Here is a 144,179-nt window from a genome sequence, read left to right as displayed (position 1 = left end):
ATATGAACCAGCTAAAACTTTCACATCATGCTGGTAGGATCACAAAATGGTACAGCCAGGCAGACTTCTGCAGGTCCAGGAATCCTGAAATCATGGATCACCTGTATATGCTTTGAAGCATGCTTTAGATGTTTTTTCTTGGAAGCCCTGCAACTACACTAAAACCTGAATGCTTTGTTGAAAAGACCTATGGTCAATGGTGGCAGAGTCTACATAGAACTATGCTTTGTGGTGCTCTGGGAAAAACATTTTGGCTTGTTAGCTATACTATTTAGTATAGCTGTATAGCCCATGGTGCTTTTGAATATGTTGGTAGTGTTGTCATGTGTTTTGAACCATCAATGAAGCCTACAATTCAAAATTCAGATACTGTCTTTGCAGAAAGTCTTAATCGACATTTTTATGGTATCCAAAGAGATGACATTGTGATTACAAAAAGCCCAAGTGATCCAAAATCACATATTTGTAAACGAGTAATTGGTCTTGAAGAAGACAAAATTCTCACCAGTAGCCCAGCAGATTTCTTTAAAAGACATTGTCTTGTGCCAACAGGTCATGTTTGGTTAAAAGGTGATAATCTACAGTTACAGATTTCAGGTATTATGGACTTGTTCCATATGAACTAATAAATGGATGCATCTTCTTTAGATTTGGCCTCTGAGTGATTTTGGATTTCTATGTGACAGCCCTAATGGTCACAGATTTTCTGATGATTAGCAAGCATTTGTTCTTTTGATTTGATTATTGTCTTCTGTTCAGGTGAGTTTATTATTGTCACTGGAACCATGTATTTACTAATAAACTATTTGCTATTCAGAAAATAAATGGTACAGCCACTTTAGAGAATAGCAGTTTTTTAACAGTTAAACAAAAACTTACTATAGTGAGACACATACCTATACTATAATCCACAATCCCTAATTTCACTCCTAAACATCTAATCAAAGACATGCATTCCCATAAAAACCTCTATGAAAATGTTATAGACATTATTCACAAGCACTAAAAATTGGAAACAACCTAAATGTGGATCAACAAGTGAACGGATAGAATGGTGTATCCTAGACAGAAAATCAATCAGTAGTTGATTGAGGCTTAGAGTCAGGGAAGGGAACATGTCAGAACATTTTGGGGTGATAGAAATGTTCCATACCTTGATTATGCTGCTGCTGCTAAGTCGCTTCAGTCATGTCTGACTCTGTGTGACCCCATAGATAGCAGCCCGCCAGGCTCCCCCGTCCCTGGGATTCTCCAGGCAAGAACACTGGTGTGGGTTGCCATTGCCTCCTCCAATGCATGAAAGTGAAAAGTGAAAATGAAGTCACTCAGTCGTGTCCGACTCTTCGCGACCCCATGGACTGCAGCCTACCAGGCTCCTCTGCCCAGGGGATTTTTCCAGGCAAGAGTACTGGAGTGGGGTGCCATTGCCTGTTAAACTCTTTGTTGCAGATAGAAGTATATTGCATGAGGACAAGAGGTGGGCTTGGGATGGAGGATATTAGTTCTCCTGAAATCTGGTAGGAACTGTTTTCAAATCTGCAGAGATAGGGCCTCTGAATAGATTGGCTACAAGTACGCAAAGAGTTTGGGACCCTGGCTGCTACTCAGGGGCTTTGGCAAAGAACTTTCACCCAAATGAGGAGAGGAGATGAAGGAGGAAGAAAGGGCAACTATATTTCTTTCACCCAAAGTCTGGGATTGGATTTCTTCACCACTAAAGCCAATGGAGGTTAAGCCAGATTTAGTTTCATTTAAGAATTTAATGTAAGTTGAAGTACTTGCCTGGTGATCCAGAGGTTAAGACTCTGCCTTCCAACGCAGGGGGCACAGGTTTAATCCCTGGTCAGGGAACTAAGATCCCACATGCTATGCAGTGCTGCCAATAATAATAATTAAGAAAATAAAGTAAGTTGATACTTCTTGAGTTTGATTCTCATGAAACAAATTCATGCAGATTCACAAATATGAGCACAAAATCATATTATTAGAAGGAAGTTAGAGAAAATATAATATCCAGAGAAAAGGACAACTAAAGGTGGTTCTGGCATAGACAGAAGTGGCGAGACAACACTTTGGCAGCAACAGGGCTCCTAGTTCCCCTGAGATCTTGCCAGAAAAACTGGTACTTCTTGCTTTCTTGAAAGACTCACTTACTTGGACTTAGAGACTTTGCAAAGAAACATACTTCAATAGTCTGTCGTGTAGGAAATTAAAAGTCAACTTTAGCATCATGTCCAAATTAGCAAAATTTGTTCAAAACAGTTTGCATTTGCCAAGCAATTTGTTTTGAACAGTTGCCTTGTCTATGAAAGGCAGCCAGAAGAAGATAACATTGCTCTATCAACATAAAACAAAGGCTATCTTCTTATAAACACATGCCCAAAATACCACATGCAGCTCACCCAACCTTGGGAGTTAGCAATTGCATATTGATGTAATGATTGAGAATTTTCAAGTAAGGAAAACCAAACAGACCTAAGATGTGTCTTCGTAGAGTAAACTGAAGAGATGGGTGATTATGTTAACATCAGATTATTATACATATTTATTGCTGCAGTAAAACCATCTCTTTACATGTTCTCTTGGCCTCATAATGGTGTGAAAAGTACTTGGATATAAAGATATGAAACTGTGATTATGATAAGAGTATAAGATTGATGATCTTTAATGACTGATCAAGATCAGAGGCTTGAGAGATTTTGAAATCTCTCAAAGGGTTGTCCCAGCCCAGGATTACTGGATGGAGCAGGGCCTGGAAGAATGTCTTAGTCCACTTGGGCTGCCATAACAAAACAGCCTAAGCTGTGTGGCTTAAACCACAGCAGTTTATCTTGTCATAGCTGTAGAGGCTAGAAGCTTGAGATCAGGGTACCAGAATGATCTAGTTTTAGTGAGGAGCCTCTTCTGGCTGCCATTTTGCTATTCCTACATGGGTTTCCATCAGTGTTAGCATGTGGAGAAAGCTTGACCTCTCTCTCTTCCACTTCTTAGAAGGTCATTAATTCTATTAGGCAAGGACTCCATCCTTATGACCTCACTTAACCTTAGTTACCTCCAAAAGCCCCATCTTCAAACGCAATCACATCAGGAGTTCAGGCTTCAAGAGAGAAACTTGCAGGGGACGCAATTCCGTCCATAGCAAAAAGTAAGCAACCCCTCCCTCATGTCAGCATGGAACTTTCAATTTAGTCACCACAGAAACCTGTGGTGAAGCATGAAGCATGAAGCAACAGCAAAAAATAAGGAACACAGATTCCATAGCTCAGAAAGATGAGGGCTGGAGCACTCAGAAAAGGCCTTCTAAACCTGGGATTCTCTTGGGACATTCAAGCCTGCGTACAGATTTTCTAAACTCTGAATTTAGTCAGGAATTCCCTTGCTCGATGGCTTCCATTCTCTAATGAAAATGTCCAGACTCTTATCACTGCCTTCTGACCCCTCAGTTCTACCTCCCAGCCTCTTCTGTTGCCAAACTCTGAGGCAATCACATTGAGCTGCTTTCAGTCCCAAGGACTTTCTTTCACCTTCAGGCCTGTGCCTGGGTACTTTCCTCTTCCTGGAAGACTTATCCACCCAACACCTCACATCTCATCCTCTTGCCTCAGTCTGTGCCTGCCAGCTCCTTTCAACCTTGAGGTCTGAGTTTAGAGGACACTCCCTCAGAAAACCTCAGTGAGAACACAATCATGAACCCTCAAACACCTGTCACTTATCTGCATTTGGTAATGGAATGCCATGTAATATTCCACCAGTGCTCAAATTGCCCTAATCATCTCATAAATAATTATAATAGTTTATTTGCATGAATCAAGATCCAAAGTTCACACTTTGCCAAATAATGGTTAAATTATTCCACTGAATTATTACATATATAATATTTATCCACTACCTATCCAATCACATTGGTTGAACTGCCAAGTATTATCTGCCCCAGCCCACCAACCCCCACCCCCAGGCCACCCACCTTGGATGAAAATTTCCAGTTCACATTCACATCTATAGGGCTAACCCCTAAACCAAACACTACTACTGACATTGTCCCTCAAAAATAATCTACCAACCTTCCCCGGTGCTCCAGTGGTAAGGAGTCCAGTGCAGGGAACATGGGTTCAATTCCTGGTCCAGGAAGATTCCATGTGCATGGAGCAAAAAAGCCCATGCACCACAACTATGGAGCCTGTGCTCTAGAGCCCACTAACCGTAACTACTGAGCCTGCACACTGCAACTGCTGAAGCCCATTCACCCTAGAACCCATGCTCCACAACAAGAGAAGCCGCTGCAGTGAGAAGCCCACGTACTGCAACTAGAGAGTAGGCTCTGCTCGCCACAACCAGAGAAAGCCTGTGCGCAGCAACCAAGACCCAGCACAGTCCAGTTTAGTTCAGTTCAGTCGCTCATTCATGTCCGACTCTTTGCGACCCCACGAATCGCAGCACACCAGGCCTCCCTGTCCATCACCAACTCCCGGAGTTCACTCAAACTCATGTGCATCGAGTGGGTGATGCCATTCAGCCATCTCATCCTCTGTCGTCCCCTTCTCCTCTTGCCCCCAATCCTTCCCAGCATCAGGGTCTTTTCCAATGAGTCAACTCTTCACATGAGGTGGTCAGAGTATTGGAGTTTCAGCCTTAGCATCAGTCCTTCCCAAGAACACCCGGGACTGATCTCCTTTAGGATGAACTGGTTGGATTTCCTTACAGTCCAAGGGACTCGCAAGAGTCTTCTCCAACACCACAGTTCAAAAGCATCAATTCTTCGGTGCTCAGCTTTCTTCACAGTCCAACTCTCACATCCATACATGACCACTGGACCCAGCACAGCCATAAATAAATAGAACTTAAAAAAGGGGGGGGGCGGATTTTCAGAAAGTTCTGATGTGCAGTGAGTGATTCAGCTCCTCCATTTCCCCCACACACACAAAAAAGCTAACTCATCCAAATTTACTGACCTTCAGCCCAGATATATCTCCAGTATGTTATTTTCAGCACAACCTGACCTCACTGAAGGGTTCTTGAAGAACTAGAAAACTGACAATGTGCTTTAAAAGAAAAGAAGAGAGAAAATGTGTGATGTTCCAATTGGCAGCTCCAGGCTCTACCCGTACAGTCTTTGAGGACGTTTACATGTCAGGAAGTTTATAATAAGCCAGATGAAATGTTTCTGCAGTGCACCCCATGAGACGTACTGTTCCAAAAGCTGAATCTAAGTTTAGATGGATTCCAAGATCTTCCCCCACCCTCCCAAAATCCTCTAAAAATAGCTTCTCTCTTACTTAGGAAATCTGTCTTGCTCCTGAACACAAATATGCTCTTACTTGATTCCAACACAAAAAGACATTACTGACTGAAAGAAAAACTGAGCCCTTAGCAAAGGGACACACATGGGTGAGGGACTATCTGAGCTATTTCTATTTACTTTCCTAGTGTTTTTGAAGGAATGAAATGCTCCCCTCCCCCACTTCGGTGTTCTGTGTTGAAAACAGTGTAGAGGGGACTTTGCCAATGAAATATGGTGATTGTAGGAGGGGGAAGATACAGGCAGTGTACCAAGCCCTGCTTTGTACCGCAGAACATGCTGGAGAGAAAAATGCTGAAAAACAGAGAGAATAGGGGAGGATTTTTATTTCCATGTTGGCAGTTGATCACATTCAGTCTTATTCAATGAAGCTGCTTCAGTGGCTGTTGCCATGGGAACCAGACATGATTAAGTAGTTTATGGGATGCAGTTTCCATGGACTGGTGTTCTAAAGTGGGGTCAGGGTTTCATCCTCACTTTGGGTCTTCCAAAATTGCCAAAGTATTTTCTTTTAACAGGTGTGTTTTTAATTTCACTGTCAGTGAACACTCATAATATCTGAGATAAAATGGCTAAATTCATGAAATTAATATTTGTAGGATTTTGATTATTTTGTCAGAAATAAAATAATTTAGCATAATTGCCAGAAGAAGGCTGTAATTAAAAATTTTACATGTGCGCACAGTAAACTTTGCATCACAGTGTAGAAGGGATCATCTCACTTTGTAAGATCACCAAGGCCGTCACCGATTTGCATTATTTCTCTTTCCTGACTGTGCTGGTTCAGCAGAATACTCATCACTGTAGTGACACTGTAGTTACCTTCCCAAGATCGTCACACCCCTCATTTGTTTAAACCAGACAGTTCTCTGGTAAGTCTGGACAGACATTCTGTCTTCCTAACCACCTAATGAGATGTAGCAACACTGCTTTCCTCCTCATATTCAGCCCCCATAGTTACTCACATGACACGCATGGACAGGCAGCTGACTCTTAGACACTGTGTATCCAGGATTCTTTCCAGAAATGCTCCACAGCAGTCAATGTGTGGAAATCAACATACACCAAACTAAGCAAATAGCTGGGAGCTGGGGCAGTGCTGTCTAAAAGGCTATGTGCAGACCTGGGCTTTGCTGCTAGAAGCTGGGTGACTTGTTTCCTTTCCCACAACTGCTTCAGAATTTCTGGGAGGTACTTCCCAGTTTCTTCTTCAAGCCAAAAGGACTCCTAGCTGCTAGAAGGGTTGTCAGCTAACAGCTGGGGCCCTCTCCTGAAATCACCTTCTCCTAAAAAGAGCCAGCTCCCTCAGGGGCATGCTTCCTTCCTTCCTGGGCATCTCACAAACAAGATGCGGTTTATGGGGTGTGGGGGTGGGGTGGAGGATGACTGGTATGAAATACTGAGCACCTCATTCCCACCCGCCTAGCCCCAGCTCCAGATCCCTGTGAAGAATCACCCGGCTCTAGAGCTCCCTGCAGAGTCAGCCACAGCACTTGTTGAGACTTCTCTGAAGCCCGGCTTCTCCCTCTGCCCAACCCTGCTTTTTTCACTCAATTTGCAAGGGTGCTGCTCACTAGGGCACTCCCTAGGAACACGCACTTCAGCCTCCATCTAAGAATCTGCTTCCCAGCATAAAGACCGGCAATAACTCTGAACTTCTGGGAAATTTCCTCCCCTATTTTTACAGTTCAATTTTGGGGCGACTTAGTCCCTACTAAGCCTCAGGTGTAAAGCATCTGGAAAAGCTCATCAGCTCCTCTATCCCCAGGCCACATGATTTCTGAATTAGGGCGATGAAGTAATGAGAAGAAGTCTAATGACATCTAAAAATGCAGATTTCCTAATTTCCCAGATCTACCAGAAGAGATGTTCTCTGTCACTGAATATGAACAAGGAAGCATGTGGACTTTGGTTTATTCTTAAAATGATGAGAAGTTTGCTGAGATTATAGCCAACCCAGGAAAGAGGAGAAGAGAAATAATCACTCATCGAGTCACTGGTTCAAATTACACCTGCGCCAGTTGCATCTGAAGCCAGCCTGCCTCTGGATTTCTCAACCCGTGAACCATTAATCCGCACTGTTGTCTAAGGTAACTTTGTTTCCCAACTGTAAAATGGCATTGATGATGCTACAGTCTTTCTAATAAGGATGTTTTGGAGAATACATTATCAATGTATCCAGTGTATCAGAAGTACACCACAGATGTCAGTGATTCACATGGCTTTGAAAATCCTTGGCTGATTTACATGATGGAAGACTACATTTTCCTTAAGCATGTGTTCCTCAGAGGAACAAAGGTTTTTATTGGAATATCTGCTACTGTTTTCAACCTGTAGTTTGATGCTCACTCCAGAACTGAGATTTTCAATTTGTAAGCAGCGGTATTTTAAAAAACTGAAGTCTCATGTGGAAACCATAGATATGTATACACATGAAAGTGGAAGTGTCATTCACTCATTCGTGTTCGACTCTGTGACCCCATGGACTGTAGCATGAGAGTCTTCTCTGTCCTTGGAATTCTCCAGGCAAGAATATTGGAGTGGGTTGCCATTCCCTTCTCCAAGGGATCTTCCCTATCCAAGGATAGAACCTGGGTCTCCCACATTGCAGGCAGATTCTTCATTGTCTGAGCCACCAGGGAAGTAATAATAATAAAAAGTATAGGGTACTTGCTATGTGCCAGGTACCATGCTTAGCACTATATTTTCAGGATATATATGCATGTTTGTGCAATAATGAATTCATTAAAACTTCCTGATAATTCTATGATGTACACACTACTATCATCTCTGGTACATCTTGTGAAACCTCTCCAGTACATTCACAATAGTGAATGCTAGAGTCTGATGACTATGAATATTTTCTCTGAATAATGGATACTTTGAAAGCAGCATCGGGTCACAAGGCTTTTTTTAAAAAAGCAGGAAATAAAATGTACGTAGCACAAATATTCTAAAGTAATAACTACACACATATACACACATACATATTCAATCAGAGCTTTAGCTATCTAAGTGAGAGCAGTTGTTGAGAAATGCAACAGTTTTTCCATATTCCAAATAGTCCTGAGAAAACAATTTGCAAGGGGAAGGAAGATTAAGGATAGGAATTAATACTACTTTATACAGAGATGTGGAATTTTACGTTCATCAGAGAGAGAATTACAGAGCATATTGGGAAAATTATTTATTTCCCCCTTTTGGGTTTAGGCTATAGGAACAATTAACATCTGTCATTGGGAGATTGTGTATTTATGTTTCTGTGTGTATGAGCCTTCAGTTCCCTTATGGGAATACAGGAAATAGAGATTTTTCTCTGCAGCTGCACTGGTAGGGAGATTGGAATTCAAGGTTAGGACTTGAGGGTCCAAGTCCATTCTGAACTCTTCAAAGGTACCTGGGATACCAAAACCGTAAGCTGACACTTACACCCCCAATGTATTGACCCAGGGAAAATAAATAAGCCTCCGGACCATGTACCACTCAGGGAAGAACACTGACAATGATCAAAACTAAGTCCCTGGGGCAGGGCCTGGGGTTTTGAACTGACAGAAGAGCTATGCATGGCAGCGAACAAGCATCTTTTACAAAGAGTGGAAGATGACTTGGTGGGGTAGGTTTATGAACTAGGGTGTGTCAACAAGAAAGCCCAGTGAAGAATTAAATTTTTTGGAAAGTTTTCCTTTGAGCTAGAGGAAAATTCTTACATAGGCTCACTTTATTTTTTTTTTTCACTTTATTTATTTTTTGGAGGCTAATTACTTTACAATATTGTATTGGTTTTGTCATACATTGACATGACTCACTTTAAATGGCTTCCTTCTTAAGCGGTCTAAGTTTTCTTCAACAATGTAACGAAATCTGATACCTCTACAAACCTTGAGAGTTGTAGTGATATTGGGGCAGAGGAAGCTGGGGAGAGGCTGCCAGATTATGTGGTGGTCAAAGGCAGAGAAAAGAGAGGCAGACCCCTCAGGCCTAGCAGGCTGCTGGGCTCCATAATCTGAAGGTCAGGAACCTCTTGAGGGTCCTAAAACAAACATGGCTGCCCTTAAGGGTCCAAAACACAGAACTTGAGTTATAAGTGGAGTCAGTTAAGCTTTTTTTTTTTTTTAAAGCAGAGGGTTATCAAAAGTCCATTACAAAAACTGCTTTACATAATTGAAAATATTTTTCAATATTTCCTGTAGCAGAAATGCAAAATCATGTTAGTGGTTGATCATAGAAGTAGTGGGAACTGTGTATTTCTCAAAGAGAGAAATTTAGTACATCTGGGCCTGACATCATTCTCTGGAAGGGTTCTCTATGTAAGTACTCCAGTTTCATGAAATCCAAGTATATTTTTTGGTAGATTCTGCATGACAGGACTTGTAGACAGAAAGAGAGGGGAGTGATGTAGCACAGGAAGCCAAGAGCTCCAACTTCAGCTCACCATCAGCCAGCACGGTGCCTTCAGCCATATCTCCTTGGCCTCTTAGAGCCTCAGATTTCTCTTTAAAATGAGAGTTTTGCAAATTCCACAGTTAGAGATTAATTATTTTTGCCTAAATTGTTTCTTGCTGCTAAAATACACATGCCCCTGATTGTTGTCAGAAACCACAGTCAGGTATTTATGATAAAGTGGATTTATTCAAGAACAGGCTTTGGAAGGGGTTACTGAGCTGAAGAAAGAACACAGAAAAGGGAGGAGGGTCAAACCAACATACATTTTCAGTACAGCTAATCAGCTAAGAGGGGAGAAAAAACGGAGAGTTTTGACAGTGTCACCTTGTCACGGTAAGAAGGAATAACATGTCACCCCAGAAAGAGTTGAGTTTTACTAAGTATTTGTACCACTAAGAACAATTGCTAGCAGTGCCAGTTAAAACGCTGGGGTACAAAATGATCATCATAGGGTTTCTTCCTGGGTTGTGATTGCCAGGTATACTTCAGAGTAAGAAAACTAATTCCTTTCCTTCAGATTTCCCCTCTAAAATGTTATCTGATGATCACTTTTTAAGTGTCATTTATTGAGAATTTTAAAAAGTTCTACTCTGTGTTATCAACTCCAAAGTAAAAGACTGATGAATAATTTTTCTAAAAAATGAGAACATTGAGGAAGTAATCTCTTAGGTCCCTTCCAACTCTGAAATATTTCAGTTGTGTCTTGGGCTTTACTTCTTGAAAGTGGAGGTGTTTGAAGGAGGTCATGATCACAGGACCCAATTAAAGGAGAAGGCACCAAGCTCAGGGCTGACTCATCGAGAGCAGACATGCATCCTGCCTGCATTTGTTTTTTTTTTTTTTGCATTTGTTAAACAATAAAAGGAGAGCAATGTCTTATAGTTAGTGGCATCTCAGAATTTCTTCCAGAAGTTTAGCAGACACTGTGAATTAGAGATGGAACTGGTGTAAATTTCTACTTAGAAGTTAAGCTGGGCAACTCAATGCAGGGCTCAGTATAAACTCCTTTTAGAAGCAGCCAAGGAAATTGTCTTGACAGATACAACATTCTGGTATGTTTCAGGACAATCTCTTAGCCCAATCGTCTGATCCTTACAGTTTAAGAAACCAAACAAAAATACTTCTCTAGATATCATTTAAAAATTTTAATTGAGTCTTGATTAGAGACTATTTTAAACATCAGGAGAAAATACAAAAGGTATTTTAGCTCTGAAATAAGCTTTATTCCTCATAAAAACAAATATGAACATCTGGGCACATTTCCTCCTCACAGTTTCCTCAGGAACAGATGAGCCTGGGATCTTTGACCCTTGTGGTATCTGGTGACTCATTCTTTATATGCAAAGATCATTTTAGTTGTGTGAAGAAGATTTTCCAACACAGGCCTACTCCCTGCAAAGTGGATTTCTTCCCCGGGAATTTTATCTATTACACTGTTTTATGATTTATTTTTGAAGACTTGAAACATTTTTGGTTCCTTGGAGGATGATTTGAATTCACTGAACAAAATACAGGCCCCTTTGTGAGCTAGAATTTCAGGATCTGTAACTTAACAAAGGTGATTTATGGCTTTTATGAATGTTGGAAAGTAGGAGTTTCAGTGGATTAAATTCCACTTAAACTTGCTGGTAATCTGTGATATATTACAAAATAAAAGAGAAGCTGTTTAAGGTATTAGAACAAAGTGCAAATTCCTGAGTAAGTTTTAGCCAAGTAAATGACGACTTCAATTGCGCAATTATTAGGAGACCAATTTTCATCTCAGTGTATGTGACACAAAGTTTGCCATAGATATAAAAGTGAGAAGCTTTACTTTAAAGGCTACAGTTTCCTACTGTTGATATTTTCTATGAATGTAAGAATTTCTTTAAGTGCCAAGATCTAATCTGGAGTTTCATTCATGTCCTCATACAGAAGAATTTGAGTTCAAACCTTCTTTTCCTGCTCCATCGAGACAATGTCCATCTCATGGGATGTTGGCCTTAGAGGAGGGAAAAAAAGAACAATAATAAACTGCAATGAGAAACAGGAAATGATATGTCGTGAGAAATTCCTTCCAGCCCCTGCACTTTAGGTTGACTGCATCTGTGTCACAGAGGGCCATGACCACAGAAAAACAGAAACTGTGTAGCTAAATGCTTTCCACTGAAGGGGTCCCAAGAGTGTCCTTAATTTTGGTTTTAGATGCTGAGTAACCTGATCCATTTTCAGATATGGGTGCTCTTGCGGGATTGGTCACATCCAGCAGAAGCCCTAGTTAGGAGAGAAATAGTTCATTGTTTATGTAGCCTCTGATTTGTTTCAGATCTAATAAGTTGCATTAAAGACTCCCAATGCCCTCCTTTGTGGAAAAATTGGGCTGACATTATAACTATGGGAATAACTGTGATGATGGACAGGAAAAAGCTACTAAAAAGGGAACAAAGAGGCATACATCCAGTAAGATAGTCAGGGAAGTCTCTCTGAGTAGACAATTTTCAGCCAACACCTAAAGGAAGAGAAAGAGCCAGAATAAGAGAAGTATGGGAAGACCCTCTAGGAAGAATAAACACCATATTCAAAGGCCCTGAATCAGGACAGGCTGGTGTATGAGCCAAAGAGAGTAGTCTGAAATAAGCTTGAAAGGTGAGTAAGACTGAAGTCCTACAGCAGCTTGGAGGGCACTGCAAGTTTACATTTAATTCTGGGTGTAGTAGGAATCCATTGAGCGGTGTTAAATAGATCATAGCATGAACAAAGTTTTATTTTAAGATGCATCTATTGTCTATGTAGAGAATAGGTTGGATAGGGCAAGGAGATTGGGTGGTGATAAAGGACAGGTTGATAAAATCAGCAGCACTTCTGCTGAACTGAATTTAGAGAGTGGAAAGAAGAATGCATCAAGATGTACTGAAGTTTCTTACCGAAGCGTCTACATGTGAGATGATGCCATTTACAAGACAGGTAAGGCTTAGGCTGGGGCAGCAGGTTGGAGGTGAGGAACCAAAGGCAACAAGAGACACACTGTGATGTCTCTGAAATTCCCTAGTTGAAATACCAAGAAGGCAGTTGGATATAGGAATCTTGAATTCTAGGAAGAGATGATGGCTGGAAATATTAATGTTAACATTGTTGGCATCTAGATGGTGTCAGAGCCAAGGTACTAGTAAAGATTATGCAGACAGAGCTCAGAAAGACCAGAGAAATGATCAAGAACTCCAACATTTAGAGACTGGATAATGGAAAAACAACTTATATCGATAGCAAACAAGGAGATGGTTGTTTGCTGAGCAAACAAGGAGAAAATGACATCCTAGAAATCAGGAGGAGAGTATTTCCAGAAATAGTAGGGTGCTTATCTGGGTTATTGCTGCTTAGAAATCAGTAAGTTCAAAAACAGAAAAATGTTCATCAGATCAGGCAGCAAGGAGGTTGTTGTTAACCACAAAGAAAGCAGGTTTAAAGAAATAATGGGGGCAAAAGCCAGGCAGGAGGTATTGGGGAGGTAAAGTAGAAACAGCACGTAGAGGGCATTTTTCCAAGAAATTTGGCTGTGATGAAAGTAGCTTAGAAACTCTTTGCTTCCCTACATGTTATGAAAGAACAAAGCTCTAAGGTTCTTGCCACAATACAATGTTTTTTCCCTTCCTGTTTTGATTGCAATGTTCCTTTTGCTTCAATTTTCAATTACCACTAACTGGAAAATCACCTCCTTTTATCCCAGCATGAAACCTGGACATTATTGTCCTGTAAAGTAACTACTAATTATATTGGCAAAAGTAAACTTCCTGGAAGACTGTGTCCTTGCTGAATAAAGATATCATTTAAGCAACCCCGATTTCTTGTTAGAAGCTTAAAATATCTTTCTGTCTCATAAAACCAATTAAATATTCAGCAGAAATATTCCCCTTGTAGCTCAGCCAAGAAATTGAAAATGACCTTTTAAGTTTGTCTCCTTTTGTTAGTGCAGGAATAACTTTGAAAGATTAAAAAAAAGGTCATTCTTCTCACTTCTCTTTTACCTCTTACCTTTACAAGATGTGTCAGGACTATACGCTCTCTACCCCAATCTCAGCTTCAGTACCCAAATTATTACTTCACTTTTCCTCAAAATGCTCCTGGTTCCAATAGTACATATCTCCTTTGTCTCTTCTTTTCTCCCAATATTATCTTTTCCTTGGCTTAACCAAGCTCAGTTTCTCAGATGACCCCAATGACACCCCATCTCCTGTTATTCATATTCTTGTTATTCACACTCTCCCTCACTATTAAGGCCAACCTCTGCGACCGATAGAATTACGGAAATGAAAGAAGACGAATTATAACACTTAGGTCACAAAAATCACTGTGACCTCTGCCTTACTCTCTCTGGAACTGCTTACTCTGTGAGAAGGCAGCCACCATGTCATGAGAACAGTAAAGCAATTCCTGGAGAGGTCCTTCTGGGGAAGATCTGAGGTTCCCACCTATAACTAGAACTATTCGAGCATGCCATCTTGGAAATGAATCTTTCAGCCCCAGCTGAGCCTTCAGAAGACTACACACAGCCCAGATAACATTTTGCTGTAGCCTTCTCTGAGACCTGGAGTCAGAACCGCTTAACTAAGCTGCTTCTAAATAACTGACCCACAAAAAATGTGATGTAAAAAACTTTAACAACACTGAGTTTTGAGGAAAAGATAGCCAATACATCACTGAAAATCAATTAACGCAAAATGTTCCACAAATTTTCAGAAGAGTTTACATATTCTAAAAAGGATAGTTTTAAACTCAAATCTATAATTGATAATTTTCAGACAACAGGAAAAGTGAAGTGAAGGCTTCAATACAAGGAATAAGGAGAGGAGATAATTTCTCTTTGCATATGTATGTTTTGGGAAACAGGAGAGGGCAGAAGATACTAATATATAGTAAATGGGTCCTGATAATCTGCTCTCTGATCAAACCCCTCCTAAACTCATACATCTTGTCAGAGCTTATTTCCTTCCTTCTCTTTAAAAAAATATTTCATTGAAGTAGATTATCATGGTAGATTAAAAGTAGTCTCTTTTAGGGAAGCCAGCCGACTTAGACCACCATGCCAGGATGAAGCTCCAGCTAGCTATCTGAAGAAGTCTTTGAAAGGAGAGAGGTGCCTGAGCTGTTTCAGTCATTCCAGCTAAGGTGCCAGACCAGCAAGCAGAGAAGCTACCTTGGATATCTGGTCCAGTCAGCCTTTCAGCCTTCCAGCCCCAGCTGCCAACTGACTACAACTGCGTGAGAAACTCTGAGCAAGAACCTCCCAGCTGAGCCCAGTCAGCCAACAGAACTAGAGAGATAATAAAATGGTTGTTTTAAGCCACCAAATTTTGGAATGGTTTGTTCAGGCAGCAAAAATAATTATAATAGTGAAAGAGGAAATTAAGCAGAGAACACTAGGAATGTCTGTTGATGCTGGCAATCATTAGTTTGTAATGGAGCCATTTGTCTGACTTTGTTATTAATACTTTGTCTAGCTCAGCTTCTTAGGTTCAGAATCAGAGGGAGTGGATAGCAGGACTTCTGCAAGATGGTGATGATACTGATGGTGATGATGATAATGATGGTGATGATAATGGTTTAGTGGTTAAAAGCAACAATTTATTATCTTCTAGAGGTTTGGGACTGATGAGCTCATTAGGGCAGTTCTTACTTGAAGTGTCTCAGATGGTGGCAGAGAGTTTCTTTTTCTACCCAATCTCTCCACATGACTAGCATGGGCTTCCTCACGGCATAACAGTTTCAAAGTAGTCAGATTTCTTACATAGCAGCTGGCATCCCTTAGAGCAAACATTCTAAGAGACGCAGGCAGAAGCTATAGGGTTTTGAAAGATTATTATTTTGCCAATGACATGAACAGACATTAAACACCAAAGGGGTGAAAAATAGACATGTAATAAGACTAGGTTCGAATTTTTGTTGGTGATTTTATTCATTGATTGATTTATTTTTGGCTGTGCTGGGTCTTCACTTCTGCGTGGGCTTTCCGCTAGTTGTGGTAAGCCAGGGCTACACTTTGTTGCAGTGTGTAGGCTTCCCATTGCAACGGCTTCTCTTACTGCGGAGTTTGGGCTCTAGGGCATGCGGGCCTTGTCATTTGTGGCACGCAGGCTCAGTAGCTGAGACTTCTGGGCTCTGAAGCACATGCTCAGTAGTTGTAGACCATGGGCTTAGTTGCTCTGAGGCATGTGGGATCTTTTTACCACTGAGTCACCCAGGAAGCCCCTAGGTTCGATTTTAAAAGGAAAAAAGGAATCGAGAAAATGGAGCTATGGTGCCCCAAAACTTGTTATCTAGAACCAGTGTTGCCCAAAGTAAGTTCCTCTTTTTTTAAAAAAAGTACACACTGCTATATTTTAAAAATAAATAAATAAAACTGTGCTGAAAGTAAAATGAAATTTTTTTAATAAATTAAACCTTTCAGGATTTATAAGAGAAAACAAAATCTAAAGCTAGTCATTGACCATTAGCATTTTCTCTTCTGAACTCTTGGTCGCCTTATTTCATCCACACTTTTTGTGTCTTCTATTATAGTTCCTTGGGCATTTGAATTATTCCCAGGTACAAGATGGTGACATCCAATAGGACAAGGGCCATCTTATTTTTTTTTTAACATCATAGTAGCCTCATGCCATGTTTCAAGCAGGGCTTCCATAACAGTTGTAGTTCTGCTAGGTATTTGGTCTTTAAGAAGAAATATTAACATCCTCTTATTTTTCTTGATCATGAAGCAGAATGCTGAAAGCTTTCAAGACGACTAAAAAATGCTTTCCATCATTATTGGTGGTCACTTTGATGACTTTTTGTTCAGGTTAACTTCCTCAACCTTGACATAGCTCTTGACTTTGGTGAAGGCCTTTAATGGCAAGTGCTTCAGAGTCGGATGTTAAGTATACCATTTGATAATGAAAATACTTATTCTTCAGGGAGGTAGGGAAAGGCAGGATGACTCTTTGTCAGTTTGAACACTTGGCATGGCCTCTGGCTGGCAACAAGATGGCATCTGAGAGGTTAGAGGAGTTTTGGACCTAAGTGTCCTTAGGCTTATCAAAAGGATAGTTTCTATTGGACAGTCAGGAATAACCTTTGAGTGTGTGGATCACAACAAACTGTGAAAAATCCTCAAAGAGATAAGAATACCAGACCACCTTACCTGCCTCCTGAGAAACCTGTATGCAGGTCAAGAAGCAACAGGTGAAAAAAAAAAAAAATTTTAAAAAAATTAAAAAAAAAAAAAAGAAGCAACAGGTAGAACTGGACACAGAAATACGGACTAGTTCAAAATTGGGAAAGGTATACATCAAGGCTATATGTTGTCACCGTGCTTATTTAACTTCTATGCAGAGTACACCATGCAAAATGCCAGGCTGGATGAAGTTCAAGCTGGAATTAAGATTCCCTGAAGAAATATCAGTAACCTCAGATATGCAGATAGCACCACCCTTATGGCAGAAAGTGAAGAGGAACTAAAGAGCTTTTTGATGAAGGTGAAAGAGAAGAGTGAAAACCCTGGCTTAAAACTCAACATGAAAAAAACAAAGATAATGGCATCCATTCTCATCATTTCATGGCAAATAGATGAGGAAAAAATGCAAATAGTAATAGACTTTATTTTCTAGGGCTCCAAAATCACTGTGGATGGTGACTGCAGCCATGAAATTAAAAGACACTTGCTTCTTGGAAGAAAAACTATGGCAAACCTAGGCAGCATATTAAAAAGCAGAGACATCACTTTGCCAACAAAGGTCCATATAGTCAAAGGTATGGTTTTTCCAGCAGTCATGTATGGGTGTAAGAGTTGGACAACAACAATTAGCAGGACTCTGTGGATAGAGTCCATAGTGGTGCTGGTGGTAAAGAACACTCCTGCCAGTGCAGAAGACCTAAGAGATACAGGTTCTATCCCTGGGTCAGGAAAATCCCCTGGAGGAGGAAATGCAACCCACTCCAGTATTCTTGCCTGAAGAATCCCATGGACAGAGCAGCCTGGCAGGTTACAGTCCATGGGGTCACAAAGAATCCGACAGGACTGAAGCAGCTTATCATGCAGCACATAGAACTGACTTGTTATTGTTGTTCATTTGCTATATTGTGTCTGACTCTGTGAACCCATGGAGGGCAGCACACCAGGCTTCCCTGTCCTTCACTATCTCCCGGAGTTCACTCAAACTCATGTTCATTGAATCAGTGAAGCTATTCAACCATCTCACTCTCTGCTGCCCACTTCTCCTCCTGCCCACAGTCTTTCTCAGCATCAGCATCTTTTCCAGTGAGTCAGTTCTTTGCATCAGGTGGCCAAAGTATTGGAGCTTCAGCTTCAGCGTCCTTCCAATGAATATTCAGGGCTGATTTTCTTTAGGATTCACTGGTTTGATTTCCTTGCAATCCAAGGGACTCTTTAGAGTCTTCTCCAGTAACACAGTTCAAAGGTATCAATTATTTGGTGCTCAGCCTTCTTTATGGTCCAGTTCTCACATCCATACATGACTGCTAGAAAATCCATACCTTTGACTATATGGAACTTGTCAGCAAAGTGATATCTCTGCTTTTTTAAAATGCTGTCTAGGTTTGTCATAACTTTTCTTCCAAGAAGCAAGGGTCTTTTAATTTCATGGCTGCAGTCACTACTCTCAGTGATTTTGGAGCCCAAGAAAATAAAATCTGTTTGGGGGGCTACAATCCATGGAGTCACAAAGTCAAACATGACTGAGCAACTAACACTTTCACTTGACTTGTACCACCCTATATTTTGAGGATGTTCTACTTAGAAATCAAAATGTGAAACTCACTGGTGTTTCTGTAAAAGCAGCTCAGTGTTGGCAACAAGTTACAAACTCCACAACAACCACTCCCAAAGGAATAAAGCAAGCCTAAACCCATCCAAAATCACTGCAGATGGTGATTGCAGCCATGAAATTAAAAGACGCTTACTCCTTGGAAGAAAAGTTATGACCAACCTAGATAGTATATTCAAAAGCAGAGACATTACTTTGCGAATAAGGTCCATCTGGTCAAGGCTATGGTTTTTCCTGTGGTCATGCATGGATATGAGAGCTGGACTGTGAAGAAGGCTGAGAGCCGAAGAATTGATGCATTTGAGCTGTGGTGTTGGAGAAGACTCTTGAGAGTCCCTTGGACTGCAAGGAAATCCAAACAGTCCATTCTGAAGGAGATCAGCCCTGGGATTTCTTTGGAAGGAATGATGCTAAAGCTGAAACCTCAGTACTTTGGCCACCTCATGTGAAAAGTTGACTCATTGGAAAAGACTCTGATGCTGGGAGGGATTGGGGGCAGGAGGAGAAGGGGATGATAGAGGATGAGATGGCTGGATGGCATCACGGACTATGAGTCTGAGTGAACTCTGGGAGTTGGTGATGGACAGGGAGGCCTGGCGTGCTGTGATTCATGGGGTTGCAAAGAGTCAGACACGACTGAGCGACTGAACTGAACTGAAACCCATCCTATCTGGTCAGTAGATAAAATTTCACAAAAGAAAAATGAGAAAAGTAAATGCAGACCAAGCCCAAAATCTTCATCCCATGACTATGTTGACTGGGCATAAAATAGATACCACAGATGCCTGAGTTTTTAATGTCACTGAATATCCAGAAACTCAGAAAAGATTTGGAACAGAAACAATCAAATGTGAATACCCTACCATAACCACCAAGGGCTTAGGGGTAGGGAATACTGGCTTTCATTTCAGTAAAAAGGTAAAAGACAAATGTTATTTTCTACATACATTGAATTAAGATTTTTAGATAAAGTAATATCTTGAAACCCACATCAACTGTAATTCTACCAGTTCAGTTCAGTTCACTCACTCAATCGTGTTCGACTGTGTGCGACCCCATGAATCGCAGCACACCAGGCCTCCCTGTCCATCATCAACTCCCGGAGTTTACTCAAACTCATGTCATCAAGTCAGTGATGCCATCCAGCCATCTCATCCTCTGTTGTCCCCTTCTCCTCCTGCCCTCAATCCCTCCCAGCATCAGGGTCTTTTCCAATGAGTCAACTCTTTGCATGAGGTGGCCAAAGTATTGGAATTTCAGCTTCAGCATCAGTCCTTCCAATGAACACCCAGGACTGACTTCCTTTAGGATGGACTGGTTGGATCTCCTTGAAGTCCAAGGGACTCTTAAGAGTCTTCTCCGACACCGCAGTTCAAAAGCATCAGTTCTTCGGTGCTCAGCTTTCTTCACAGTCCAACTCTCACATCCATACATGACCACTGGAAAAACCATAGCCTTGGCTAGACGGACCTTTGTTGGCAAAGTAAAGTCTCTGCTTTTGAATATGCTATCTAGGTTGGTCATAACTTTCCTTCCAAGGAGTAAGCGTCTTTTAATTTCATGGCTGCAACTACCATCTGCAGTGATTTTGGAGCCCAAAAAAATAAAGTCTGACACTGTTTCCACTGTTTCCCCATCTATTTCCCATGAAGTGATGGGACCGGATGCCATGATCTTCGTTTTCTGAATGTTGAGCTTTAAGCCAACTTTTTCACTCTCCTCTTTCACTTTCATCAAGAGGCTTTTTAGTTCCTCTTCACTTTCTGTCATAAGGGTGGTGTCGTCGGCCTGAGGTTATTGATATTTCTCCCGACAATCTTGATTCCAGCTTGTGCTTCTTCCAGCCCAGCATTTCTCATGATGTACTCTGCATAGAAGTTAAATAAGCAGGGTGACAATAGACAGCCTTGACATACTCCTTTTCCTATTTGAAACCAGTCTGTTGTTCTGTGTCCAGTTCTAACTGTTGCTTCCTGACCTGCATACAGGTTTCTCAAGAGGCAGGTCAGATGGTCTGGTATTCCCATCTCTTTCAGAATTTTTCACAGTTAGTTGTGATCCACACTGTTAAAGGCTTTGGCATAGTCAATAAAGCAGAAATAGATGTTTTTCTGGCACTCTCTTGCTTTTTCCATGATCCAGAGGATGTTGGCAATTTGATCTCTGGTCTTCTGCCTTTTCTAAAACCAGCTTGAACATCTGGAAGTTCACAGTTCATGTACTGCTGAAGCCTGGCTTGGAGAATTTTGAGCATTACTTTATTAGCATGTGAGACGAGTGCAACTGTGCGATAATTTGAGCGTATTTGGCATTGCCTTTCTTTGGGATTGGAATGAAAAGTGACCTTTTCCAGTCCTGCGGCCACTACTGAGTTTTCCAAATTTGCTGGCATATTGAGTGCAGCACTTTCACAGCATCATGGTTCAGCATTTGAAATAGCTCAACTGGAATTCCATCACCTCCACTAGCTTTGTTCGTAGTGATGTTTTCTAAGGCCCACTTGACTTCACATACCAGGATGTCTGGCTCTAGGTGAGTGATCACACCATCATGATTATCTGGGTCGTGAGGCTCTTTTTTGTACTGTTCTTCTGTGTATTCTTGCCACCTCTTCTTAATATCTTCTGCTTCTCTTAGCTCCATACCATTTCTGTCCTTTATCGAGCCCATCTTTGCATGAAATGTTCCCTTGGTATCTCTAATTTTCTTGAAGAGATCTCTAGTCTTTCCCATTCTGTTGTTTTCCTCTATTTCTTTGCACTGATCGCTGAAGAAGGCTGTCTTATCTCTTCTTGCTATTCTTTGGAACTCTGCATTCAGATGCTTATATCTTTCCTTTTCTCCTTTGCTTTTCACTTCTATTCTTTTCACAGCTATTTGTAAGGCCTCCTCAGACAGCCATTTTGCTTTTTAGCATTTCTTTTCCATGGGGATGGTCTTGATCCCTGTCTCATGTACAACGTCACGAACCTCCATCCATAGTTCATCAGGCACTCTGTCTATCAGATCTAGTCCCTTGAATCTACTTCTCACTTCCACTGTGTAATCATAAGGGATTTGATTTAGGTCATACCTGAATGGTCTAGTGGTTTTCCCCACTTTTTTCAATTTAAGTCTGAATTTGGCAATAAGGAGTTCATGATCTGAGCCACAGTCAGCTCCCGGTCTTGTTTTTGCTGACTGTGTAGAGCTTCTCCATCTTTGGCTACAAAGAATATAATCAATCTGATTTCGGTGTTGACCATCTGGTTATGTCCATGTGTAGAGTCTTTTGTGTTGTTGGAAGACCTCGCGCCCAAAGTCAGGGGAGGTGGCCAAGAGGAGCAACCCTACATCCAAGGTCAGGAGGGGCAGCTGTGAGGAGATACCCCTTGTCCAAGGTAAGGAACAGCGGCTGCACTTTGCTAGAGCAGCCGTGAAGAGATACCCCATATCCAAGGTAAGAGAAACCCAAGTAAGACAGTAGGTGTTGCGAGAGGGCATCAGAGGGCAGACACACTGAAGCCACAGAAAACTAGCCAATCTGATCACACAGACCACAGCCTTGTCTAACTCAATGAAACTAAGCCATGCCATGTGGGGCCACCCAAGACTGGAGGGTCATGGTGGAGAGGTCTGACAGAATGCGGTCCACTGGAGAAGGGAATGGCAAGCCACTTTAGTATTCTTGCCTTGAGAACCCCATGAACAGTATGAAAGGGCAAAATGATAGGATACTGAAAGGGGAACTCCCTGGGTCGGTAGGTGCCCAAAATGCTACTGGAGATCAGTGGAGAAATAACTCCAGAAAGAATGAAGGGATGGAGCCAAAGCAAAAACAATACCCAGCTGTGGATGTGACTGGTGATAGAAGCAAGATCCGATGCCGTAAAGAGCAATATCACATAGGAACCTGCAATGTTAGGTCCACGAATCAAGGCAAATTGGAAGTTGTCAAACAGGAGATGGCAAGAGCGAACATCAACATTCTAGGAATCAGTGAACTAAAATGGACTGGAATGGGTGAATTTAACTCAGATGACCATTATATCTACTACTGTGGGCAGGAATCCCTCAGAAGAAATGGAATAGCCATCATGGTCAACAAGAGTCCAAAATGCAGTACTTGGATGCAATCTCAAAACGACAGAATGATCTCTGTTTGTTTCCAAGGCAAGCCATTCAATATCACAGTAATCCAAGCCTATGCCCCAACCAGTAACACTGAAGAAGCTGAAGTAATTCTATAATCACACATAAAATGTGTATGATATTTTGTGACTCTCACAGTCAACTTGGAAAACTTTGTTTTTTGATGTTTAAAGTGACCAATAAGTCTCTTCCTTATGTAGTTTGTTAGTAGCTTTTAATCCTTTTGCTATTGAAAAGAGTGGTGTTATGAAATTATAACAGGTAGATTTTTATGGTGTGAGGAAGGTGTTAGGAAGGAAAAATAACTTTAATCCCTTCTAGGTTCTTGGCTGAGACATCTCCTTGCAATAAAAGAGAGATTAGGAAGAGAAAAATATATATAGTTTAACTTTGTATATAAGGGAGCCCAAATATAAGAGACCTTCTTACACATCATGAGCCAAGGAGAAGGAAGTAGGGGTCTGGGACTTCAAAAGGGACTTCTCCTTCTGGGACTCCTATAATGTGAATATTAGTAAGCTTGATATTATCCCAGGGGTCTCTTAAATAGTCCTTATTTCTTTTTTCAGCTTGAGTGGTTTCCACTACTCTGTCTTCCAGCTCACTGATCTGCTTCTCTGTATCATCGACTCTATTCTTGATTTTTTCCAATGTACATGTTATTTCAGGTACTGTATTTTTCATCACTGTCTGGATTTTCTTTATATTTTCTAATGCTTCATTAAAAACTTCTAAATTCTCACTCTGTTGATCCAATCTTCTTCCAAGATCTTTGAGCAACTTTAAAATAATTACTTTGGACTCTTTTCTGGTAGATTATCTCCATTTCCCTTAGCTCTTCTTCTTGGGTTTTATCTTGTTTCTTCCTTTGGATAATATTCCTTTCTTGCCTCATTTTGCCTCATTTGCTGTTTTTATTTCTACGTATTTGGAAGGTTATGCTTCCAAACCTTGGAGACATCCTATGAACAACCCCCTCTAGTCTCTAGAGCTATGCTCTAGGGTTGCTGCTTATGTAGGCAGCATAGGTCCTTCTGTGGCGGTTTGCATACTACTGTGGGTAGCCTGGTAAGTGTGACTGGCCCTTGGTCTGATAGGTTGCCAGGTCCTGCCTTGTGTGGGGGCTGCCAGCCACTGGTGGTCAGCGCTGGGTTATAAAGCAGCTGGCTGCAGAGCCCTAGGGAAGGAAGGTGTCCTGGGGCTAGTGCTGGCTCACTGGTGTGCAGAGCCAGCTTCTGAGGTGCATGGTTGTGCAGTGGGGTCCCTGGATCTGGTGTCACCCTGCTAATGGTGGGGCTGGCTCCTGGGGACACTGACTGAGAGGTCCAAGGTTTCCCAGTTGGCATGATAGTGGGTAGGGTAGGTCCTGATAGGGCTGGCTGTGGGACTGTTGTTGTCACGGTAAGTGTGGATGGGTCCTTGGGCAGTCCCAGCCCACTGTGAGCAGAGCTAGGTTCTAGATTCTCTGCTTGAGGGCTTAGGAGTTCTGGAGCTGGTGCCAGCTTGCTAGTGGTCAAGGCAGATGCCCAGGGACTCCTGGGGCTAGTGCCAGCTCAGTGGTGTATAAGTCTGGTCTCAAGGTTAGTTCTGGCCCACTGGTGGATGAAGTTGGGTCCTAGCATGTCTGGCTGTTGGGCCCTAAGTATCCTGAGGTTTATGTATTTGCCCATTGTTGGGTGGGGCCAGGACACAGGGAGTCCTGGGGCTGATGCATGCCCACTAATGGGTGATATTAGTTCAAGGGCTAGTTCTGGTCCACTGGTGAATGGAGCTGGGTCCTGGGATCTCTGGCTATAGGGCCCTGGGTGTCCAGGCATTGGTATCAGCCAAGTGGTTCATGAGACAGGGTCTTGGCGGAGTCCCGAGGATAGTGTCTGAGGACTGGTATGTGGGTCTGGGTCCTGGGCCCTCTGGTACAAAGGGTCAGGTCCTAGGGTGGCTATGGTCTTCTGCGGGTCTTAATGGAGCCCACCTGCTGGTGGGTAGTACTGTGTCCCTGTCTGGCTAGCTGTTTGACTTGAGGCATACTGGTGCTGGCTGACAAGCTGGTGGGCAGGGCTGGGTCCAGAAACTAATAGAGGGAGGGCTCCAAAATGATGTATACCACATCTTCTTTATTCATCATCTGTTAATGAAAACTTAGATTGCTTCCATATCTTAGTTACTGTAAGTAATGCTGCTATGAACATTCGGTAGCAAACTAAGTGCTTTGATTATACATATTTAATGCAAGTAGTTATCCTTTTTAGCTACTGAGATATTTTCCCCAAATAATCAACTTGTATGGAATCTGAAAGCTCATATCATAGGTTTGTTAGGTGAAAATGATATGATATAATTTAGTTTACCCGAAAGAGGAGAGTGAAAAAGTTGGCTTAAAGCTCAACATTCAGAAAACTAAGATCATGGCATCTGGTCCCATCACTTCATGACAAATAGATAGGGAAACAGTGGAAACAGTGTCAGACTTTATTTTGGGGGGCTCCAAAATCACGGCAGATGGTGATTGCAGCCATGAAATTAAAAGACGCTTACTCCTCGGAAGGAAAGTTATGACGAACCTAGACAGCATATTAAAAAGCAGATACATCACTTTGTCAACAAAGGTCCAGTCTAGTCAAGGCTATGGTTTTTCCAGTGGTCATGTATGGATGTGAGAGTTGGACTGTGAAGAAAGCTGAGCGCCGAAGAATTGATGCTTTTGAACTGTGGTGTTGGGAAGACTTGAGAGTTCCTTGGACTTTAAGGAGATCCAATCAGTCCATTCTAAAGGAGATCAGTCCTGGGTGTTCTTTGGAAGGAGTGATGCTAAAGCTGAAACTCCAATACTTTGGCCACCTCATGTGAAGAGTTGACTCATTGGAAAAGACTCTGATGCTGGGAAGGATTGGGGGCAGGAGGAGAAGGGGACAACAGAGGATGAGACGGCTGGATAGCATCACCAACTTGATGGGCATGAGTTTGAGTGAACTCCAGGAGTTGGTGATGGACGGGGAGGCCTGGCATGTTGCAATTCATGGGGTTGCAAAGGGTTGGACACGACTGAGTGACTGAACTGAAATGAACTGAACTGAATTTCTACTTGACTTGGGGAATTTATAGAATTTATCTCTGAATTTTTGACTTCTGCATCCAGGTTTATCACACCAAAAAATAATTTTGTGGAGGAGAGAGGAGAGAGTGCGCACAAGAGATGTTGCTTCCAACATCTTCAGTGTGTTGTAAATATTATTTTTTTCTGCTTACTAGCTCTAGAAATAGCATAAGAAGTTTGGTGATTTACCTAAGTTCTTCATAAATGTAATGTGGGAAAAGGTAAATGAAATTAGAACCAAAGATATTGAATACAGTCCTGATATTTGTTATTTACTTTCTGTGTAAATATTTTCTCACTTTTTGTTTGCTTTTATGAGTCATTATGAAAGAGAGTGTACCACAGTGGGGTGTAGATTATCAGTTAGCCTCTGCCTATAGGGATGAAATTTAAACCTACAATTGTAGCACCAGGTCATATGCAGTGACTGATTCTTTTGTTTAAAAGATGAATCTACCTGCAATGTAGGAGACCCAGCTTTGATCCCTGGGTTGGGAAGATAGATCCTCTGGAGAAGGGAATGACTACCCACTCCAGTACTCTTGCCTGGAGAATCCCATGGACAGAGGCTACAGTCCATGGGATTGCAAATAGTCAGACATGACTGACTAACACTCGACTAACAGTTTCAGTACAGTTTTTGGTACACATAATTTTTGATGACTTGTCTTGGTATTGCCTTCACGTTTGGTTCGTGTTCCATCATCTAGAACTCCTGAAAATATATGAACTAATCTAAGAACATCAGGTGAGAGATGAACCACAGATACCAAAGGCCTACAAAATGATGTACTCCTTGAGCATTTATCTCAAGGGCCTAGACAGTGGTGAGCCTTCCTGATCAAAGACTCGTTGTGTCTCGGAACTTCCCTGGTGATCAAGTGGTTCACCTGCCAATGAAGGGGACACGGGTTCAATTTCTGGTCAGGGAAAATCCCACATACTGCGGAGCAGCTAAGCCTATGCATCACAACTACAGAAGCCCATGTACCTACAGCCCATGCTCCACAGCAAGAGACGACACTACAATGAAGACCCAATGCAGCCAAAAATAAGTAAATAAATTTAAAAGAGTACATGCTTACTTGAAGAGATGGTAGCATCAGCACCCTGCAGAAGCTTGTTAGAAATTCAGAATTTCAGACCCCAGACCTGCTGAATTAGAACCTGCACTTTAACAAGAGCCCCTGGTGATTCAGGATAAGTTAAAATTTGAGAAACACTGCTCTAGATCCTAGATTCTAGGGCATTCCATAATTATATTTGATTTCTGCAAATTATGCAAGTGACCCATAACACCCCCTCACTCCTTTCTATCCACTTCTGTTCTGCTCTCTTCATCTCTTCCTCTTCTCCTCCTCCACCTCTTTCTCCTCCATCTTCTTTTCCTCCACTTCCTTCTTTTCTTCCTCCTCCCTCTTCTCCTCTTCCCTCTTTCTCTCTCCCCGCTAGACTCTGTACTCTCACCCTCTTTCTCCTCTTTCATCTATAGAATATATGCTAGGAAAATAGAGATCTTTAACTCACATACACATATGCATATTCACAAAGCCAAATAACAAATAACTCAGCCTACATGGAGCATTAGTCTATAAAGGAGCTGAGACTCGATCTTAGAGGAGTGGTGAAGAATGTGAGGTTATAGTTCTCACCCCTGAGTTTAAGATGTTCTCTCTTTGTTGTAGAAAAGACAAAGGAGCTTGGGTTTGGGGTAGTAAATTGGTGAAGAAATTAAAAAAAAATTTCAATATAGCCTCTCAGTCCTAAATTCCCCGTCTTGGCTGACAAGGATGCCATCTCCACTCTGGATACAGGGAAGATGGTTTCACATGGAAAATTCATCTCTTGCTTTCAGGGGGACAAAGGAGGGTCAGAATATCCTCCTTACATCAGTACATTTATTTCAAAATAATATGTCAAAGTGGCATATTTTGGGGTGACATATTCTGAATATTATATTTGTATGGTGTAAATGTTTTATAATGTCCTCAGTTGTGCATCTAACCCCAGCTCAACATTTAGTGATGCCACATAGGTAGCTCAAAAATGGCTATGGTGAGAGTATTTGTACCATGAAACTGGCAAATGGGACAAGTCAGAATTGTTTTTTGAAGAGCCACTGACTTACATATTACTTATATTATTCTTTATTGGGTTTTCTCCCTTCCCTGTCCCCTTCCCCCTCTCTCACAATACTTTCTGACATCACCTTACAAATAAGCTATTTGCACACAACTCTTTGTCCCAGAGAAACAACGGGAATGAAAATCCGACCATTCCAAGCTGATACTGTTGTTGGCCAGGGAGGCTGGCTTCTTAGCATAGAACAGGCTGCTAAATCAGTTCAGTTCAGTTCAGTTCAGTCGCCCAGTCATGTCCGACTCTTTGCGACCCCATGAATCGCAGCACGCCAGGCCTCCCTGTCCATCACCAACTCCCGGAGTTCACTCAGACTCATGTCCATTGAGTCAGTGATGCCATTCAGCCATCTTATCCTCTGTCATCCCCTTCTCCTCCTGCCCCCAATCCCTGCCATCATCAGAGTCTTTTCCAATGAGTCAACCTTTCGCATTAGGTGGCCAAAGTACTCGAGTTTCAGCTTCAACATCATTCTTTCCAAAGAAATTCCAGGGCTGATCTCCTTCAGAATGGACTGGTTGGATTTCCTTGTAATCCAGGGGACTCTCAAGAGTCTTCTCCAGCACCACAGTTCAAAAGCATCAATTCTTTGGTGCTCAGCTTTCTTCACAGTCCAACTCTCACATCCATACATGACTACTGGAAAAACCATAGCCTTGACTAGATGGACCTTTGTTGGCAAAGTAATGTCTCTGCTTTTGAATATGCTATCTAGGTTGGTCATAACCTTCCTTCCAAGGAGCAAGTGTCTTTTAATTTCATGGCTGCAGTCACCATCTGCAGTGATTTTGGAGCCCAAAAAAATAAAGTCTGACACTGTTTCCACTGTTTCCCCATCTATTTCCCATGGAGTGATGAGACTGGATGCCATGATCTTAGTTTTCTGAATGTTGAGCTTTAAGCCAACTTTTTCACTCTCCTCTTTCACTTTCATCAAGAGGCTGTTTAGTTCCTCTTCACTTTCTGCCATAAGGGTGGTGTCATCTGCATATCTGAGGTTATTGATATTTCTCCCGGAAATCTTGATTCCAGCTTGTGTTTCTTCCAGTCCAGCGTTTTTCATGATGTACTCTGCATGAGTTAAACAAGCAGGGTGACAACATACAGCCTTGACGTACTCTTTTTCCTATTTGGAACCAGTCTGTTGTTCCATGTCCAGTTCTAACTGTTGCTTCCTAACCTGCATACACATTTCTCAAGAGGCAGATCAGGTGGTCTGGTATTCCCATCTCTTTCAGAATTTTCCACAGTTTCTTGTGATCCACACAGTCAAAGGCTTTGGCATAGTCAATAAAGCAGAAATAGATGTTTCTCTGGAACTCTCTTGCTTTTTTGATGATCCAGCCGATGTATCCCCCCTTATAGATGAGTGCAGTTTCCAAGCAACAAATAATTGTCATGAGCCCCATGCTTACTGCAAGAGGGCCTGAAGTAACTTAGTCTGGTGAAAATTTGTATCCAAAGAGACTTTGCGGGGGAAGGTGGCTTACATAGAATTTGTCAGAAGAAATGAATTGAATCTCCTACTCAGCAAAGTTTGTGGATATTTTGTGTGAATATCAAGGGGCTTCAGTGAGCTTTAGGTATGTGCTTATCAGACTTTTAGAAAATTTTGATCCAACAAAGTAAATTTTTTAAAATTCTGAGTCTAGATATAAGATTGCTGGTTTTTCATTTTGTCCCAAATAGAACACTATAAAATGAAACAAACTCTGATTGTTTCAAAGGATATTTTTAACCTTTAAAAATAGAAATAAATGTAATCTCTCATAGGATATCTTTTTATTGGATAAACTTGGCTTCATGAAGAACTTATGACATTTCCTTTGTATTTCTCTATTTTCTTGAGGCTGTAAATACATCTTTAGGGATCATCAACCATTCCACATGGACTTTGGGGCAACCTCTCATCAAGGTTCTGATGGCTTCCAGTTTAGAAAAAGTCTCTCAAGTGAACAAAATCAAAGGAGGGAATGATTGAGTTCATGGAAGGGATGCAGTGGAGACCACATTGCCCATATTTCTTTTATTTCTGTTTCCCTTTTTACATCTGTTCTGCCTGTGCCTTCCTTTTCCAATTGCCTTCCCTTGTTGAGTCATCTTGGCCTGATTATTTACAAACCCCTGTCTGGAGAAAAGGAAAGATATACGCATCTGAATGCAGAGTTCCAAAGAATAGCAAGAAGAGATAAGAAAGCCTTCTTCAGCGATCAGTGCAAAGAAATAGAGGAAAACAACAGAATGGAAAAGACTGGAGATCTCTTCAAGAAAATGAGAGATACCAAGGAAACATTTCATGCAAAGATGGGCTTGATAAAGGACAGAAATGGTCTGGACCTAAGAGAAGCAGAAGATATTAAGAAGAGGTGGCAAGAATACACAGAAGAACTGTACAAAAAAGATCTTCACAACCCAAATAATCACGATGGTGTGATCACTCATCTAGAGCCAGATATCCTGGTATGTGAAGTCAAGTGGGCCTTAGAAAACATCACTACGAACAAAGCTAGTGGAGGTGATGGAATTCCAGTTGAGCTATTTCAAATCCTGAAAGATGATGCTGTGAAAGTGTGGCACTCAACATGCCAGCAAATTTGGAAAACTCAGCAGTGGCCACGGGACTGGAAAAAGTCAGTTTTCATTCCAATCCCAAAGAAAGGCAATGCCAAAGAGTGTTCAAACTACCGCACAATTGCACTCATCTCACATGCTAGTAAAGTAATGCTCAAAATTCTCCAAGCCAGGCTTCAGCAATACATGAACCATGAACTTCCTAATGTTCAAGCTGGTTTTAGAAAAGACAGAGGAACCAGAAATCAAATTGCCAACATCCTCTGGATCATCAAAAAAGCAAGAGAGTTCCAGAAAAACATCTATTACTGCCTTTTCGACTATGCCAAAGCCTTTGACTGTGTGGATCACAATCAACTGTGGAAAATTCTGAGAGAGATGGGAATACCAGACCACCTGCCCTGCCTCTTGAGAAATCTGTATGCAGGTCAGGAAGCAACAGTTAGGACTGGACATGGAACAACAGACTGGTTCCAAATAGGAAAAGGATTACGTCAAGGCTGTCTATTGTCACCCTGCTTATTTAACTTCTATGCAGAGTACATCATGAGAAACTCTGGACTGGAAGAAACACAAGCTGGAATCAAGATTTCCGGGAGAAATATCAATAACCTCAGATATGCAGATGACACCACCCTTATGGCAGAAAGTGAAGAGGAACTAAACAGCCTCTTGATGAAAGTGAAAGAGGAGAGTGAAAAAGTTGGCTTAAAGCTCAACATTCAGAAAACTAAGATCATGGCATCCAGTCCCATCACTTCATGGGAAATAGATGGGGAAACAGTGGAAACAGTGTCAGACTTTATTTTTTTGGGCTCCAAAATCACTGCAGATGGTGACTGCAGCCATGAAATTAAAAGACCCTTACTCCTTGGAAGAAAAGTTGTGACCAACTTAGATAGCGTATTATCAAGCAGAGATATTACTTTGCTGACTAAGGTCTGTCTAGTCAAGGCTATGATTTTTCCAGTAGTCATGTATGGATGTGAGAGCTGGGCTGTGAAGAAGGCTGAGTGCCGAAGAATTGATACGTTTGAACTGTGGTGTTGGTGAAGACTCTTGAGCGTCCCTTGGACTGCAAGGAGATCCAACCAGTCCATTCTGAAGGAGATCAGCCCTGGGATTTCTTTGGAAGAAATGATGCTGAAGCTGAAACTCCTGTACTTTGGCCACCTATGCGAAGAGTTGACTCATTGGAAAAGACTCTGATGCTGGGATGGATTGGGGGCAGGAGGAGAAGGGGATGACAGAGGATGAGATGGCTGGATAGCATCACGGACTCGATGGACGTGAGTCTGAGTGAACTCCGGGAGTTGGTGATGGACAGGGAGGCCTGGCATGCTATGATTCATGGGGTCGCAAAGAGTCGGACACGACTGAGTGACTGTACTGAACTGAACTGAACTGACCTATAGAGCATTCACTGAGGAGTTTCTTCTTAGTATCTGTTGTGGAATCTGTCCCACAGAAAGATATGTTCAAGTTCAACCCCTGTATCTCTGAACATGACCTTGTTTGGAAATAGGGGTTTGCAGATACAACCAAGTTAAAATAAGGTCAGTAGCGTAAGCAATCCAATATGGCTGATGTTTTTGGAAGAGTGTAAGAAGCACAGAGATAGATACACACAGAAGAAAGAGAATGTAAAGACAGACACACACGAGAAATGGTGTACAATGATGGCAGCAGAGATTGGACTAATGCATCTATACAAGTTAAAGAACGGTAAAGATTGCTGGCAACACCAGAAGTTAAGAAAAAGGCATGGAACAGATTCTCTCCTGGTGTCTTTAGAGAGAGCATGGCTCTGCTGGCACCTTGGCCTCCAGAAATGTGACAGAATAAATTTCTGTTGTTTTAAGTCACTAAATTTGTTGTAATTTGCTACATGAGTCTTGGGAAACATGTGGTATCCTAGCTGAAGTTGCTGAAAGTGAAGTCTCTCAGTTATGTCCGACTCTTTGCGACCCGTGGACTGTAGCCCACCAAGCTCCTCTGTCCATGGGATTCTCCAGGCAAGAATACTGGAGTGGGTTGCCATTTCCTTCTCCAGGGGATCTTCCTGACCTAGGGATCGAACCCAGTTCTCTCACATTGCAGGCAGATGCTTTAACCTCTGCACCACCAGGGAAGCCCTTAAATACAAGAATACAGTCTCTCAGAAAACCTCCTATAGAAACACAGAACTTCAGATCCAAGTGCTAACATCAAAGATTTCAAGGGAGGAAAGGAAGCCAGGTTGAAAGAAGAAGGGGGAGTAGGCGGGAGAAGGGAGGTGAAAGGGGTGGTCTTACAGATGTCTCCTGCCACCTACAGATACCCAGGCATTATGGGACTTTTCTCTGGGCCTCCAGAGAAGGAAGGATTGGAACTTGGCCCTACCAGAAATCAGACCAGACCAGAACCAGAATTTGAGTTCTCTGCCAGGAGGAGGTGATCAGTCTCCAATCCTCAGCTCAGGCTGAGGGCCCTTCGACCAGATTCCAGCGTCCAGGACTGGGGGACTAGAAAAACAGGGAAGGATAGGAAGGGTTAAGCAGAGGAAAAAGAGAGGGAAGGGGAGAGAGGTCAATAAAGTCTCTTGTTCCTTACCAGTTGGGGCACTCTGGCCAGTTGTCCGCGTCAGGAGGGGACCCGGGAGAAAAGGGTCCCAGTTGCGGCCGCTGGGTCTGGTCCATCGGCAGGCAAGCTGGCCCCTGAGTACCCTGAGTGGTCAGGATGTCAGTCTCAGCAAAGAAGAGTCCCACCAGAGTTGCCATTTGTTGCAGGAAGAGGGACCCCTTCCAGGGCCCGAAACTGGGCTCTTGTCTAACACTAGGAAATGAATTGTCCGAGGAGACACATGTGCTGACAAAGCAAGAGATTTTATTGGGAAAGGGCACCGGGGTGGAGAGCAGTAGGGTAAGGGAACCCAGGAGAACTGCTTAGAGAAGGCAATTAGCTTCCATCCGATCAGAAACCTAACTCTAGTCTAGTCAGAGGCCAGCCAAGCTTTGCCTCCCAGACTGGGTAGCTGTGAGTGGGACACTTTGACCTACATGTCTGATACAGGAAAGCTGGCAGGACCCATGGGAGAAAGGCCAGTGGATGTACCCAGTGACTTGATCACATCGAGGGGGAAGCAGGACTTACCCTGCGTACCCGCTTAAGTTGAAGCTTGAGTTTCAGGAGGGCACAATGAAGTCCAACAAAGTTTTGCATTTTTTCAGCCATAATGAAGTAGTCTCATTATTTTATCATTGAGGAAAGGGAAGCTTTCTGGGGCCAAACATGAACCACTGAAATAATGTTGACCAATACTGCCTTATTTTGACAAAATATCTCAATTTCTCCACGCCAGCCATTCTTACAAGTTGTGGTTCCACAGGAGAATAAATACTGCTTAATGAGCTAGCTACTCCAAGACACTAGTATGGCAAACAAATTGGGCTTTTCACAAAGTTATTTATCTGAGCCCTTTATGGCAGTAATAAGCAGGGCAGAGATTAACAACAACAACAACAACAACAAAAACCCAACGATGTGTCTGGCATATTGTGTTTCCTTAATCAGATTGAAATAGCTGAAATGGGAAAATCATTTTCTAGGGGGTTTTTGCCATTCTTGGAATTCCTTCACACTGCAGCTGGGAAAATAGGCCTCATAACATGCAGATCCAAGTTATGAATCATTCTCCCTACATCAATAAATATAACTGAATTTGAGCTAGTTCAGTAAACCCGTTATATTTTAATCTGGGAGCTGTGGTGTGCCGGTAAATATCCGACAACCAGTCCTCCTCGGGGAAAGACCTGATCTGCAGCATTTACTGGTTTCAGACTCCCCCTGTGGCTGATTTCAAGTCACCAATGTGAAGACAGTGAACTTGAAGTCAGGAGATGGGTACCACCCACGTGTAGCTGGCTCCTGCACAGGACTTAAGAGCTTAATAGTTGTACTTGACATTGTTAGAGAACTTCGAAGAATTTGTTTTCTTTATACCAGGTGTTTCACATAAGAACTCATTCACAGTTGACATTCTTTTAAAATTCTTACACTCGATGAGGTAGATACTATCTTAGTTTTATAGGCTATAAAATTGAAAGCCTAAGAGTATGAGTGGTTTGTATAAAACCAGGTAGTGGGGCTGAATTAGTCAAGTTATTTAACCTAACGGCTTTTATTTCCTTTCTTACAATATGTGTTAATAATAGTACCTCAAACACAGTTGGGAGGATTTACTAAGATAAGGTATGTAAACTTCTTAGCGCATTGCCTGCTGTGCAGTCATTCTCTATTTCCAATGCAATAAATATTCAGTGTGAAACATTAACAAATACCAATATGCAAAAAGGAAGAAAAGTTAAAATACTCTTAACTGCTAACAATCCTGGTGCAGGATTTTAGTTCTGGTTTATAGGATTTATGAAGGGCAATCCAAGCATAAAATACTTTTCCAGTGATAAAGCATTTGAGCAATTGTTGAGTGCAATTTTGTTTGGATCATGATGGACGCTTAGGTTACATACCAAAGTATGAAAATTACTTTAAAAAATAAATTAGAGCAAAACAATAATATTTTTGTCACTCTGAGTATATCATGTTCTCTCTAAAGTGGGAGTCCTAGGAAAGGAAATGAAGCCAAGGTCCAAAACATATAATAATCATGTCTGGAACATCCATGAGTACATGTGGTGGCTGTAAATTATACCCTTGGTGAACGCTGCAAGAAAGATGGGGAGAGAACTGAGTCAGACAAATTCACAGTTAAGGAGAGCTAGTGTGCTTCTTACAAGTCATTACTTAGAGTTCCCTGTAAGGGGTAGTGGAGCTTCTCTGGGTGTGGGGGTGGGATGCAGGGGGCTGTGTGCTATTTTTCAGTAGATCACAATTCTCCACCTGATTTGACAGAGGAATTTCAGTGGATTTCAGTGGAAACAAAAAGTGATACTTTTATTTTGGGGGGGGCCACACCGAGGCAGCATGTAGGACTTATCCAACCAGAGACTGAGCTTGAGCCTCCTGTAGTGGAATTACTGCATCTTGATGCTTTTGAACTGTTGTGTTGGAGAAGACTTTTGAGAGTCCCTTGGACTGCAAGGAGATCCAACCAGTCCATCCAAAAGGAGATCAGTCCTGAGTTTTCATTGGAAGGACTGATGTTGAAGCTGAAACTCCAGTACTTTGGCCACCTGATGCAAAGAGCTGACTTCATTTGAAAAAACCCTGATGCTGGGAAAGATTGAAGGCAGGAGGAGAAGGGGACGACAGAAGATAAGATGGTTGGATTGCATCACCGACTCAATGGACATGAGTTTGGGTAAATTCCAAGGACTTGGTGATAGACAGGGAGGCCTGGCGTGTTGCAGTCCATGGGGTCGCAAAGAGTCGGACACAACTGAGCGACTGAAATTGAACTGAACTGAACTGCTGGACTACCAGTGAAATCCAAGACGTGACACTTTTTTTTTCCTGAAAATTTCACAAATTTCTTTTTCCTTCAAAACAACTTTATTGGGAATTCCCTGGGGGTCTGGTGGTTAGGGCTCTGTGCTCTCATTGCTGAGGGTACAGGTTTGATCCCTGGTTGGGAAGTAAGATTCAAGAAGCTGTGCAGAGTGATCAAAAAACAAACACCCACAACAAACACCCATCCTCTTTCCTTTTTGTTTCATTTGTTACCACAATTTGTTGCCATAATTCAGTAGTTAGAAGATGAGCTTGTAGTTTGCTTGTATATGCCTTTTCTATTGTTTTCGAGCATGATTAAAAATTAATACATATTCACATAGAATATTTGAAAAGCTGAGAAAAACACACAAAAAAGCCACAACCTCACATATTTCCACTACTTTTTTGTGTATTCACTGAGCCTTTTAAAAGTAGTATACTAACATATATTTCTATAAATACATATATATCAAGAAATACTTCTATTAAAAATTAGGATCATACTAAAAACTCTACCACTGTTTTTTACTTAGTAATAGACTATGGACATCTTTTTAAGCAGGTACATAAGGAGTAATCAAATTCTTCTTCAAGTGACTATTTATTTGTTTTGTAGATAACTGAGCATCATTTATGTAACCACTGCCAAATATTTGTATTGTTTCTACTTTTTTTCTTAATTCTTAGTATATTTTCATATGCCTGCAAGTATACCTTTCTAAAAAATATAAATTCTGGGTTGAAAGCTATGCACACAAATTTTTCATAGCTATGATTCAAATACTCTCCAAAAGACTGCTATCAATGAAAATCCTTAACAATAATGTGCCAGATTATTTGTTTTTTCACATCCTTCCAAAACTGGGTGCTATAAATTCTTACTTCTATTACTGATAAGTTGCTATGGTTTCTCTTTGTTAAAGACTGTTGGAAACCCAGGAGGTTGAAGGTCATAGAACTAGAGATACAGTGGAATGAATTGCTCTGTTGGCTGCTAGAAAAGTTTTGGCTCTGAAATCAAAGAGGGCCTTTCTGGGGTCTGAGCAGGAAGAGATCATGCTTGTCTGTAGACCAAAGGATTACACAGAGCATAAGCCTGTGGTGGCATAATTAGATGGCAGACACCTTCCTTAGGGCTCTCCTCATAGTTCAGTTGTTAAAAAATCTGCCTGCAATTCAGGAGACCTGGGTTCAGTTCCTGGGTTGGGAAGATCCTCTGGAGAAGGAAATGGCAACTCACTTCAATATTCTTGCCTGGAGAATCCCACGGACAGAGGAGCCTGGCAGGCTACAGTCCATGGGATTGCAAGAGTTGGACACGACTTAGCAACTAAACCACCACCACCACATTCCTTTTGGCTCAGGGCAGTATCTTCTGACTAGAAACAGGATGAGGAGATGTTGCATCTGTTAGAATAGTTGTGCTCAGCCCTGTGCCAAATTCAAATAGTCATGTGAGGGACTTCCCGAGTGGTCCAGTGGTTAAGACTCCACCTTCCAAAGCAGGGAGCATGGGTTCAATTCCCAGTTGAGGAACTAAGGTCCCACATGCCATGAAGTGCAGTCAAAAATTAAACAAACTTTGGACTTCCCTGGTGGTCCAGTGCTTAAGAATCTGCCTGCCAATTCAGGGGACATGGGTTTGATTCCTGGTCCAGGAAGATTCCATATGCCAAGGGGCAACAAAGCCCCCGCGCCTAGGACACATGCTCTGCAGTAAGGGAAGCCACTGCAATGAGAAGCCCATGCACCACCACTAGAGAGTAGCCTCCTCTTGCCACAACTAGAGAAAGCACAGGCGCAGCAATGAAGACCTAGCACAGCCAAATAAATAAATAAAAATGTTTTTAAATAGCCATGTAAGATTAAAGTTTGTGATTCTGAAATCACTCCAAATTTTTCTAAAGATTAGATGGCCCTTCTGGTAGTTGAGATTAATTACAAGAAAGCAGGGGCTTTAGAAGTCAATTATTTATTCCCTCAGGCAACAGACCTTATCAAGTCCATCTGATAGGCTTATTTATAGATACTAGGCTTCAAAATAGAATAACTTAAGAGTCAGTAAATTCAAGGAGTTTACAAATTAGTTGCCCCTCCAATGTTCTTGGGCCTCACTTGTGGCTTAGCTGCTAAAGAATCCGCCTGCAATGTGGGAGACCTGGGTTCAGTCCCTGGGTTGGGAAGATTCCCTGGTGAAGGGAAAGGCTACCCACTCCAATATTCTGGCCTGGAGAAGTCCATGGACTGTATAGTCCATGGGGTTGCAAAGAGTCAGACATGGACATGACTGAGCAACTTTCACTTTCACTAATCAGTTGGGACTGAGGAGACTGAAAAGTGAAGGTGAAAGTGAAGTTGCTCAGTCGAGTCCGACTCTTTGCGACCCCATGGCCTGTAGCCCACCAGGCTTCTCGGTCCATGGGTTTTTCCAGGCAAGATTACTGGAGTGGGTTACCATTTCCTTCTCCAGGGGATCTTCCCAATGCAGGGATTGAGCCCAGATCTCCCGCATTGTAGGCAGACGCTTTCCCGTCTGAGCCAGACCGGGAAGGAAGAGAGTGGCTTGGGCCAGAGACAAAGCCTTAGAGGTAGGTTTAGTTCAGTTCAGTTCAGTTCAGTTCAGTGGCTCAGTCGTGTCCAACTCTTTGCGACCCCATGAATCATAGCACACCAGGCCTCCCTATCCATCACCATCTCCTGGAGTTCATTCAGACTCACGCCCATTGAGTCCGTGATGCCATCCAGCCATCTCATCCTCGGTGGTCCCCTTCTCCTCCAGATCCCAATCCCTCCCAGCATCAGAGTCTTTTCCAATGAGTCAACTCTTCGCATCAGGTGGCCAAAGTACTGGAGTTTCAGCTTTAGCATCATTCGTTCCAAAGAAATCCCAGGGTTGATCTCCTTCAGAATGGACTGGTTGGATCTCCTTGCAGTCCAAGGGACTCTCAAGAGTCTTCTCCAACACCACAGTTCAAAAGCATCAATTCTTCCACACTCAGCCTTCGTCACAGTCCAACTCTCACATCCATACATGACCACAGGAAAAACCATAGCCTTGACTAGACGGACCTTAGTTTGCAAAGTAATGTCTCTGCTTTTGAATATACTATCTAGGTTGGTCATAACTTTTCTTCCAAGGAGTAAGCGTCTTTTAATTTCATGGCTGCACTCACCATCTGCAGTGATTTTGGAGCCCCCAAAAATAAAGTCTGACACTGTTTCCACTGTTTCCCCATCTATTTCCCATGGAGTGATGGGACCAGATGCCATGATCTTTGTTTTCTGAATGTTGAGCTTTAAGCCAACATTTTCACTCTCCTCTTTCACTTTCATCAAGAGGCTTTTTAGCTCCTCTTCACTTTCTGCCATAAGGGTGGTGTCATCTGCATATCTGAGGTTATTGATATTTCTCCCGGCAATCTTGATTCCAGCTTGTGTTTCTTCCAGTCCAGTGTTTCTCATGATGTACTCTGCACATGAGTTAAATAAGCAGGGTGACAATATACAGCCTTGACATACTCCTTTTCCTATTTGGAACCAGTCTGTTGTTCCATGTCCAGTTCTACTTGTTGCTTTCTGACCTGCATACAGATTTCTCAAGAGGTAGGTTAGGTGGTCTGGTATTCCCATCTCTTTCATAATTTTCCACAGTTGATTGTGATCCACACAGTCAAAGGCTTTGGCATAGTCAATAAAGCAGAAATAGAGGTAGGTAGGATTCACTAATCTTGGAGAGCCATGGAGGTGATGGTGAAATTTAATCTAGAGAGGTAGGCTATGAGAATAAACCTACCCTTTTGCTTTCTTTGCCTTCCCCCTACCCCCTCCTCCACACCCCAACCTTACATGAAGCAAACAAAGAGGAACGTTTCTCTTGTTTTGAAGACAAACAGAAATTTCTGGCTATTACAGAATTCTTAGGTCTCTGAATTTCCTAAAATTTCCAAGATGAGTTTTAATCTCCTACAAAAAGAATTTGGCTGTTTGCCTTAAGTAGTGGGTGCCTGCTTTGGGCATGTTACTGAACTCAAATTAGGCTATTTGCTACTTGAAAGTCAATATGCAAGAAACACTTTGTCAATAGATGAGTGTTAGTTGGAAAGTAAAGCTTGCTTTATTCATGGAGCTGGCAACTTGTGGAGAAAGCAAACTCATGTCCAAGAACCAATTCTGAAGTTTCTGGTCGACCATGAAAATTTTTTAAATGGAGAAAGAGAAAGTTAATTATTTGGGGGAAGGTGTCAAGAATCTTTGTTATCACACACTGTGTGCAGACTTTCTTCTGATTGGTTGATGGTGAGGTAACAGGGTGTGGTTCCAGGAATCTTGAGCTCAGCCTGAAGTTTCCATCCTCCACCTGGGTGGGGGCCTTAGCGATGGTTTAGTCGCTAAGTCATACGACCCCATGGACTGTACCTTGCCAGGCTCCTCTGTCCGGGGGATTTTCCAGGCAAGAATACTGGAGTGGATAGCCATTTCCTTCTCCAAGGGATCTTTGGGTCTCAGGAATCAACCCTGGTCTCCTGCCATTGCTGGCAGACTCCTGAATTGTAAGTGATTCTTAAGGTGGGTGGGGGCCTTAGTTCCTACAAAAGAGCTCAAAGATACATTGTAATGCATACCCCTTGAGGAGGAGCCAGGATTCTGCCCCATCCCTACACTATTGTTTCTTTGACTGCCCCTCCTCTTTTTCTGCATTCCCTCCCTTTTCTGGTGGTTTATGGCTTAAGGCTTCCCTGGTGGCTCAGTTGGTAAATAGTCTGTCACAGTGCAGGTGACCTGGGTTTGATCACTGGGTTGGGAAAATCCCCTGGAGAAGGAAATGGCAACCCACTCCAGAATTCTTGCCTGGAAAATTCCAGGGACAGAGGAGCCTGGTGAGCTACAATCCATGGGGTCACAAAGAGTTGGACACGACTGAGTGACTAACTTTCACTTTCACTTTTTTCCCTTTTCTGTTAACAACTGTTTTAATCTGCCCTTTGGAAATTAAGGAAGGTCAAGGAGGCCAAGTAAAGCCTGTTTTGTGCAAAGGAGAAAAGGCAATGTGGAAGGATTTGTACCTGCGAGGGCCCAAGTCTTGCTCAGTTTCAATTAGTCTATGATTTGAAATCTGAGACCTAAAAAGTAATCACTGATTTTAATAAGTTTTATCAGCCTAGGATGTCATTTCCTAAAGAACTTGTCTCTAATAACTCCCTACAGGAAACTTCTCTCTCCAAATCCAGTAAAATAAACATCTCTAAAAACAACTAATTAGTTGAAGTTACTAACGCTCACGTCTGTAGTTGGCTGGGTAATGAAATAACTTGGGAGACAATTTCCATTTCTGATGAACTTTGGTTGACTACACACGCTATAACTGAGTCTTCTAACCATTAATCCTAGGTATAATATTTGTATTAAATAAAGGTCATTTATTCAGTTTTTTTTTTTTAATGCCTATATGCTCAGTCACTCAGTCATGTCTTTCTCTTTGTGGCCCCATGGACTGTAGCCGGCCAGGCTCCTCTGTCCATAGAATTTTCCAGGCAAAAACACCAGAGTGGGTTGCCATTTCCTTCTCTAGAGGATCTTCCCAACCCAGGGATTGAATCGTCATCTCTTGGGTCTCCTGCATTGGCAGGCAGATTCTGATAGTTAAATAAATCTAGAGAAAAAAAGATTGGATTACAGGGGTGCAAAACAGGGATATAATAAATAAAAGCAATGAAGTGTTAGTTCTCAGTCTTGTTTTCATTTTTAGGTAAAATAACAAAGGTATGGTGCACAACAAGTTAAGAGTAGAACAGACAGAAGGGTTATTGCTGCTAATCTCCCATCTAAATCATTCACATAATAGATGCACCACCAGTGCCAAAACCCTGCCTTCCTCACTCTGGTTCCAGCATTCTTTGGCCTGGCACCAGCCTGGATTGAGCAGCTGGGTTTTTGGCCCTGGTGTGTGGTAGCAGTGCTGATAGTGGTTTTTTTTTTTTTTTTTTTTTTCCTGTTCAGAGTAAGGATATGCCCTGAAACAGCAGCTCATTTTGCGGACAATCAATATTTTCACTAAAATGGTAAAATGATAGCCAGTCAACTGTGGAACAGTTTGAGCAGTAAAGGGAACTATTTGGGGGGATCCATTGTAATGCAAAATGCACAAGAGTCAGAGGCATTTGGAAAGACAAGAAAATAGTAATAAGTGGAACAGACTTGAAGACAAAATGTTCAGGATTTTCTGTTGAATTTTTTGTGTGTGTATTAAGAAGTCTGAAATATAGTGTTAGTGCAGGAATAATACATAATGATTTGACAATTGTATTCATTTTTGTGAACATAGGAGTGCATTTATCTTTTTGAATTAGTATTTTTGTTTTCTTCAGGTGAATACCTAGAAGTGGAATTGCTGGATCATATGGTAGTTCTATTTTTAATTTTTGAGGCACCTCGATACTGTTTTCTACCAATTTACATTACCACCAAGGAATGCACAAGAACTTCCCATTTTTCACATCATAGCCAAGATTTCTAGTCTCTTGTCTTTTTGATAATAGCTATTCTGACAGGCATGATGCGATAGCTCATTGCGGTTTTGCATTTCCCTGATGATTAGTGACGTTGAGCATCTTTTCATGCTGGCCAATCTGTATGTCTTCATGGGAAAAATGTTATGTCCTCTGCCCATCATTTAATTGTTCTGCTTCATTGTATCCAGTTTCAACAAAATGAGAAAATTATAATTCTATTCTCCCTTTTTGTGGAGGAGACTCTATATAGCAACTTACAAAGCTTTCTAATTAATTTTTCCGTTTACTTAAAACAACTGTTTTTAAAGCACTCTCTTTTTGGTTATATAAATTTAAAATGTGATAGGGAAGTTAAATGGGTAATGGTCCCTACCAAAACTATTAGCATAATTTCCACAATTCTGTGAATTCTGCTGGGCATTACCTTATTCCACCCATTCTACTATCCCCTTTAAAAAATTTAACCTCTGAAATCACTGATAGCCAGGGAGGAGCAGCCCTGACATACTTGTCCTCTAGACACACTTGAATGTCATTGTTTTCCCTGAAGACCTTTGAAGATGGAGTAGGAATCCAGACTATTATCTGTAGACCTTTGTTGATAGCTTCCCTTAGGCGCAAAACCAGCAATGGCATCAAAACTTGGCCATTGGTATCAGTGACTTAGGTCCTGGTGATGATATTTGAGCACTTTAAAACAAATGTTTCGCCACTAATGTAATTGGATAATATTGTTTAGAAAACAAGGGCATTACAATGTTATTTATGGTTGAACTATAAATGTGAAGATGTTTCAGGAATACCAGGAGAAATATCAATAACCTCAGATATGCAGATGATACCACCCTTACGGCAGAAAGTGAAGAAGAACTAAAGAACCTCTTGAAAGTGAAAGAGGAGAGTGGAAAAGTTGGCTTAAAACTCAACATGGAGAAAGCTAAGATCATGGCATCCGGTCCCATCACTTCATGGGAAATAGATGGGGAAAGAATGGAAAAAGTGAGAGACTTTATTTTCTTGGGCTGCAAAATCACCACAGATGGTGACTGCAACCATGAAATTAAAAGACGCTTGCTCCTTGAAAGAAAAGCTAAGATCAACCTAGTCAGAAAATTAAAAAACAGAGACATTACTTTGCCAACAAAGGTCCTTCTAGTCAAAGCTATGGTTTTTCCAGTAGTCATGTATGGATGTGAGAGTTGGACTATAAAGAAAGCTGAGCACCGAAGAATTGATGCTTTTGAACTGCGGTGTTGGATAAGACTATTGAGAGTCCAGACAGCAAGGAGATCCAACCAGTCCATCCTAAAGGAAATCAGTCCTGAATGTTCACTGGAAGGACAGATGCTGAAGCTGAAGCTCCAATACTTTGGTCACCTGGTGTGAAGAACTGACTCCTTGGAAAAGACCCTGAAATTGGGAAAGATTGAAGGCAGGAGATGAAGGGGATGACAGAAGATGAGATGGTTGGATGGCATCACCAACTCGATGGACATGAGTTTGAGGAAGCTCTGGGAGTTAGTGATGGATAGGGAAGCCTGGTGTGCTGCAGTCCATGGCAGCGCAAAGACTCCATGGACTGATTCACAAAGACATGACTGAGCGACTGTATTGAACTAAGCAATTTATTTCACTTATATTTTCCTTTTCATGCATATATGCACAATAATGATATATAATAAAATTTGTGTCTAAATAGATATAAAAGAACACTTTCATTAAATAAAATGAAACAAAATATAAGATGTTATGACATATTTTAAAGGTCAACACTTTTTGATTCTTAGTATTGTCTTACAATCAACTTCTTACATACGTTGAAATTGGTAGTTCTTTCATTGAATTGAGGTATAGGGAAGGTCTAGGGGGGATGGTAAAGTGTCTGCCTACAGTGTGGGAGACTCGGGTTCGATCCCTGGGTCAGGAAGATCCCCTGGAGAAGGAAGTGGCAACCCACTCCAGTATTCTTGCCTGGAAAATCCCATGAGCGAAGGAGCCTGGTATGCTACAGTCCATGGGGTCTTGAAGAGTCGGACACGACTGAGTGACTTCACTTTTACTTTCAGGAGGGACATAAGTCTTTAGGTAGCAGCAGCTACTGAATCAGAGGCTGGGTGCCTTCTGCAGCTTCATTTGAAATAACCTATGGTATTTAAATTTCCACTTCACCAGTGAAGAAACAGGTCAAAGACATTTTGAGCTAACCATCAGAACCTTAGGTGCTACAGACATTTCAATATGATGAAACAACTGAGAGCTTGGAAAGCATGGACCAGAAAAGCAGCAGCCAATTTGAAATTGGTTTAAAGGTTCACATTTGCAGCACTTAAAAAAGTTTGGAATCAGCAATTCCCTTGATTTCCTCCATATAGAATTGATCTCTATATGAAAGAAAAATTAACAGCAAGAACAAACTGTAGCAACTGAGTCCCTTTTATGAAGAATTAGTTCAGTTCAGTCACTCAGTCATGTCCAAGTCTTTGTGACCCCGTGGACTACAGCACTCCAGGCTTCCCTGTCCATCACCAACTCCTGAAGCTTCCTCAAACTCATATCCATTGATTCAGTGATACTATCCAACCAACTCATCTTCTGTCATCTCCTTCTCCTCCTGCCTTCAATCTTTCCCAACATCAGGGTCGTTTCCAATGAGTCAGTTCTTTCTATCAGGTCGCTAAAATATTGGAGCTTCAGCATCAGCCCTTCCAGTGAATATTCAGGACTGATTTCCTTTAGGATTGACTGGTTGGATCTCCTTGGAGTTCAAGGGAAGAGTCTTCAACATCACAGTTCAAAAGCATCAGTTCTTCTGTGCTCAGCCTTCTTTATGGTCCAACTCTCACATCCATATATGACTACTGGAAAAACCATAGCTTTGGCTAGATGGACCTTTGTTGGCAAAATAACGTCTCTTTTCTTAATATGCTATCTAGGTTGATCATAGCTTTTCTTCCAAGGAGCAAGCGTCTTTTAATTTCATGGCTGCAGTCACCATCTGCAATGATTTTGGAGCCCAAGAAAATAGTCTCTCACTGTTTCCATTGTTTCTCCATCTATTTTCCATGAAGCATGGGACCAGATGACATGATCTTACTTTTGTGAGTATTGAGTTTTAAAGGAACTTTTTCACTCTCCTCTTTCACTTTCATCAAGGGGTTCTTTAGTTCTTCACTTTCTGCCATAAGTTTGGTGTCATCTGCGTGTCTGAGGTTATTGATATTTCTCCCAGCAATCTTGATTCCAGCTTGTGCTTCATCCAGCCTGGCATTTCGCATGATGTACTCTGCATATAAGTTAAATAAGCAGGGTGACAATATATAGCCTTGACATACTCCTTGCCCATTGTGGAACCAGTCTGTTGTTCCATGTTGAAAGGTTGTTGTTGAACCACAAAAAGACACTGGGATCCTTGGCCTCTGGAGGAGAAGAATTCAATCCAGTGCCAGAGATGAGGCTTGATCGCTCAGAGCTTTTGTGTAATAGTTTTATTAAAGTATAAAGGAGATAGAGAAAGCTTCTGACATAAACATCAGAAGTGGGTAGAAAGAGTACCCCCTTGCTAGTGTTAGCAATGGAGTTATATACTCTCCAAAGAATGTCTGAAGGTTTTAAAGACCTCACCAGACCCACTCCCATAATTTACATTTTAAGATAACAGAATTAGCCAGAAGTTTTAATCCAGAGACTGTCCTCAGGCAGGATACATTGTTATATAATCCTTGTAAAGACCAGACCTACTCCCATAATTTACATTTTAAGGTAACAAGATTAGCCAGAAGGTTTAATCCAGGGAGTGTCCTCAGGCAGGATACATAATCCTAAGGAATGTAGAGGGAAAAAAAAGTTTGTCCTTTCTTCCTCCTTAAGAATTCCAGACCCCTCTCTCCTTGGGGACCCCTAGACTTCTTATCAACCTGCCTAGGAAATGACTGTTTTCAATGTCCAGTTCTAACTATTGCTTCTTGATCTGCATACAGATGTCTCAGAAGGCAGGTAAGGTGGTCTGGTATTCCCATCTCTTGAAGAATTTTCCATAGTTTGTTGTGATCCACAGTCAAAGGGTTTGGCGTAGTCAATAAAGCAGAAGTAGATGTTTTTCTTGGAGAAGGCAATGGCAACCCACTCCAGTACTCTTGCCTGGAAAATCCCATGGACGGAGGAGCCTGGTAGGCTGCAATCCATGGGGTCGCTAAGAGTCGGGCACGACTGAGCGACTTCAGTTTCACCTTTCACTTTCATACATTGGAGAAGGAAATGGCAACCCACTCCAGTATTCTTGCCTGGAGAATCCCAGGGACAGAGGAGCCTAGTGGGCTGCCATCTATGGGGTCGCACAGAGTCAGACACGACTGAAGCGACTTAGCAGAAGCAGTAGCAGATGTTTTTCTGGAACTCTGACTTTTTCGCTGATGCAATGGATGTTGGCAATTTGATCTCTGGTTCCTCTGCCTTTTCTAAATCCAGCTTGAATACAGTATTGTAAAGTAAAATAAAGTAAAAATAAAAATTTAAAAAATAAAAAATAAAAAAAATAAATCCAGCTTGAACATATGGAAGTTCATGGTTCATGTATTGTTGAAGCCTTGCTTGGAGAATTTTGAGCATTATTTTCCTAGTGTGTGAGATGAGTGCAATTGTGTGGTAGTTTGAACATTCTTTGGCATTGCTGTTCTTTGGGGTTGGAATGAAAACTGACCTTTACCAATCCTGTGGCCACTGCTAAAGAATTGGTAGTGCCTTCTATAACTTGGGAATTGCTCATGGACTCATGCAGAGGGAATGAAAGGCATGGACCTTAACTTCAAGGGACAGAGCCACCTGTGAGGTGAATGAAACATGAAATTGATAGCCTTTTGAATCTGTAAAAGATTCTGACAGTACAGAGATTGTGGAATATCTCAGGAGAATATTAAAAATATTTACACGGGTTGATCAAGGGGTAAGTACGAATGATCACTCTTTTTCAAAAATTAATTAATTAATTAGGCTGTGTCAAAGGTCCCCTGGAGGAACATAGCAATCTACTCCAGTATTCTTGCCTGGAAAATTCCATGATCAGAGGAGCTGGCAGGCTTCAGTTCACAGTGTTGCATCAAGTCGGAAGTATGAAACCACTTAGCAGGGACACATGCAGGTGCAGTCTTAGTTTTGTGCAAAGGACCTTCATTGCATCATGTGGAGTTTTTGTTGCGGTGCATGGACTCTCTCTAGTTGTGGCAAACAGTCTCTGGAGTGTGGACTTCAGTAGTTTCAGTGTGTGAACTTAGTTGCTCCAAGGCATGTGGGATCTTAGTTCCTTGACCAGGGATTGAACCTGTGTCCCTTGTCTTAACTACTGGACCACCAGGGAAGTTCCCAAATGATCTTTTATCTATGTCATAATGAATATTTCTGGGAGAAGACTCAGCACAAATCAAGCTGATTAGTTAAAATTACCAAAGGTGTACAGGTGTACGTTAGTCACTTATCATGAATGTCTGACTTTTTGCAATCCCATCTGACTCTTTGCAACCCCATGGACTGAACCAGCTCCTTTGTCCACAGAATTCTCCAGGGAAGAATACTGGAGTGGGTAGCCATTTCCTTTTCCAGAAATCTTCCCAAGCCAGGGATCAAACCTGGGTCTCCTGCATTGCTGGCAGATTCTTTATAGTCTGAGCCATCAGGGAATTCCATTGCTGGAAGAATCAACACTTTGTGATAAAAATAAAGGCTTGCAAAATTAGACTTGGTAAAATAGTGGCCACAAAAGTAGATGCTATATACTTGGTTAAAAAAATACTGATATCACATAAAACTTTTTTTTTGTAGTAAAATTTATATGAAAAAACTGATGGTTCTGGTGGTTCAGTGGTTAAGAATGTAGGGGTCATGAGTTTGATGCTTGATTTGGGAAAATCCCACATGCTGAGGGTCAACTAAGACCCTGCACCACAACTACTGAGCCTGTGCAACTAGAGCCCATGCTCTCTAACAAGAGAAGCCACTGCAATGAGAAGCTTGCATACCTTAAAGAAGAGTAGGTCTCCATGCTACCCACCCCCCTGCAGTTAGAGAAAACCCCAAGCACAAAATTGAAAACCCAGCACAGCTAAAAATTTATTTTAAAAACCCTGAACTCAACAAAGGTAATTTCAATAAAATAAAAATGAAACTAGCAGCAGCTTACCTCTATTACCGAGTTCAAGCTCACTCTACTTGCCACACGATAGGGCAATGAATCCAAGAGATGAGGTGTTGAGGTAAAGAAAGTGAAGTCGCTCAGTTGTGTCCACAGTCTTTGTGACCCTGTGGACTGTAGCCTACCAGGCTCCTCCATCCATGGGATTCTCCAGGCAAGAATACTGGAGTTGGTTGCCATTCCCTTCTCCAGGGGATCTTCCTGACCCAGGGATCAAACCCAGGTCTCCTGCATTGCAGGTAGATGCTTTACTATCTGAGCTACCAGCTGGTTGAGGTAAGGAAGAGCCTTTAACTGGGGAGCCCGCAGATCAAGAAGGTGGCAAGCTAGTGCCTCAAAATAACCAAATTTATTTGGGTCTGGATGCCAGGTTCTCTTACAGACTGGAAAGAAAGAAGCATTGAGGAACTAAAGTCAAAAGGCAGAATAATAGAGAGGGAAATGCAGTGGGGAAATAAAGTGGAAAGATCTTCACTCTTGCAAAACATCTCCCTTCAGAAGGGGTGTGTTAATCTCTTCTATTTACAAGTGGGCAGGGATAAACTATCTCTCCAGGAGCTGAACAAAGGCACTTTAGTTTACAGTCAAGCAGAGAGGCAGGGTCCTCCAAGCAAGCCATTGAGTATGATTATAATAATAAAAGGAAGTCAAAAAAATAGTTTCCAAAGAAAGACAATGCAAAAGAATGCTCAAATTACCACACAATTGCACTTATCTCACATGCTAGTGAAGTAATGCTCAAAATTCTCCAAGCCAGGCTTCAGCAATATGTGAACCGTGAACTCCCTGATGTTCAAGCTGGTTTTCGAAAAGGCAGAGGAACCAGAGATCAAATTGCCAACATCCACTGCATCATGGAAAAAGAAAGAGAGTTTCAGAAAAACATCTATTTCTGCTTTATTGACTATGCCAAAGCCTTTGACTGTGTGGATCACAATAAACTGTAGAAAATTCTGAAAGAGATGGGAATACCAGACCACCTGACCTGCCTCTTGAGAAATCTGTATGCAGGTCAGGAAGCAAGTTAGAACTGGACATGGAACAACAGACTGGTTCCAAATAGGAAAAGGAGTACGTCAAGGCTGTATATTTTCACCCTGCTTATTTAACTTATATGCAGAGTACATCATGAGAAATGCTGGACTGGAAAAAACACAAGCTGGAATCAAGATTGCCAGGAGAAATATCAGTCACCTCAGATATGCAGATGACACCACCCTTATGGCAGAAAGTGAAGAGGAGCTAAAAAGCCTCTTGATGAAAGTAAAAGAGGAGAGTGAAAATGTTGGCTTAAAGCTCAACATTCAGAAAATGAAGATCATGGCATCTGGTCCCATCACTTCATGGGAAATAGATGGGGAAACAGTGGAAACAGTGTCAGACTTTATTTTTTTGGGCTCCAAAATCACTGCAGATGGTGACTGCAGCCATGAAATTAAAAGACGCTTACTCCTTGGAAGAAAAGTTATGACCAACCTAGATAGATATTCAAAAGCAGACACATTACTTTGCCGACTAAGGTCCGCCTAGTCAAGGCTATGGTTTTTCCTGTCGTCATGTATGGATGTGAGAGTTGGACTGTGAAGAAGGCTGAGTGCCGAAGAACTGGTGCGTTTGAACTGTGGTGTTGGAGAGGACTCTTGAGAGTCCCTTGGACTGCAAGGAGATCCAACCAGTCCATTCTGAAGGAGGTCAACCCTGGGATTTCTTTGGAAGGAATGATGCTAAAGCTGAAACTCCAGTACTTTGGCCACCTCATGCGAAGAGTTGACTCACTGGAAAAGACTCTGATGCTGAGAGGGACTGGGGGCAGGAGGAGAAGGGGACGACCGAGGATGAGATGGCTGGATAGCATCACGGACTCGATGGACGTGAGTCTGAGTGAACTCCGGGAGTTGGTGATGGACAGGGAGGCCTGGCGTGCTGCGATTGATGGGGTTGCGAAGAGTCGGACACAACTGAGCGACTGAACTGAACTGAACATGGAGTCAGAACTGGGTTCCTTCCTGCAACACCTCTACAAAATATAAGAAAGAAAGGAAATTGGCTTAATCGTTCTGTCCAGAAAGAAAGCCTCATAATACATCAATTTGAAGACATCTCCCTGGTGGCCCAGTGGCTAAGACTGTGTACTCCCAAAGCAGGGGGCCTGGGTTCAATCCCCCCTCAGGCAACCAGATTCCACCCCCATGATGCAACTGAAGATCCCTAGTACCACAGCTAAGACCTGGAGGAAACAAATAAATAAATATATTTAAGTTCATCAATTGCAGTAAAAAATTTTCCAAAAATTTATATTCAATCACAGATAGTGAGGGGTAGGATTTAAGTTCAACTGTGGGACCTAAGTCTAGGAGATTTTCCACCAATGCTACTACCATCATTAATACATGAAAGACAAAGAGAGATCATGCAGCTGATTTTGGACAAATGAGTAAATATGTTTTATTATGTAATCAAATAAGATAACATTAAATATTTTAAATGAGATAAGATCCAAGTTAATCTCATTAAACATTTCTTGCAAAAGTTATAACATTCCACAGAAGTAGGAGGAAGGAATGTATTGTTTATATTTTACTCTAATATAGCAATCATAACAAGGCATATATAATTTAAAATATATTGAATTATTATAAGAATTTTTAAGCAAGGCTGTGTAAAGTGGCAACTCCAGGAGTCCCTTCTTTCCCTTTGCAGGTCCACGTTTCTCTGTTCTCAGTTTTTCAATTATCCAATGCTGCTGGCTTGTTTTAAATTTAGAAATTCCTCAATTTCTGGCCCACTGATGGTGATTTTAAAATATGTATAATTCTTCTGTGATTTCAATAGGATTTAGGGAAAGAGCATGGTTTCGATCTATCAATTTGAACTATAAACATTAGGCTTGATTAAATGGTGATTACAGTAAAAAAAAAAGATCTAGTATAAACATTTAAAAGAAGCAAACATATGAAAGAAATTATCACTAAATTATGACGAACAGCAGAAGAATGAAATGAACTCTAAGGTATTAGGAAATGTTAACAGCTGACTTTAGCAGATAATAGTACATAATTAAGAGGAAATCTTAATTCCTTATGAAAATTGTGATTAAAACTAGTGACAGCAAGAAACCATTGCATCCTGTATCTTGCACTAAGCAGGCACTTAGTAATTATTTATTAACTGAATAGACAACAGTCAAAAATGCTCTGGGAGCTAATCCAAGATCAAATATAAAATTCAGTCACCCGATATATAAAATTTTATTTTATTAACAAATATATCTATTTATAAAGTTCTACTTGTAAAGCTAGGAGCTGTCTAAAAGCTAGAGCGCCTCTAACCCAAATGCCTTTTCGATAGGACCATTCTAACCAATTTGCAGCTGGAGCTAGCTCTTGAGTCCTTTTTCCGTATCTTAAGATATTTTCGATATCTTACTCGATTTTTTAAATATAATTGCAAATATATTATCATATTGCTATAGAACTATGAAATTTTCGAGTTGGAATCTCACTCGTTTTAAATGAAATCTGATAACAATTTTCTATTACGGGTAAACTAGCAGTTAACCTTAAAGGCTGGAAAGCAACAGTTTAAGTTGGCTGATTAATTCTTCTGGAACCATCGAAGTGAAAGTGAAGTCGCTCAATCGTGTCTGACTCCTCGCGATTCCATGGACTGTAGCCTATCAGGCTCCTCTGTCCATGGGATTTTACAGGCAATAGTGCTGGAGCGGATTGCCATTTCCTTCTCCAGGGGATCTTCCCGACCCAGAGATCGAACCCGTGTTTCCCACATTGTGGACAGACGCTTAACCGTCTGAGCCACCAGGGAAGTCCCTCAAAGGAGCTATCAAAGGAGAGAGTAAATCTTTCCAGCTTCAAGCTTTATTTTACATATGAATAACCTGGGTCTTGTTACAGGCAATTCATGCCGATTGACGTTGTTGTTGCTGAGTCGCTAAATTGTGTCTCACTCTTTTGCAGATACCATGGGCTGTAAAAATGCGAGGCTCCTCCGTCTATGAGATTTCCCAGACAATTCTGGAGTTGTCATTTGCTTCTTCAGGGGATCTTCCCAACTCAGGGATCGAACCCCTTTTCTTGCCGTCTTCTGTATCGGCAGGCAGAATTCTTTATCACTGCACCTGGGAAGCCCTTAAAAGCAATTGGAATAGGCAGGTCTGACAGGGTCTCCAGAGGGCAACTGTGATAATAACCACCAAGTGATACTGCAAGTATGAATCCCGTCCTTTACATAAGGAAGGGAAAAACTCAACAATCTTAGGTTTGTCAATTCTCCTTAACCCTAAAGATTTGGTCCAAGTGTGCTTTTCATTTTGTAACGAAATAGTTTCCACAGAACGTTAATCTTGTTAATCTCCCCCGCTTTTCAATGGGACAAAAGACGCAATTCAGGATCTCAGCTCCACCTTCCATTCTAGTTTGTCCTAGGACGGCTTAGGGGACCAAGGTAGGCGTCTAAGAACCCAGGTCAGGCCTCTGCCGCCGGACCCAGTCAGCCTAAAAAGCCCACGCCGGAGACCCCTGGAATGCCCAGTAGCCCTCAGTCACTGATGCCTGCCCTTACCAGGATCGCGCGGGCCCGCCCCCAATGCTCGGCCATCCACTGGCATGGAGGGCGCCGGGCGTGACGTCAGGCTCCGCCTCGCCGCTTCTCAGGCCCCGCCCCTCGAGGTGGCCTGGCGGTTTGGTCTGGAGCAGCTGAAACCGGTTTGAGCGGAGCCGCTTCCTGTAGCTTGGTGCTGCTGCGGGCTACCTGAGGGAGTGCTGGCGAGGTGCTGACGGCCGGTACCCGGCACCTGGGCCTGCGACACTGACTGTCGGGCGCGGCGTCGGTGGTGGCGCTGACCCGTGGACCCAGCAGGTGAGCTGGGAGGCCGGGCGGGCTGGGCGCTCGGTGCGGGGGCCTTGGCGGTTGCTCACGTTGCGGCCGAGCTGTCAGGGCTGCGCGGCGGGGCGGGGGGCGAGTTGTGGGCAGGATCCCTCACCCTGGACTGGCAGCTGGTCGGGGAACGGCGGCCTGGAGGTTTGCTCCTGTAAATCGGTGGGTTACACATGTTTACAGTATTTATCGTTTGCTGCGGCGATTACGCTGTGCTGCCTAGTGCTTAGTTCCCGTACGAAAATTCTGTAGCGTTTTCGGTGATACCAGAATGCATAGAGCGTGAGACCACCTAAGTGTTGGAAGAACCATTTAGGGAGCGAAGAAACGTAAATGCCGCAGAACTCGCTCACCGCCGCTCTCTGACTTCACCCATAAGTAATTCGTAGTGTTTTGACAACTGCTGTTTTTCTGAAATTGCTTATCCAAGTAGTCTAGGGCGTGCTTGTATAATTCAGTTATTACAAGAAACCGAAGTGCCTTACTTTTTTAGGAAAAGGTTCCAGTAATAGACATCAGTGCCCTTGATACAATTTTAAGACAGCTGCCCCTTTTTCTAAAGCTCTACTTTTTCCAAGCTCTTCAGATTACCTTGTGGTAGAAAAACCTAGTTCATCGACCCCCCTCTTTCCCACTTCCCGGGTTATAAAGGAAATCAGGCATGAATCATGAATTCAGTAACGAAGTGTAGCGATCTTTCACCATTGAGACAGCGGTCTAGTCTGATGTAACACATAGAGGAACTGGCTGGATGTTTGGGCTTGATGTTTTCTTCACGCTTTTCTGTTACCCTTCCTATTTCTGCCCAATTTCTATCCACTACTCCCCTCCCGCCCCTTCTCCGCCCCTCCTTGCGCCCCCCCCCCACCCCCGCCCAACGTCTTGCTACATTTCTGACAGTTGTGACTTAGCTGAGAAATAAATACAAGCTATCAGTCATTTTCACAACGCCTAACATTCTGGGTACAAGTAAGTAACATAAGGTAAAACAAACAGGTAAAACTGCACATGGTTCGGTCCGATCTTGGCATCACTAGCGAGAACTGATATTCTAGACAAGATGAGATTAGGAAAGTTCGACTCAAATAATGACCACAAAGGATATTTCAGTGGCAGAGTGACTAAAATTTGATATGTACAAAGTAAGTTGATGAATCAAATCTTTGTGTATAACTTAACCAGGAAAAGTAAATGTATATGAAAATAATATCTAGATGAAATAAAAAAAATTTGGAATGGCTTTCTGGCATTGTGTAGAAAGATGATTAACGAGTTTACTGGCTTAATGAAATCTTCAGAACTGCTTTCTTAATAAAAACCCAGCATGTCTGTGCTCAGTCTGTCTGACTCTTTGCCACCCTGTGGACTGTAGCCCACCAGGCTCCTCCGTCCATGGGATTCTCCAGGCAAGAATACTGGAGTGGCTTGCCATTTCCTTCTCCAGGGGATCTTCCCAACACAGGGATCGAACCCAGGTCTCTTGCATTGCAGGCAGACGCTTTAACCTCTGAGCCACCAGGGAAGCCTTCATGTCTATGTACACTTGATTAAAGTATTGACTCAGTATACTGGGGTTGGACTAGAGGGATCATAATGACCCTCCACCAGGATGAGCAGAAGTTAGCTCAGGAAAGTATAGGCATTTATATATTGCTTTCTAATATGCATTTAGGAGGCAAAGCTGTTGGAGCCTAGAGAATTGGAAACTGCTTTTTTCTTTGAAAAAATATTTGAAGGAAAACAGTGAAATATGTCTTTTTGGCTAGGAAAAAAATCCATTTTTGCTGGAAAATCTGTGACTTCAGTTTAGTTCTAAATTGTACCTCTGTTTGTTTAAATCTTTCTTTTGTTCCCTAAGCTGGTAAGCCAGTAAAGGAATATGTTAGAACAGTTTATTTGACAAAAAGAATAAAGTAAAACTTACTTTGCCAGGTAATATTTTTGAAGTATTTTTAAAATGTAAATTACAGTGTCATTTTGCAAATTATTCGAGTCCTTAAAAAAGTGTTAAAATAATGTTAAATGCAACTCAAAGTCTCAGGTGAGAATGCTGTTTAATACTTCAGAAAGCAAAAAATGGAGGTTATGTTTAAAACCAAACCAAAAACATATCTCAGGACGCATGTTTTGTACTTTAGGGTATAGGTGAATTAGTTAAATTACATATACAGTCAGCTCGTGTATATAAAATGACTAGCATTTTCCATCTTATTCTTGCATGTATCTAGAAGATCTGTCCCTGTTCAAGTTGAGATTTCCTTTGCCTGTTTGGAAGAGGGAATTTTGGTTGTGTAAATTTTTTGTTCCATAACAAAACAGTATTTTACTTTGGTGGTAGCAGGGTGCCAAAATGGTACACTTCAGTCCTGCACCAGAATTTTGGCCTCTGTCCACCATCAAGTAAACTGCTGTAGGAGCAGCTCTGCAGGCTTTTATTTGGAATGGTCTTAAATTTGGGCAGGGAGGGGAGTGAAACTTAAACAGATTATATGACTGTTTTGGCAATCCAAGTTGGAGATGATGCTTTGTTGACACCCAGTGAGGTTTTTTTTTGGAGGAGTGGGGTTAATTTTGTGCTTGTATATTCAGCTTTGGTATATAGTACATAATGTAAACTGCAGCTGTTTCTAGCAAAGTTACAGTAGCCACTCTTACAAGCAACCTTAATAATGAGAGGCTCAACTATAATCAGCTAATGCCCTTTTCATAAATTTAATGCAGTAGAAATTCAGATATTTTTTACTATGTGTTGATTTTAATACATAGGAATAATTACATCTGTTTCCCTAAAATTGGTTAAAACAATTCCTTAAAATTGATCAACAAATAATCAAGTACCAATTTTTAATTATATACATGAGATTGTTCTTAGTAACTGTGGCAGTAAGCATTGGGTGAAAGTTCAGGTTATATGTTGAGATTGGTTATTCAGCAGTTTGCTGGATGATAGAACTTTTTGCTTTGTCTCGATTCAGTTAACTTAAAAAGCCTAGTGTTTTAGACAGCCTTAAGGTTTCTGCTTGATATGATTGATGTAGATAAATGTAAGAGATAAATTAAAAGTAGATTGCAGTGCTTCAATGAAACATTTATTAGGAAAGGAAATCATCCTATTCTTAGGGTTATACTCATGTTCCTATCAGATGAAGGTTATTTGAGTTCTATAGGTTAAATGGCCGGTAACAATCTAGAACTAATTTTAGATTTAAAACATTTTTGTGCTCAAACTGGATGTATTAATATGTTTTAAATAGATCAGGTTTACTCTTAGACATAGAAAGTAGACTAGCATATGTGGTTTGATCAAGGACAGGTTTTTTCCCCTCCAGTGTGACGTGAAACCACGTTGACTGATGGTCTTCCTGGTGGCTTAGATGGTAAAGAACCCGCCTGCAATGTGGGAGACCTGGATTCGATCCCTGGTTTGGGAGGATCACCTGGAGAAGGGAAGGGCTACCCACTCCTAGCCTGGAGAATTCCATGGACATAGGAGCCTGGTGGGCTACAGTCTGGTGTCGCCAAGAGTCCAACACGACTAAGCGACTTTCACTTCACTTGATTAGTTTATTTACTATATTTACATTTTATAATTGATGGAGGTGAGATGATGCATAGTGACTCTTTGATTTTCATTGCAGCCCCCACGAGGGTTAGTTATTAGAGATTCCTCATCCTTAGCCCTCTTGATACTTGGAGCTAGATAATTACTTGTGGAGTGCTGTTCTGTGCATTATATGGTGTTGAGCAGCACTTCCAGCTTTTACCACTAGATGCCAGGAGTATCACCCGCAGTTGTGGCAACCAGGAATGTCTCCTGACATTGCCAAATACCCTTAGAGGACAAAATTGCTTCCAGTGGCAACTGCTGCTTTAGATCTATCTGCTTTGACTTGAAAGTGTGGTTAACTGTGGGTGTTAGTGTTCATTAAATGACCATTGCAGAGTTGTGCATGTGTTCACAGGCAGGGGAAGGGAGCATAGCAAAAATGGAAGAATGAATAGCCGAGAAAGGTACTTCAGGATTTTTTTGGAATAAAATGTGTAAATGCAAGTAAACAATATTTAAGCTGGAAAATTAATGGAAATGACATAAAGACATTGGAGTTCTTCTAGGAACATTGATGGATGGAGGGTACAAAAGTTTTTTTGGAGGTGTTTGGGATAGGTTATGTACAATATGATGTGGCCTTTTGTGTGGAGTATGTGTTCTTTCTATATTTAAATTCTAAAAACTGTGCGAGAATTGATGTACATTAAAGTCTTTAAAAATTTCCTATCTTAAGTACTTAAATAAAGAGATGGTAAGGTGAATAAGTTGGTTAGGCTGGGGAAAACAGCAAAGAAGTGGAAAGCAAGCTGGAGCGAAGATGTGGCTGAAGGAGTAAAGGGACACTAAGAGCTTAGGGGTTTAGATTTCTGTAAAATAATGGATGTGATTCTAAGCCAGGGATGTGAGAAGCATTCTAATTGACATAAAAATGTATTGTTGGAAAGCGATTGGAAGACAAAATATAAGAGGCTTGAGTTTTTAAATAAGTTTAAACTTAGAAAGACATGTATGTAAGATAAATTCATATCTACAGGGCTTGGTAATAGATTGCAGAATTGAGACTATGGGACTGGAGTAATGATGGCCCTATAGTTAATAAAGAGAAACTTGAAAAATGATTTGTAGGGGAATGGGTTTTTTCTTTTTAAAGCCATCAGATCATTTAGAAGCAGATTCTCAAACTTGTTACGAAACATAACCAGTTTGTTTCAGTGGATGGTGCTTAAGTTCTCTGGTTGTTTTCTTGTTATTAAAATTGGAACCTTCTTAATTAAAGTAAAAATACTCTTGAGCCAAGCTTTTTTCTGTCTGTAGTTGTGTGTGTGTATATTTCCCTCCACTGTAAACATGAGCCTGGTGAGGAAAGATAGGTGGAGTTCAAAACAGCTGCTTACTAAAGGAGTAACTGTGTGACAAGATAGTCTTGAATTCTAAAAAAAAAAAAAAAAAGCTTGAACACACTTGTTTTGCAGTTTTTTCTGGTCCATGCATTCTTACAGAATAGCTTTGTAACATTAGGCCCTAAGACTTGCCAGGTGATTCCCAAGTAATTCAGTCTCTCTAAATAAAGTCTCTGAAATCTTTTGCTCACAGCTGAGATTCATTTTTGTTTTGTGCTTTTTAGCTTATTTCTTGGTGCTAGGTATTTAGATGTACTATAAATGACATCATCTTTTTCTTTATAGCACGACATCGTAAAATAAATCCATCAGAATGACACCTTCTCAGGTTACCTTTGAAATAAGAGGAACTCTTTTACCAGGTATTGTAAAGCTTTACTTTCAAACATTTTAAAAAATTACATTTTCCTTATCTGGATTATCTTAAATATAGAGTTGTTACTAGAGTGGACCTAATTTTTATTTATTTTTTAAATATATTTCTGATTTTTAGATGAAAGTATCTTCAGGGCATGCCTGATAACAGAAATGTGCTTGGAGCATAGTAAGCTCAAGAAAAAAACAAAAAGCTGTCTCAAATAGTGTTTTATTATCATATTTTCCAGGAAAGCTGTGAATTTTGCATAGGATAAAGACATTTGAGCCAAGTTTTTTTTGGTCACACCCATAGCCTGTGGGATCTTAGTTGTTCCCTGACTAGGGATTGAACTTGGGCCCTCAGCAGTGAGAGAGGTTTTAAGCTGCATGAAAATGATGGAAATGTTTTCTAGTGTGAAAAGTTGGTTAAATATTTGGCTAAGATAAATTAGTTCCTTACTTATACATCTATTTTTAAAAGCTTCATTTTGTTTTTTTTTGCTGTCTATTAAAACAGTGTGAAATAATTTCAGTGTAAGGTAGCACGTCAGAGCAATCACACCTTGGGACTTCCCTGGTAGTACAGTGGTTAAGATTCCTTCCTGGCTTCCATTGCAGAGGACATGAATTCTGTCTTCTTTCAATCCCTGGTCACGGAATTAAGATCCTACATGCCTGCACAGTGTAGCCCAAAAAATGAACAAAAGAAAAATATAGTATCACGCCTGGGTTATATACTTCCTTGTTTAGTGCACTCTGGTTACACTGGCCAGTCCTCAAATCTGTTGCATTCCTCTTCTCCTTTGGGGCTTTCTCAAATTGTTTCCTTTGTTTAGATCTGTGCCCCTTCCCACCACCTCTTAACTTATTCATTGTATATATCAAGCATCTTTGATCCAGTAGCTATTACAGCACCTGATTGTGTGTGTGTTTGTCTAATACACATTCTTAGCCAAGATGATCTTGGACAGCTCCACCTCTGGGCAAGATTCTGCAGGTTGAAGATTGCTGGTCCCTTGGGTCCAGTACTCACCTCTTGTCCAGTGTGTAATTCTCCTTTGTGGAGAGAAGACTGCAGACCTGTATCTTTTATTGACTTTTGTGCATAGGCACTTTAAGCTAGAAGGGGCTGACCATGTCAGACAAATAGGATGACTGCAGAATTAGCTCTAGAGGAGTCAGTCAGCTTGACAAGGTGTAATTCCTGAAGGACTAGAGGGAAGATAGTGGTAGATGTGAATGTAGGTGAGTCTAAGTGGGAGGAAAGAAAGTGGAGGGACAAGAAGGACTCTCACCTTCTGCCTAAATCTTGTGTTACTTTAATTTCCTCCCCAAAGCAACGAGGATGTATTCTCTGCTAAATGTGGAGAGAGTGCAGAGAGGGGTGAAGTTAGAGGGAACAAGTTAAAAAGAATATGTGGCAGTACTGTTTGAAATTCCTTTAGTTAGCATTCAAGTCTCTTGATAAATGAAAGCCAATGAAAGAAAGAGGCCTATTCTAGTAAAAAGTTTCCCTTTTTTTCTCATAGAAGCCATATTCAAAGCCAGTCAGCAGAAAGAGTAACATTGTAGGAGGGTGTTGGTAAAATGCAGGAGCTTTTATATAGAAGGAAAGTAACCAAGTTTGTCCAGGTTTCACTTTTTTCCATGTCAGATACATGTTCTTTCCAGAACAAAGAGTAGCTACTGTTCTGTGTGGGAATAGGAAATAACCGAGTCCATGAAAAAGTTTGATGAGACTCTCCTTTATAAAAGAAGTATAACAGGCCTGAATCAGTGATTTTATGGTAATCTATACTTTAAGCTAGGAACCATCTTATATGCTATACATATGCATAGCAGCATATGTGATCTTGAGAATAAATATTTGTGCTTTGTATTTAAAAAAATGTTTATCTTTTTTTCTTTACATCAGAAAAGGTAGTGATAACCTAAGTTAATTGCAAAAAAGGATTGGTGAATATTTTAAAATGAAATCTTTATGTATAACCACCATATGCCTTTATAGACATGTATTTAAAACCTTGAAAACTTGTGAATGACTGCCACACTTGTGATTTTAGTTAAGTTTTAGACAGTCCAAGTATACAAAATGCTCATGCAGGTTGCTAAAGCCAAGTATAACTTCGGTCTTACTGGAATATTGTCCAAAGCTTGGAAGCCAAGCTACACAGAGTGTGAAGGAGTTTGTCCTGAAGTTTTGTTCATTTGGGCTCAGTTCATTGTCTTTTTCTTCATGAATTTTAATTACAGTAATTCAGAATGTGTTGATATATAAATTAAAGACTTCTGCATACTTAAATTCAAGAACTTGTAGACTTTTGCTAAATGTATGAAATTAGCAAATATAGGTGATGTTGGTTTGTGTGTTGAGAAGTGTTCAGATGAAGTGTGATAATCTCTCTTTTTTAAGTAAAGAATAACTAGATTTTGTATTGAGGTTTTTTTTTTTTTTCAGTGATGGTTACATTGCTCATGTCCCATTGATAATTTTCTTAATCTTTAACTTCTTGATAGCTACTGTTTGAGTTCCTGGAAAATATCAATTATTATTTCTCTAGGATACTTATATGCCTTTAGTGGTTTCCCCTTTAAATTGGAAGCTGCCTTGAAGACAAGGACTGTGGTTTGATCACTTTGTCTTCTTGGTGCTCATTATTAGCTCAGTAAGTAGTTGAAAAGTGAAGAAAATTCTGTCCTTGTACATCCTTCCTTTTCTCTGCCTTTGGTTCTGTAGAGGTGGGTCAGGTTGATAATGCAGGTATAATCAAAATGCAGGTGTAATCAAAACGGAAAAAAGAAACCTCCCCCAAAAATCACAGGTGCTAGTGTGTGTGCCACCTGGGTTCAAACCCATTTCTCCAGTGAAGCCTTTTCATCTCTGCTAAAGGGGACTCTGCAGCCTGTTAAACGAGTGCAACTTCTTAAAACAAAATGAGATGTTCCTACTTAACCCATTATGGTTTTTTAGGAGAGGTTTTTGCAATATGTGGAAGCTGTGATGCTTTGGGAAACTGGAATCCTCAAAAAGCTGTGGCTCTTCTTCCAGAGAATGAAACAGGTGAAAGGTAAGCATGGACATGTCATATTACCAAATAATTGTGACATTCAGATTATAAACCTTTTTTTTTTTAAGATATCTTGGTGTATTTTTCCTTTAATTTTTAGCAAACTTATCACATATGCATAGAGAGTAAAGTCATTTTACAAACTTTGCTGTGAAAAACAAGTTCTTTTGTTTCTTAGTTTTGACCTCTCAGATAGTTTCAAGTCTTGGCTGTTAGCTGCATCTTTTGGTAGTTAATACCATGTTCCTAAACAGGCTTATGTTGTTGTTTCTTATTTTAAAAATCTTTTTAAGACATTGTCTTTGGCTTCTTGTTACATACTCTTTTTAAAAGATCTAATTTTGCTTTAGCCTAAGAAATAATTTTCTTGAGACATATAGACTATTAAAAGCAGAGAGTGGAACACATCATTAGAATTTTTAGCTAATGAAATGAGTTCACTACTGACATTAATTACAGCACTAAACTTAGCATGGGTGTGTTGGTGCATTGGAGAGGAGAAAGGAGGGCCTGGGTGCCAGCTCAGTTCTGCTGTTCTGATTTGGGGCAGATCCCGTATCTCTTAAGCCTCAGTTCCCTCAACTACATGGTAAAGAGGTTAGGATAGAATCAGTGATGTGAACAATGGTAATCCTTTTCTGCCTGCAGATATTTTGAAGTGTTACTGATTGTCAAATGTATGTGTGGGGGTAAAGGAGAGATGAGATTGATTGTAAGTAGTGTACAAATACATGCAGTGCCCCCAGGGAGAAATATCAGTTAGATGATTATTAAGCATTTCTACTAAAACTGGGGCCTATAGAACCAATGTTAGACAAAAAACATTTTTTACTAGTGCATGATGTGAGAAATGCTCAGATTGAGAGCAAGTGTTTAGAAATGCTTATGGCAATTTGGCATTGCTAGGACACCGATACATGTAATGGACTTACTGAACTGGATGTGTTGTAGACTAGCAGTATTGGTAGGTTAACACACACAAACAGAAACTGGCCCTTCACAGCAGATAGTTTGAGGAGGACAGGGAAATAACAGGGAAAGTAGAACAAGACCATAATGTTATCTTAGGAAAAGAAAACAAACACATAGAATACCATTTTCTCTGTCATTTGTGTGACACGTTTTCTCAGCCAGTTCTCTTCTTTTTATATATATGTTAAATTCTGTTGACAAATGATATTGGGATCACAAATGAAATGTTTATTCTGTTCAAGTGGCTATTTTTTCCTTGATTTGTGAATCTGTCACTCTTGTCTGAGGTGAAACCTCATGTCCTTCTGAACTTGTTTACCTCTGCTCTGAATTCTTGAGCTGCCCTATTATCTGTCTTCTCATTGCAGTGCCTTCTTTCTTTGTGAAGGAGGACTCTAAGGCCCGAGGGCTTCAGTAATTGTAGCACCTGGGTGCCATTGTTGTGCACGGGCTTAGTTGCTCCCTAACATTTGGGATCTTCCAGGACCAGGGACTGAAACCATGTCTCCTGCCTTGGCAGGCAAATTCTTAACCAGTAGACCCAGGAAAGTCCTAAAACCACTTTAAAAAAGTATTTTAAAAGGACTTTAAATGATTTAGAGCACTTTTAAAAGGGGCTTTTAAAAAAAAGTACATATGCTTAGGCCCTACTCCTGGAAGATGGATAAGTACTGCACGGGAGTGGGACCCCAACACATTTTTAAAGCTTCATATTAATTCTACTGTGCACATCTGGGACAAGTTTCACTTAATCTGGTTGATTTTATCTATGAAGTAATACTGGACATTTGCCATGATTTTGGTAGCAGAGATGGGAACTAAGTTTCACCCCAGAGTTGGTAGAATCTGTCTAGAGCCCTGTATTGAAGAGGATTCTGAGGCTTATCAGGGAGAAGTAGACAGGGCACATGTGTGGAGCATTTGGTCTGTCCTTGCTGTGCAGCAGTGTTGCTCAACCAACCATATGCATCCAGTGTATCAAACTCCACGTGACCAGGCTTCACCCCAGACCTGTGAAACCAGTGTCCCAAGGTGGAGCCAGGACATATGTATTTTATTATTGCCAGGTTAATCTAATTGTTGTAGCTGGAAACCAGGGTTGACAGCTGGTTGTGGATATTTGTTAGAGACCAGAATTGAGTCAGAGTAAGGGTAATGCCTTAAGTCTATCTTGGCAGAGCCAGGTGGGGAGCAGTGCTGACCATCTGGTATCATGGATGAACACTCGGAGCTCCTGTTTAGTCACTGAACTATTCATGCTGAATTAATGTTTGGGTAATGATCTATGACATGGGCTCTCAAACTTAAGTGTTCATCAAAGCCTGGAGGCTTGTTAAATTATAGAGTGCTTGGGCCCTCCCTGGGAGTTTCCAATTCAATAGTTGTAGATGTATTCTTAGATTTTGCATTTCTATAAGCTCCCAGGTGATATGGTCCTGGGACCACACTTTAAATGCTATTGGTCTATGATTTGAAGTTAAAAATGACTTGAATTGTAGTGAATTCTTCCACTGTTGAGTCCAAACTTTAGAAATAGCATTTAGAATATGTTAGAATAGCATAGTTCAAAGGAAGACATTAAGTTGTGAGACTTACAAACAAATAGACACAGACTCTGCTTGACTAGAGGGGAATAGCTAGAGGCTGGGCAGGAGAATAAGAGACAGTGGAAACAGGAGGTTAAGCCAACTCTTAGCCTCAAAGCCTCTTAGCAGCCATGTAATATCCCTAGCTCGGAGAAGGCAGTGGCAACCCACTCCAGTACTCTTGCCTGGAAAATCTCATGGACGGAGGAGCCTGGTAGGCTGCAATCCATGGGGTCACTAAGAGTGACACGACTGAGCGACTTTCACTTCCACTTTTCACTTTCCTGCATTGGAGAAGGAAATGGCAACCCACTCCAGTGTTCTTGCTGGGAGAATCCCAGGGACAGGGGAGCTTGGTGGGCTGGGACTTAGCAGCAGCAGCAACATCCCTAGCTAAGTGAAAAGTGAAGAGATTCAGAAGTCTGCAGTGCTTGCTTGCCTTTTTTTGTTTGGAATATTTCTGGTTCTTAGTATGACTCATTGTTTAGGTCTCAGCTCAAACAGCTCTTGTTGAGGTCTCCCTCCAAAATTTGTCCCCTCAGAAAGGTCAGTTAGTCCTTCCTATGTTTGTTTGTCTACTCATGTAAGCAAACACTCTCCTTGAAGATAAAACTTTTTGTCCCTTACTCATCACTATGTTTGATGCCTAAAGCTAAGCTTCTCTGTACATCAATGCCAAAATGAATCTTGGAAACAAGAGTTTTGGTTGAAGTAGAAAAGGACAGCTTTATTGCTTTGCTAGGCAAAGCAGGCCACAGTGAGTTAATCCCCTCAAAACTGTGTCCCAAATTGGGAAAGATAATCAAAAGTTTTATGGTATTTGCCCCAAGAAGGCGTGATCAGCTCAGTGGACATTTCTTCTGATGGGTGAGGTGAATGGGAGTCAACTTCATCAAGCTTCAGATCTAACTGGTCTGGAGTCTTCATGCTTGTGGTCTGCATACCATTAACTTCTCCCACCTGGAGGGGATTTCAGTATCTGTAAAATAGCTCAAGGATAACTGTTGTATGTATACTTAGTAGGGAAACAGGACCTTGCCACAAAGGCTGCTCTTGACTGTTCCTTTCTCCCTGGTCTTGCATCCCCTCCCTTCCCTAATTAAGAACTGCTGGAATCTCCCCATTGGAACTCAGAGAAGGTCATGGAGACTGAATGAAGGTTGTTTCCTATTAATCAAAGAAATGGGAGATACAAAGGTCTTGAGCCCAGTAGCTCCATGGGGCCCAGCATGGTATTATGTTCCCAGTTCCCAATTGATATCAGGCCTCAAATAAAAATTTTTGTAGGGATAAATGGTATTGATTACACATCTTACTTGAAGGATTTTATGAATTAATGAAGTCTTACCTTTTAATTTGATACTGATGCTGCTGCTTTCTTTTTTTCTCACAGCATGTTATGGAAAGCAACCATTGTACTCAGTAGAGGAGTATCAGTTCAGTACCGCTATTTCAAAGGGTGCTTTTTAGAACCAAAGGTATGTTTTCTTTATCTAGTTTCCAGTTTCTTTAGAACACTTCTTTCAAAAGCAAATAACTTAAGTTTGGAAACATTAAAAGTAAAATGAGTTTGTTTTGATCAAATAAGGAAAAAAGAACTCTAGATTAATAATGTTTCAGTACCCAAAAGAAAGGAAATAGCCACTTCAGAGGCAGACAGTGTGTGCAGTGGAATTTTTTTAAAAGACTAATAGTAAGTATGTTCTGCAATATTCTTATCATGAAATTGGTTTTAATGATAAATGTTCTTGATAGGTGTGCATTTTCTATAACTTTTGTGAACTAGTTAGTAACCCGTAGTAAGGGTTTTTCTGTGTGTTTCATGTTTTTGATTTGTTTGTGGTAAAATATATTTAGAGGAGTATATAGCCAACTCTTAAGTACCATTTTAAAAATTATTTCACTGCAGCCAACTCTTAGTGGCTGCATTAACTGCTATCAAAACTGAAGTCATTCTTTTTAGATTTTTTTCAGTGATGGTGTTGATAAATCAGGATCTTTTCTAAAGGCTTTGAAGTATCAATTAGCTCTAAATCTGCTTGCTCACAATGGCTTATTATTTTGGGATCATTTTCATGTTTAGAAAAGAAAATCGATTCTTATTTTAAAGATAGTTGCTTGCTGAAAGGATTCTTTTCTTTCAGATTTTTATCTGAGCACACTATGGGCTGCATGTGAAAAAGAGCTTAAGCAGGAGTCTAGGAAGCAGAATGTGGATTAGATCTTTTTAAAAATGTATTTCCCTGTGGGGTCCTTGAATACTAGTTACATGTGAGGAAAAAAAAAAATGCAAGCAGCCACTGTTTCCTCAGTCTCTTTAGCCACCATTATAAAAAACAAAAAAATTGACAAACCCACTTCAGCTGTCTTTTGCACCTATTACGTTTCTTATTCCAAAAATATATTGTAAATATACTCAGTAATTAAAATTAAATTACATTATAGTTGATCATTATGTTGGCTTATCTTGACAATAGTCTCACTTTAATGGCTTGGGAAGAGATCAGTTATTTGGCTGAGGGGTTGGATTGTGGCAGAATTCTTTAGTATACAGTGAACATTTGTGCATAGAATGTAGATCATAGCTCTTATGACTAAGCTTATTTGAGGATCCTAGTATATGAAATCTGTAACATGTGAAATTAACTAAATTTTACTTAAGGGGACATATGGACAAGAAAAATCATAATGAATCCTTTGGGCATAGTTTCCTAAAGTAAGACTGTTGGCAACACAGGTCAAATTAAGCCAATCTATTTTCTCTTTTCATTGAAGATGTAACCAAAAGCAGCAAATCAATCCAAAATGTCTTTTCAAAAAATTGGCAAGAATTCTGTTTACAGTAAGAAACAAGTTTTTCCCCTTGTAATACTTGCAAAAGTTTACAGTATGTGTTGGTGAGTGTGTTTCTTTAAGTAGGTGCTCTGTATCGTGTACACATGTACCGTGTGATGCAGGGGCTGCCATGGTAAGTATGTTTTTCATGGAATAGAGTAAATAGCCACATAATAAATTCCATGCATATGGCTAGAGATTTTTTTCCCCCATATGCCAGCTTAAAGTGACGCTTTACTTTTTAAAGTTGGTGGCGCTTTTTAAATGAATAATGATTTCAAATAGAAACTTTGTCTCAATTGTGCAATGATAGAACCAATGTGCAAGGAATCTTAAATTGTGAAATGATGTAAATCATTAGAGTATATGTTTTATGAATATAAAGAATGATTGGAAAGAAAAATAATTATAAAAGCATTGAAAAACTGAAATGGGTAATAAAGTTAATTTTACTGAGTCAAGTTTTTGGTAGTCTATCCAGACAGTTGTAGAACCTAAACCAAAAATCTTGTGATGTTGTCGCTTGACCTTCAGAATTCAGCTTCCTCATCCATAAAATGAAGGGTTTGAACTGTGGATTTTTTAGGTCCCTTTCATTGCTAAAACTTTTCTATAGAACATTTTACCATTCATAGTTTCTCTTCATAATTTGCTCTTTCTGGCATATTCCTCTTAAGTTTAGAAGAGTCTTGAGGTCCTTTTTCTCCTAATTTTTCATATTCTTATACTTTGTAGAATTAGAATAAGGTATTAATAATTGAATTTTAAAATAATTTTACAGGTAACAAATATATTAAACATAGCACACAAAAATAGTAGATATTCTTGGAATGGAAACATTGCTGTGAGTCTGAAGATAACCCATTATTTTCACATCTTCACCAAAGATAATTTTTGAATTAACATGTAACTTAAACATTTTAAAATCCATGTTCACCCCTTTTTATTTGTGGCTGGAATTAGAGATTGTCTCATACTAAGATTATATTGTCTTTGAAATTTTTCATTCATTTCAGTGAAACAGCTCTTTATTTTACAATAACATCTACTTTTAATTTTTACAGGTGCTAACATTCACTCATAATTAGATTCATTACAAATTTTTTTATCTTGTGGTTTATCTCCCTTGATTATTGTTTAAATCCTTTAATATAAGAAACATTTGATAGGCAGACAGTTGTTTCTTACTGGTCTTATTAAAAATAGTGATTTTTAATAACTATGTATCTGGCCTCTGACATAGATTAATAATTCTTCAGAGTCCCTTTCTTTTTTTCTTTTTTATGGAGACATCAATAGTTTAATGAATGGGGAAGCTTGAATGTATGAAACAAATCTTGGAGCAACACCCGACCATGTGCAAACCTTTGCAGGCAGGACATGGTAGCAGTCTTCACTGTGGGTGGGGAATGGGGGAATTACCAGTTGCAGGGGAATTGACTTCACGTGTGAGCTCCTTTCACATGGGTCTTTGTTTCAAAATTGTAGAAAGAAAACAGTGAAATTTCTAAAATTTACACTTAACAGTTTTTATGATATTTGAAAGCAGTGATATTACATGATAGTGATTATTTTGCTTGGTGGTTTGTTAAAAACAAAAACTGCACTCTATGTTATATAATCTTATTTCTCAGTGCTTGATGTAGCTGAGTGATATCAATCAGTAACTGTTTAAGAGAGCAGTCATTATGATGTTTTTCTGGAAACTTTTTTTTTTTTTTTTTTTTTCGTTAATATGCATTTTGAAAAGTGTTCCAGCAATCATCTGATTCAATACATGCTATGATGGGCTTCGCTGATAGCTCAGTTGATAAAGAATCTGCCTGCAATGTAGGAAACTCTGGTTTGATTTCTTGGGTTAGGAAGATCCCCTGGAAAAGGGAAAGGCCACCCACGCCAGTATTCTGGCCTGGAGAAATCAAATCCATGGACTGTATAGTCCATGGGGTTGCGAAGAGTCAGACACAACTGAGTGACTTTCAGTAATAATAATAAAAATAAGATGTGGAATAACTCTAACAGTACTGTTACTAGAATAGTGTCTTCGGCTAATAGTTACTTTTTTTCTCCAAAGACCCACCTTCCATTTCATTCCAAAGCACTTAACATTTTGATAGTCTTCTACAGAATGGAACTCTTGTTTTTTTCTAAGATCTTGAAGAGTGACTTATTACATTTAGAATATTAAAAAGGACTGCGTGTTTTGGAATTGTTAACTGAGATCTTTAATTTCCCAGTGCTCAAGTCTTAAGTTTTTTTGTTTGAAAAAATATTAGTAAGCTAAAATTTAAGATTACCTTCTGAAGTTTAATAAACTAGGCATTACAATTTTGGAAATTCAGTGTGTTTTAAGATTTGGTTCATTTGTCAGTACCATAACATTTTATGTACCAATCGTGAATTTTTAATGTGAATGCTTGTAGACTCACTCACAAGCCCTTCGGACTTGTAATTGGCCCTTTGGACTGCTCCTCAAAACTCCATTCTGTTTGAGCCTCATTTGCTTTATGCTATGATTAGAGGGTTTGTTATTAAAACAGATGGGGGTGAGGTTTTTAAACTTAATTACTATAATATGTTCACTCTCAAATGTTTAATCCACAGGGTTATTCTTATATGATTATAGATACTTCAGTCAACACTTTGTGAAATTCCTCTGATAACAGAATTAAAACAGAAACAGTCTCTCTTCTACTCACTTTTAATGCCCACTGGTATTTACTGTTACATTCATGGCACCCTTTCAAGTCACATTTCATTAGTAACTTTTGTAACAATATGGATCTATACCTTTTTTGTAGCAAAGAGGATTTTTTTTTGAGGTGGGTGCAGGGGACATGGGGAGGGTGTAAGAAGGGAATAGGTTGGTTAGTTTTGGCTGCCCATTATTGCTAAGAAACATTCCTATTTTTAAAATATATATGCATCTTTTGAGGATTATAAAGTTTTATCTGTGAAAATACAGAAAAATGATAGCAGAAAGTTTTAGTGAAAAATATCTAACAGATGCAGGATCAAATGTTCCTCGTTTTAAAACATAATTCACCATATTTTAAGATGAACACTTTCACATTACATTTTCTAAAAATGTCTACACAGTTTATTATCAATTCACAAGTGAACACTTCTGACAAGGATGCATTCAGCCGGAGAAAATGAGTTCCTCTATTGTCCCAGGGTTAAGGAATTGAATGTATATCTAATGCAATGTTAGTTTTCAAACTTTGAAAGTTTACAAGTTTTAAATAAGGTTTTAGCCTCTGGATACTTTCAGTAGTAGCAGAATTCTCTCTTGCCTAACTTGTTACATACTTACTGTCATTTGGCACATTTCTTAAATCAATATTGAAATCTAGAAAATTATAAAAGTATTTAATACCATCTACAGATGTACTATAGGGAGAAATGTACATGTTCCAGACTTAAGAGTATATATAATACATACCTAGAAAAGAGTTTGAATATGTGAGAATATTGATAGTGATTGTCTATAAGTGATATGATAATAGGTGATTTTGTTTTCTTTTTGCTTTTCTGTGTTTTATTAAGTTTCTTTTTCAGGAGGAAAAAATACCTTGTTAGGTTATCAAACCTTGTTAGGTTTGAAATTTTGCTTTTAAAATACGTAAAGAATTGTTTTTGGCACATAAGTTTAATTAGTCAAGCTTTTTTCTTTTTTTAATGAAAAATTAGGAAGCACTTCATACTTTAGTCCCTTAGGAACACACAAAGGAGTCTTTGTGCTAGTTCATTCTAGCTTTTAAATTGCTGTAGACATTATCAACAGTATATAAGGCTGGGCTTTCCTGGTAGCTCAGATGGTAAAGAAACTGCCTGCAATGTGTAGGAGACCTGGGTTCAATCCCTGGGTTAGGAAGATACCCTGGAGAAGGGATTGGTTACCCACTCCAGTGTTCTTGCCTGGGAAATCCCATGGACAGAGGAGCATGACAGGCTACAAGTCCATGGGGTCGGCAAGAGTCAGACATGACTGGGCAGCTAACACTTTAACTTTCTTTTTAGTAAGACAACTTGATAACAGAAGACAAGTATTACAATTTTTCACACTGTATGAATTTATAAACTTCGAGGCATGAAGAGTAAAACTGGATGCCTACTCCCATTTAATTAAACTTGTTCTTCAGATTTACCCATGCATGTTTCCTTTCCTGAAGGAAAGGGCTTCTTGTGCTCCTTAAAAGAACTGGTTACTCTGATGTGAGGATCTGATATTCTTCCCGTTACCTACTTAGCAGTTTTTAAATACTTGAAATGAAGAACTTTATGATGCTTTCTAGTTCCTTGCATACTTGCGATAATTGATCTTGCAGTATTTGTTCTTACTGTTTATTTCTATCGGAGAGTTTCAGCTTTTTCCAAACCATTGAAGAGTTACTTCAGATGAGATGCTTCTTCCAGTAATCACATTGACTGCCGACATACGGAACATAATGTGTATTTGCTGTTAATTTAACTCAGAACAGAGTATCAGTTAAAGATTAAACTGAGTATTGTTGGCAGATTAAAGAATGGGTTTAGAACGGTTTTATGTGCCAGTTCATCTCATTTTTCTGTTTACTGCCTCACCCTCATTTTCTTCCAGCGTTCATCATGTTTTGTGACCTGGTACATTCCTGATTTGGGGCATTATAATATTGATATTAACAAGATGAATCTCTTGGTTTCATGCTTAGTATAAGACTTAGGCCACAAACATCTAATGACATCATGGGTAGAAAATAAGATACAAGAAATTATTGCAGACGTTTAACTTTTAAATTGCAGACTATCGGTGGCCCATGTCAAGTCATAGTTCACAAGTGGGAGACTCATCTACAACCACGATCAATAACCCCTTTAGGTATGGGCATTAACTGCATCTGTTTGAGGCATATGCATAAAGTTACTAATGCACATTGGCTTAGTGGGATTTAATAAATATTTATTTTAAAGTTTAAGGTAAATGCATTGTCAATACTACAAGTTTCACTTAGTGTCTTTCAAAACTAAGCAGTTCTTAATTGCCTTTCTTTGTAAACTTAATTAGAAACCTTTGTCTAGTTATTTTTAATTTCTTGGATTAGATGACTTCATGGAATATATATTTCCATTTGGAGTAGTTACAAAAGTTTGTAAAATAGCATTTTTCTTAACTGAGCATCCGTCTGTGGCTTTGATGACTTGCTCAGAGAACTTAGAGAACATTCAAAGAAAGAACTAACACAAAACAATGATTCTTTTAGCTTTGAGTAGTATATTATTTTATTTATTGTGTGTGTGTTTTTTTTTTAAACTAGTGAATATTTGAATAAACTTGTACGAATGAATTAAAATTTCCCGGTTGGACGGAGGAGCCTGGTGGGCTGCAGCCCATGGGGTCGCTAAGAGCCGGACACGACTGAGCGACTTCACTTTCACTTTTCACTTTCATGCATTGGAGAAGGACATGGCAGTCCACTCCAGTGTTCTTGCCTGGAGAATCCCAGGGACTGGGGAGCCTGGTGGGCTGCCGTCTATGGGGTCACACAGAGTCGTACACGACTGAAGCAACTTAGCAGCAGCAACAGCAGACATTTTCGCCCAGTACCCTGCTGGCTGTGTTAAAGTTGCTATTCAGATAAATTTTTGTTTGTTTAAGTGTTATTTAGTTTTCTTATGCCCAACAATGGCATTTCTCTTCATACAAGTATTTTTTAATTTCTTTTTCCATACTGAGATTGAAATTTGAAATTCTTTTCACATACATTAAATTACCCACTTGGTTTTGTATATAAATTAGTGGTGAGAAATCTTTTAGTTTCTTGAAAAAATTATAATTTAAAGATAATAAATGGCTTGTTAGTTACTAGCTTAGATTGGAAAATAATGAGTGATTCTGCTTTACCCTGCATCAAGGACATATCTCGTTTAAACAAGTATCTTGTTCCATCCTCTGTTGGATTTTCTTTTTGCATGTTTTAATACATTTCTGATACTATATTTATAAATGTTATGATAGTGTATTTTAGAATTATACTGAGGTTGGGAAATATTAGGAATTAAATATTTAAAAAATTACATTTTGAAGCATCCTGCAATTAAATATATTTTCTTTGAGAGGTAGGATGATTTTCTGATCTTTTTAATAAATTTATTTTAAGCTTTTGGGAAGTATAACTTCTGAACTTAAGAGCTGTGTGAAATATACCAGAGAATCTTTACTGGAAACTATCACACTTATTTTGACAACTGTTTCAGATTTATGTTTAAAGTAAACTGGGGAATGAAGTAGCAGGGAAGATAATCAGTATTTTACTTAGAGGGTGGGGATTAACAGTTTTTCTCATTTAGTTGACATTTCTGTTGGAAGGGAGCACTTACTTTTGGTAGTTCCTCACAGCTCTATGTATACAGGTAAGTTTATGCTGTTTGAAAAGCTTTTAGCTGGCTGTAGAGAATAGTTGGGGTTTGACGAGCATTATAGTTTAGTTAAGATCAGAATAGGCACTATGTGAGAATAAGCATTTTAATTGTGCCAAGACCTTTGGTTTGAAAAAAACCAGGCGATATTGTTGTCCAGCAACTTGTCAGTCTCATACATTGGTTGGTATAAACATTTGTCCCAGTGCCTCTAGTCTGGAGCACCTCTCTGAGGAGTTTTCTTTTCTCTTCCTTGTAACATTGTGAATAATCACCATAAATGTAAGAATTATTACTGTCTGATAGCCTCCTTAAAAGGGGTTTCTTTATTGAGGGCTACAATAAATATGCTTATTCACTTTGGGATGCTTTTATATTTTTAATTAATTTTAAAAAAATCCTTAAGGTGGGTAATTTCTCAGTTGTTCATTCTGTGTGTACATCATGAATTGTAACTAAGTTTTCTATTTTCCTTCAATTTTAGAAAGTGAAATTATTATTGACGATGGACAATTTGGAATCCACAGTAAGTGAGACTGAGTTTTCAAAAATCTTCATTCACATGGTTGAGATCTTACATTTCATTAGAAACAGCAGAGAAATAAGACTGATTTTTTTTTTTAGATTATTTATTTATCTATTTATTTTTGGTTGTACTGCATCTTTGTCTAGTTAGGATGAGTGGGTGTTGCAATACGTGGGTTTCTCATTACAGTAGCTACTCTTGTTGCAGAGTACAGGGTCTAGGCACAAGGGCTTCAGTAGTTGCAGCTCAGGGACTCATCAGTTGTGGTGCATGAGCTTCAGTTGTCCATGGCGTGTAGAATCTTCCTGGACGAGGGATCAAACCTGTGTCCCCTGCATTGGCAGGTGGACTCTTAATCCACTGGATCTAAATACAGGATCTACTGTATCACCATGCTGCTTGTGGAATCTTAGTTCCTCAATCTGGGGGATCAAACCTGTGTCCTCTACAGTGGAAGTACAGAGTCTTAACCACTGGACCACCAGGGAATTCTCTCTAGTATATTTCTTATGCTTTACAATTTTATCTTTTTGATTTTTATTTCGCTGGTGACTTTAGGTGTATGAATTAATAGAATTAACTTAAAAGTATTATACTTAATGGTTATTATATCATTACTTAACAGTATTGTGTTTGAGAATATTAATTGTTCTAAACCTTTACATGTGAACATTACTCATAACCTACGTTTGTGCATTGTTTGTATGTGCATTTATACTAAAATCCAGATTAAGAATAATGTTCTAGTCATTCTGGCTGAGTAAACAATTTACAGTGGAGTCTAAAGTCCTTTTACTTCTGAAAATGTTATGCATTCTTATACTTTCTGCATCAGTAGATATTTTATCCTAAGCATTCAAGTTATTTCTTCAATGACTGGAATTCATTATCATGCTAAACCTCCATCTTCATTTTAGATACTATACCATAGGAATCAAAAGTTATAAAGGGGGTGAGCAGAATGTGTGCTTACAGAACCAGAGATAATTGCTCATAACCAGAATTACTTGTTCCTGTTGAATACAGGAAGGAGTAGGGCCTGGATGTTTTATTTTTATTTATTTATATGGCTCTGCTGGGTCTTCATTACTGCACGTGGGCTTTCTCTAGTTGAGGTGAGGGAGGGCTACTCTTCAGTGTGGTGTGCATTGTGGTCTGCAGGCTTCTCATTGCAGTGAATTTTCTTGTGTAGGATGGCCTCTACGCTGGTGGGCTCAGTAGTTGTGGTGCTAGGGCTTAGTTGCTCCGTGGCATGTGAAATCTTATAACCAGACCAGCAATCGAGCCACTATTCCGCTCATTGGTGGATGGATTCCCATCCACTGAGCCATCAGGGAAGTCTGGGCCTGAGTGTTTTGATTGTTGTTTTACTAGGTACATATGTTTATCCACTTTACAGATGTATATGCTTTTGTAGTGTTCAGACAGTAATTTAACTTAATTTCTTGATTTTGTTTGGGATTATTTATTACATCATGAAGTAGTCTAACACTTGAGATGGTAATGGTTTCTCTTTATGTATAAAATTTTGATAGTTAGGAAATCAGACCTAAGGAGAAAATTTCCTTGATTTTTTTTTTTTTTTTTTAATCCTGTTGATGGAAAACTTAGGTACAAAACAGTTGTCAGCTCCCTGGTATTTATGACAATGTTATTACTTTCGTTAGTAAGAAACTTCAAATTAAACAGTGCTAGCAGTGTTATCACAATCATGCAGTTTATCAATGGCAGAATATGTAGGTGGATAATGCATTTATTTATTTATTTATTTTTCATTAAAAAAAAAAGACAACCCTATTTTTCATTGAAGGATAATTGCTTTACAGAATTTTGCTGTTTTCTGTCAAATCCCAACATGAATCAGCCATAGATACACATATATTCCCTCCTCACCCCACCCATCTAGGTTGATATAGAGCCCCTGTTTTGAGTTTCCCAAGCCATACAGTAAATTCCCGTTGATTATCTATTTTACATATGATCATGGAGGTTTCTATGTTACTCCTTCCATACAGCTCATCCTGTCCTCTCCTCTCCCCATGTCCATAAGTCTATTCTCTATGTGTTTCCCCATTGCTGCCCTGTAAGTAAATTCTTCATTACCATTTTTCTAGATTCCGTATATATGCGTTAGAATACAATATTCATCTTTCTGACTCACTTCACTCTGTATAGTAGGTTCTAGATTCATCCACCTCATTAGAACGGACTCAAATGCATTCCTTTTAATGGCTAAGTAATATTCCATTGTGTGCGTTCCACAACTTGTTTATCCATTCATATGTCGATGGATATCTAGGTTGGTTCCATGTTTTAGCCATTGTAAATAGTGCTGCAATAAACAGTGGGATACATGTGTCTCCTTCAGTTTTGGTTTCCCCAGGGTATATGCTTAGGAGTGGGATTGCTGGGTCCCCTGGTGGTTTTATTCCTAGTTTTTAAAGGAGTCTCCATACCGTATTCCATTGTGGCTGGATCAATTTAGATTCCCACCAACAATGCAAGAGCGTTCCCTTTTCTCCACACCGTCTCCAGCATTTGTTTGTAGACTTTTTGTTGATGGCTGTTCTGACCAGTGTGAGGTGATATCTCATTGTAATTTTGATTTACATCTCTCTAATAATGAGTGATGTTGAGCATCTTTTCACGTGTGTGTTAGCCATCTGTATGTCTTCTTTGGAGAAATGTCTGTTTAGGTCTTTTTCCCACTTTTTGATTGGGTAGTTTGTTTTTCTGGTATTGAGTTGTATGAGCTGCTTGTATATTTTGAAAATTAATCCTTTGTCAGTTGTTCCATTTGTTATTTTCTCTCATTCTGAGGCTTGTCTTTTCACCTTGCTTATAATTTCCTTTGCTGTGCAAGAGCTTTTAAGTGTAATCATGTCCCATTTGTTTACTTTTGTTTCTATTTCCATTACTCTAGGAGGTGGGTCATAGAGGATCTTGGTTCTCCCTATGTTTCCTCTTAAGAGTTTTATAGTTTCTGGTCTTACATTTAGGTCTTTAATCCATTTTGAGTTTATCCTTGTGTATGGTGTTAGAAAGTGTTCTAATTCCATTTTTTCACATGTAGCTGTCCAGTTTTCCAAGTACCACTTATTGAAGAGGCTGTCTTTGCCCCATAGTATATTCTTGCCTCGTTTGTCAAAAATAAGGTACCCATAGGTGCATGGGTTTATTTCTGGGCTTTCTATGTTGTTCCATTGGTCTATATTTCTGTTTTCATGCCAGTACCATACTGTCCTGATGCCTGTAGCTTTGTAGTATAACCTGAAGTCAGGAAGGTTAATTGCTCCAGCTTCATTCTTCTTTGTCAAGACTGCTTTGGCTATTCGGGGTCTTTTGTGTTTCCATGTGAATTGTGAAATTTTTTGTTCTGGTTCTGTGGAAAATGCCATTGATAATTTGATAGGGATCACATTAAATCTGTAGATTGCATTTGGTAGTATACTCATTTTCACAATATTGATTCTTCCTACCTAGGAACATGGAATATCTTTCCATCTGTTAATGTCGTCTTTGATTTCTTTATTAGTGTCTTATAATTCTTTGTACAGTTCTTTTGTCTCCTTAGGTAAGTTTATTCCTAGATATTTAATTCTTTTTGTTGTAATGGTGAATGGAATTGATTCCTTAATTGCTTTTCTGATTTTTCATTGTTAATATATAGAAATGCAAGTAATTTCTGTAAATTGATTTTGTATCCTGCAACTTTGCTAAATTCACTGGTTAGCTCTAGTAGTTTTCTGGTACTATCTTTAGGGTTTTCTATGTAAAGTGTCATATCATCTGCAAACAGTGAGAGCTTTACTACTTCTTTTCGATCGGGATTCCTTTTTATTTGTTTTTCTTCTCTGAGTACTGTAGCTGCTGCTAAGTTGCTTCAGTCGTGTCTGACTCTGTGCAACCCCATAGACGGCAGTGCATCAGGCTCCCCTGTCCCTGGGATTCTCCAGGCAAGAACTGGAGTGGGTTGCCATTTCCTTCTCTAGTGCATGAAAACTGAAAGTGAAGTCGCTCAGTCGTGCCCAACTCTGAGCGACCCCATGGACTGCGGCCTACCAGGCCTACCAGGCCTACCAGGTTCCTCCGTCCATGGGATTTTCCAGGCAGGAGTACTGGAATGGGTTGCCATTGCCTTCTCCCTTGCTGTAGCTAGAACCTCCAAAACTATGTTGAATAATAGTGGTGAAAATAGACACCCTTGTCTTGTCCCTAATCTTAGGGGGAATGCTTTCAGTTTTTCACCGTTGAGAATGTTTGCTGTAGGCTTATCATATATGGCCTTTACTATGTTGAGGTAGGTTCCATCTGTGCTCATTTTTTGAAGAATTTTAATCATAAATAGGTGCTGAATTTTGTCAAAAGCTTTTTCTGCATCTATTGGGATGATCATATAGTTTTAATTTTTCAATTTGTTAATGTGGGGTATCACATTAATTGATTTATGTATATTGAAGAATCCTTGCATCCCTGGAATAAACCAAACTTGATCATGGTGTATGAGCTTTTCGATGTGTTGCTGAATTCTGTTTGCTAACATTTTGGTGAGGATTTTTGCATCTATGTTCATCAGTGATATTGGTCTCTAGTTTTCTTTCTTGTGTGTTGTCTTTGTCTGATTTTGGTATCAGGGTGATGGTGGCCTCATAGAATGAGTTTGGAAGTGTTCCTTCCTCTGCAATTTTTTGAAAGATTTTTAGAAGGATAGGCATTAGGTCTTCTCTGAATGTCTGATAGAATTCTCCTGTGAAGCTATCTGGTCCTGGGCTTTTGTTTTCTGGGAGATTTTTGATCACAGCTTCAATTTCAGTGCTTGAATTGGGTTGTTCACAATTTCTAAGAAGATTGAACTTTTCTAAGAATCTGTCCATTTCTTCCAGGTTATCTATTTTATTGCCATATAGGTGTTCATAATAGTCTCTTATAATCCTTTGTATTTCTGCATTGTCTGTTGTAACCTCATTTTTCATTTCTAATTTTGTTGATTTGATTCTTTTTTCTTGATGAGTCTGGCTAAAAGTTTGTCAATTTTGTTTATCTTGTCAAAGAACCAGCTTTTAGTTTTATTAATCTTTACTGTTGTTTCTTTCATTTCTTTTTCATTTATTTCTGCTCAAATTTTATGATTTATTTCCTTCTACTAATTTGGGGGTTTCTTCTTTTTCCAGTTGTTTAGGTGTAAAGTTAGGTTGTCTTTTCACTGTTTTTCTTGTTTCTTGAGGTAGGATTGTGTTGCTATAAACTTTCTCTTAGAACTGCTTTTGCTGCATCCCATACTTTTGAGTTGTGTTTTCATTGTTACTTGTTTCTAGAAATTTTTTGATTTCTCTTTTGATTTCTTCAGTAACCTGTTAGTTATTTAGAAATGTATTGTTTAATCTCCATGTGTTTATGTCAAACCTGGTTTTTTATAGTTTTTCTTATAGTTGATATCTAGTCTCTCATAGTATTGTGGTCTGAGAAGATGCTTGATATGATTTCAGTTTTCTTAAATTTACTGAGGTTTGATTTGTGACCCAAGATGTGGTCTATCCTGGGTAATGTTCCATGTGCACTTGAGAAGAAGGTGTATTCTTCTGCATTTGGATGGAATGTCCTGAAGATGTCAGTGAGATCCATCTCATCTAATGTATCATTTAAGACTTGTGTTTCCTTATTAATTTCTATTTTAATGGTCTGTCCATTGGTGTGACTGGGGTGTTAAAAGTGTCCTATTACTGTGTTACTGTCAATTTCTCCTTTCATGTCTGTTAGTGTTTCTCTTATGTATTGAGTTGCCTATGTTGGGTGCATAGTTACTTATGCCTTCCTCTTGGATTGATCCCTTAATCATTATGTAGTGTCCTTCCTTATCTCTTGTAATCTTTATTTTAAAGTCTATTTTGTCTGATATGAGGATGGCTACTCCAGCTTTCTTTTGCTTCCTATTTGCATGAAATACATTTTTCCATCCTCTCAGTTTCAGTCTGTGTGTCTTGAGATCTGAAGTGGGTTTCTTGTAGACAGCATATATATGTGTCTTCTTTTGTATCCATTCAGCCATTCTGTGCCTGTTGGTTGGAGAATTTAATATATTTACATTTAAAGTAATTTATTGATAAGTGTGTTCCTATTGTCATTTTCTTTAATTGTTTGGGATTGATTATGTACATCTCTTTTCTTCTGTTGTGTTTCCTGACTATATAAGTCCATTTAACATTTGTTGTAAAGCTGGTTTGGTTGTACTGAATTCTCTTAACTTTTGCTTTCTGAAAAGCTTTTCGTCAATTTCGAATGAGATCCTTGCCAGGTACAGTAATCTTAGTTGTAGATTTTTCCCTTTCAGTACTTTAAATATATCCTGCCATTCCCTTCTGGCCTGCAGAGTTTCTGCTGAAAGATAAGCTGTTAAATGTATGAGGTTTCCCTTGTATGTTACTTGTTGCATCTCCCTTGCTGCTTTCAATATTCTTTCTTTGTGTTTAGTTTTTGTTACTGTCCTGGTGTTTCCCCTTGGGTTTATCCTGTATGGGACCTTTTGTGCCTCTTGGACTTGATTGACTATTTCCTTTTCCATGTTCGGGAAATTTTCAACTATAATCTCTTCAAAAATTTTCTCATACCCTTTTTCTCTTCTTCTTCTGTGAGCCCTATAATTAGAATGTTGTGCATTTGATATGGTCCCAAAGGTTTCTGAGACTGTCCTCAGCTCTTTTCATTCTTTTTACTTTGTTCTGCTCTTCAGAAGATATTTCTGCCATTTTATCTTTCAGCTCACTGATTTTTTCTTCTGCTTCAGATATTCTGCTATTGATTCCTTCTAGAGTATTTTAATATCCGTAATTGTGTTTGTCTCTGTATGTTTATTATTTAATTCTTCTAGGTCCTTGTTTATTGATTCTTGCATTTTCTCCATTTTGTTTTCAAGGTTTTTGATCACCTTTATTATCATTATTCTGTTTTCTTTTTCAGGTAGTTTCCCTGTTTCCTCTTCATTTATTTGGACTTCTGTATTTCTAGTTTGTTCCTTTATTTGTGCATTATTTCTCTGCCTTTTCATTATTATTTTTTTAAGTTATTGTGTTTGAGGTCTCCTTTTCTCAGGCTTCAAGGAAAGTTGAATTCTTTTCTTGAAAAAGGTTGAATTCTTTCTTTCTTTTGGTTTCTGCCCTCTTAAAGTTGGTCCAGTGGTTTGCGTGAGCTTCCTATAGGGTGAGATTTGTGCTGAGTTTTTGTTTGTTTTTCCTCTGATGGGAAATGCTGAGTGAGGTGGTACGCCTGTCTGCTGATGATTTGGTTTGTATTTTTGTTTTGTTTGTTGTTTAGATGAGGTGTCCTGTACAGGATGCTACTGGTGGTTGGGTAATGGTGGGTCTTGTATTCAGGTGGTTTCTTTTGTGTTAGTTCTCACTATTTGGTACTCCCTAGGGTTAGTTCTCTGGTAGTCTAGGGTCTTGTAAGAGTCAGTGCTCCCACTCCAAAGGCTCAGGGCTTAATCTCCTTGGAGTCATGAACTATGCCATGGCTCAGGAGATAAACAGCTCCAGAAATGGGGTGTTGTTACTTGATAAAATCTTTCAACAAATATTTGTTCAGTATTTGGTGTGTGTCAGGCTCTGTTCCAAGCCCCTTTTCCTGTTTGGCCTCGGCTGCCCTCTAGTTGGCAACCGCCTGTTCCCTGCCCCTAGCATCTCCCAGTACATTGATTTTGTTTGATTCTTACCTCCTGGTGTCTCCACTGCCAGCACTAGTGAAATAACTAGTTTTCAGCTGAGTATCTCATGTGACACTTTGGAATTGTAACTGTGGTCAGCAGTGGAACAACTGCTAGGTTATAAGCCTTCTTGGGATATGTATTCTTTCTGAGATAGATTCGTATTGCTGCAATAATATATTCAATAAGAGTATTTTAATTTAGTTTGTTTAGTTGTTAATGTTCATTTAGTTTTTTCCCCCTTCATATGTGTATACATTATGTACTTCATATAAAAGTTTTATTTTAATGACAAACTTAAGACTACTTGTATATTTGCTTTGAAGAGAAATACCAATGATAGATAACCTGAGTGTATCAAACTGTGAATGTGAACTGGAACTGTCGCTATGTCTTGTAGTTATTGGCTTGTTTTTTAAAATGTGTATATTAATTAGTGTTCTTCATACTTTTTCTAGATGGTATTGAGACTCTGGATTCTGGATGGCTGACATGTCAGACCGAAATCAGATTACGTTTGCATTATTCCGAAAAACCTCCTGTCTCAATAACCAAGAAAAAATTTAAAAAATCTAGATTTAGGTAGGACCATGTGTATTTGTTACTTATTTATTTTCACCATTGCTGTAGATTTCTGATCCATCTGGTTATAGGCTTTAAGTGTATCATCTGAGGAAATAGCATTCTTATATTCTAACAAACAGCAGGGTCTTGTAAAAGTGAATTTGCTTCCTTGCATGAAGATTATTACAGTTAAATGTACTTACATTAGTCTTAATCTCCAAATGTGAAATCAGAAAATTTTTTTTTTACTTTACGTAAGTGATTTCTAGGCTGACATGTCTTTGTAGTTCCTACCATTTGAAATTTCTTAGTGTAGCAATTTGTTTCAAAATTGATGTGATGAAATGATTTTGTGTTAAATGAGGGGAAAATGGCACAAACAGAAAAATGGTCACTGGAAATACACTTCAGTGTCCTAAATTTTCCTGTGTCTTAATAACAAAAAACCTTTTCATTAAGGAAAGGTCACAGTTACCAGAGCAGTTCCAGGTTAGTGCAATTGTAATCTTAATTTAAGAAATAGATGTCAAGCTTTGTATAAATAACTAAATAGTAACTTAAACTTTTGTAATGTCACCATGTATATCTTTGAATGGACTGATTTCTTAGCAAAGCAGGCAGCCTTATCATTTGAATTTTTTTAACTTTGGGACCGAGAATTCTAAGTATGCTGTGTAATGCAGGTTTTTCTAACAAAATGTCAGGACTGGGTTGAAAGGGCCATTTTTAGTAACTAAAGTAGTTAACAGTAATAGTTAATATCTATTTTCATGATAAAATTAATAATGATGGTACAGTTTGTAAATCCATAAACACTTTACAGTAACTGCTAAAAATACTATATTACTTATCCTAGTCATAAAATACGTATGGGAAAGGGTGGGTGACACTTCTCAACACTTTCAATTGGCCTGTTCTGAGAGTGAGTAAAGTGTGTTGGATGTACCTTGTCTCTGATCATTAGCTTTTTTAGGCCTCTGCTTTGCTTCTGAGAAACCTAGGTAATTGGACCATGTAGCTGATCTGCTCGGTCAGTTTGATTGCAAAGATTCTCTAACCAGATAGTCATAAATAATTAGATACTGTATTTACGTGTTAAAAGAAGCAAATAAGTTGTGTTATAGCTGTAAAGTGTCTTCGTTTTATGACTTTGAAATGATGATGATAGGACTTCTCGTTTCCACTGTAAGGGACGTGGTTCCATCCTTGGTTGGTGAACTAAGATCCTGCATACCACGATGCAGCCAAAAAAATTAATAGATAATTAATTGTGTTCTAATTGGATTGTTTATGCATACTGAGTCCTATGTTTCTCTTGTTTATATAGAAGTTGAGTGTTTGTATATATTACTGTGTTGCTTAGGCTTAAATTGGTTTGTTTTTATAACCATACTTATTTGGCCACTACAAATTACTGATTCCTACTGAAATAACTGTGCATAGCTAGCAATTGATGTTTGTTTTGACCATCTCTTGCCCCCAAATTCATAGTATTGATAGGTTAAGCCTTCATTTGCTAGAAAATAATTTTATCTACAAATTTATCATGACTAAAAGCTTAGCAGTAGTATTTGCATTTTAAATAAAACACTTAACATGATTTTTTATCTCCTTAACACCACATTTGATTTATTTATTTTTAAAGACACATTTATTTAATGTCATGATCAGACTGTTACATGGGTGCAGAAAAAAGCATGGATGCAAAAAAAGTCTACTTTAAAACTCTGTCCTGGAATGCTTTACACAGAACAAACTTGAATAACCTGTTACACAATTAGTCACAAATACAGTCCTCAAGTTTTTTTACCCATACAGATGAGTATTGTCTAGAACATCTTTCTTCATAGCTGCTGGGCCCTGCCACCACTGTGCTTGGCTGAGTTCACAAAATCTGTTGCAACCTGTGGCTTCCCTGTCACTTCTCTGGCTATCCTCTCCTGCTAAGCTTTGTTTCCTGGCAGTAATTAAAACCTTCTGCCACTGCCGTAGCTACTGCTACTGCTGGAACCACCAGAGTCACCTTGCTTCTGTGGTTTAGCAAGGTATTGGCCTTCACTACTGTACGAGCCAGAACTTCTCCGTCCAAAGTTTCATCCTTTCATGAGTCCAGAATTTGAAGATTGATGTTGTAATTGCCAAAATCACTGTAGCTTCTGCCACCTCCAGAATTGTTTCCATTATCATCAAATCCATAGCCTTCCCCACTGCCACCATATCCACCACCAACAATGGCTATTACCAAAGCCAGCTTGGCCACCGAAGTTTCCTCCACAACCAGAGCTGTCATCCTCACCACAACAACCTCCTTGGTTCCCACCAAAGTTTCCAGAAGTACTTCTGCCTCTTTGGTTGGATGAAGCAGTAGCCATCTCTTACTTAGATAGGACTTTCCTTACTTTCCTTACAGTTGTCGCCATTCACAGCATGGTATTTCTGAATGGCAGTCTTATCTACAGAGTCATGGTCATCAGAGGTTACAAAAGCAAAGCCTCTCTTTTTGCCACTGCCTCAGTGATTCATGATTTCAATGACTTCATTTTTCCCATACTGTTCAGATTAATCTCTTAGGTGATGTTCAGTGTTTTCTTTAATGCTATGAACAAAAACCTTTTTCACATTTAAGTGGGCAGTTTGAGAATCTTCTCTTGATACAACCCTCTTTGGTTCCACAACTCTTCCATCCACCTTGTGTGGTCTTGCATTCATGGTGAGATCTGCCGCCTCCACTGTGACAAACCCATGCCTCTAGAGTGCTTGATATTTGGACCCCTCATGGCCACAGTGTGAGCATTCCCCAATGCTCAGAATGGCTTCTCAGACTCTCCTTGGTTGTTGCAAAGCTCACTCCTGATGAAGAGCTTCTGCAGCTGTTCAGGCTCTCTGGGAAACTCTGACTTGGACTTGCCTTCAGCACTGCTTACTTAGTGATTTCCACAAGCCAAAAGGAGTAATCTAACAAGCAAATCTCACCACCACATTTTACACACAAGTTTCTCTTTCACTTGATTCCACCAGAACTTGGAAAGCAGTAGTGTTACTTTATGATAGACTATAACATTTATATATTCATTCCAATTCCAAAGAAAGGTAATGCCAAAGAATGTTCAGACTACCACACAATGGTACTCATCTCACGTGCTAGCAAGATAATGCTCAAAATTCTCCAAGCTAGGCTTCAACAGTATGTGAACCGTGAACTTTCTGATGTTCAAGCTGGATTTAGAAAAGGCAGAGGAATCAGAGATCAAATTGCCAACATCTCTTGGATCATAGAAAAAGCAAGAGTTCCAGAAAAACGGCTACTTCTGCTTTATTGACTATGCCAAAGCCTTTGACTGTGTGGATCACAACAAACTGGAAAATTCTGAAAGAGATGGGAACACCAGACCACCTTACCTGCCTCCTGTATGCAGGTCCTATATGCATACCTGTATCTGTATACAAGTCAAGAAGCAACAGTTACAGGTAGACATGGAACAACAGACTGGTTCCAAATTGGGAAAGGAGTACGTCAAGGCTATATATTGTCACCCTGCTTATTTAACCTGTATGTAGAGTACATCATGTGAAATGCTGGGCTGGATGAAGCACAAGCTGGAATCAAGATGCCGGGAGAAATATCAATAATGTCAGATATGCAGACAACACCACCCTTCTGGCAGAAAGTGAAGAACTAAAGAGCCTCTTATGAAAGTGACAGAAGAGTGAAAAAGCTCAATTAAAACTCAACATTCAGAAAATGAAGATCGTGGCATCTGGTCCCATCATGTCATGGCAAGTAGATGGAGAAACAATGGAAACAGTGAGAGACTTTATTTTTTTGCACTCCAAAATCATTGCAGATGGTGACTGCAGCCATTAAAAGAGACACTTACTCCATGGAAGGAAAGCTGTGACTAACCTAGACAGTGTATGAAAAAGCATAGACATTACTTTGTCAGCAAAGGTCTGTCTAGTCAAAGCTATGGTTTTTCCAGTAATCAATCATGTATGGATGTGAGAGTTGGACCATAAAAAAGGGTGAGCACCAAAGAATTGATGCTTTTGAACTGTGGTATTGGGAAAGACTCTTGAGAGTCCCTTGGACTGCAAGGAGATCCAACCAGTCAATCCTAAAGGAAATCAGTCCAGAATATTTGTTGGAAGGACTGATGCTAAAGCTGAATCTCCAGTACTTTGGCCACCTGATACAAGTAACTAACTCCTTGGAAAAGACCCTGATGCTGGGAAAGACTGAAGGTGGGAGAAGTGCACAACAGAGGATGAGATGGTTGGATGGCATCACCGACTCAATGGACATGAGTTTGAGCAAGCTCTGGGAGTTGGTGATGGACAAGGAAGCCTGGCTTGCTGTAGTCCATGGGGTTGCAAAGAGTCAGACACAACTGAGTGACTGAACTGAACTGATAACATTTATATAGCTATTTGAAGAAAACCTTTAATATAAATGGACTAAAGTCTTTAATTGATCCCTTTAAACTTGTTTTTTTTGGGGGAGGGGGGAGAGGTAGGTAGTTGCACATTGCTATTTGTAGACTAGTTTTTTGTTTTTTTTTTTTTTTTTTGGCCTGGGCATGCAGCATCCTAGTTCCTTACAAGGGATCAAACCCTTGTTGCCTATGTTGGGATCTTGGAGTCTTAACCACTGGACCACCAGAAAGGCCTGAGAATAGTCATATTTAATCTTCCATGCTTTCCTTGCCAATTCATTACAGTCCATTTGTGGTCGCTTTTTGTATGTCCTGGTAAAGAATGTTTGTTCTTTCAGGCTCACCAGCAAAATCAATTGTTCAGAGATATTCCTAAGAGTTTGGAGAGAAGAAAGGATCTTTTTTGTTTGGATTATTAAAGTGGTGCTACTTTTGATTTTACACTATCACTATGGCACATTATTATTAATTGAATAGTCATGTCCCCTTTGGGATATCTTAGAATATGTGCCCATAAGATAAGTCTGCACAGTTGTTGGAGGCAGCAGGTCATTCAGAGAACAGGCCTCACTAATGCAGTTCTATTACTTGTATTATTAAGTGGATCTTATTTAAATCTAGAATGAAAAGCTTTCCTAGCTCAACTGTACTCTATACAATAACATTACTCCTACATCATTGGTATTAGAGTTATATGATCTATGTACATTCCAGTTGGTGCAAGAAATATTCTAGAATTGAGTTAACTTATTGGCATTACAAGTGTTCTCTGCAGCTGATTGCTTCTCACCTGGGAGTAAATTAGTCTTTGTGACCCAGTGGCTTAGGTAACTTGTCTTTTATTTTCATTGCTGTGGGGGTTATAAGACTCTTGGTTTCTCGTTTTGTTCCTTTGTTTCATTAAAAAGTACATATATGTAAATACATAAAAGCCATGCATACTTGCAAATGTGTATACCATGCTTTTAATACCATTAATACCATAGTTTTCTTTAATAATCTGTTCACAAAATACCTGGTCTCAGTGTAGTGAGAAGTATGGGAAATTTAAAAATTTACGACCTCCAACTCTTCACAGGATTTTTTTTTTTTTAATGTTTATTTGGCTGCATCGGGTTTTAGTTGCAACATTCAGGATCTCTCTTTGTGGCATGTGGTCTTTTCTAGTTGAGGCATGAGGGCTTTTCTCTAGTTGTGGTGCTCAGGTTCTAAGGCACATGGGCTCAGTAGTTGTGGTATGGGCTTAATTGCTCTGCAGCATGTGGGATCTTAGTTCTGCAACTAGAGATCCAACCTAAAACCCATACATTGGAACATGGATTCTTAACAACTGGACCACTGGGGAAGTCCCTGTCTAACAGTCTTTTAATGCACACTAACAGAATATGGTTCAAAATTGTACTTGTTATATATATATTTGTGAAACTTCTCATAAGAAATTGAGATAGCCAGTTATAAATGGATAATAGTAAATGCCTCTTTAGATTCATTTTAAAAGACTCAAAGAATTAATGAAAATAGGCAAAAAAAATTTAAAAAGAATTAATGAAAATAGCCTTAGGCATAATGAACATTTGTCTCATTTTAATACTTGGCAAAAATGTTTGGAGATAAAAACACCACTATTTTATAAAATACAACTAATGCCTTAACCTATAGTATGTATAGTTCTTTTGTTATTTGAAGGTTTAGCATATAAAGGGAACAATTTTAAATTTAGTGTTTAGGTAACATACATAGATTTTCTTTCTTCACTTTTTACATTTCATCATCTTTTCCTTTCATTTAGGGTAAAGCTGACATTAGAGGGTCTGGAGGAAGATGATGATGATAGAGTATCTCCCACTGTTCTTCACAAAATGTCAAATAGCCTGGAGATATCCTTAATAAGCGACAATGAATTCAAGTGTAGACATTCACAGCCGGAGTGTGGGTATGGCTTACAGCCTGACCGTTGGACAGAGTATAGTATACAGACAATGGAACCAGATAACCTAGAGCTAATATTTGATTTTTTTGAGGTAAGTATATTTCACTGAAGAGGGTGAGAGACAATATAGACATGAGCTTATTTTTAAATATGTTTTGATTTTTATTGTAGTCTAATTTATGTAAACATATGATTCATACAACTTTTTAGATGTTTACTCTTCTGTACATGTTAGCAGATTTTAAAAAATTAGAGTTGCCAGACTCATTAACAATATAATTGAGAACTTCAAAATTGCATTCAAATTATGACCAGATGTCTTTGTGTATTTTAAACGTAAATGAATGTACCCAAAGCTGCTTTGAAGAATAGAGGCTGTACTTGATAGGCAAACTGATGTAACTAGCATGATTGAGCCCTCTTCATGACTGAAGTTTTGTTTATTGAAGCATTTTATAAGAATCCATTGTAATAGTGAACTCATTTTTCCAACTTTACTTGATAGTATAAATATGTAAGAAAAGATAGTTGCTGTGAAAATTGTGCCAAGTTATTCAGATTCTGTGCTGCCAACTTTCTAGAGCTGCTTGTGATGCTTATCTTGGCTTTTGGGCTGTTTAGCTGCTCCTCACAAATAAAACTGGGTCCTCTCCTAAGGTCCTGGCTCTTTGATATTTCCACTCACATTTACACTAGATTAGAGTTTGACTCTTTGAGGGTGGGGAATAAACCTTCCCTAAGAGTAGCACCTATCCAGTGTTTCTGAAAATAGCAAAATTCAGGATGGATTAGAACCTGAGTATGTCTTATAGCTTTATAATATAGTTATCTTGCCTAATTAATAAGATCTGTGAAACATTTATTATAAAAATATGAAGTTTTGGTTGAATGTTTCCTTGTTCTTTTAGTACCTACCTATTAGTAATCTCTCGAACAGCCTGACTTCCCTTTCATTTGGTTAGCAGTTTTGGAAGTACTAATTTATTCATAGACTAGGTGGATAAAGCACACTATATAATCTCAAGTATTCAGTGTCCTAGAGGTTACTATCCCTCTGTGTCATCTGTGTAGATGCATTTATAAGGAACAAAATTTACATTAAAAGTGAAAGTTAAAGTCACTCAGTCATGTTCGACTCTTTGCGACCCCATGGACTATATATATAGTCTATGGAATTCTCCAGGCCAGAATACTGGAGTGGGTAGCCTTTCCCTTCTGCAGGGGCTCTTCGCAGCCCAGGGATCAAACCCAGGTCTCCCTCATTGCAGGCAGATTGTTTACCAGCTGAGCCACAAGGAAAATAATTATATCTTGGGCTTCCTTAGTGCTCAGTGGTAATAAATCTGCCTGCCAAGCAGGAGATGCAGGCTCAGTCCCTGGGTCAGAAATAAACCTGGGAGAAGGAAATGGCAACCCACTCTAGTATTCTTGCCAGGGAAATCCAATGGACAGAGGAGCCTGGCGGGTTTTAGTCCATGGGTTTGTGCAAGAGTTGATCACAACTTAGCAACTAAACACCAACAGGTGTATCTTAGTCTTTGAATATAAAAGTACTTAAAAACATTCAGTTGATGCTTTATATTTGCATAATATATGTTAGAGGATCAGAAGTGCAAATCAACAGTAACGATTAATGAACATAAAGTCTTAAATATACTGTATATTAAATATCTTTGCATACTAAAAGAAAATATGTTACTTGTTACAACAAAGCTATCTAAATTACCTGAATATAAATTTGGTTGTATTATTGATTTTCTTCCATAGATTCTGAGTTGGTTTTAAGGGTGTCTTTTTTGATCTTTTAATGGAGAATATTGAATTATAAGAATTTGGGTTATTCTTATCCTTGTTTTTCAGGAAGATCTCAGTGAACATGTAGTTCAGGGTGATGCTTTTCCTGGACATGTGGGTACAGCATGTCTCTTATCGTCCACCATTGCAGAGAGTGGGAAGAGCGCTGGAATCCTTACTCTTCCCATCATGAGCAGAAATTCTAGGAAAACAATAGGCAAAGTGAGAGGTAAGCTTAGACAAGCATGGTGGCCCTTTACAAATAAGCAAACGTTAAGTTAGGGTTCTAATTAGTTTCAAATTGTGCTTTTGAGAACGGTAAATAATTAAATTAATAAGTTGTTTCAGAATCTTAACAAATACATTCCCTGGTTGCTCATTGGTAAAGAATCTGTCTGCTAAGCAGGAGACATGGGTTTGATCCCTGGGTTGAGAAGATCCCCTGGAGAAGGAAATGTCAACCTACTCTAATATTCTTGCTGGGAAATCCCATGGACATAGTATCCTGGGGAGTGACGGTCCATGGGATCACAAAAGAGTTGGGCATGACTTAGTGACTGAACAACAGCAATTTTCTGGAAGCTTTACTCTGAATGGTCATTGACTTGATTTCTCTCTGTTTGATCAACTGATAAAGCTGGTTTGATGGTGTTTAAGTGTAATTGAGTTCACCGTAGCCTTTTAATTGTCTTTCTTTTTCCCTTCCCCCATTTTTCCTATGAAAGTTGACTATATAATTATTAAGCCATTACCAGGATACAGTTGTGACATGAAATCTTCATTTTCCAAGTATTGGAAACCAAGAATACCATTGGATGTTGGACATCGAGGTGCAGGGAATTCTACAACAACTGCTCAGTAGGTTGAATATTTGAGTAGTACTAGCATTTGGTAGCTTATGCTTGATGATAAGGTTTAACCAACTAAAGGTCAAAGGATCCTTTTCATTATTACCCTGGATTTAAATGTAATTTTGTAATTGGGCTTTACATTGGCTTGTAAATACCTATGATTATTAGAGCTTGATTTAAGGAATGCACACACCAGTCAAGTAATGGTCAGTCTTATTTTGGGGATGGTAAAGTTAGCCTCGAAATAGAGAATAAATACTGTGTCCATTATTGAAAATATAGTTGACTTCTTTACTAAATTTATCTTTTCTTTATTAATGATAACTATATTTCTGTATATTTATTTTCTTTCAGGCTTGCTAAAGTTCAAGAAAATACTATTGCTTCTTTAAGAAATGCTGCGAGTCATGTAAGTGAACCTCTCTTTAAACAACTTTGGACTAGTGATTCGCAGGTAGAAAAGTAGAGAGTTGTAGGTTGGGGCAGCCTCCTCCAGTCTGCATTAATAGGGTAAAAGGGAGAATATTTCTGCTTTTTCTAAATATATTTCTAAGTGAAGATAAAATATTTCTAGGCATTTTAATTTCAGTTCATGGTATGGATTAGAATTAAAGCAGTGGAATCCTAAGCATCCTCTTAAAAGTTAATTAAGTGATTTGTAGTATGGTTGATGTGTATTGCATAAATTACAGGTATACAATATAATTATTCACAATTTTTAAAGATTATGCTCCATTTATAGTTATTTTAAAATGTTTGCTGTATTCCCTGTGTTGTATCCTTGTAGCTTATTTTAAACCTGATAGTTTGTACCACTTAATCCCCTGTGCCTTTATTGCCCCTCCTGTCTTCCCTCTCTCCACTGGTAAACACTGTTGCATGCAAGTGATGTCATATAGTATAGTCTTTCTCTATCTGATTTAGTTCACTTAGCATAATACTTTCCAAGTCCATCTATGTTGTTACAGATAGCAAAATTTCACTCTCTTTTATGGCTGAGCAGTACACAAAGCTGAGCTGTGTGTGTGTACATACACACAGCACGTCTTTATCCATTCAGTTCGGTTTCTTTCTAGCTTGGAAGTTGTAAATAATGCTACTGTGAACATTAAAGAGCATATATGTTTTCAAATTAGTATTTTTCAGCTATATATCTAGGAGTGGAATTGGCGGGTCATATAGTAGTTCTCTTTTTAGCTTTTTGAAAAACCTTCATAACTGTTTCTTGCAGTGTCAGTACCAGTTTACATTCCCACCAGCAGTGTAGGAGGGTTCCTTTTACATGCTTGCCAGCATTTATTTCTGTTCTTTATGATAATAGCCATTCTTTTGATGACAGTGAGGTGATAACTCATTGTGGTTTTTTTGTTTTATATTTCTTTCTGGCTATCCTTGGATCTTTGTTGCTCTGCAAGGGCTTCTCTAGTTGTGGCTACTCTTACTGCAGAGCAGGAGCTCTAAGGCATGGGAGTTTCAGTAGTTGTGGCACAAAGGCTTGGTAATTGTGGTGCACAGGCTTATTTGTCTCACAGACCAGAGTTTGATCCCGGGTCCCCTGCATTGATAGGTAGATTCTTAACCATTGGACCACCAGGGAAGTCCGGTTCTTTGTGGTTTTGATTTGCATTTCCCTCATGCTGAGTGTTATAACATTTCCTATATCTGTTGGTCATCTGCATTTCCTTTGGAAAAATGTATACTCAGTTCTTCTAACATTTTAAATAAATGGATAGTTTGGGTTTTTTTTTTGATGCTGAGCTGTAAAGTTTTATGTTAGATATTAACTCCTTATTACTCCTATCTCTTCACTTGGGCTTCCCTGGTGGCTCAAATGGTAAAGAATCTGCCTGGAATGCAGGAGACCCAGGTTCAATCCCTGGGTGGAGAAGATCCCTAGGAGAAGAGAATGGCTACCCACTCCCAGTATTCTTGCCTGGATAATTGCACGGAGAGAGAAGCCTGGTGGGGGGGGGTCACAAAGAAAAACACTTAGTATTTCAGTTTGCCTCCTGTATACCAACCCGATTATGTTCAACTTCTTAACTTTTTATAGTATTGTGTGTGTGTGTGTGTGTATAAAACTCCTTATATATATTATATGTATATAAAACTCCATATATATATACAGAGAGATATATATATGGAGATATATATATATATACACAAATATATATACACACAGATATATATATATATACTGTATACCGTCCTGATTCTAACCTGATCATGCTGAATTTCTTAACTCCTTTTATATCGTTATTCAGTTAGTGGTTTGGTGTTGTGTTTTTTTTAGCGTTTAGGTTTTTCAGTACCTGAAGTCTGACATTGTAAATCAAGAGCCTGTGTGTTTCCTACCCCCTCACCTACTGTACCTCAAGTTAAGCCTCATGTTTTGAAGTTAAACTAAGGGGAAAACTGAGAAACTCTATATTTCAGTTTTTTCCCATTGTCCTCCACATACATGCCTTAAGCTTTGCCTTTTTAAAAATAGTTCAGCAAATAAACTTGATTTGTTAGATTTTAATTTTATCACTTATATGAAGCAAACAACTATTCTAAGACACACTTTTCCCGTATTTAGCATCTCTAAAATTGGGATAGGATTTACAACTGTCTTAACTTGTCATGGTTTGATTGGCATTGTTTTTTCTCCCTCTTAGTGGTATATAAAATAATGATGCATTTTATATTTCTTGAGATCTTAGATTGATTATCATAATCATTGATTTTATGTTCAAAAATGTTTAGTTGATAATTCTGTGTTGAAAAGATGTTAAAATACAATTATGCTGTGCTGTAGGTCATTATTTGTAACTAGTTTCAGTTCCTTATAGTTAAGTAATCTAAACATCGTTTTATTAGCTGTGAACACATGAAGATCCCTAATAAAGAGCTTTCAGGGTGTCTGCTTTTTGAGGGAAGATTCCATTGAGCCCTTTTCTGTTGAAACCCTTTTTACTCTGAGGGATCATTTTATAGAATGTCTTAAGTTAGTTATGAAAGGCTTGTTTGGTTTCATGTTAAAGACATCCTTGAAGAGGTTTCGGTTATTATTGGCTTATTTCTTAAAACTTGCTCACACAAGAATTTTTTTTTTCTTTTTAATTTTTGGCCATGCTACACTGCATGTGGTAGATTAGTTTCTTGGCTAGGGCTTGAACCCGGGCCCCCTGCAGTGAAATGTGGAGTCTTAATAACTGGACCACCAGGAAAGTCCCTCACATATGAATTTTGAGATCAGATTTTATCCCTTAGTAAATTTATCTTCCTAAAGGATGGTAATCTAAAATTAAACTTTAAAACTGGGAAGCTATACTTTATGTATAATTGTTTTAACTCTTTACGGGGTATAGGGTTTTTTTTTCCCTCTTTGATAAAAATGATTTGTGTTATTTTCTTGTTGACAGTGGAAGCAGCTAAGCTTATTTCCTGCTTCAGAAGTTACAGAGGAAGCAGACTCCTTTGGTTTTAGCCTATGATCTATATGTACTGACAAGTTAAGCATTTTTCTTGACTAAAGCTAGGGTAAGGGATGGAAACATGTCCATCCATTCTTACACAGCACTTCTCTGGGCCATAGACACCGTCAGATCTTGTATCCTTTGATCCCAGCTGGTTTTCTTATAGTGAATTCACACTATAAGAAATTCACACAATTTGTCAGTTTATGTTTTTAGCTTTTATTTGGATTAATTCATAAGTCATGGATCTGACTTAAGTCTGATTGGTGTACATATTTCTTAATTTGGTGTATGCATTATTGTTGTTATCCATTTCTGTTTTCTCTTTTCAGCAGAAGTTGTAGTTTCCTCTTTAATCTGATTATTGAGGTTTTATTAAGAAAGGCTATAAAGTGTTGTTCAAGTGCACCAAGTAGCAGAGCTAAGAGATTGCAGCTTTTCCTGTTCCCACCTCACCTTTGAGGTTTGACTGTTGGACTGAGATGTGCAGGGGGCAACAAGATGGGAGGTAGCCATACCCCAGACTCCTTGTAGGCTCCATTTCTGCTAATAGCAGGAGCAGAGGTGACACTGGTGAAGGCTGTCCACTGCCACAGAAAGGCCCTGGAGTGTTTGTGAGTGGGATCAGTACCCAATTTTTTGCCAGGAAAGATTGTTGTGCTGTTACAAAAAAGAAGTTACAATTGTTTTAAAAGATTACCTTTTAGAAAAAGCTTGAAGTATAGCATTAAATAATTCTTGAGGAAGTTTTTGTTTGTATAGATAGGTCTATACTTTTACAGTGAATAATACATTTGTTAAATTCTTAGAGTTTTAGATGTATTGTGGGCTAGATAATATTTTTCATTTTTTTTTTTTTCCTCTCAGGGTGCAGCCTTTGTAGAATTTGATGTACATCTTTCAAAAGATTTTGTGCCTGTGGTGTATCATGATCTGACTTGTTGTTTGACTATGAAAAAGGTATGTAGAAATTCCTTTAATTCTTACAGTTAGACAAGTTTAAAAATTAGCAAGTTTTATATATACATGCCATTATACATAAGAGACTTGAGCGTCTGTAGATTTGGTATCCATAAGAGGTCCTGGAACCAATCCCCAGCAGACACTGATGTATGTATGCTCAGTTGCTTTAGTCATGTCTGACTCTTTACAACCCTGTGGACTGTAGCCTGCCAGGCTTCTCTGTTCATGGGATTCTCCAGGCAAGAATACTGGAATGGGTGGCCATGCCCTCCTCCAGGGGATCTTCCTGACCCAGGGAGGAAACCCACATCTCCTGGCATTTTCTTTAAAACTGTGATGGGTATCATTTTCAATTGAGTTGATCTGAAGTTAAGACTGAGAAAACTGGAGAACTACATGGGAAAGAATGAAATTAGAACATTCTCTAACACCATATAGAAGAATAAACTCAGGGCTTCCCTGTGACTCAGTGGTGAAGAATCCATCTGCCAGTGTGGGAGACACAGGTTTGATCCCTGATACAGGAATATCCCACTTGCTGTGGAGCAGTTAAGCCCATGTGCTACCAACTACTGAGCCTGTGCTCTAGAGCCTGGAAGCCACAACTACTGAACTGAAGTCTTCGTGCCCTTGATTCACGCTCTGCATCAAGAAAAGCTGTCGCTAACCACAACTAGAGAAAAGCCCATGCAGCAACAAAGACTCAACACAGCCCAAAATAAATAAAATTATTTAAAAAAAACCCAAAACCCTCAAAGTGGATTAAAAACCTAAATGTAAGACCAGACAGTATAAAGCTTAGAGGAAACAGGCAGAATACTCTTTGATATAAATTGCATCAATATTTTTTTGGATCTGTCTCCTAGAGTAATGCAAATAAAAAACAAAGGGGATCTAATTACTCTGAAGCTTTTGCACAACAAAGAAAACAGCCTACTGACTGGGAGAAAATATTTGCAAATGATGCTACTGACAGTGGATTAATTTCTAAAATATACAGACAGCTCCTATAATTCAATAAATGGGCTGAAGACCTGAATATACATTTCTCCAAAGAAGACATACAGGTGGCTAATGGGCACGTGGAAAGATGCTCAGTATTACTGTTAGAGAAATGCAGATCCAAGCTATAGTGAAGTACCACCTCTTACTGCTCAGAATGGCCATTATCAGAAAGTTGAGAAATAATAAATGCTGGAGAGAGGGTATGGAGAAAAAGGAACCCTCCTGCACTGTTGATGGGAATAAATTGGTGCAGCCACAATGGAGAACAGTATGGAGATTGCTCAAAAAACGAAGTAAGTCTATATGATCCTGTAATACCACTCTTGGGGTTTCCAGAGAAAATTATAATTTGAAAAAAAAAAACAACATGTACCTTAATGTTTATTGCAGCACTATTTAGAGTATCTCACACATGGCAGCATCCTGAATGTCCGTCAGCAGATGAATGGATACAGATGAATGTGTGAAGATACATACATGTGCAGTGGAATACTACTCAGCCATAAAAAAGAATTAAATAATAGCACTTAGAGTGACATGAATGGACCTAGAGATTATCATACTAAGTGAAGTAAGTCAGGAGATGAAAGACAAATACCATATGATATCACTTACATGGAATCTAAAATATAATACAAATGAACTTACAAAATAGAGACTTAGAAAACAAAATTATGGTTACCAAAGGGGGAAAGGGATTATTTCATATAAATTTGGAGTTTGAGATTAGCAGATACAAACTGCAATATATAAAATAAACAAACAACATGGTCCTACTGTATATCACAGGGAACAGTATCTTAATTCAGTATCTTATAATAACCTATAAAGGAAAAGACTAGATATATCTATTTATTTATTTATATATATATGTTTGTGTAACTGAATCACTGCTGTACACCTGAAACTGATAAAACATTGTAGATTAACTAACATGTACCAGATGCTGCATCAGTTCAGTTCAGTTCAGTTGCTCAGTCGTGTCCGACTCTTTGCGATCCCATGAATTGCAGCACGCCAGGCCTCCCTGTCCATCACCAACTCCCGGAGTTCAGACTCACGTCCATCAAGTCTGTGATGCCATCCAGCCATCTCATCCTCTTTCGTGCCTTTTTCCTCCTGCCCCCAATCCCTCCCATCATCAGAGTCTTTTCCAATGAGTCAACTCTTCCCATGAAGTGGCCAAAGTACTGGAGTTTCAGCTTTAGCATCATTCCTTCCAAAGAAATCCCAGGGCTGATGTCCTTCAGAATGGACTGGTTGGATCTCCTTGCAGTCCAAGGGACTCTCAAGAGTCTTCTCCAACACCACATTTCAAAAGCATCAATTCTTTGGCTCTCAGCCTTCTTCACAGTCCAACTCTAACATCCATACATGACCACAGGAAAAACCATAGCCTTGACTAGACGGACCTTAGTTGGCGAAGTAATGTGTCTCTGCTTTTGAATATGCTGTCTAGGTTGGTCATAACTTTTCTTCTAAGGAGTAAGTGTCTTTTAATTTCATGGCTGCAGTCACCATCTGCAGTGATTTTGGAGCCCCCCAAAATAAAGTCTGACAGTTTCCACTGTTTCCCCATCTATTTCCCATGAAGTGATGGTACCGGATGTCATGATCTTAGTTTTCTGCATGTTGAGCTACATAATGTAGTGTAAATCTGTGACAAGGCACCTGACTCTGCCTGCTGGTGGATTCTATTATAATCAGTCATATGAGTTTGGATTATTTTCATTTATAGAAAAGGATCCTTCCCTTTTTGTGAAATGGTGTTAGGAGAAGGAAGGAGATGCACCTGTTTATTTATTTAAATCATCTGTTGTTGGGGATCACCATGCTGCATGGCTTGGGAACTCTTGCTTCCCTTACTAAGGATTGAACCCAGTCCCTCAGCAGTGAGAGTGCTGAGTACTAACCACTGGATCGCCAGGGAATTCCCAGGATGCACCTATTTAGATGAAAGACGGAGAATTAGACTTGGGACAGGTTGTTTTTGCTGTGGGGGAAATGTTAATGCAAAGTGAAACAAAAACGGATGGAATGGTGAAGGAACTCACTAACCAAGATTGAGATTAGTGACTCTAGCTGTAATTTCTTAAACTCCGTGAGGGTTAATTGAGGAGTTTAACTGACCCCTCATTTTTATCAGACTTTGATTGTTCTTTGATTGAACCTGAGTTAATTGCAGAATGAAAACAATAAATTGTTTATTTTTTTAGTAGTCATTTTTAAGTTGGTATTTTCCTTATAAAACCAATTGATGTTCATTTATTTTTATATACCAGTATTTTTTATACCAATAGTTCAGAAGATTATGAAGTGGATCTTCAGTGGTGGTCCAGTGGTTAAGAATGTCTGCCTGCCAGTGCAGGGGATTAGTGTTCGATCCCTGGTTCAGGAAGATTCCACATGCTATGGGGCAACTAAACCCACTTGCCACAGCTACTGAGCCTACTGGCCGCAACTGTGAAGCCTGTGCTCCCAGAGCCTGTGCTCTGCAATAAGAGAAGCCACAGCAGTGAGAAGCCTGAGCACTGCAAGAAAGCCTGCACTTGCCACAACTAGAGAAAGCCTGGGCGTAGCAATGAGGACCCAGTGCAGCCAAAAATAATAAATAAATAAAATTTTAAAAAGTAAAAAGATTATGAAATGAAACATTAATCTTCCTTTTTCTCCTTGGTCATACTCTCTTCTCTACTTGGCAGTTTCTTGTGTATCCTTCTAGAAAAACTTACATAGTCTCATACTATATGTACTTGATGTTTGTTGGACTGATGATTTACTGGTGGTGCATTAACTCGTTTCCATAAGATAGAAGTGCCTGAATAGTGTGACTTTTGATTTATTAAAATCTAATAAAACAGATTTGCTTATTGTGAAAGCATCTATAATCAATTTTTTCATGACAATTGATTTCTGTTGTTGTTTTTAACCAAACTTCAGTTTAAAAGATTTTGAAATGTTTAGAAACTTGACAGAAACTAATCCATACTTGGATCATGTTTGCCTGTTGATTTCCTAGTCATGTAGCATGGATATATGTCAAATGTATACAGCCTGGCAGGAAACAGGAGAAATTACTGATCTATGGCTTGGTTCTCAGTGTGTCTTCAGTGCTACAGCTTCTTCCTAGCTGTTTTTTTCTTCACTAAAAAAAATGTTTTTACCTACATTAAAAACAAAAACGCCAGAATTTAAGAGCTGGAAGGTAGTGTTAGGTAGAAAGAGCTCCCCTTCGTGGGCTCACTGTGACCACCAAACAATTATTCTTATCAGAAAATTGAGACATAGGGACTGTCTAGAGTGAATATTCAGTAATAACTTGGGCCCCATTTTCTTCTTTTTAGAAATTTGACGCTGATCCAGTTGAATTATTTGAAATTCCAGTGAAAGAGTTAACATTTGACCAACTCCAGTTGTTAAAGGTAATAATAGTGTGAAGTGTTAGTTAATCTTTTTGACTTTACATTAATCATTTAGTTTTAGCTCTATTTGTATTTGTCTATATATACTAATGTTCTCTTTGTCCATGGGGATGACTATATATACAGCATGTGTAGAGTCTGTGCTTTGGTTTTCTATTCTGTTAGGAAGAATGAGTTTGTGCTCATCCATCTGTCACCTTTAACAGTTTCCATGGATCCCATCGGTTTTTGCTTTCATGAAGGAGACTGGGCTATAAGTCTTTGTAGGCCATAGGGACTAGCTATAATCTTAAGTAGTCTCTGGTCTGCTTTCAGTTTACTTCAGTTCAGTCTCTCAGTTGTGTCTGACACTTTGCAACCCCATGAATTGCAGCACGCCAGGCCTCCCTGTCCATCACCAACTCCCGGAGTTCACTCAGACTCACGTCCATCAAGTCTGTGATGCCATCCAGCCATCTCATCCTCTTTCGTGCCTTTTTCCTCCTGCCCCCAATCCCTCCCATCATCAGAGTCTTTTCCAATGAGTCAACTCTTCCCATGAAGTGGCCAAAGTACTGGAGTTTCAGCTTTAGCATCATTCCTTCCAAAGAAATCCCAGGGCTGATGTCCTTCAGAATGGACTGGTTGGATCTCCTTGCAGTCCAAGGGACTCTCAAGAGTCTTCTCCAACACCACAGTTCAAAAGCATCAATTCTTTGGCTCTCAGCCTTCTTCACAGTCCAACTCTAACATCCATACATGACCACAGGAAAAACCATAGCCTTGACTAGACGGACCTTTGTTGGCAAAGTAATGTCTCTGCTTTTGAATATGCTATCTAGATTGGTCATAACTTTCCCTCCAAGGAGTAAGCATGTTTTAATTTCATGGCTGCAGTCACCATCTGCAGTGATTATGGAGCCCCCCAAAATAAAGTCTGACACTGTTTCCACTGTTTCCCCATCTATTTGCCATAAAGTGATGGGACCAGATGCCATGATCTTAGTTTTCTGAATGTTGAGCTTTAAGCCAACATTTTTGCTCTCCTCTTTCACTTTTATCAAGAGGCTTTTAGTTCCTCTTCACTTTCTGCCATAAGAGTGGTGTCATCTGCATATCTGAGGTGATTGATATTTCTCCTGGCAATCTTGATTCCAGCTTGTGCTTCTTCCAGCCCAGCATTTCTCATGATGTACTCTGCATATAAGTTAAATGAACAGGGTGACAATATACAGCCTTGACGTACTCCTTTTCCTATTTGGAACCAGTCTGTTCTTCCATGTCCAGTTCTAACTATTGCTTCCTGACCTGCAGACAGATTTCTCAAGAGGCAGGGCAGGTGGTCTGGTATTCCCATCTCTTTCAGAATTTTCTACAGTTTGTTGTGATCCACACTGTCAAAGACTTTGGCATAGTCAATAAAGCAGAAATAGATGTTTTTCTGGAACTCTCTTGCTTTTTCCATGATCCAGCAGATGTTGGCAATTTGATCTCTGGTTCCTCTGCCTTTTCTGAAACCAGCTTCTCCATCTGGAAGTTCACGGTTCACGTATTGCCGAAGCCTGGCTTGGAGAATTTTGAGCATTACTTTACTAGCATGTGAGATAAGTGCAATTGTGTGTTAGTTTGAGCATTCTTTGGCATTGCCTTTCTTTGGGATTGGAATGAAAACTGACTTTTTCCAGTCCTGTGGCCACTGCTGAGTTTTCCCAATTTGCTGGCATATTGAGTGCAGCACTTTCACAGCATCATCTTTCAAGATTTGAAATAGCTCAACTGGAATTCCATCACCTCCACTAGCTTTGTTCATAGTGATGTTTTCTAAGGCCCACTTGACTTCATATACCAGGATGTCTGGCTCTAGGTGAGTGATCACACCATCGTGATTATCCAGGTCATGAAGATCTTTTTTGTACAGTTCTTCTGTGTCTTTTTGCCACCTCTTCTTAATATCATCAGCTTCTGTTAGGTCCATACCATTTCTGTCCTTTATCAAGCCCATCTTTGCATGAAATGTTCCTTTGGTATCTCTAATTTTCTTGAAGAGATCTCTAGTCTTTCCCATTCTGTTGTTTTCCTCTATTTCTTTGCATTGATCGCTGAAGAAGGCTTTCTTATCTCTACTTGGTATTCTTCGGAACTCTGCATTCAGATCTTTCCTTTTTTCCTTTACTTTTTCACTTCTCTTCTTTTCACAGCTATTTGTAAGGCCTCCCCAGACAGCCATTTTGCTTTTTTGCATTTCTTTTGCTGGTCTGCTTTAGCTCTTTTTATTTCATACTTGACCTTCTATGCTATTGTTGATTTTTATACTTATTCTTAAGATCCTTCTCTATTTTATTGATACCATATAATTTTACGTGATGATCCTTCCTGTTCTCATTAGATATCTTAAATGCTTATTTGAGTGTAAACAGTTTCCTAAGCTATTGATTTATATATTTCTTCTCCTTGGTTATTTGACCATGATCTTTTGTATATGTATATAAATATAAAATATATACACTGATAAGGGCTTAGTCTTATTAAAATAATAATTCTACATTTTATGTTTTTTCTAACTAACTAGCTTTTCAAGCTATAGTTCTGTTAGCCATACCGTCAGAATCTATGGCCTTTTTTTATGATTGCATTTTGTGTGTGTGTGTGTGTGTTTTTTCCAGCTCACTCATGTGACTGCATTGAAATCTAAAGATCTGAAAGGTATGTACCAATATGAAAACATTGTTTTCATTTAATGATTAGCATAATGAATTTTCTTGATCCATTTTAATGTACTCTTTGTGACCTTAATATAATACTTAGTTGTATAAATGTAATGTTATAGATGCAAAGGCTTTACATATAATACTTGTCAAATGCGTATGTGTCATGTGTACAGAAAACATGATTTTTTACTTTTACGAGTTTTCTTAGCCTGATGATCAAACATCTTTATTTTTGTACCTACCAATCTTTCCACACAGTCTTAAGCATTACAGAGGACAAGAGTGTATCAAATATAGAATCTAGCCCTGAACTAGCACTAGCATTTATCAGCTATGATCTCCATCTTTGTGTTTAACCATTACGTGCTTCACTTTCCTCAATGGATTATAAAGTCCCTTTATAATTGCACTTTGCTTTCTGCCCCCGTAGAACTTAATACTGTATGGCATTCATCTCAGCCTCAATATGTCCTTTTTTAACCCTGTATTTTTGCACACGTTGTATCTCTTCCACCAGAATGTAAACCTCTTAAAGGTGTGAAAATAGTTTTATCTTCCCTGAAAAATTTATAATAAGTGGTTATAGTAGGTATTCATTAAATGTTTATCTGCAATTAGGATAACAGGATAGTTGTAATGCCTTTATAAAGACATGGTGAGGTGCCCCAAACCCTGGAGCATAAATATGACTTTGCAAGCTTGTAAATGTTTCATAACTATTATAGTAAAATGAATTTTCTTTTAACTTATTTTACTGGAAAATTTTATATGACTTAGTTTTTGAATTTCCATTGCACAGGATTAGTTACTTGTTGGGTTTTATTTTACTTTTTGTTTATTGGGGAGGTTTAAATCTTGATAGAAAAATTTTCTCTCTAGGAAAAAGTTCTGTGTACCTTGACATAATTGATTTTGGATTAAATGATATGCTATTGTAGAGTCTCTTAATTTTAAGTTGCTATTTCAAGTAGAAGTATTAGCAGGACTCACTTCAGTTCAGTTCATTCTCTCAGTTGTGTCCAACACTTTGCGACCCCATGAATCACAGCATGCCAGGCTTCCCTGTCCATCACCAACTCCCGAAGTTCACTCATACTCATGTCCATCCAGTTGGTGATGCCATCCAATCATCTCATCCTCTGTCGTCCCCTTCTCCTCCTGCCCCCAATCCCTCCCAGCATCAGAGTCTTTTCCAGCGAGTCAACTCAGTTTCAGCTTTAGCATCAGTTCTTCCAAGAAATCCCAGGGCTGATCTCCTTCAGAATGGACTGGTTGGATCTCCTTGCAGTCCAAGGGACTCTCAGGAGACTTCTCCAACACCACAGTTCAAAAGCATCAATTTTTCGGCACTCAGCTTTCTTCAGAGTCCAACTCTCACATCCATACATGACCACTGGAAAAACCATAGCCTTGACTTAGACAGATGTTGTTGGTGAAGTAATATCTCTGCTTTTCAATATGCTGTCTGGGTTGGTCATAACTTTTCTTCCAAGGAGTAAGCATGTTTTAATTTCATGGCTGCAGTCACCATCTGCAATGATTTTGGAGCCCCCCAAAATAAAGTCTGACACTGTTTCCACTGTTTCCCCATCTATTTCCCATGAAGTGATGGGACCGGAAGCCATGATCTTCGTTTTCTGAATGTTGAGCTTTAAGCCAACATTTTCACTCTCCTCTTTCACTTTCATCAAGAGGCTTTTTAGCTCCTCTTCACTTTCTGCCATAAGGGTGGCAGAAATTTTTTCCATGATCCAGCGGATGTTGGCAATTTGATCTCTGGTTCCTCTGCCTTTTCTAAAACCAGCTTGAACATCTGGAAGTTTGCAGTTCATGTATATGCTGAAGCCCGGCTTGGAAAATTTTGAGCATTACTTTATATAGCCCTTAATCTAAATGAGATAGAAAAAATAATTGCTTGCAACTTCTTTTTATAAAGTATAATTTTTATAAGAAAATAATGACTTGAGGTCATACAGTTAGATGTTCCTATTAAATGTTGTAAAGTGGTCTTCATAAACCCTTCATTTTGAAAATGGGGGTTTTATTGGTTGAAATTACTAAATACAGGAGCCTTCAAAATACTGTATGTGAAAGGATCTCATAACTACTTCCTTAAAGAATTTAGGGGAAGGTCTTAGTGATCAAGTGGCATTAATCTACTGAGTTTTTATAATTTAAAATTTCAGAATCTATGGTTGAAGAAGAAAATTCCTTTTCTGAAAATCAGCCATTTCCTTCTCTTAAGATGGTAAGTTCTTTACTTAGGGTAATGCTATCATTAATTCTTCTATATCTGAATAATTTATTTTGGTCTTTTAAATGGGCACTAAAAAGGCTGTGTAATGTAAACTAATGTTTGATGCTTTTTAGAGAAGATACATTTGTCTATTTGTGTACCTTTTTTTAATGAGAAACTGATTTGCTCAGATGAATAAATTTCCTACCTCAATGGATTAATTTGGAGAAGAGAAAATTCACTTATTTCTGTATATAAACAGAGAGGAAAGGGCCTGGAAAAGGGGGTGCAGAGGGAAGTGTGACGATGGGAGAGGCATTTTTACAAAATTTAAGGCTGGACTTTGGCTTTTAGAGAGAAATTCTCCCAACCAAAGAATATAGGTACCCTGGCTACTTAAAATGAGATACAGATTTCAAGAATTCACTCTGAAAAAGTGTAACAAAAATTCACATGAAGATTTAAAACTAGACATAGTTCATAGAGGAGTTCCTTTGCCAGGCAGGTCATATACCCTCTTTGATCATGCTGAATGTCCTTTTGTTCTTGTTGGCTCCATTTCCTAATTTTCCTGTTTTCCACTGTATTTCAGGTGATGTGTCAACTACAGTAGTTTTCTTAGGCAAAAAATAGGTAATAACCTGTTTATCATGGTTATTTACCCTCTAAAAAGGATGCTACAAAAAAACCTTATAATAGTCATTGTCCTAGTGCCTTTGGAGAAGGTAATGGCACCCCACTCCAGTACTCTTGCCTGGAAAATCCCATGGATGGAGGAGCCTGGAAGGCTGCAGTCCATGGGGTTGCTGAGTCGGACACCAATGAGCGACTTCAATTTCACTTTTCACTTTCATGCATTGGAGAAGGAAATGGCACCCCATTCCAAGTGTTCTTGCCTGGAGAATCCCAGGGACGGGGGAGCCTGGTTGGCTGCCATCTATGGGGTCGCACAGAGTCGGACACGACTGAAGCGACTTAGCAGCAGCAGCACCAGTAGTTCCTTTAGGTCATGGTTTGAATAATTTTTCAGATATTTATGAAGCCTAGCTAAGTCATTCCTTCTAGCCCAAAATTCTGAAATCATTTGGTTCTTAGAAATTTCATGATTTCTGGACATGATTTCATAGAACAGAAAAACAGATTTTTTAAAAATTGTGTTTCAGAGGATTGTCCTTTTCTGATTGTGCATTAGTCCAGTAAAAATATGGCAGATGTATTAAGTAAGGCTAAACATATCAGAGAGCAAAGTAAAAAACCCCACAGGAGATTGAATACAGCTTGTTTTAGGTATTATACTTTTCATGCAGCTGGTTAATGCAGACCAGGGCTATATCCAAGGTCACCAGAATTCCAGGCTATATTCTTATTCTGTTAGCATTCTTTTACTTGCTATTATAAAATTAAATACCATATATACTATACATGTTGTTTCTAAAGTTTGAAATAAATTGTTCTAAATTAATTTTCTGCTTTAGCATGCTTGAGTATTTGACAAAACAAATTGGTGTTTGAATAAAAAACCAGCTGCTTGTAGGTTAGTAAACAAGCTTCGTATTTTATTTTATTTTATTTTTTAAAAAATTTGGCTGTGCTGGGTTTTCATTGCATCCCATGGGCTTTCTCAAATTGCACCACAGGGGCATTTCATTGAGGTATGCAGGCTTCTCTAATAACTGTGGAGCATGCAGGCTCAATAGTTCTCTCGTTGCTTCATGGCATGTGGGAAGTTAGTTTCCTGACCAGCAATCGCACCCACATTCCCTGCATTGGAAGGCGGATTCTTAACCGATGGACCACAAGGGAAGTCTCAAGCTTCATATTTTAGATTATATTTTCTAATTATGCCAGGCCAAGTGGTATTACTGCATAGTGTCTAGATAATTTAGCTAAATTGGTACTCTGTTATTTACATAGATAAAGACTTTTTTTATTTATGAGCATCTTTAACTTTGGAGATAACATCTTTCCAGGGAGTTATGACTGTGGTACAAGTTAAGTATCATCACCTTCAAAACAAAGCTAGAAATTATGTTCTTTTGTATAACTATATCTTAGTAGATTGACATGCCTGGATGTGATTCAGAAAATATGACAGATGTCTTTTTAAATTCCTGAAGCTGCTTGTCTGTTATTATTGTTCAGTTTAGTTGTTCGGTACTAATGGTGAAAAGGATTTTAGGTTAGGATCATCTCAGTGGTTAGTAGTAATCAATTATCACATGCTAAAGACTACTGTCTTTGCCATTTAATTGTTTTTACTTTCTTATTCAATTTAATCATTAACCAGGTTGTCAGTTTGAGTATAAGAAAAGATAGTGGTTTTTACCAATAGCACAAAGCGCTTTATCCTTAGTAGTGATATGTTTTCTTACAGATTGCTTTTTGTAATAAATTTGTTTCTCTTTTTTTTCCTCCTTCTTCTACCATTCATCTCACCAAAAACGAAACAAAATTTACCACCAACAAACGCAACTCTAGGTTTTAGAATCTTTGCCAGAAGATGTAGGGTTTAACATAGAAATTAAATGGATCTGCCAACAAAGGGTAAGCCATTCTCCATGTGACCCATTCTTCTTTCCTCCCTCTCATTTCTTTAAATGCATTGATTCTTGTCTCTTTGTTTTAGTGGAATAAGTGAAACTGAAATCTTACGGCTTCTTCCAGCAGGCACAGTGCTTGTTAGACCTTTTAAATAAAGCATGATTTACACTTATTTGAGTTCTTAAAAGTTATGGAGTGGGCAGCCTTTGCCATCTCCAGGGGATCTTCCCAACCTCGGGACTGAACCCAGGTTTCCCGGATTGCAGGCAGATTCTTTACCAGCTGAGGTACCCGGGAAGCCCAAGAATACTGAAGTGGGTAGCCTATCCCTTCTCCAGGGGATCTTCCTGACCCATGAATCAAACTGTGATCTTCTGCATTGGAGGTGGATTCTTTACCAACTGAGCTATCAGTTAACGATGAAGCCCAGTTATTACATTATATTAGAAAATCCAGTTTACATGCCTCTCATGCGCACAGTAATATGGACAATTTCTGGGACTTGTAAAAGGAACAGGGAGAAATCTAACCAGTCAGAACTTTGTAAATGGTTAGTTTTTGTTTTTTTACCCCCATCTCAATATTTACCTTAAATAATTGTCTAAGCAGTTTTCTGTTAAGTGGCAGTCGCTAGTAGTAATTAGGGAAAGAAATGTCTGCACACGTGTCTAAAATTTAGTCATTCTTTTGTTCAGTAAAGAATTATTTATTGAAAAGCTGCTACTGTGCTTAAATGGTGAAAAACAGCCTTGACTTTGTAGAGCCTAGTAGTGTTCTACTCCAGGAAAACAGAACTAACTCTTGGATGTATCAGATGGGGCTGCATGCTAAGAGTACTGGTTGGGGTGGGGAGACATTGGAAGTAGTTAATCCAGGCAATCTTTATATTTGTTTCGGTCAGAATGATCAAAACTGTCCTGAAAGCATGTCTTTTACATCGCTATTTATGATAAGCTGGTCCTGGCTAACATGTTTTTCTTAGTACTTAATTTTTAGTTTTTAGAGCTTTTAGAATAACTGTAATGACTAATATTTTAAATTTTTAGTATTTGGGTATCAACAGGGCTCTTAGTATTTTATCTATATTTAGAAAATTAGTTTTTGAGGGTACTTAATGTGCCTAAGACTCAAGAATGAGATTTTTAACTTGTAATTCTTAGTTACCAGGGATTTTTGGCTAGTGAGTTAATGAACAAAGTGGAGTCTTTTTGTCCACTTACAGTTTATGAAGATTATATAAAAATATATTAAAGTCACAGCAGATTTCAGATTTCTAGAATTTTAGCTTTTATTTTGTTAAACTTCATTAAAGCAAAAGTCAGTTGGTATTATAATCACTTTGTATGAAAGCATCTATACCTAATTATAATGATTCACATAGGCCTTTGCTTTCCTTATCTGTAAAACACTAGTTGGACTATTCTCAAGAATTTTTCTTAGTACTGTGATTCTAGGGTATTTAATGACTTTTGTTTTCCTATTCTTCCATAGGATGGAATGTGGGATGGTAACTTATCAACATATTTTGACATGAATCTGTTTTTGGATATAATTTTAAAAACTGTTTTAGAAAATTCTGGGAAGAGGAGAATAGTATTTTCTTCATTTGATGCAGATATTTGCACAATGTAAGTAGTTTTCTTCTCCTATATACTTATTTCTCCTATATCCTTAGACTATAGCTAGGATTTAGAGTAGTTTTACTGCAGTAGGAGTGAGGAAGTTTTCAGCCTTCACCTTTGATTTGTTTTCTGTATTGCATTTTATATATTCCCTACATGAACTCCTTATTACCAAATTCAGAATTAAATTGAAGAAAGTAGGGAAAACTGCTAGACCATTCAGGTATGACCTAAATCAAATCCCTTATGATTATACAGTGGAAGTGAGAAATAGATTTAAGGGACTAGATCTGATAGATAAGAGTGCCTGATGAACTATGGAATGAGGTTCATGACATTGTACAGGAGACAGGGATCAAGACCATCCCCATGGAAAAGAAATGCAAAAAAGAAAAATGGCTGTCTGGGGAGGCCTTACAAATAGCTGTGAAAAGAAGAGAAGTGAAAAAGTAAAGGAAAAAAGGAAAGATATAAGTATCTGAATGCAGAGTTCTGAAGAATACCAAGTAGAGATAAGAAAGCCTTCTTCAGCGATCAATGCAAAGAAATAGAGGAAAACAACAGAATGGGAAAGACTAGAGATCTCTTCAAGAAAATTAGAGATACCAAGGGTACATTTCATGCAAAGATGGGCTCGATAAAGGACAGAAATGGTCTGGACCTAACAGAAGCTGACGATATTAAGAAGAGGTGGCAAAAAGACACAGAAGAACTGTACAAAAAAGATCTTCATGACCTGGATAATCACGATGGTGTGATCACTCACCTAGAGCCAGACATCCTGGTATGTGAAGTCAAGTGGGCCTTAGAAAACATCACTACGAAAAAAGCTAGTGGAGATGATGGAATTCCAGTTGAGCTATTTCAAATCTTGAAAGATGATGCTGTGAAAGTGCTGCACTCAATATGCCAGCAAATTTGGAAAACTCAGCAGTGGCCACAGGACTGGAAAAAGTCAGTTTTCATTCCAATCCCAAAGAAAGGCAATGCCAAAGAATGCTCAAACTAACACACAATTGCACTTATCTCACATGCTAGTAAAGTAATGCTCAAAATTCTCCAAGTCAGGCTTCGGCAATACGTGAACCGTGAACTTCCAGATGGAGAAGCTGGTTTCAGAAAAGGCAGAGGAACCAGAGATCAAATTGCCAACATCTGCTGGATCATGGAAAAAGCAAGAGAGTTCCAGAAAAACATCTATTTCTGCTTTATTGACTATGCCAAAGCCTTTGACTGTGTGGATCACAATAAACTGTGGAAAATTCTGAAAGAGATGGGAATACCAGACCACCTGCCCTGCCTCTTGAGAAATCTGTATGCAGGTCAGGAAGCAACAGTTAGAACTGGACATGGAAGAACAGACTGGTTCCAAATAGGAAAAGGAGTGTGTCAAGGCTGTATATTGTCACCCTGTTTATTTAACTTCTATGCAGAGTACATCATGAGAAATACTGGACTAGAAGAAACACAAGCTGGAATCAAGATTGCCGGGGAAATATCAATAACCTCAGATATGCAGATGATACCACCCTTATGGCAGAAAGTGAAGAGGAACTAAAAGCCTCTTGATGAAAGTGAAAGAGGAGAGTGAAAAAGTTAGCTTAAAGCTCAACATTCAGAAAACAAAATATGACATCTGGTCCCATCACTTTATGGCAAATAGATGGGGAAACAGTGGAAACAGTGTCAGACTTTATTTTGGGGGGCTCCAAAATCACTGTAGATGATGACTGCAGCCATGAAATTAAAAGACGCGTACTCCTTGGAAGAAAAGTTATGACCAACCTAGATAGCATATTCAAAAGCAGTACATTACTTTGCCGACTAAGGTCCATCTAGTCAAGGCTATAGTTTTTCCTGTGGTCGTGTATGGATGTGAGAGTTAGACTGTGAAAAAGGCTGAGTGCTGAAGAATTGATGCGTTTGAGCTGTGCTGTTGGAGAAGACTCTTGAGAGTCCCTTGGACTGCAAGGAGATCCAGCTAGTCCATTCTGAAGGAAATCAGCCTTGGGATTTCTTTGAAAGGAATGATGCTAAAGCTGAAACTCCAGTACTTTGGCCACCTCATGGGAAGAGTTGACTCATTGGAAAAGACTGATACTGGGATGGATTGGGGGCAGGAGGAGAAAGGGACGACCGAGGATGAGATGGCTGGATGCCATCACTGACTCGATGGCCGTGAGTCTGAGTGAACTCCAGGAGTTGGTGATGGATAGGGAGGCCTGGCGTGCTGCGATTCATGGGGTCACAAAGAGTCCGACACTACTGAGCGACTGAACTGAACTGAGATGTCTTGTACACCACTGGGTTGAAGTACCTCACACCCTGTGTTTCATTTTACAGACATATGAGATCCTCCTTATTTTTTTGCCTATTTATGAGAGCATTTTAACTCTTGTATAGAATAATTTTTTCTTTTCTTTTTTTTAACTTACAGGCAATATATGTTAATGTTTGTTATACTTCTGTAACGAGAATGCCTTTAATTTCTTTTTGTTTATATTTTTAGTATTTTCTCAAATTTGAAAGCAGTATGTTATGGTTATCTGCCCAGTGAAAAATATTTTTTAAATTGTCTTTTTTAGGGTTCGGCAAAAGCAGAACAAATATCCTATATTATTTTTGACTCAGGGGAAATCTGATATTTACCCTGAACTCATGGACCTCAGATCTCGGACAACTCCCATTGCAATGAGCTTTGCACAATTTGAAAATCTACTGGTAAGCTATGCTTGAATTTTTTAATATTTAGTTTTTGAAAAATGTTTTAGAGTTATAGTAAAATTATATATTACTTTAACGTCTGAGTGGTTAGTTTTGACTTATGTATAATGAGCAGATAGCTCTACGTGAAATGAGAATATTAAATTACAGACTGAAAAGCAGTTAAATAACCACTACTGACAAAAATTTTTTGCAGGCCTTGGTTAAGTATGTTTTGTAGTTCAGTGTTCTGAGTGGGTTTTATGAATCATCTAAACTTGTTTGATTTATTAAATTGTAAGAAAAAATGCTAACGTTTTCCTTCCCTGTCCATTCTACTTTACAGAATACTAATATAGAGTATGACCATTTTAATTTGTAGTTAATGTTACTTTTTCATTAACTTATTTTTCATCTTTTAGGGGATAAATGCACATACTGAAGACCTACTCAGAAATCCGTCCTATATTCAAGAAGCAAAAGCTAAGGGACTGGTCATATTTTGCTGGGGCGATGATACCAATGATCCTGAAAACAGAAAGAAATTAAAGGAATTTGGAGTTAATGGTCTAATTTATGATAGGTATTTGTTTTTTATGAAAAATTTTCATGGATTGTTAGAAGAGGGAAAGTAGTATAATTATCTTAACATTTATTTGTCAGTGAAATTTTTTCAAACTTTGGAGTATACCACAGTCACTTGGGAAGTTTGTTAAAAATTCAGATTGCTCACTAACCTAGAAGATATATTGACTCATCTTGTAGTTGGAGGTGGCTGTTTGCCCTAAACCTGTTCTCTGTCTGTATGAACTTTCTTGGTGGTCTCATCCAGTTCTGTGGCTTTTCATACTTTGTACATCCCCAAATATCCTCCATAAGGGCAAGGCTTTACCTGTTTTGTACACTTTGGTATTGCCAGTTTTTGGAACAATACAATAGCTTAAATAATTTGTTTTTAAATAAATTTGCTGGTTGTTTAAAATGTAAGTCTGAGATCTCTGAGAGATGAAAAGATTTAGTGTAAAAAAATCTGGGGTTAGAAGGTTTACTCTGCTGAGGGGGTTTAGTGGGCTTACTAATACTTGAGCAGCATCAAGTAAGTGATAAAATTTGTTACCAGACCTGCTTTAAAAAAATACAGTCCTTGGATTTAGTTCATATTACTGTTTGTTCTATAAAGTTATATTGCTTGCTTAATAAAGCTTTCCCCACCCCCGCTATTTGTCTGTATTAGTGTTGTCTTACTACAACCCGGATAATGCCTGCCTTTTAAAGTATTGGCTAATATTTCTTTAAGCTGCATAATTCATGATTCTTTCTATTAGATGTGTCCATCTAATTAAAGGAAAATTAAAAATTTTAAGTTGTAATATGATGGAAGTCTTTAGCAAATTTTGAGGGAATATTTCTTTGAGGAGGAGGAGGAAGGAATGATTGCAAACATTTTCAGGTAAGAAAAGTATATTGTGAGATTATATCATGTACAGCTGTTGTAGAGTATAGAAATTTTAGTCAGACCCTTCATCTAAAGGGCCCTACTTGGTTGTAGCAAACACTGACCTTGCAAGGAAAACAGGAAGATACTGTGTGATATATATAAAAAGCCAAAACAGAGTGAGTGCTCTGTGACACAGGGTCAACAAAAATAATTTTAAAGAGGAAGCAAGACATAGATTTGAGCATGGGTGGTGGTGGTGAAATTTGCTGTGACAGATTTTGCATTTTAGGCAGAGGTGGGAGCAGGCACCAGGGCAGGACTGTGTTGAGGGTGTGTGTGGAGGATGTTTAGGCGACCCAGCACTGGGCTTCTGCTTGGGCCCAATGAGAGGTGAGATGTGGACTGGGTTAGAGTCAGTTTTTATTATTCTTGGAAGTTTTTTCTTCTTTTTTAAAGAATTTTAGTCAAAGTATTACATGTATATTTATAATCAACCATACTTATATATATGAACTACATATATATATATATGTCTTCTGTGTGTGTGTGTGTGTGTGTGTGTGTGTGTGTACGTATTTCAAATAGTTCAAGACTAATAATAAAAACTTAAAAGTCCTGGGAATTCCCTCACACTCTATGGTTAGAAGTTAGTGCTTTCATTGCCAATGGCTTAAGTTCAGTTCCTGGTTGGGCAACTAAGATCCTGCAAGCAATGAGGTGCAACCAAGAAAAACCTAGCAATCTTTCCTATCTCTTTCATTGTCCCTGAGTTCCTGTGTAAATTTTTTTTAACTGTTTCTTATGGTATTTAAGGTGCTTATTGCTGTTATTTTTTCATTATCAAATTTAGACATATTGAAGATCTAAATGATTAAGAATCTTTGTTTCATTTTACATGGGGGGAAATTGTGATGTGTTTTTAATTTGTCAAAACCAGTTCTAATTTTACAAAGGCATTAATACAGGTTTTAGATTTAATCATGGTTTTGTGATGTATTATCTTATATAAGCTGCTATGCTTAATTTACTGATATTTGGAATTTCTGCATTTATAGTAATGATGAAAATGGCCTCTAATTTACCTTTATCAAATGATTGTCTAATTTTGACATGAGGATAATACTTGCCTCATACAGTAAATTGAGCAATGTTTCCTCTTTGTATACTGTGTCTGCTCAAATTATTTAAAATAATTCAGTAACAGAACCCACATTTAAAGAACATTATTATTAGATAATATAACTCCCTTGTGTGCCCCTCTCTAATTATATTCCCTTACCCCCTCCCTCAGATATAACTGATTATCAGGTTATTCTCAAATTTTTTTAAATTCTTAGTAGCAGCAGACAGTATAACATTTAGTTTTTCATGGCTTTAAACTTTATTTGTACTCTTTCCCTGCTTGTTACATTGTTAAAGTCAACCCATTTGTTGCATGTTATGATATGTTTCTCTTCATGGCTCTATGATTCTACCACAGTTTATTCTACTATTGGAGAATGTTGAGGTGGTTGCCAGAGTTTGGTGTTACACTGTTTGTTGTAAATATTGTTGACCAGGTTATGTGTATAAGTTTCTTTAGGGGAATGACTTACTTAAACCTGTTGACCCCAAACTCAGTTTTAAATGCATTTTACATAGCAACCTAGTTCACATGTAGATATTTAATCTACAAGTGCGTACCTGAAACCATTGCTGTTGCTGCTGCTAAGTCGCTTCAGTCGTGTCCGACTGTGCGACCCCATAGACGGCAGCCCACCAGGCTCCCCCGTCCCTGGGATTTTCCAGGCAAGAGTACTGGAGTGGGGTGCCATTGCCTTCTCCGACCTGAAACTATTAAATGAGTTAAAAAGATAATGGTCCCTGAGTATTTATGTATGTGTGCTTTTTAAATGATTGTGCCATTGGCTTGCACCTTTTCTATGCTAGTTTTAACTTTCTGGATTAATTTTGTGACCCGCTGGGTCTCTAGCTCAGCATCAGGCATTTGTCTGTGGATTAGGCATTGGAAGTATAATAGGAATATGGGCAAGTGGAGCGGGCTGTTCTGTGCTTGTTCTCTGCTCACTGGAGCCTTCTAAGAGTTCTCAGGAGTAGGCCAGCCCAAAATAAACCTGTCAAGTAGAGTGGAAACTGAATCAACAAATGTTAAATGGTTCAGGGCATTCTGTAGGTTTCAAAGCTACAGGGGCTCTTTTGAGTGCTAGCCCACAGCAAGCCTGATAGGCAGGGGCTCTTTTGAGTGCTAGCCCACAGCAAGCCTGTCCATCCAGTCAGTCTTCTTCAGTAACATTGCTTGACTCCTTTTGGGTACAACTGCCATGCTGAGCAACAGTTCTTAGGTCAGAGCTCCTGTTTCCTGTAGTCCAGATCTTTTTCTCTCTCGCTTTACTGTCGTTTTTATCGAACATATAGTTCAGTATCTTCTTGAGAAAGGAGGATGGAAAGTCTGAAAACTTGCATGTCTGGAAATGGCTGGGCATGAAATTCCATGTTAGAAATCATTTTTTTAGACTTTTAAAAGCATTTCTCCATTATCTTCACAATTCCATTGTGCTGTTAAGAAATGTGAAACCATGTTGATTCCTACTCCCTCACATGTGATTTGTTTGTTTTCCTGAAGTCTGGAGAATCTTCGCTTTTGTCTCTAGTGTTCTAAATTTTCAGAAAGATGGTCTTGTGGGTCTGCTATGCACTTGGTATCCCTTTTGTTTTTCTTTATAGAAATCCTTTCATTTGTATATTACATACTCTTTGACCAGATTTAAATTCTTAGCTTTTTTCCTATTTTATATCTTTGTCTTTTTGTTCTACTTTCAGAGATTTCCTCAACCTTGTGTCCGCTGTTCCTGTTGAGTTTTTCGTATCTGCTGTTGTGCTTTTAATTTTCAAGAACTGTCTTTTTTCCTCTGAATGCTCTTTTTTCTATATGTATTTTAAAAATTCTGTTCTCATTTGATGAAATTGCTATCTGAAGTCATTAAGGATCACTTAGAAAAATTTTTTTTTCTTCTCTTTTGCTCACTATCTTACATGTTAGAAGCTTTCCTCAGATATTTAGAAATCCTTGGTTAAGGAATTGGAATCTAAAAAGCTTGTTGGAAACTCTTGAGTGTATGAATATGGCTTGTGAAATATCATTGTGCAGTAATCTGTGTGACCCCTTTGGTCACACATCTGTCATTAGATTAAAAACTTTGCTTTTTGATTGGTCAGATTGCTCATGGAAGACTAGTATTTTGTACTTGGAGGATACAAGTCTGGCTGCTCAGTTTCTTGGAGTCAAGTGAGGAAAGAGAGATGGGTGAAGAAGGGCAGGTCTCTGTGTTTAGAATTTGTTGTATTTGTACCATCTCTAATTTTCCTGATGCTGATGGCTATTTCATAAAATGTCTCAGACTCTTATCATGTAGTCTTCTCCCTCATTCAACCTGGACCAAGTAGGGCAGGGGCAGCCTCCACAGCAGGGAGTTAAATGGAAGGGGGAACCACTTGCTGCTGCTCAACCTTCACCCCATTCTCCCATCTTTGAGCCCCTTCCTCCCCCACCCAGTTCCGGAGGAGTTTGGGCTACTTTTAATGCACCCTTTTCATTTTTTCAACTACTAGCTTGTGGTTTGGACTTTGTTATTCTGCTAATTGAAGTACTTTATTACTTATCCATCTGTTTTCCAGCTTCCAAAATTTTGTTGATGTGTCTCTTTGTTTTTTCTCATATTTAGTGAATTTTCTCTCAATACCCTTATTTTATTTCTAACAGGATATAGGGTATGAACTTAGGTGCTTGTATTCAGTCTGATATCCTGATCCAGAGATCACTTTTCATTATTTTATACATGCCTTTAATTAAGTCTTTGTGTTAGAATAGTGAAATATTTCATAAAATCAATACTTGAAAAATCTTGCAAGAAAATTCTCCCTATTCTGATGCCATAGTAGTTTCCCAGGTGGCGCAGTGGTAGAGAATCCACCTGCCAATGCAAGAGACGCAGGAGATTTGGGTTCAGTCCCTGGGTTGGGAAGATCCCCTGGAGGACAGTATTCTTGCTTGGGAAAATCCCATGGACAGAGGAGCCTGGCAGGCTACAGTCCATGGTGTTGCAAAGAGTCTGAGCACTGCTGAGTGGCTTGATGTCATAAAGAGTTAGTGCCTCATGTAAATTGTCTGGTTTTTTACATTTAAACAATGAAAGGCCTGCCTTGCTGTGCTGGTGGGCAATGCTAGTACCATTATTGTCACTTGGGGCTCTCAACTCTAGATACATCTGTTAGTATAGCTTTAGCATAATTTTCACACTGCTGAGTCCTTTTTTTTTTTTTTTTTTTTTAATTTAATCTTAATGTTTTGGCTGCATCATGTGGCATGTGGGATCTTAGTTCCCCAGCCAGGGCTGGAACCCATGTACCCTGCAGTGGAAATGTGGGTTCTTAACTGCAGAACTGCCAGGGAAGTCCAGAGCAGTCCTTTTCATCTTGATCTTTAGTTGCTTGAAGTCAGAATCAGGTATGAATTCCAACTCTACCTTGTAGTAACTTCCCATCTGTCAGATAAGGCATTGCTGATTGGAGAAAAGATACTTGAAGAATCACTAGTAAGCTACAGATTTCATTTTCTGATTCAATTTATAATCAGCTCTTTTGCTTCAGGGTTGCAAAAAGGCAGTGAGTAGACTGGAAGAAGAGAAATGTTTTTAAATAAAACTGATGCTTATATCTTTTAAAGAAAAAATTAAAAGACTTTGTAGTATAGGTGTTCTAGGCATTCTGTAGGTTGTGAGATCTTAAGTAAGCCATAAAATTACCTATTTTATGTTTTGTGTTTGTCTCATCATAGGATATATGATTGGATGCCTGAACAGCCAAATATATTCCAAGTGGAGCAGTTGGAACGCCTGAAGCAAGAATTACCAGAGCTTAAGAGCTGTTTGTGTCCTACTGTTAGCCGCTTTGTTCCCTCATCTTTGTGTGGGGAGCCTGACATTCTTGTGGATGCCAATGGCATTGATAATGTGGAGAGTGCTTAGCGTTTACTGGGTGGAGACCATTTGGGGCATGCACCGCTATTCTGGGTATTCACTTTTCATCACTAAGCACTGTTTATGCCTTTTAGGTTTTCAGTCCAATGAAGCAATAATGAAGTATTTTCTATTTCATTACGGTTCTTGCTAGAATTTCAAGTATGCTATTTAAATCACTTGGCCAGGTATAATTACCAGTCAGTCTCTTTACAATGAGAATATTTATTTGTTGGTAAATACTTTAAATATGTAAATGGATAATGTTAAACATAGATTTTGGAATTAGCTATATAAATATCTCATATTTACACTTACTACAGCTTTTTATTTGATCAGGTCAGAAATACTTAGCACTCAGAAGACCATGACTATGCATAATTATACCTGACCATGGGAAAAATAAGTACCTCAAATGCATGTATTTGCACTGGTGATTCCAACTGCACAAACCTTTGTGCCATCTATGTGTATAATGTATTTTTCACATGAATTGACATGCACACCATTTTCATTCAGTATGAACCTTGAGGCTGCTGCCATTTTCCCATTTAACCAAACCAATACCTATGTAAATAGCCTAAAGGTGATCCTTGAAAACTTGTTTCATAAATCTTTCAGAAGTTATTTTGCATAAATATTAAAATTCCAAAAAGCTGCAGGGTAACTTAATGTACAAAATATTACAAGTATGGATTGCAGACTTCATACAATAGATAATAATGTATAAATTCTATTGAATGCATGCTTTCTGTTTTAAGCATGAGACTACATGTTTACTGTAAGTCCTTGCATCTGTGGTGCTAGGTGAGTGTGAGAAGGTGTCAAGGACTGAAAAAATATTTTGTTGCCTAAAAAAAAAGGAAAAAAAAGTTGTCTGTAGGCATGTTAAATATGCTTAAGTGTGTCTCTCACTACCTATTACACACCATTGCTTTGTGGATTTGTTTTATGTATGTGTGTGTTGTACAGTAGATAAAACCCTGTGCAAAAAATAAATGTCCTGAATTCTCATTGGTATTCTTTATTGGTTAATGAATATCATGCATGTAATTTATTTAGAAATGTAGAAGATTCTACTGTATGTGTATGCGTATTATTAGGATTATAAAAAGGTTTCTTTCATTAGAAGCAGATTGTTTTGGCATAACTAACTTATGAGTGAATGTTAAATAAAATACACAGATTTATTTTCTTCATTATAAAATGAAATTTCAAGATGTTACTTGTGTAGAATTGGTCCTTTACTATTATTATGAGATACTGGAATTTAGTGTCCAACCTGAAAGGATGGCTTATTTGCATACAGCTTTTACTTCATGTAGGCAGTTTATTCATTACTGATACGATTTGGTAGTAGCTGAGAACCTAAAACTTGGGTTATATGTTGTATCTTTACTTTTTTAAGCTGAGTAGTGCAGTTTTGGTCAGATCTTAATTGTGTGAAGATAGGCTTTAAAATCCTATGGTACTGTTTGTAACACTGATATTTAATGGAAAATAGTTTAGGAAATAGAGTTTTCTGCAGGGATTTTATATACTTTTCTCATGTTGAAAGAGATTTTGCAACACTTTGTGTGGAAGTTAACTTGGTGTGAATTAGGCACTTTTAGAAAACTTCTGAAAAAGAATTACTTTTTTTGATCTACAGACCTGGTATAATGCAGTTACCATTACTTTATGATAACTTGATTAGCCATATGTGTATTTCTAGTCCTGTTTGTTGGCTCCTCCCCTGTGCCTTTTAGTTCCAGCTCCATTTTGAAGACTTGCAGATCATGAATGGAAAGAAGAGGAACAGGAAAGGAAGTGATGTAGGGGTCAGTTTCCTCAACAGTACAATTTGCTGAGTAGAGCTTACAGCCGCTGCTCGTGACAAGGACAGAACCTCACTGCTCAGTTTCTCCTGTCTCTTTCTGACCTTATAAACACCAGGGTTAGTAGATGATTAACTCATAGCTAGCAGTAGCTTCCCTTTTTATAGGACTAAGTCCTGGCTTCCATATCACCAGCTGTTGCCCCATATACTCTGCTCTAGCTACACTGTGCCTGTGTCGGGCCCTCGCCATGCCGTATTCCCACACTGCTCCCTGTCTGTAGCCATGTGCCTTGCCTGGAAGCCTTTTCTGCCCCTGATACTTTCTCCCTGCTCACACTCATTTCTCCTTTAGCCCTTCATCGACCTCTCTGCTGCACCGTTGCCAAAACTTAGGAAGGGATAAATCCACCTTTTTTTACTCCATGGCTGAATGTTCATTCCTTGATCATGTCATGCATCACGGTACATTCTTGGTAGACACAGTTAATGTTTGCCTCACCACGCTGCAGGCTCTTCAAGGGTAGGGACATCGTTTTACAAATTTTTATTTCCATAATGCATGGGGACATAGTAGAAAAGAAGTGCTGGAGTTTTGAGGATAATATAATTTGTATCAAATGTACTTTTGAGTTAAGAGATTTAATTTACTAAGAATGTAAACTTTGCGTTGGTTTACATTTTGGCAGTGAGTTGGTTTACATTTTGGCAGTTGGAAGAGTTTATTAATGTCAATTTAAAATGTAGAAGTATAATGTTAAATTATTTTTATATTTTTTTGGAAATCGAGTGAAATGTTTGATAAAATGCTGCCATTGTTCTTTGATTTTTTTCCATTATCTGGAATTATGTACTGTAACTGAATGTAAATATGAGGAACACAGTTGTTCATTCCTGTGTCAGTGGTGCCTGAGGGCTGCCACCGCCACCTGTTTACCTCTCTCCCATTGCTCCTTGTGACATTTGTCTTTCTTCTCCCCTCCGAAGCCCATACTTAGGCCTACCTCAGCACCGCTTTCCTTGACTTCCTTCTGCGTTCAGCTCAGGTGCCACCTCCTCAAAAACCATTCTTCTGCTTTTGATCAGAATCATGATGCAAACAAGTACAGCCAGCCTCTAAATCTCACAGTTTTGCAGCTGGGGTAGTAAACCCAGACAAATTAACTGACTTACTGGGTCGGGACTACAACTGGGCTTTATGACTCCTAGTCCCATGTTCTTGGACAATGCTGCCCTCTGAAGTTTTGTGGCGTTTGTTAGCATATGCTTTCTTGTAGTCCCACTTTTTATGTGCCTGTTCTATTTCCCTTACAAGATTGTAAGCCCCTTAAGGGCAAGGACCTCTTTGCATTTCTAGCACTACATAGTGTTCTATACTTAGATATGAACTAGATGAATAAATGGTGGAGACTACAATCCTAGTTTCCTAACTCAGATTGTTTCACAGTATACATATGTTTTTGTGTGGTGTGCAACCATGTTGTCTGGAGTGTGTGTGCATGCATGTGCATGTATGTTGGCATATTTAAACACAGAGTTCTCACTCCACCCCCAGTTTCTTGGGGTCACTTAGTTTATGGGCTACCATAACTAATTTTCTCCTCCGTGCTGAATGAGGACAGTCATGGGAATGAGTGGCAGATAAGGTAGTTTTCTCCCAGGCCTGTCCCTTTCTAGGGCAGTACACCTATATCCTGCAGTGGGTGGCTGAATCAGGTACTGCGTTGGGTAGGACTTGCATGACCTGTGGGGCCAGTGCTCATGAGTCTTGAGGGACCATCATTAACCTTTGTTCTTGACTCTCCACACCCTGACTGCACACACACATGCATTATCACTGGCTTGGTACTCTAGGTTGACAATGGAGTTCTAATCATTTAGATTTGAATACAAAAGTGATTTACTCTGTTTTAGGTTTGGATCATGTACTTTAGGGGTAGAGAGAATGTATACATACCAGAAGTAATGTAATATTTGGTGTTCATGAGTGGAAATTATCAAAATAATCTATTAGTGGGTATATATTGAGAAATCGATTTGAAATGGTTTAAAAGTAAGCATATGATTAAGATCCACGAGTATGTATTGGAGGAGAGCTCATGGATTGGAACAAAGTTTTCATGAGGCTCTCAAGCCGGTGCAGAATGGGGTGGTGGTCAGTTTGGGGCACAGCCTTTGTAAACTCAGAGGCCAAAGTAGTAGTATGTTCAGAGAGGATCATGGAGCCATCCCAACAATGGAAAAGGATTTAGGGATGTCAGAGGCCTTGCATCCTTGTAGGAGATAAAAGTTCATTGATGATTTTTAAGGAAAATGACATGGTGAAATGAGCTTTTAAATAACGAAGAAAGTAATGTTAGTATAGGAATAATAAACCACTGGTGGCTCAGTGGTAGGGAATCTGCCCAGCAATGCAGGAGATGCAGGTTTGACCCTTGGGTTGAGAAGATCTAGAGAAGGAAATGGCAACCGACTCCAGTATTCTTGCCTGAGAAGTCCCATCAGCAGTCCATGGGGTTGCGAAAGAGTTGGAGATAACTTGGCAATGAATGGAAATAATTTGTCTAGTCATCTACTAAATTGATCCAAACATACCTCTGCCTTTTTTCTCAGAAAACAAATACATATGGGGTGAATGAACTGAAACTTACTTGCAGAACCAAATTACATAATTTCATGGGGAAGAAACTAAACCTTAGTAAAAGTTCCATGTTATCCCATGATTTCAAATGTATTTTTCTGTGGCCCAGACCTCTCTAAACCCCAGCTTCATATATCCAGTTGTCAATTTGCATCTCCACTTGGAGGTATAATGGGCATCTCACATTTAACACACCTCAGCAAAGATTTTTCCTTCCTTTCACCAAACCTGCTCGCATCTCACCTCCATCAGTGTTATGTCCAACACTGTATGGTCCAAATCACAGCATATTAAGCAGAGACAATATTTTTTGCTGACCAAGGTCTATGTAGTCCAAACTAACGTTTTTCCAGTAGTCACGTACGTATGTGAGAGTTGGGTCATAAAGAAGACTGAGTTCTGGGGAACTGATGCCTTTGAATTCTGCTGCTGGAGAAGACTCTTAAGAGAGTCTATGGGACTGTGAGGAGATCAAACCAGTCAATTTTAAAGGAAATAACCCTGAATATTAATTGGAAGGACTGAAGCTGATACTTGACAGATTCATGTCACATGATGGTAAGAGCCGGTTCACTGGAAAAGACCCTAATACTGGAAAAGATTGAAGACGAAAGGAGAACGGGGCAACACAAGTTAGATAAAATAACCAACTCATTGACTTGAATTTGCGAAAACTCTAGGAGATAGTGGAGGACAGAGAAGCCTGGCATGATGCAGTCCATGGGGTCACAGAGTGTTGGGACACGACTGTGACCGAACAACAGAGCAATCACAGACGCCCTACACTTTTGCCCAGGGTACCAACTTTTCTCCTCTCTGCCTCTTGGACAGAAAGAGTGCAGAGGATCCGTTCCTGGAAAGTAGTAGCCAGGACATGAATCTGTGAAGTATCAGCTTATTGGAAGTTTTAAAAAGCACACCAAATGAAGATTCAGATGCTATTTGATGTTAGTTGGATGGAATCCATACTCCTCTTGCAGAAGTGAACATAAGCTGGGGTGTGTCATGAAGAGAGCAGTAGAAATTGACTTGGGAAAATGTCATTTCAAAATGACACACGCACATCATTCTAAACATGGAAAGTAGGGATAAGCAAAAGAAACTTCCATAAGTTTGCTGCCCGAATATTAATGTGATTTGGGATTTCTAAGCACACAAAAGAAACTTCCGTAAGTTTGCTGCCCAAACATTAATATGATTTGGGATTTCTAAGCACATAGTCTGTTTTATTTTGTAACAGGATTTTGGATCTTTTTTCATTTTTTTAACTATAATGTATGCAATGAAAAATTAAACTTCTTAAAAACATGGAATATACCTCCCAATACAACTAAAACCTCTGACATATGAACAATTATATGCAAAACAAGCATAAGAAGACAAAAGATGGAGAGAAGACAGATTTAGCAATGGACTTCAGGACTCAAGGAAAAACGTGAATTTTCTAGGTTTTCTTATTTCCTTATCAGACAATTTTGGTGAAGTTGGTTACCAGGAAACACCAGAAGATGTAGGCAAAAAATGAACACCAAAACCCAGTAAAAGCCTGATCTCTTCATGCAAAGGACCAGGAAAAGGGCAGCTTAACAAGTCAGAAATCCTTTAGACAGTAACTTGTCTATTCTAATCAAATATGAAAGACTGCAATCATATCCTCACCCTCGCCGGTTAAGGCCAAAGGGCTGGCCTAGATTCCACCCCAGAAGGCTTAAACTTAGTACTTCAGCCCTCTGCCAGGATGGTGTCAGAGAAGGTCTAGTGAGGAACCTGGACTCCAACCTCCTTGCTTTCTGGGATGGAAACAGGGTGCTCAAAGGAGAATCAGGGTTTTTACCACTGCACAGTGGCAAAGAGACGGCCTGTATAACAGTGTCAGTGGAGACTACACAAGGAGCCTAGACTTCACCCTCAGTAACAGATGCTTCTCACCCTGTGGTGTCAGAGGAGGTCTAGTGTAAAGCTTGAATTCCCAGCCCTTCCACTCAGGTGTCAACAGGAACCTTCTACCTGGCAGTAATGAGGCAATGCTGTGGCAAAGGGGACCTGTTAAAAAACAAGATTTAAGTAAAATTTAGTAAGAGTCTTACAATACCAAAAACGTCCAGGTTTCAATCAATAACCACTTCTCATACCAAGAACCAGGAAGAGATGACACATAATTATCTGACAAGGATTTTAAAGCAGTTGTCAGCAGGTGCTTTAGCAAGCAATTAGAAACGTGGAACAAGTGGAAACAAATGGGAAAATAGTCTCAGCAAGGAAACGGAAGATATAATGCACCAAACAAAAGTTTTAGAATGAGCAAATTTAAAAAGTGAATGGGCTCAACAGCAGAATGGGACAGAGGATAGAATCAGAGATAAAAATTACCCAATCTAAACAGAAAGTAGACTGATAAAAAAAATGAGCATGACCTCAGAAACACATGGGACTTTATGCAATTCATATTGTACTCTTTCTGCAAAACATTTTGTAGATATGCACATTATTCTAAAATTTATATGGAAAGGCAAAGGACCTAGAGTATCTAAGAAGAGTTTTAAAAAAGAATGAAGTGAGAGGAATCACTTCCTGAGTTCAAAGCTTAATGTAGTTTCAAGAATCGATTCTGTATGGTACTGTGAAAGGGTAGACACATCAGTGAAACAGTAGAGAATCTACAGAAATATACACAGCTGACTGATTTTTGACATGGGTGTAAAAGCAAATCAATGGAGAAATGTCTTTTCAACAAATGATACAGGAACAATTGGATATCCATTTGCAAAAAAAGAACAAACAAAAAAAGCCTTTACCTAAATTGCCAACATCCGCTGGATCATTGAAAAAGCAAGAGTTCCAGAAAAACATCTATTTTTGCTTTATTGACTATGCCAAAGCCTTTGACTGTGTGGATCACAGTAAACAGTGGAAAATTCTGAAAGAGATGGGAATACCAGACCACCTGACCTGCCTCCTGAGAAACCAATATGCAGGTCAGGAAGCAACAGTTAGAACTGGACATGGAACAATAGACTGGTTCCAAGTAGGAAAAGGAGTACGTCAAGGCTGTATATTGTCACCCTGCTTATTTAACTTCTATGCAGAGTACATCATGAGAAATGCTGGGCTGGAAGAAGCACAAGCTGGAATCAAGATATTAGATTGCTGGGAGAAATATCAATAACCTCAGATATGCAGATGACACCACCCTTATGGCAGAAAGTGAAGAGGAACTAAAGGGCCTCTTGATGAAAGTGAAAGAGGAGAGTGAAAATTTGGCTTAAAGCTCAACATTCAGAAAACGAAGATCATGGCATCTGGTCCCATCACTTCATGGCAAATAGATGGAGAAACAGTGGAAACTGTCAGTTTTTATTTTGGGGGGCTCCAAAATCACTGCGGATGGTGATTGCAGCCATGAAATTAAAAGATGCTTACTTCTTGGAAGAAAAGTTATGACCAACCTAGATAGCATATTAAAAAGCAGAGACATTACTTTGCCAACAAAGGTTCATCTAGTCAAGGCTATGGTTTTCCCAGTAGCCATGTATGGATGTGAGAGTTGGACTATAAAGAAAGCTGAGCACTGAAGAATTGATGCTTTTGAACTGTGGTGTTGGAGAAGACTCTTGAGAACCCCTTGGACTGTAAGGAGATCCAACCAGTCCATCCTAAAGGAGGTCAGTCCTGGGTGTTCATTGGAAGGACTGATGTTGAAGCTGAAACTCCAATATTTTGACCTCCTGATGCAAAGAGCTGACTCATTTGAAAAGCCCCTGTTCTGGGAAAGATTGAGGGCAGGAGGAGAAGGGGACAACAGAGGATGAGATGGTTGGATGGCATCACTGACTCAATGGACACGAGTTTACTCCCGGGTAAACTCTGGGAGTTGGTGACGGACGAGGAGGCCTGGCGTGCTGCAGTTCATGGAGTCGCAAAGAGTGGGACACTACTGAGCGACTGAACTGAACTGAAATTTCATATCTTATGCAAAAAGTAACTCAAGATAGATCATGGGTTGAAATGCAAAATTCTAGATCTTTTGAAAGATAACATTGGAAAAAATCTTCGGTCTTAGGGGCTTTAAAAAACCCAACAACTTAGTTCTCAGAAAATCTTTAGGTCTTTTAAATTGCTAAGCAGGATTTTATCAAAATTAAAAACTTGCTCTGCAAAGACCCTGTTAAGAGAATCAAAAGAGAGACTACAGACTGGGAGAAGATATTTGCAAACCATATATCTGGCATAGGACTCTCAAAACTCAATAGTAAATAAAATTCAATTAGAAAACAGTCAAAAGACATGAAGAGGCATTTACACTGAAGAGTATATATAGGCATTAAATACTTGAAAAGATATTCAACATCACTATCCATTAAGGAAATGCAAAGTAACATGAGATATCACTACACTCTCATTACAAATCAGAATAGCTACAATACAAATCTATTAGAATAGCTACAATCTATTAGAATAGCCACAGTACAAAATTGTGCAATACCAAGTGGTGGTGGGGACATGGAGAAAGATTTCTCATACTCGTGGGAAAATTAATACAAAGTGAGTTTTACATTAAATGGTACATCTCCTTTAGAAAATAGTTAGGCAGTGTTTTTAAAATGAAATATATTCTTAACATATGACCCAGGTATGCACTCCTGAGGTTTTAACATAGAGAAATGTAAACTTTTGTCCACACAGAAACCGATACACAATTGTTTCCAGCAGCTTTGTTTGTAATAGCCCCAAACTGGAAACAAAATGCTCCTCAATAGGTAAATTGTTGGACAATCTGTGATACGTTTATACCATGGAAAACTATTAAGTAATAAAAAGGAACCAACTATTGGCCCAAACAGTAGGATGGATCCTGGGGGCATTATGCTGAGTGAAAAAAGCAGTATCAAGAGGTTATATACTGTATGATTCCATCTGGGCTTCCCTGGTGGCTCAGACAATAAAGAATCTGCCTGCAATGTGGGAGACCTAGGTTCTATTCCTGAGTCAGGTAGATCCCCTGGAGAAGGAAGTAGCAACCCACTCCAGTATTCTTGCCTAGGAAATCCTATGGACAGAAGAGCCTGCAGTCCATGGAGTCGCAAAGAGTTGGACATGTCTGAGCAACTAACACATGGTACATTCTTGAAATAATAAAATTAGAAAGGTGGAAAGCAGACCAGTGGTTGTCAGGTAGTAGGGATAATAGGGAGCTTTGCAGCTGGGTCAGTGGTAAAGAATCAACCTGCCAATGCAGGAGATGTGGGTTCAATCCCTGGGTTGGGAAAATTCCCTGGAGAAGGATATGGTAACCCATTTCAGTATTTTTGCCCGGGAAATCCCATGGACAGAGGAGACTGGCGAGAGTCCATGGAGTCAGAGGAGTCAGACATAACTTTGTGGCTAAAGAACAAGAGGAATCATGGCAGATCTTCACAGTGACGTAGTGGTCCTTTATCTTAAAAAAAAATTTTTTATGACAATTTTTTTGTTTTTGCTCACTGGGTCTTATTTGTGGCACTTGGCGTCTTCAGTCTTCACTGCTGCCTGTAGGATCTTAGGTGGCAGCATGCAAACTCTTAGTTGCAGCATGTGGGACCTAGTTCCCTGGCTAGGGATTCCACCTAGGCCCCCTGCTTTGGGAATGCAGAGTCTTAGCCACTGGACCACTAGGGAAGTCCTCTGGTTCTTTATCTTTACTTCAGTGGTGATTCAATCAGTTCAGTCGATCAGTCGTGTCCAACTTGACCCCATGAACCACAGCACCCCAGGCCTCCCTGTCCATCACCAACTCCCAGAGTTCACTCAAACTCGTGTCCATCAAGTTGGTGATGCCATCCAGCCATCTCATCCTCTGTTGTCCCCTTCTCCTTTTTTTCATTTCTTTTTAAAATTTTTATTTGTTTTTTAATTGAAGGATGATTGCTTAACCGAATTTTGTTGTTTTCTGTCAACCTCAACAAGGATCAGACATAGGTATAAGTATATCCCCTCCCTTTTGAAGCTCCCTTCCATCTGCCTCCCCATCTCACCCCTCTAGGTTGATACAGAGCCCCTGTTTGAGTTTCCTGAGACATACAGCAAATTCCTGTTGACTATCTATTTTGCATATGGTAAAGTAACTTTCCATGTTACTCTTTCATACATCTCACCCTCTCCTCCCCTCTACCCATGTCCATATGTCTATTTCTCCATTGCTGCCCTGTAAATAAATTCTTTGGTACCATTTTTCTAGGTTCTGTATATATGCATTCAGTCACTTCAGTCGCTCAGTCGTGTCTGCTTTGCGACCCCATGAATCACAGCACGCCAGGCCTCCCTGTCTATCACCAACTCCTGGAGTTCACTCAGACTCACATCCATCGAGTCAGTGATGCCATCCAGACATCTCATCCTCTGTTGTCCCCTTCTCCTCCTGCCCCCAATCCCTCCCAGCATCAGGCTCTTTTCCAATGAGTCAACTCTTCTCACGAGGTGGCCAAAGTATTGGAGTTTCAGCTTCAGTGTCAGTCCTTCCAATGAACACCCAGGACAGATCTCCTTGAGAATGGACTGGTTGGATCTCCTTGCAGTCCAAGGGACTCTCAACAGCCTTCTCCAACACCACAGTTCAAAAGCATCAATTCTTCAGCACACAGCTTTTTTGACAGTCCAATGCTCACATCCATACATGACCACTGGAAAAACCATAGTCTTGACTAGATGGACCTTAGTCGGCAAAGTAATATCTCTGCTTTTAAATATGCTATCTAGGTTGGTCATAACTTTCCTGCCAAGGAGTAAGCATCTTTTAATTTCATGGCTGCAATCACCATCTGCAGTGATTTTGGAGCCCCCAAAAATAAAGTCTGACACTGTTTCCACTGTTTCTCCATCTATTTCCCATGAAGTCATGGGACCAGATACCATGATCTTCATTTTCTGAATATTGAGCTTTAAGCCAACTTTTTCACTCTCCTCTTTCACTTTCATCAAGAGGCTTTTTAGCTCCTCTTCACTTTCTGCCATAAGGGTGGTGTCATCTGCATATATGAGGTTATTGATATATCTCCCAGGAATCATGATTCCAGCTTGTGCTTCTTCCAGCCCAGCATTTCTCATGATGTACTCTGCATAGAAGTTAAATAAGCAGGGTGACAATATACAGCCTTGACATACTCCTTTTCCTATTTGGAACCAGTCTGTTATTCCATGTCCAGTTCTAACTGTTGCTTCCTGACCTGCATATAGGTTTCTCAAGAGGCAGGGCAGGTGGTCTGGTATTCCCATCTCTTTCAGAATTTTCCACAGTTTATTGTGATCCACACAGTCAAAGGCTTTGCTATAGTCAATAAAGCAGAAATAAATGTTTTTCTGGAACTCTCTTGCTTTGTCCATGATCCAGCAGATGTTGGCAATTTGATCTCTGGTCCCTCTGCCTTTTCTAAAACCAACTTGAACATCTGGAAGTTCACGGTTCACATGTTGCTGAAGCCTGGCTTGGAGAATTTTGAGCATTACTTTACTAGTGGGTGAGATGAGTGCAATTGTGTGGTAGTTTGAGCATTCTTTGGCATTGCCTTTCTTTGGGACTGGAATGAAAATTGACCTTTTCCAGTCCTGTGGCCACTGCTGAGTTTTCCCAATTTGCTGGCATATTGAGTGCAGCACTTTCACAGCATCATCTTTCAGGATTTGAAATAGCTCAATTGAAATTCCATCACCTCCACTAGCTTTGTTCATAGTGATGCTTTCTAAGGCCCACTTGACTTCCATGAATCTAAATATGAGATGCACTGAACTATACACACATTGTACCAATGTCAATTTCCTGATTTTGATATTTATACAATAATTACTTAAGACATAATCATTGGGGGAAACTAGGTGAAAGGTATGAGAGAATTCTCTATTTTCTTTGCAAAGTCCTGTGAAATTTTAATTATTTCAAAATAAAAAGTTTAAAATGTACATATATAGAATGTAAAATGTCCATGCCACTTTACATTTTACAACTTCATTTTTGATGGTGACCGAAATGCTGGGCTGGAAGAAGCACAAGCTGGAATCAAGATTGCTGGGAGAAATATCAATAACCTCAGATATGCAGATGACACCACCCTTATGGCAGAAAGTGAAGAGGCACTAAAAAGCCTCTTGATGAAAGTGAAAGAGGAGAGTAAAAATGTTGGCTTAAAGCTCAACATTCAGAAAACGAAGATCATGGCATCTGGTCCCATCACTTCATGGCAAATACATGGAGAAACAGTGGAAACAGTGTCAGTTTTTATTTTGGGGGGCTCCAAAATCACTGCAGATGGTGATTGCAGCCATGAAATTAAAAGACGCTTACTGCCTGGCAGGAAAGTTATGACCAACCTGGATAGCCTATTGAAAAGCAGAGACATTACTTTGCCGACTAAGGTCCGTCTAGTCAAGGCTATGGTTTTTCCAGTAGTCATGTATGGATGTGAAAGCTGGACTGTGAAGAAAGCTGAGCGCCGAAGAATTGATGCTTTTGAACTGTGGTGTTGGAGAAGACTCTTGAGAGTCCCTTGGATTGCAAGGAGATCAGTCCTGGGTGTTCATTGGAAGGACTGACACTGAAGCTGAAACTCCAATACTTTGGCCACCTCATGCGAAGAGTTGACTCATTGGAAAAGAGCCTGATGCTGGGAGGGATTGGGGGCAGGAGGAAAAGGGGATGACAGAGGATGAGATGTCTGGATGGCATCACTGACTCGATGGATGTGAGCCTGAGTGAACTCCGGGAGTTCGTGATAGACAGGGAGGCCTGGCGTGCTGCAATTCATGGGGTCGCAAAGAGTCAGATACGACTGAGCCACCGAACTGACTGAACTGAGGGACTCTGACACTTCTGATCATTATTTAAAACATTCTGAGTGTACTGCTATCTTTTAAATGGCTTAGTAGTAGCAGTAGCCAACAACTTATCCTGGGAAAAGTGGGTTATGAGTGAACCTCTGAGGAGAAGTCTAAGTCCTACATTTTGAGAGAGGAGTTCCCCATGGTCTCAGTAACTGTTCTTAGGGGCTCTGAATGGCTCAGACCAGCTTTTTTTCTGCCCTTTTCCAAAAATTTTGAATATACTTATTCAAGGATAAAAATTGAGGACTGCCTCCTTCTACCTGGTAATGCATTCTTTTTCAGTCTTTGCTGATATCAGTTACCAAAACACCAGTAATTCTAGAGGTATGGAGGAAAACATCTGTCTTTGTCTCTCTCTTGTCTCTTAATGCTTTCCTTTTCTTATTCATTGAATTAATGTCCGACGTCATGGCTGCTGACCAAATGTCACTGAGTCAAACCTGCTTCTCTGAGCCGAGGTGGTCTCTGTTGTCTTTGCTGCTAGAGAGAGTGGCCACTCAGCACTGTCCAAAGCAGCTGTGTCTATCTCCTACTGAACCAGCTGGAGGCCATTGTCTGTCTTCCTGGAAGCCAATTCCAGGAAAAGAAGGTTCTGTGCAGCTTAGCAAGTACCATTGTCTTTTGTAGGGCAGAAAAGGGCTGGTTGCATTTCTCGTGTTCCGCACACACCTTTCCAGCTCTGTGCCATATCAGATCCCATGCCATGCTGAGGACTAATGTTGGATGTGGGCCAATCCTTGCTCAGCACATGCTTTGTGTCACCTGTGGTAACGACTGATAGCAGCAGTCTGGTCAGATATCAGAGATGCCCAATGCCATGAAAATTGTTTTTGTTTGTTTGACGGATTTAAGGCAACTCAGGTTCACATACACAAAAAAAAACTGGATCAAAAAGAAGTAAGCATGCATTAATTCCCTAGCATCAAGTAAAGCAGGCCTAAAATGCAGAATTTTCTATAGATGATTACAACATCACAATGAATTCAGAAGCTTGTTTACCTGGATTTTCTTTTTTCTTTGGTGGTTTTTTTTTTTTTTTTAAACAATGTTCACATGTGACAGAAAATTCAAACATATAAATTTTATATTAGACAGCAGTTTGGAATTGTAATTTCAGATATTTTTCTCTGCTTCGTTAATGATATTCCCTGACAACTGTTCTGCCTCATGGCCTCAGGCAAGAGGGCAAGTCAGGGACACTGGAAAAGAAGCAGCAGGGGACATCCCATCCCAACAAGAAAGAAAAGTTAGAGGAAACACTTCCAAGCCAGCCACATGTGGGAAAATAAAGAGAGGAGGAGTGAGTAGGTGAGATTCCAGAGTTCTTGGAATCCCATTTCCTTCCCTTGAGGCAGAGTTGGGAGGGTTGCTGAACAAGCCCCCTGATAAGCAGGGAGGGCTGTGGAACATTAGTGGCTGCATCACTGCCCATACACGGGATTGAGGCAGGTGCAGCAGGGGACTTGGTGAAAGCAGGGGTTTCATTAGACAACCTGGGCTACACTGACTGCTGAGGACAGAGTGAGCTCCTGGGTGCTGCACAGGCCTGCCCTGTTATTGCTTTATGTTTATTAAGTGTTGTATTCTTCATAGCCACCCAGTGAGGCAGGTACCATTATTTCTCCAGTTGTCCAGAGGAGAGACTGCTGTCAATCAGGAGAAAAGTAATGAAGTTCTCAACACCAGCATTAGCAGGAGTGACGGGGGTAGAGGGGAGCTTCAGATCTGGAAGATAGTGAGCAGAGGAAGCTGCAGGCCTCAGTTGCCGTGTGCAGGCCTTGACTGCATGGTGTGATGGAAAGGGAGGTGTCCGTCATGACTCCTAGGTTTCTGTCTTGAGTAACTGGGTGAATAATCCTGCCATGTGCTGACATGAGGACATATACTGATTTTCCCTTTGGGACGGTCTGGTCTGAGGTGTCTGGGCAACACCCAACAGGAAAGTCCCATGAGCAGCTGGATATATTGGTCTGGGCCTGAGCTAGATGTCAGGTGGAGAATTCAGAGTCATCATCATATAAATCTGCCTGCTTACATACACACACAACCCAGGAAAGTTCTTTAACTCATTGTTACACAGTCAGAAATTTCAGTAGCAGTTAATTAGTGTCCTAGGCCTATTTTTAAAATGCAAAATCTTTAGAACAAAGTTTCTATAGTGCATACTATGGAATTCTGGAGCCAAAGGGAAGATGTTACATAAAAAAAGCATTCTCTAGGTAAAAGGTTAGGGACATGTTAGGTCAGAAATTCTGACCAAGAGCATATTGGAAGCTCTGGAGAATTAGTAATAAAGAAATATGTCTAACTTAAAATTTCTTGTCTATGCACTCATTCTGGGAAATGCTCTAGTAAGATTTTGATCCAATCAGTGACTTACATCTCAGTGTGGATTAATTTCTGATTCAAGTGTTGAGGGAGTGGATGTTCTGATTGGCTAGGAGTACAGGCAGATAATTTTGGAATACAGGATGCATGGGTCTTATCTTGCCCCGTATACAGCACAATGCTATGGGGACAAGAGCCCAAGGAAATAGATACAGGATTTAGAGGAAGGTTGCTACTGCTAAGTCGCTTCAGTCGTGTCCAACTCTGTGCAACCCCATAGATGGCAGCCCACCAGGCTCCCCTGTCCCTGGGATTCTCCAGGCAAGAACACTGGAGTGGGTTGCCATTTCCTTCTCCAATGCAGGAAAGTGAAATGTGAAAAGTGAAATTGAAGTCGCTCAGTCGTGCCCGACTCTTGGTGACCCCATGAACTGCAGCCTACCAGGCTCCTCCGTCCATGGGATTTCCCAGGCAAGAGTACTGGAGTGGGTTGCCATTGCCTTCTCTGAGAGGAGGGTTGAGATGATGCCAAAGAGAAGAGAAACAAATAACACTTTGGCCCCATACCAGGAAAGGACAAGTTTCTTGACTTCCTCTTCTCTCTTCCCTCTGTGACAGGAAATCCAGACTATGGCCCACAGTTCAGCATGCATGTATGTTGTGTTGGCCTGGGATCCTGAACACAAAGTTCCCTCCCCTTCCATCTGTAAACCCACCCAACCTCTGGGCAGAATTCTCTGTACTATGTGGCCTGATCTTCCAGGCCAGCTATGTCTCTGCTCCAGGGCACTGAGTAGCTAGCAGAAGAGCAGGCTAGAAATTTCTGGCCATCACCCCACCTATAGCACTTGAGACATTGCCTTGTACTTCTGCTTTATGTGCCCTTTGTCTTAGTCTGTTCAGGCTGCCATGACAAAACACTACACACAGAGGCAGCATGAATAATAGAAATGGATTTTGCACAGTTCTGGAGGCTGGAAATTCAAGATCAGATCGCCAGCATGGTCAGTTCCTGGTGAAGACTCTCTTCCTGGCTTGCAGATGGCCACCTTCTCTCTGGGTCCTCAGCCTTTTCTGGGTGTGTGCTCTTGGAGATGGAATGAGCTGCTTTTCTTATAAGAACACCAACCCCATGGCGGGCATCTCACCCTCATGACCTCATCCAAACTTAATTACTCCCCAAAGGTCCCATCTCCAAATACTATCCCATTGAGGGCTAGGTCTTCAACATATAGTTTTGGGGGCCACAGTTTAGTACCTAACACCCTTCTCTTCACCAGGACAGAATTTAACCTTAACACTTGGTTCAGAGCCTAGCACTCATTAGGCCCCAAGTGATACATGGACAAATAAATTAATATGACCGAAATATAACACCTCATGTCTGTTCCCTGTCAGAGGAGTGGAGTCAGGGCCCACATGCTCCTGAACGCCTGGAGTGGGCCCCAGAGAACTTGGCAAGGCTGAGTGAGGGAGTGAGGGCTCTTTTCCAGGCTTCTCAGAAAACTACCTCTTAGTGTTGAATGAATGGTACATTATGAGATACAATCTCATTTTGTTTCTTATCTTCAAAATGACAGAAAACAACAACATTCTGTAAAGGAATTACCCTTCAATTAAAAAATAAATGAATTTTTAAAATGTCTTTTTAATCTGCAACTTCATTACTTTAAGGAAATTTAGAGTATAGATAAGCAAAAATGTACAAAAATAGAAGTAAAGGCCACAATAATCCCCGAGAGGCGACACTGATCTGGTTAGGCTATTTCAGGCCTTTCTTTGAACAGAAGCATGTATATATATGCTCACATAGTATGTATTGCTTGTAATCTGCCTATTTCCACTGAATTTCACATTTCAGGAATAACTGCACTGCTCCAGTAGACTTTTCAGCATCATTTAAAAGGGCTGCTTGGTACCTGGTCTTTGTTGCTCAAGGAGAGCAGGGAATGTTGCCCCAGTGTATGAAGGTCGCGGCTCTCCCTTCATTCCCCTCCCAGCGCTGGGGGTGCACTTGGTGAGAAACTAAGCAAGCTCTGGGGAGGCAGCCTGGGAAATCGGGCAACTGACAGAGTGAGTCTTCACCTACGGATACTTTGTCTGAACTCCCTGAGGGCCTTGGTCTAACCTCTAGCCAGTTAGAAACCCTGTGGGTGAGGGAGACACTTCCGTTTGGATTCTCCTTAAACATGAAGGGGAGATGAGATGGTTAGGACAAACTTAAAGGTCCAGACACCTTCTGCTTATACTCAGAGGACTGTCTTCAGCTCCTGCTTCTGCAAAGAAGACACTGTTTACGCATTCATTCATTTATTCCACAAACCGTTACTGAGTTCCTACGACGGTGGAGGCGACACAGACTAAACACAGCTCATCTATATTTTAAGGGTCCTTGACCCATCATCACAGTGTAAAGTGGAGATGCCTCAGGTATAGTGAGGGCCCTTCCCTTCATGAGATGGGATGCTTCACCAACTGCCTTTTTTAACAGTTATTTATTTGGCTGCGTCAGGTCTTAGTTTTGGCTCTCGGGCTTAGTCGCCCTACAGTATATCGTATCTTATTTCCCTGACCAGGGATCAAACCCGTGTCCCCTGCATTGGAAGAAGGATTCTTAACCACTGGACATTCAGGGAAAGCCCCCAGCTGCCTTTTTGAACAAGATGACCTTCAAAGCTAACATTGAAATTTAATGAGTGCTGTAAACACCCACTGGTGCTGTTCTGACCTCATAAACTAGCCAACTTCTTCCATAGTATCACGACAAACTCTGGGCTTCTTTCCACAGCTGGGTGAGCAGTGAGAAGGCGTGAGGAAATAATTTATCAGTCTGGGGCCAGTGACTTCCTGGACGGTCTGGTGGCATCACCCAGCCCTCTGGTGAGTCACCACTGGAATATCCCAGTCCTGGCTGCTGCCCTCTCATGGACCACAGCCCTACAACCTCTGCCTAACTCTACATCCTACCCATCTTTTCAAACTGAGCCTGCCATCCTTCCTTTAGTGGGCACGGTGTGGCTCCCTTGGTGATACTGAACTGAGACCATGAGGGCTGGTGCCATTTGGAGATGTGGATATTATGAAAATGGATATAATCTGAGTCCTGAGCAATCTCAGAACAAAATGGTTTCACAACCACTCCATCAGGCTAAATAAACAAAGCACTGAACAACAATAACATAAAAAAAATTTGTTCAATAGAACTTCCAGCTGGTGTATGAACAGCAGGTAATTTCACTCCACCCTTGAGTCTCACTCTGCCCCACTATACCTCCCCTCCTCTTCCCCAGCTTCCTTGTTGCCCCATATCCCTGAACCACACCCAGCAGTGAGCCCTGGGCCTCTGCTCCCACCTGGAGCTCCAGTCCATCCCTGCTTCTGCAGCTCCATTCACTGCTCCCTGTCCCACTTTATCTCTGACCTCAGAGATGGAGGAAGAATCAAAAGTGGACAATAGCAAGTGGGAATTTGTTCTTTGGATGTTGGATGTCAAATGCCCATTCCAGAAGTTGCCTCAGCTAAGCCATCCACTCTGGCCAAGGGAAGCAGTGATTGGAGAGGAAGGAGGAAGGCAGTGCTTGAATCAAAACTGGATTCTTTTAAGGGCCAAACTGGCCTTCCAGAATGTTCTTCTTTCTCCTGCTTTTCCTCTGTATCTGCCTATGTGGCTATGAAGCAGTCATGTTAAGAGGAAAAACAAAACAAAAAGCAAAGCATGAGATCTGGGCTTGCAAAGAGCTTCCGGGGCCTTAAAAAGAAAGGGTTATATAAACCCACAGAGTAAAATTTCCAAGGTATCTTGCCAAGTGAAGAGCAGATTCTCATGACCACAACTGTTAGCTAAAGGAAAGGCCTAGTAATGCCCTAAGGAACAGGCAGTATCAAGAAAGGCTGTGGATTGTCACTGGACCAGCAGAAAATAGATTTCAACAGGTGTAAGGCAGGGCTTGAAGGACAGGAGCATGGGATAGCTTATTATGCCTAAAAAAGGAAGGTATCAGAGAAGCAAAAGAGCACACAAGCCAATGTGAAGGGACGTGCACTCACCTAAGACTGAACAGTTTAGCACCAAAACAGACAACAGACTGAAACATAACGATGCAAGGAAAAACGAAAGGACAAAAGGCCTGCACTTGTCGCCACTAGAAGTTTTCAGGGCAAAATTCAGTTCTTTGACAACTGGTAAATAAATGGATAGAATCAAACGCTTATCCTTGATAAGATCAGCTACGTAGCAGGAAAGGTGGTGTGTGCACAGTCGTGTCTGACTCTTTACGACCTCATGGACTACACAGTTCACCAGATTCCTCTGTCCATGGAATTTTCCAGGCAAGATTACTGGAGTGGTTGCCATTTCCTATTCCAAGGGATCTTTCTGACCCAGGGATGGGACCTGTATTTCCTGCATCATCTGCCTTGCCACTGTGCCACCTGGAAAGTCCTGTAGCAGACAAACCAGTTAGTTAATAAAGACAAATTTCCCTTTATAGAAAAATTCCAGCTAATAGAAGCAAAAGTAATGATAGAATTAGAAAAAATTGCCATCTTGCAAGCACTAATGATGGAGAAGGCAATGGCATCCCACTCCAGTACTCTTGCCTGGAAAATCCCATGGATGGAGGAGCCTGGTAGGCTGCAGTCCATGGGGTTGCTAAGAGTCAGGCACGACTGAGCGACTTCACTTTCACTTCTCACTTTCATGCATTGGAGAAGGAAATGGCAACCCACTCCAGTGTTCTTGCCTGGAGAATCCCAGGGACGGGGGAGCCTTTGTGGGCTGCCATCTATGGGGTCGCACAGAGTCGGACACGACTGAAGCGACTTAGCAGCAGCAGCACAGCAATAAGCATTAATGAAGCAAAGAGTGTATCTCCATGTGTGTTTCACCACAACGTGAAAGTTGATAGGAAGGTTTATTTTATTTGTTTGTTTTTTTGGCTGTGCTGGGTCTTCGTTGCTGCGTGCGCTACTCGCTAGTTGCGGTGCATGGACTTCTCACTGAAGCGGCTCCTCTTGTTACTGAGCACAGGCCCCAGAGTGCCCAAGCTTCATCCGTTGAGGTTCCCGGGCTCTAGAGCAGGTTGAATAGTTGTGTTGCACAGGCTTAGTTGCTCCACTGCATGTGGGATCCTCGTGGACTGGTGATGGAATCCACCTTGGCACGTGGATTCTTCACCACTGAGCCATCAGAGAAGCCCCGATAGGACACTTCATAACGGAGGGATCAGGCCAGTACCACTTGGACCTGGCAAACAGCTTTAGCGACACCAGAAACAGCCTGGAGCTCTGTATGATATGCCCCTGATGGAAAGCCATAGCAAATGCACAATCCCTCCTATCTATTCTTCTTGCCTGAAAAGCTGAATCTGAATCTGAGTAAGGCACTGGACCTGACTTCTGGTGTACAGGGAGTACAGGTAACAAGAGAGCACCATGGGACACAGACAGCACCGCAGCAAGCCGAAAGCCAGACTCAGAGCAAGGAACGCACTGGAGGCTAATCGATCCACTCTCCTGAAGAAATCAATGGCGTTAAATCACAAAGAGCAGTAAGATTGCCACATCCTTCAAGGGACTTAAGAGACATGCAACCAAATGCAATGTATGAATTTTAAAATCCTGATTCCAATGACCAAACACAAAGACACCTTTAATAATCAGGGAAATGAATATGGATAGGTATTAGATGATACTAAAGGAATTATTGTTAACTTTACTGAATGTCTAATGGCATGTGTTTTTCTTTTTTAAACTATTTTTATCAGTTATAGAAGCATGCTAGAGTAGTTACAAGAGAAATGACATTGTATTTTGGATTTTATTTACGACAATTCAGTACAAATAGAAGAGGGGATGAATATAGCAATATACTAGCAAAATGTTGATGAAAGAAAGTGGAAGTGTTAGTTGCTCAGTCGTATCTGACTCTTTGCGACCCCATGGATGAAGCTCCTCTGTCCATGGGATTCTCCAGGTAAGAATACTGGAGTGGGTGGCCATTCCCTTCTCCAGGGGATCTTCCCGACCCAGAGATCAAACCCGAGTCTCCCACCTTGCAGGCAGATAATTTACCATCTGAGCCTCCAGGGAGGAGCCTCCAGGGAATTTGATGGGTATGTATGGAATCATTATACTATTCTGTCTACTTTTGTATGTGTTTTTAATTTATTGTAATAAGAAGCTAAGAGAGAAGGCGGAAAAGGGAGTAAGGGCTCTGGTTCTGATTCTGTCACCACCACTTTTAAGCTTCAGTTTCCTCAGCAAATTGGTAATTGAAATGATAAGCTTGAGTCTGACCTCTGTGGTTTTTTTATTCTCTCTTCAACTTGGAAGCCACTTTTAAAATGCCTTCCCAGTTATGTCCATGAGGGGAGCTGTGTGGGGAGGAGGGATGGGATGCCGGGTGGTGGTGGGGTGCTTCCAGAAGGAAGTAGAGTGCAAAACCAAACCAGGGTTAAATGGTGAAAATTAAGAGTTTTTGTTTTGTTTCAGCTAACCAAGGAGCCACAGAAGGAAAGACAGATTTATCTGATGCAATTTCCTTCTCTTCCCCCTCCCCTGCTTTTTTCTCTTCCTCTTCTATATGCTCTTGTTTAATTACTGTGCAGAAAGCTCTATTCTAAGGATCTGGAACTGCTTATTCACCAGTTGGCCTAATGCAAAGAGAATGACTTTCGTCAGTTGAGGTGATATAGCTAGTTTAGTTCAAAAGACTCTCACCAAACATTTAATTTTTTGTAAACAAATTTCAGGCATGTAGGGAAACATTTGCAATGAGGCAGGAGCAACTTGTAAGCATGGTGAGCAGCAGCTAAGAAGCTCTCAATGAGTCAGTGGTAATAGGTCCTCTTTGCTATGAAATGTAGAAACACCAGTCTGGCTTCTGGACCCTTGTACCCTCTATCAGCAGGTGTTCAGTGTAATATACGATTGAGTTAAATTTCAATAGGAAGATACATCAGGGGAAAAAAATAAGCTAAAAAATGAATTAGGGGTTATTTATTTCATAGTTATTCAGCAAACTAATGGGAAACAGCTGTAATGATCTAGAATTTTTTGACTTCAGAATTCACATTGTTATTTTTGTCATTGTTTAATTACTAAGTCATGTCTGACTCTTTGAGGCCCCATTGACTGTAGTCCGCCAGGCTCCTCTGTCCATGAGATTTCCCAACTGGAAATCCAACTGGAGTGGGTTGGCATTTCCTTCTCCAGGGAATCTTCCCAATCCAGAGACTGAACCTACATCTCCTGTACTGGCAGGTGGATTCTTTACTGCTAAGTCACTAGGGAAGTCTCAGAATTCACGTTCCATAGCTTTAAATACAATCTAGATGTTGAAGACTTTCAGATTATCTCTAGCCTCAACTCTTCTGTGAACTGCAGACTCCTACAGCTAATTGCCTCTGCCGGATCTCTCCTTGGAAGTCTAAGAGAATCTTTGAACCTAGCGTGTCCCAGTGTGAATGCATGCTGTTCATCACCGCCACCCCAACTATGATTTGCAGTCTTCCCTTTTTGATAAAAGGCAACTCCATCCTTCCAGTTGCCAAATCTTCGAGTCACCCCTGACTCCTCCTTTACTTTCATACCTTGAAGTATAGGTTTCCTTCAAAAGAGTTGTTTTCCCTGCCTCCTTTGGCAGAGGGAGTTAGGGTTCCCAACTAGATCTGGTTCACCTTCTTACCTCCAGTCACGGCTTCACCACTGGTTCTTGCTTTGAGACAATCAAGACAGCTCTTTATATTTGTCTGTTTTCTCCAGGCATCACAAGAGGCCCAGGACTTTCTGGAGATCCGTCAGTTCCAAGACACCCACAATCATGAGTGCGCTTCTGCCTCTCTGACCCTTTCTGGCCTTTCTACTGTGCCTTTTGGAACATTTGGTCAGTTGTCAGCTAAGTGCCCATTTCTTTTCTAGGAGCTTCTTTCATCATTTTTCCCTAAGCTGGCATTGCCCAATAGAAATGTAAAGTAAGCCATACATGTAATTCTAAGTTTTTTAGTAGTCACATTAAAATAAGTAAAGGGACTTCCCTGGTTGTCCAGTGGTTAAGACTTTTTACTCCCAACTCAGGGGGCCTGGGTTCGATCCCTGGTCAGGGAACTAGATCCTACAGGCCACAATGAAAATCAAAGATCCTGTAGGCTGCAACTAAAACCTGGTGCAGAGAAATAAACAAAATTAAAAAAAAAATAAGTGGAAAGAAGCAGATAAAACTAATTTTGATGATATATTTTCTCAAACAAAACAAATCCAACACACAAAAACATATTTATGTAACCTGTTAATAATATACTTATCATGTGAAAGTATAAAAATATTAACTTAAAATATTTAATATATTAATATTTTTAAACTTATCTTAAATACTGTCTTTGAAATATGGTGTGTATTTTGCACTTAGAGCATATTTCTGTTTGGATTTTCAACAGTTAAAGTGAAATGTAGTCCTATCAAAACAATAGATCTGTGATTTTTTAACAGGAAAAAATTTTATATAACTTCAGCTCTTAACCTGATTGGAATTAAATTCAATTAAAGATTTGGTTCCTCAGCCACACCAGTCACATTTCAAGTGCTCATGGCCACACATGACTGGCAGCTGGCATGCTAGATCACCTTTCCTCTCTGCTCTCTCAGGTGTGGATGTTTTGTGAAGGTTTTTTTTAATCTCTGTGGACCTGAAGGTGGGGAGAAGGGGCTGTTTCCTCCCCCACTCACTGTTGCTTTCCTGGAACATGCTCCCTCCTTCTCACCAGGAGCTGTTTCTCCTACCATCATTGTGGTGACAGTTATCTACCAAATTCTGGGGGGGGGGGGGGTGTGTGTGTACTCAGTCATGTCTGACTCTTTGCAACCCCAAGGACCCTGCCAGACTCCTCTGCCCATGGAATTTTCCAGGCAAGAATACTGGAGTAGCTTGTCATTTCCTTTTCCAGGGAAAGTCTGGGTAGATGAGTTTATTCCTTGAAGTTTCACTTCCTGAATCACTTAAACTTTCTCTAACACTCCCTAGTCATATTCCTTGGTAAGATCAATATCTTGGTAGATAATATTAACATTTCCAACACACTGGCCTACCAGCTCTCCATCAATGATCTTGTCTCCTCAGTTGTGTGTTCCCACAGTCACATCTCAAAGATGTCCTGTCCAGTACTGACACCCTCATAAGCCCATGTGGGCTTAGTTACCCCATGGCACGTGGGATCTTAGTTTCCAGACCAGAGCTTGAACCCTCCTTCCCTGCATTGGAAAGCAGATTCTTAACCACTGGACCACTAAGGAAGTCCCTCTGGCCATCTCTTGGATCTATGTGTTTACCTAAAATTCTTCGTGTTTGCAATACATTGTCATAAAAGGATGCCACAAAGGATGTCATAAAGGTTCATCATAAACCTTTAGTGTAGAGGTTTCCAGGACGGCAGGGGTAGTGACAGGGGACAGTTTAATTGCGCTATTCTCTGGATGACTTCCCTTGTGGCTCAGACAGTAAAGCGTCTGCCTACAATGTGGGGGACCTCGGTTCGATCCCTGGGTCGGGAAGATCCTCTGGAGAAGGAAATGGCAACCCACTCCAGTATTCTTGCCTGGAAAATCCCGTGGACGGAGGAACCTGGTGGGCTACAGTCCATGGGGTTGCAAAGAATCGGACTTAACTGAGTGACTAAATTTTCACTTTCACTTTTCTGGATGAAAGTGAAAGTGAAGTCGCTCAGTCTTGTCTGACTCTTTGCGACCCCGTGGACTATGGCCTACCAGGCTTCTCTGTCCATGGGATTCACCAGGCAAGAATACTGGAGTGGGTTCGTTTCTGAATGAAGGAACTTCAAATGTTGCGTGCATGTGCTGCCATCTTGTGGTAATGTGAGGAACATGTCTCTGATGTAGTCTCATGCTGTTTGCTCACTTGGTGAGGTCTCACAACACTTTGTGGCAAATAGACGGGGGAAAAAGTGAAAGCAGTTACAGATTTTATTTTCTTGAGCTCCAAAATCACTGTGGATGGTGACT

At 39.8% G+C, this 144,179-nt stretch overlaps 1 protein-coding gene and 1 pseudogene across 2 annotated transcripts; both read left to right on the top strand.

The window, feature by feature from the left end:
• LOC102173313 lies at positions 222–717 on the top strand (annotated as a pseudogene).
• On the top strand, positions 53,270–121,783 carry GPCPD1 (glycerophosphocholine phosphodiesterase 1). 2 transcript variants are annotated; one of them, XM_018057367.1, is made up of 20 exons: positions 53,270–53,461; positions 58,715–58,791; positions 61,758–61,854; positions 65,806–65,890; positions 72,033–72,108; positions 74,131–74,172; positions 82,327–82,450; positions 88,655–88,886; positions 90,656–90,818; positions 91,315–91,447; positions 91,795–91,849; positions 95,769–95,861; positions 100,214–100,291; positions 102,934–102,973; positions 105,165–105,226; positions 107,693–107,758; positions 109,247–109,383; positions 111,963–112,098; positions 112,503–112,663; positions 118,353–121,783. In XM_018057367.1, exons 2-20 carry the CDS (start codon positions 58,743–58,745, stop codon positions 118,540–118,542), a joined length of 2,019 nt encoding a protein of 672 aa, XP_017912856.1. In that variant the 5' UTR covers positions 53,270–53,461; positions 58,715–58,742; the 3' UTR covers positions 118,543–121,783. The 2 variants fall into 2 exon arrangements, with proteins under 2 accessions (XP_017912856.1, XP_017912857.1); XM_018057368.1 differs by lacking the exon at positions 58,715–58,791.

Source organism: Capra hircus, chromosome 13, assembly GCF_001704415.2.
Source record: "Capra hircus breed San Clemente chromosome 13, ASM170441v1, whole genome shotgun sequence".
In the NCBI taxonomy this organism is placed as follows: Eukaryota; Metazoa; Chordata; class Mammalia; order Artiodactyla; family Bovidae; genus Capra; species Capra hircus.
Note: the sequence above shows the minus strand (reverse complement) of the source record. Positions and strands in the feature narration are given on the sequence as shown.

Coding starts and splice junctions, on each gene's coding strand:
- GPCPD1 (XM_018057367.1), top strand. CDS start 58,743: ATGACACCTTCTCAGGTTACCTTTGAAATAAGAGGAACTCTTTTACCA. Junction 58,792..61,757: donor AAGAGGAACTCTTTTACCAG/GTATTGTAAAGC, acceptor ATGGTTTTTTAG/GAGAGGTTTTTGCAATATGT. Junction 112,099..112,502: donor CACAATTTGAAAATCTACTG/GTAAGCTATGCT, acceptor TTCATCTTTTAG/GGGATAAATGCACATACTGA.